Source organism: Podarcis cretensis (genome assembly GCF_951804945.1).
Source record: "Podarcis cretensis genome assembly, chromosome: 3".
Taxonomy (NCBI): Eukaryota; Metazoa; Chordata; class Lepidosauria; order Squamata; family Lacertidae; genus Podarcis; species Podarcis cretensis.
In genome coordinates this window covers 55,172,233-55,294,128 of record NC_137172.1, presented here as the reverse complement: position 1 = coordinate 55,294,128, position 121,896 = coordinate 55,172,233, and the positions used below count along the sequence as shown (strand labels likewise).

Here is a 121,896-nt window from a genome sequence, read left to right as displayed (position 1 = left end):
CACCCTCCATTACACACCCCACTACTGGCCTAACTAAGGTAACTGAGCAAAACAAATTCCATATAACCATGGATACAAGCTGGTGCTTATTGAAACGTGGCACCCAGGCAGAGTTCCATTCTGTGAGGAATTCCATTTGTCATCCCCCCACCCAGCCTTCCTTCAGATCTTCTCCGAGGGTGAAAGTTTGTAAAGGTAGACAGGTTCAAAGGTAGACAGCTGTCAGGGAGACTGATCCTTCCACTCCTTTGCTCCACTAGATAGGCTAGCTGTCTCCACAGAGATATATTAAGGAAACGACCACACAGTAATTTTTAGGAATGCCAGCTGATTCTAGAATGCTTATTAACTGCATGCCTTTTAACTGTTTAAGTGCTCCAATGTAAATAGCTCTGCACATTGCCAAAACATCAATACACCATAGATTTAAAGAGCACAATTTCCCCCAAAGAATCACGGGAACTGTAATTTAATCCCTCACAGAGCTCTTAACAAATTGCAATTCACAGACACATGCATGTCTCCTCTGATTTGAATGCAACAAAATTCACAGGTGCTGTCATCACTTATGATGTTCTACATACAAGTTTTCATAACTTTCTCCGCTATGTGGAAGTGCTTTCTATATAGGGAAAGTGCAGCATGTGTACAACTTTGAGGATTTTAATGTTTTTGTCAATTTGGCTGTGTCTTTTACTGCTGCCTGGCACAGGACGACACACAGGAGGTGTGGAGGACTGTTATTGTTAGGATTAGCTGAATTTAGCATTGCTAAACTTTGCAATGTTTAGTTTGAGGGGCACTTTTATCTGAGATATGCATTAACAGCTATGCATTGTGTCACTGGATAAAGAGTGATGACCTGCTTCCTGCAGATAACTGTACAGTCTGGTATCCAACTGGATAGGTGCACTGCAAAAAGGATTAAGAAGACCATTAACATTAAAATAATTTTTGGAATGCATCAAATTCAGGAGGGGAGCAGGGAATAAACAAATCTGCACCTTGAACTTCTTTTGTTTCATCCATCATTGTGTTGCCCAGAAATATGACAAGGGCATTCCAGGAAGGAAAGGGGGAGAGAAAGAATTCAGTGGGCTTCATCAGGTACATCTTAGGAGAGATTCTGAAGGAAATAAAGACCTGCCAGGCTAGGGAACCATCACTGTATGTTTTGTGCTTCTTTACTTGACTCTGAGGAACCAGTGGCCCTCAAGATGTTGCTGAACTCCAACTCCCATCAACCCCAGCCATCATGGTCTATGGTCAGGGATGATGGGAGTTGTAGTTCCAGAAACTTCTGGAGGTTCACAGGTCCCACCCCACAGGCCCACCACTTTAGGAGGTGTTGATATCATAAGACAGAGCTGGCACAAACAGTCTTCAGGCTTGCAGGATCCAATCGTGGTCTTTCAATGGAAGCCTGGAGGCAATCAGATAGAGTCAGTTGCAAAGTTGTGACTTGGAGGGCAGAGCCAATTGCCTACTGAGCCCCTAAGTCTTATGCTGGACTGACCAATACCTTACTGGGATGGATCCAGACTTAGTATGCTTTGAGTCAACCCACTGAAATCAAAGGGACTTAACAGTGCAGCTGTAACCATGCCTATGCAGAAATCAATCCTATTGAATTAATTGGACCTGACAGAGGAAGCTGCCTTATGTGAGTTAGACCTACTGGTCCATCTAGATCACTACTCTCTACACTGTATGGCAGCAGCCCTCCAGGGTTTTCATAGAATTACGAATTACGAGTTGGAAGGGATCTTGAGGGCCATCTAGTCCTACCTCCTGCAGTGCAGGATTCTTTTGCCCAATGTGGGCCTCAAACCCTTGACCCGACTGGAGATGCTGGGAATTGAACCTGGGGTGTTTTGCGTGCAAGGCAGATGCTCTACCACTGAGCTATGGAGTTAAGAGTGCAGCCTTAGTCACAACTCATGGTAACTACTTAAGGCCAATTAATTGGATCCATCTTGCTGTGCTACTCCAGACCACCTGTTTTTAATTAGCACCCATCCAGATTTACTTGCACAAAGCTGACACAGAGGTCTGACTATATCCAGTCTTTATTGAGCACTCGTTCTGATGTGTTGGTTGAGTACGGCTGCCATATGTCCAGATTTTCCTGTTAATGAGACTTCAAAGGCGCAGTTGACATCGGGGGGGGGGGTTTCCAAAAGGCGACGCTTTATCCTGGATCTTAGGCAAGTCAAAATCACTCCTTTTGGGGGGCATTTTTGTACAAAAACGCTCAACAATTTTGGGGTCTTCCTTAAAAAAAGTTCAACAACTTTCAACAACTTTCCCTTTTGATATACGGCAACCCTATTGGTGAGGAGGTTATACAGCAATAAGTGTCCACCCCACATTTACTTTGGGTGCTTGCTGGGTACATCTTCCTAGTCATCAGTAGTTCACCCCACACTTTTCAGTGCATTTCCCTATGACTTTCCAAACCACAATAAGTTTAAAAAGAAGTAGATTTGTTGTGCTAGGGAGACAGAGTTCTTTAATATGCTTTAATTGTGCAGGAATACATTTATGGTATGCACATGAATGACACACTGGAAACGACCTCGGTGATATAGCAGTAGCAGAGGTGAGATCGGGAAACCGTAGTTTCAAATCCCTGCTCCCTCCTGCTCACTTGCTAACCTTGTGTCAGCATTTGAGAGTGGGGGAAGGCATTATTATTATTATATTAATTGAATTTATATACTGCCCCTATACTCGGAGGTCTCGGGGCGGTTCAGCCCTCTTCCGATATACTTCTTTACCAAATGCAAGGCGTCTGTTTGTTCGCTTATTTATTTTTCCACGAGGAACACTCCAGCCTAGCCCCTCCTCCCTTGCGGCTTGAGTTGGTACAGCCCAGAATCCTACGACCACCTAGCGGTAATCTTGTTCAGGATGGCTCTTGGCCGCCGCTGCCGCCGTGCTGGCAATATCGCCGTCGGCCAGTAGGGGGAGACATGGGCGCGGGGAGAGCGAGCGCAAGGCAGAGACCCGCGGGAGGCAGCGCAGCCGCGGGAACGGCGAACTTTCGGGAGATGCAGCAATGAAGAGAAGCGGCGAGCGGCGACGGCGGCGGCACCGACGGAGCGTGCCTTGATCGCTGCCGCTGGGACCCGAGGGGAGCTGCACGGCGATCTGGGAGCGGGCTTGGCACTGCGGAGACCCCTCCCCGCGCACCACGGACCCATGGCTGCTACCGCCGCCGCCGCCGGCCCGGCTCCGCGGATCCTCCTGCTGTCGTCCTGGGCGCTGCTCCTGCTCCTGGCTGCTCTGCTCCACTCCGCGGCACCAGGTACGGCCCCCCATCCCACTTATTTCTTCCCAGTGAGGGGGTCTCCATCCTCGAAAAGGGGGCGATGAGGGTTCTCTCTGCGTTTTAATGCCAGGGACAGCCCTCCCCATATCCAGCATGATAAATGGAGAACTTTAACCCCCCTCTATATTTCTTTTATCTACTTTCCACCTTCGATTCCCCCCCTCCAGATATTGTGAAGTCCTCGGGGCAGGGATCCCCGTCTATATTTCTTCTGTCTACTTTCCATCTTCGGTCCCCCCCTCCTGAGATTGTGAAGTCCTCGGGGCAGGGATCCCCTGCATTTCTTTTATCTGCTTTCCATCTTCGATTATTTCCCCTCCTGATATTGTGAAGTCCTCGGGGCAGGGATCCCGGTCTAGCCTGGGCTCCCTGTAAAAGCACCTCGGTGGCGGAGGGGGAAAGGGTTCAGCCGTCGCGCTTGTCTGTGTATTCCGGGAAAGGGGATCTAGTCAGAGCCTCAGTTCTCCAGGAAAATCTTTCCATTTACAAAACGTGGGGAATGCTGTTGAAAGTCAACCACAGCTTCAGCGCAAAACGAAACGTCCCGCTGGCGAGGCATTTTTCACTCTTGAACCTCAGCCCCACCTGCGCCCCAGATCCCTCCTGCTCCTCTTTAGGGCTCGGGGTTCCCCGCAGCCGCTGATCGCCCAGTGACACAATTAACAAAAACGCTAACTGGAATCTGCTCCAGTTTAGCCTTTGCCAAGCTGGCGCCCTCCTGAAGCTTCGGACTACAACTCCCATCAGGGCTGGGGCAGCCCAGTCAGATGGCTGGCATATAAATAATAAAATTATTAATATTATTATTATGAAAGCGTTTCGGGGGTGGGTGGGTGCCAGGTTCGCAAAGGCTGCCGCAGAGCATCCCAGCCCTTCGTCTGGGAAGGGAACTGCCTTGTCCTGGAATGCAAAGATTACAATTCTTCGAGAGCAGTTCCCACTGAGCTCTGGGGAAGGAGCAGGCAGACGACCAGGCAGGCAACATGGAGCTGCTGCCAGTCAGTGTGGGACAGTATTGGGCTAGATGGTCTGACTCTGTACAAGGCAGCTTCCTTTGTAGAGGAGCAGCTGATGAGAAACGAAGAGCCGGATGCTTGCAGAGAAAGAAACTGGCGTGGCAAATGGCGTGGCAAATGGGGAAGTGCTGTGGCTCAGTGCTGTGGTGTGGCCTGCAGAAGGTCCCAGGTGGCAGGTCCAGGTAGGGCTGGAAGAGAGCCCTGCCTGAAATCCCAGAGAAGCGTTGCCCGCGCGTGTAGGTGATGCTGAGCTTGATGCACCAATGGTGTGACTCTGTGGAAACTTCTGCGTAAACTCACTTTCCCTGCGTTGGCTTCTGTTTGTGTTTGTAATGTGGTTCCTTCCCTCTGTTCCTTGGTACTTTCTCCTCTCCTGGGTCTGTGCATTCTGCTCCCCCACCTTCCTGCCTTACAGGAATGGGAGAAGTAAGCTGTATGTGTTGCTACAAGTTCCACATGCAGCCAAGTGCAGGAATTCTGAGCTCCAAACTTGCCCACGGGGCCAGTTCCTTGACGGCAGGCGTTGATCGTAATTGCAAAGACAAGGGGGCTGAACCTGAAACCGTGATTACTTGCTTGGAAGCAAGTTTCATCGAAGCACCGAGACATATTCTCAAGAAAATAAGTGCAGGCTCATTATGTCTATGTCAGGAAAGCGGGCGGGCGGGGGGGGGGACACCACCCCAGCTAATTTGCAGGCTTTTCCTCCCTTGCTTTTAATGAACAATTATTCAACGATGCTAACATAATGAGTTACGTGATCTGCACCATGGCTGATTTCCTAAGGCAGAAGTTTGTGTGATTGGCTAGTAGTTGCTTTCTTTTGACACAATGTCCTAAATCATAATGGACCGAATAAATGTGGCAAGGAAAAAAAACAACCCACAACCTTTCCCTGTGCATTTTTTCAACTCCTTGAGAACTGTTTCTTTTGGAAGTGAGCAACAGGACATTGGTTTCCAGGGAGGGGAGCGCTGGAGAGCCATAATATAATATGGAATGTCCTGTTTGGGGAGCCTATGGCTGAAACACCTGTAACCCTTTCAAAGATATTTTCTTCCTCCCTCCAGGCTCCTGCTGCCTTTCTGGAATCAGGGTTGTTTGCTGTGGCTTGCAAGCTTCTGTTGGGCTTCCCACTGGTGTATCCTCCCCTTTGCCCCTCCCATTCACCCTGTAGCCTATAAATCACTCCAGAGGTTGATGGAATGTTTTAACTGGAGAGCTCTAGCCTGAGAGTCTTGCGCTGAGGCTCAGATCCACCACATTAACACAGGATTTGCAGCGTATGGATGGGCAGATCAAAGATAAAATACTTTTGGATAAACCGGTGGGATTAGCAAGGTGGTGGAGGTGGGGGGGGGGGGAGTCTGATTAATCTGTTCTGTGTCAAATATTTGCTTGCTTCCCAGAACTTTCTGTTCATCCATCAGGCTTGGGAGGTGGACTCAGCTCTGAAGCAAGCAGCCCTTTGCTCTGGTTGGAAAGATGGGCAATTTAGCATTCCGTGCAAAACAACATGCATGAATCACTGACTTTTATATATTACTGCCTGTTGTATTGGGTGCCTTCCTGGGTAGTCTTGATTGTTCTCAAAGCTGATGTCATATGTTATAATGGATGATGGCTTAAGTGTTTAACAGTACAATTCTATGCATGTCTACTCAGAAGTACAACACATTGAGTTCAATGTGTATGGAGGGGTCTTTCCAAGTAAATGTCTATAGGTTTGCAACTTTAGCCTCCTTTACTGCAGACCAGGGATGGGGAACTTGTGGCCTTCCAAATGTTGTTGGACTACAACTTGCATTATCCATGAACATTGGCTTATTGGGGTCCAACAATATCTGGGGGCGTAGGTTCCTGATCCCTGCTGGAGACAAAACCAGAAATTAATACCCCTCCTCTTTTTTTGGTAAAGATGTTTTCTTACCTAGGGAATCTTAGTTGTTAATTCATCAAATGGGTTTTACTCAATTACCCTCTACTCCACCGTTGTTTAAGATCTAGCTGAAATGAAAATCCAGAATAGATAGGTTTAGGCAGCATTCATTCTCTCTACTGTATTCCATCATAGAATCATAGAATTGTATAACTGGAAGGGACCACAAAGGTCATCTAATCCAACCCTCTGCAGTGCAGCTCTAATCCACAACCCTGAGATTAAGAGTCAATTGCTCTACTGACCGAGCTATCCTGCAACAGACACTCTGCATTCAGTCACCACTGAGCACAACCAGTCCTCTTTAGGCTGCATAGTGATGGGCCAATATTCTCCTGTGGATTTCTACCTGCTGGGCAGCAGTTAGTAGCACAAGATTCCTGTCAGGGGAATAAAAAGGGTAACAAAGGAATAAATTGTGGCAGGAGTGGGGAGCCACATGAGCTTTACCTGGTATTGGCATCATTTAATACAGGCATAGGGAACCTGTGGCCCTCCTGATATTGCTGGATTGTAAGTCTCAGCATCCTTGACCACCTGCCAGGCTGGCTGGGGCTGATGGGAGTTGGTCCAGCAACATCTAGAGGGCCTGATCTTACACACACTTTGCCTACACTTGATCATCAAAGACATTCCAAGGCAGTTCTGCTTCTTGGCAATAAGCAACACACCAGGACACCACTGAGGAAAGCACCTCCTTGAGCTGTTAGATTGATTTGCACGTCAGGAAGCCCAGCTTTACACGCTTTCCCTCGATTCCTTTTCCTGTATCTGACAAAGTTCAAGAGACCTTCACTGTGCTGAAAGAACACTGCGTAGTTTGGCAACCCACAGCGCTTCCACTTCCTTTCTAAAAAATATTAGCATCCTTTTCAAAAATAAGAATGAAAAGCTGAAATTACTGTGGTGAGTGGTAGCACAGAAAACAATGTATGGGAAAATCCAGATGTACGGCACAAAAACGCTCAACAGACTTTCTGTCTGGATTTTCACTGTTTGAAATATGGCAGCCCTACTTGATGTTCCTTCAGGCCGTGCTGCTGTTAAGAAATGTTGGACCGGAATGGGATGGCATTCTTTTCATCATAGAATATTTCTGGTGTCTCTTTATGGGCCATGCAATTCCATGGGAATGACAGTTATGTTTCAGTCCTGCTAGCCAGGCATGCAAAAGTCCCATAGTTTTCACTTGTATATGTGTGCTCACATAGGTTTGATGCCACCAAATATATTTTACATCAGTAGTAGAAGTAAGTTCCCTACCTTCTGCCCCAAAACATGTAAGCAAAAGCTCTTACTTGTAAGTAAGAAAGGGATCTTTATTCAGGCAGGTAACAGTACAGGCTCAGCAGCAGACACAAGGCTCAGAAGTCCCAGTTCAGGCGTTCAAGAGCAGAGCAAGAAGTTCAGAACTGGATGGAAGCAATGAAGATGTCCCAACAACTTTCCATGCTCCACCATCCAAGCTTTTAAAGATGAGCCCTGGCAAGCTCACTCATGAGACTTGCTTGCTGTATGGAAATATCAGGATTGCAAACACATGCTCTCTCAGGGCAGGTGGGCTGGCTCCCATCTGCAAAGGTGGCCGCTGGTTCTGTGTCACATGACCACACCCTCCTGGTCAGGTTCCTGCCTCACCTCTTCCCTTGGCAGCTCAAAACTGCCCCTAGGTCTGGCAGGGAGGGGGCAGAGCCAGCATCCCTGCTCCCCTTTCCCAAGTGGCTGAATTTGGGGCAGAAAGGGGCTATCCATGCTCCCCTATTAAGACTCCTCCTCCCCTTCCTCCTTCTCCACCTGCTTAAGAGCATGTCAGTCCAAACCAGATCCCAACAGCACAGGGATTTGCACCTTGGGAGCTAGCCAGTCATCAATAGGGTTGCTATTTTTTTATTGAAAAAGTTCTGGCTCCCTGGGCGTGGGTGGACCCAGGACAGGTGGAGATTGGGCAGAAACTGATGGTTTGGGGACAGAACTTGTAGGACTTTAGTGAGTCATGAGCAAGTAAAGCAGAGGATGCTTGAAGAATTAATTTTCTATGAATTCCTAGAATTCTTGGTCTGTGGTGCTCATATGTGTGTGTGTGTGTGTGTGTCTTGCTATTATTTATTACTGCATTTATTGTAAAAAATATTTCATATCTCGCTCTTCTTCAACATCAAGGAAAACTAGAGTGACAACAAGATCAAATTATGCCAATAAACTTATGTCTAAATCATAGCTCTTACTTTTACAGTTATTGGATGTGAACACATGGAATATCCCCCCCCTTGGGTGCTTGTGTATTATCACTTGTTTTGTATTCCAGTATTTGTCCAGGTTTTGTCTGTGTCTCTTGGTGTAGACATGCGAGTGGTCTGTTGACTGAGAATGTGAGATCAAATCAAGCTTAGTGGTTTCAGAGTTTAGATGGTGTGATTAGAAAATGTGCTAGAAGAATGAAGTTTGAGTACATTGGTTGATGTGTGGGCACTGGTGTGACAGTGTGCTTCAGTGGAACTGTGTGGAGTGTTATATTTAGCTGCCATTAGATTAATTTGTGTTTATCATTGTATAGAGAGATGTGAATTTAATTGGATTGGTTTGTTGAGTAGACATTTGGAAAGAGTGAGTCTCTTTTTCTTTTTCTTAGTTATTGATCACATGATTTTAAAATGTACACTTTTTATTTTTCTAGTTGATTTTCCCTTGAAATATTTCACTCGGTTGTTCTGAGGATAATTTTCGCTGCTGTGTTCTAAAATATGGATTTTTGTTGTTATAAGGATAAAGTTGATCAAGCTTTAGAGGATGCCCTATTTCATTGTCAATACTGTTATTTTATGTGGATTTTCAAAAGTATCTTTTATATTTGGTTTTCATTTATGTTTTAAGTTAGACTGAAATTGCTTAGAAATTTCCCCGACTAAACTATAAGCAGTATATAAGTTGTCTGAATAAACTAATAAAAAAATAAAAATTGAAGTCATGCGAAGGCTACAAAAAGACAGCAACTTGATTTTTGTAACAATAACAAAAGAGCTTATTGTCTTTTAAAAAATTTACTGATTGCAATTCCAGTAACCCAAAGCTGACGACTTACTTGTTAGGATCACATACCGTATTTTTTGCTCTATAACACACACCAGACCATAACACGCACGTAGTTTTTAGAGGAGGAAAACAAGAAAAAAATATATTCTAAACGAAATAGTGGATATATGGTTTTTGTGGTTCATGCTGTGGCCACAGACATGTGATCTGACAGTGAGTTTGGAATAGCCCAAAGCAAAAATCCTGAGGATCCATGTGGATCCATGCTTTGTAACCACGGAGGAGGGAAGGAAGGGGAACCATGGATCCTCTGCTCACGACTGCAGCAGATCCCCCCCCCCCACCCGCAGGCATTCGCTCCATAACACGCACAGACATTTCCCCTTACTTTCTAGGAGGAAAAAAGTAAGTGTTATGGTGCAAAAAATACGGTAGTTGGCTCTCTACTGGCCTCTGGTGGCAGTGAGGAATACTACCAGTGCAGGAGGCCCCAGGTTTGCCTATGTTGTCGGAAAGCTGCCACTGGTGATTATCCTGTTAGCGGTAGCAACATGGAGCATTTAAAGGTGGGGCACCAGCAGTGTTGGGTCCAGAAACACTGAAGGGGCCAACTCATAGGATCCGCTCAGCTATGTCATTCTAGAGCTGGCATAATGAAAATTTATAAGAAATTGCACCCTCATCTTCTACCCAGGCTGGTGCCATGCTGCTCTTTTCTGACCCCACTTAGGATTGCACTGCCTGGTTCCATTCCTTTGCACACTTACTTGGAAGTGCCGGTGTGGCGTAATGGTTAGAGTGTTGGACTAGGACCTGGGAGACCAGGGTTCAAATCCCCACTCAGCCCTGAAGCTCACTGGGTGACCTTGGGCCAGTCACCATTTCTTAGCCTAACCTACCTCACAGGGTTGTTGTGAGGACGAAATGGGAAGGAGAACTATGTACTCTGCCTTGAGATTATTGGATGATAAAGGTGGTATAGAAATGTATTACATTAAACAATCAAATAAATAAGCTCCATTAAACTTAGTCAAACTTACTTCTGAGTAGATATGCATAGGATCGTGCTGCTAAGTTTGCTCAGCTGGAAGTTAGGTTGTGCCCTTTGCTCACATGCAAACAGCAGATTTTCAGAGCACTGCTTTGCTCATGCAGAGAGTGAGTAATTCTTATTATTACGTAACTTCAGTTAATTTATGTAACCCTCCTTCTGCCTAAAATGTTAAAATCTGTAGTTCCTCACACACGGCTTTCAAAGCATTTGAGTCGATTCTTACACTAGAACACTTCGCTTTGTAGGGAGGGTTATTGTTTGTTTGTTAAACACTCATGTTGTAATCGTATAATTACAAATTCCCAGATCTCTGCAGAAGTTTCCCTTCTGTGTTGCAGTGCTATAGCTATGGAATTCCTTGCTTGTCTCAGTTCAGGGTTCCTCAGAATGAGGGCCAGGAGCTGGAGGACTGAAGTGAGTGGAAGGATATCCCAGGGGGAAAAAATGTGCACATGTCTTATATATGTAAAGGTCTTGGGTTGGGGATAAAAGTTCCACTCCATAGTAACTTCATTCCCACTTTTTCCTCTCATGTCAGGGGTGAGGAACCTGTTTCAGACCAGGGGCTGCATTCCATTCTGAGCAAGCTCCCAGCAGGCCACAGGCCAGTGGTGGGCAGGGGCAGAGGCAAAAGTGGGCAGGGCAATGAACATTAACTGTGTCTTTGCCCAGGATGCTAGTTTCTACACAGACTGGCCCAACCCTCCCCATCTTCCACCCAAATAAGCAAGACTAGGCAAAAACAAAAACAAAACTCTCAGGGGAAGTGCGTGAAGTAAGGCCAATGAGGGACATGGCCTTGGGAGAGTGCGTGAGTCCTGCAGGCCCATTAGAGAGGATTGGATAGTCACATTTAGACCCCAGGTCTGACTTTCCGCACCCCAGTCTTACACCTTGCTCAAATGTAAAGTCCCCCCCCCCCAGCACTGGAAAATAATCTTGCCCCAATGCAAGGCTGGTTCATACTTGGCCTGTGTAAGGCTAATTACGTTGTGTAAAGTTAAGCGGATGCTGACCTTGCAAAAACATGACTATTATTTCACATGCGGTTTAAGTTATTTTGATTCCTGTAGGGTCGAGATGAATTCGCAAAAATACAGGGAGACAAATGTCAAAGACCCAGAAGAAATGAAGAATTTAGCATTGCACTCAGGCTGCCACTAGGTGTCTCATATCAAACCTCTGCACAACTGAACCCTCTGCTACTAAGCCCCGTCTCCTATTAGAAGCTGTGCTTGTTAGAAAAGGAAGCGCAGGAGTGCTTGCAAAGGGTAATTCTCCCATCTGCCGCAGCATTTCACAGTCATAAACGGGGGATGTTTAAAAAACAGCCTACTTGCGTGTTTATTAAGATTTGTACCCTGCCCTACAAACACAAGATCAGAGTTAAAAAACATAAAGTAACTGATGCATAAGAACAGCAAATGTATAAAAGCAGCATACATGTGAAATCAAAGTGATCCAATAAAATCGGTCAGCAAAAATAAAAAAGCCAAAGAAAAGCCGACACATTACCACTGAAAAGATCGTCTCCCTGGTAATAACCACCCACCGTACCGGAGATTGTGGGTCTCTCTTTAAGGGGAGTGGGCAAAGGGAAGCGGTTTCCCTCTCTCCCTATGAGCTGTTGCCAGGTTTAACTTTTTGAAAGGACTGGATTGCTGGCATCAGTCTGCAGTCCAGGAGACAATGGAGGCATGTGCCTTTGGGGGTGAGGTCAAGCTGTTGGACAGCTAAAGCTCCTGCTGTGGTTGTAGAGACTGATGCGAGAGAGATGTGTTTTGTTGCAGCTGGGGCAGGTGAGGGTGCCCAGTTGTGCTGCTACAGATGCATCACAATATTTATTCTCTGTGCTCCTCCCAGCGGTCATTCCTCCTTTGCTCACTGCTGTGGATACACGATATAAAAATGCTGACGTTCTAGCATTTAAATAATCTGAGATACAAAGCAAAATGTACAGGAGCAATCCCCCTCCCTCCCTGTGTATGTGTGAATCTAGTTTTCTTCTCCCATCTCCATTAGTGTGTCACACGGCCCCCTGTTGGTGGTGCTGAAGGGGATGATGGGAGGTGCTGAGGTGCTGAAGGGGATGATGGAGTTTCATCCAACAACACCTGAAGTGCTGAAGGGAGGGTTGTCTTAAGTATATGTGGCGCCTGGGTGCAAAGATCCGCCCGGCACCCCCCCCCCCAGGTTGCCCAGTCCCAGGCGTGCATGAGGGTGGAGCTGGCCGGCTGCCTCAGCGTCTCGCTGGCTTGGTCGCCCCTGAACTCGCAGCGCAGAGCCACCTGCAGCAGAAGAGCCCACTGCGACGCTCCGACCGACAGGAGGGCTCTTCCCCGGGCTCAACTCTTGGGCCCCATACTCTCGGGCACCCCTGAGAGCTCGGCGCCCGGGTGCCCCACACCCCTAGTGCCTAGGGGTAAGACGGCCCTGGCTGAAGGGCAACAATACCTGAAGGGCCACAAAGCCACTCCACCTTTTCTGTGTGCTGCTGGCGCCCATCATCCATGACCGGGCCTTGCAAGCTGCGGCTGACAGGAGCTGGAGTTCAACTTTATCTGGAGGGCCAAATCCCCGATTATAATTATACCATCCTAACCAGAATCTCTGTGGAGAGGATGCTTGAATTGATAATGCATAAATAAACGTATTGCTTGTGTACTGCATATGAAACTTAATAATAATGTACCACTGGACAAGTTACTGTAGTTATATGTTGTTCTTGAATTTACATGGAAAACTATAAAAATTATTCGGGGGGGGGGAGAGCATATACATTGCATTCCTTCCCTTCCAACATTTCTCAGGTGAAAATAGGGACATCCTTTTCCATCCCCTCCCAACATTTCTCCGATGAAAATAGGGACTCCCAAGGGGAAAGCAAGACAGTCGAGGATCAAATCAGAAACCTAGATGGCTTCTGTAATTCCAAGACTGTCCTTGGAAAATCGAGACACTTGGTGGGTCTCTAATTATGACCCATTCAGTAGAACTCTTAGGGCAGTGGATGCTAAAATAACAGCATTTTGTTTGTTTGCTTTTGTTTGCCTTTGACCTTCCAGGTCTCTTTTTAGGTTCTTCTCTTTGCTGTGAGGTTTATTTTGGGAGATGGGGTAGGGTGGGGCAACCTTCCAGGGGTCCTTGGTACCATGCCTGGTGCCAGTGACCAGAGGATGCTTCCCGAAAAATAGCAGATGTAAAAAACGCGATGGAAATGGAACGGCAGAAGCGGCAAGTATAAACATGAATGTGACCTGTATTCCAGCCTTTACCAACCTGGTGCTCTCCAGTTGTTTTAGAGTACAACTCCAGTGTATAGGGCTGGCTGGGCCCGATGGGAGTTTTACTCAAAAATATATTGATGACACCAGGTTGGCCGAGGCTGCTGTATTCTAACTCTAGTTTCTTCGCTGCAATGAAAATGTCTGAAAAACTGGCAGGCGAAAGTTGTGTTGTTTACATGGAATTCATTAGTCTCACAACATGTGTTTGGAAATAGGCACAGTGCAGAGATGAAATGAATGGCCACAATCCAAGTGAAATCAATGTGTTTTGCTGCCTATTAATTTCCACAGGAAAGTGTTGCACCTGCTTAAATATCTCTTATTGATTCTAAGTGGAGCATTACACTGCTTACCTCTGATTTGTGCCCATCATTCTAAAAGGGTGGGTTTGACACCAGAAATCTAAATAGCACATGATTAGGACTTTTTTTCTTTCTAGTCAAAGTGTGCCAATGTAATAATAATTATTGTACCCACGTGTGGGTGGGTTTAATTTTCATTTTGATGCAACTGTTTCGTCTTTATCTCCTCGTTTAATTTAATAGCTTGTGAAATAATGTTTTCTCATAAATCAAAAAGAAATAATAATAATAATAATAATAATAATAATAATAATAATAATAATTTTTTTAACATGGAATCTCCAGATTGGCAGCAAACCAAAACTCCCCTGACCTTGACAGCCAGCTCGCCTGGCCCCATCCATATCCTGGTAGGTGCAGTGCCCCAGCTGGTGGGAGGACTGTATTGCAGCTACTTCACCCACTTCGAGTGCCACTGCTGCTCTCCAGGTACTCACAAAAGGACTTTTTACTCATGATGGTCTTTGATATCCTTCCCACTTGCCACAGCATATAATACTGAATGCAAATTTATATTTGAGGGAGTCTTTCCATTCCTCTGCATGTAGGACTATCCTATTTTAACTTTGCAGGAACACTGCAAAATAGTTTAGACTGAACAATGATGACTTATTCGCCCAATAAGTTCTGTATTTTAAATAGGAATTTCAGCCCAGGTCTCCCTGAACCAAAGTCTTTTTACTTTAACCATATAATAAGCAGAATTCCACAAATACGCTTGGCACTGGCAACTGCCTCTTCTCAATCTGGTGACTGTCCCTTTCTTTCTCTTTGACTCATGTGACAGAAGAGATAGCAAGGGTTTCACAGGCAGGCTCTGTTCAGAAAGTTTCCCAAAATTGTAAAGGTGTGGAGAAAATAGGAAGCCAGATGAGTCATGGAGAAGGAGCGTTTGGGGGTGGGTGGGAACAATTATCTAATCTTTGCTAATCAGAGCTAGTTGGAATGGTGAACTAAATTGAGGGAGGGCATGTTTGTTTCTCTCTCTTTCTCTCTTCAAGACTTCCCAGTTAAAGTTCAGAGTGAGCAAATGCTCTGAATTCCAAGTGGTGCAACTACTAGTCTGAATTTTCAGGAGCTGAATCTTTGCTCCCCTCCCAGAGAGGGGGTAGTATACAATAATGCACAGAGGGACTGCATATTCCTCTATCTTTCTTTGACAGGCATTCTGGGCAGGACTGAATGAATGAATGATATAATTGGCATTTGTATCCATTCTTACCCATGACTCTTTTGATCGATCCGGTTTTGATTGTTGTTGTTTAGTCATTTAGTCATGTCCGACTCCTCGTGACCCCATGGACCAGAGCACGCCAGGCACTTCTGTCTTCCACTGCCTCCCACAGTTTAGTCAAACTCATGCTGGTAGCTTCAAGAACACTGTCCAACCATCTCGTCCTCTGTCGTCCCCTTCTCCTTATGCCCTCCATCTTTCCCAACATCAGGGTCTTTTCCAGGGAGTCTTCTCTTCTCATGAGGTGGCCAGAGTATTGGAGTCTCAGCTTCAGGATCTGTCCTTCCAGTGAGCACTCAGGGCTGATTTCCTAAAGAATGGGTAGATTTGATCTTCTTGCAGTCCATGGGACTCTCAAGAGTCTCCTCCAGCACCATAATTCAAAAGCATCAATTCTTTGGCGATCAGCCTTCTTTATGGTCCAGCTCTCACTTCCATACAACAAAATATACAGTGGTGCCTCGCAAGACGAAATTAATCCGTTCCGTGAGGCTCTTCGTATAGCGGTTTTTTCGTCTTGCGAAGCAAGCCCATTGACAGCTTAGCGGATTAGCGCTATTAGCGGTTTAGCGGCTTTTAGCGGATCAGCTGATAAGCGGCTTATCAGCAGATCAGCTGATAAGCGGCTTAGGGCTTAGGAAAAGGGGGGGAGGGAAAAAACCCCGCAGGAACTCGCAAGACATTTTCGTCTTGCGAAGCAAGCCCATAGGGAAATTCGTTTTGCGAAGCGCCTCCAAAACGGAAAACCCTTTCGTCTAGCGGGTTTTCCATCTTGCGAGGCGTTCGTCTTGCGGGGCACCACTGTATACTTATAATAAAAGGTTAAAGCAAGGAGAACCCCACTGTATTTAACTGTCCAAGCTATGCTCTACTATTTAGAGAGACAGCTTGCTTGAGATCAATTACCTTTGTGCATCCCAAACATTTGGAGAGTAGTAACACTGCTGGCCTCTTACTTTCTAGGGAAAAGCTGTCACTCAGTTAGGCGATCTCTGTCTCTGACAATTGTCTGACTTGATGATATTCTGCTCTGTGTCCAGAGCCCCCAAAGCACCATTAATATATTTGTGAAGTTCTATCATCTATCTATCTATCTATCTATCTATCTATCTATCTATCTATCAATCTATCATCTATCTACTTTTAAATAAATAAAGCAGCTTGCTTCTTTGCACCTGGAGAAAGCATGTGTGAGAAGGTATGCCTGATTAAAAAGACAAGTGACAAATTTAATTCAAACCAATGTGAGTCACGAACGGTATTGATAACATGGATATTAAGGGAAAGCACTTCAGTCTGTGTCTTACAGAAACAGAGAGGAGTTATTTTCCCTTTGCCTGTCTAAGGTGTCAGTTTTGACATTTTCCAGCATGATATTTGACAATTGCTTATAAAGGAGGAAGTTTTAAAAGTGAATGCTGTTTCCAACACTGTTACCTTTGGCAAAGTTTCACTGGTTGAAGCTCATGGATTTTTGATGATCTGCTGGACATATATTTGCTTTCTTCGCTGAATGCATGTTAAAGCTTGAATTTGTGTGCCCTGACTTTTTCTTCAGCCTCCAAGAGAATTTTGGCAGAACCCAGTGGAAAGTTAAACTTGCACTTTAGAGATGGAATGGAAAGACTTTACATAAACATATGAATCTTTCTTGGATTGAAAAAAAAATCTTGTTGTTGTTGCAACACTGGGAGGAAGAATCGTCTTGCAGTCAGGCCTAATCATTGTAACCCAAGACACATGAATGTTTGGGGGAGACCCAGTTTAATACCTGCTGCTTTTAGAAGTTCTCGAAAACTTCTGGTTCCTCAGACTGCACCATTTCAAGTCGCAATTGAAGGGTTGCAAGCTTGAAAGCTTCCTTCAGAAACCGAGTGCATTTTAGGGAGATGGACTATATTCAACTTAGGTTGGTTGTTGTGTGCTTGTTTTTGGAACTTTAAATCAGGGATGGGGAACCAGGGGTCCTCCAAATGTACAGCTCCCATAAGCCTTTGGCCATGTTAGCTGGGGTTGATGACAGTTGGAGTTCAGCAACATCTGAAGAGCCACAGGCTCCCCAGCCCAGCTTTAAGTAGTGGCTGCAGGTGTCAGAGCATCAGGACTGGAACCATGGTGATGGATAGGTGTTTAAACCATTTACTCCTACCCTGTGTTTGTGAGAGGGGAGTTATTGTTTCGTTTTATCCTGTATTTTTATCTTGTGAACTGCTCTGGGATCTTCAGATGAAGGGCGGTATAATAATAATAATAATAATAATAATAATAATAATACTGATTTAAATGTCCCTGAAGCTACCTTTTCCATCTAGAGAGATGCTCCCTTGCAGTCCACAATGGTATGTTTCTCCTGACACCAATAGCAGTTTTGGGAGAAGAGGGATTTTCATTGGGACAGCGCCATGGATAAAGAGTTTAGAAATCTCCCCCCTGCATCAGTTCTCCCCTCTACAGCTGCTATTTATAGCTTTAAAATAATGGTATAGTGCTAAACTGTGTTTTTAATGTTATATGTCATTTGACACTCCTTTCCCCAGGCTAGCTTTTACCCAGCCATGCTACAAATGTCAGCATTTGGAGGGTTTTCTTAATAAAAAAAACCTGTACAGCTAAACATCTCTGCAGTGTGAATTCCAGAACTCTGTACCATTTGATTTATCTTCATGTGCAGGGTATTTTAGCTTGGTTCACACATCATGCTAGGGCAAACCATTGTTTAGTGTGGATGGGTTCCTGGAGTGGAGATCACAGCTGCTTTGCTCCTCCCTGGTTGTTTTGCTGAGCTAAACCATGGTTTGGCTTAGTGCAGGCTTCCTCAACCTCGGCCCTCCAAATGTTTTTGGCCTACAACTCCCATGATCCCTAGCTAGAAGAACCAGTGGTCAGGGATGATGGGAATTGTAGTCTCAAAACATCTGGAGGGCCGAGGTTGGGGAAGCCTGGCTTAGTGTGTTGTTTGAACCTGGGCTCATGGTTTAGTTCAAACCAGACAAACCACGAGCCGTCAGCTATTAGTTACAGCTCGTGGTTAGTCTGGAGAGAGCTAAACCCAGAGCCCACTGAGCAAAAAGAGAATTTCCTCTCATGTAGAGGCAAGATGAGAGAATACCTGGTAAAAACCAGCATGCCTGTCTTTCTCTGGTATCATATTTTAAGAGTTAGGTCATGAATTATAATATATTTCAACAGAGAAGAATTGTAATAGCAGGAGGTGACATTTTCTTGGCATCAGAAGCGTATTTTCTGTCATGATACATCTTATCAGGTGCATCCGTACTTACCATTCTTCCCCACAGAAGGGTGCACTTTGAGCATAGATGCAGCAGCTGTCAGTAGGTGGTTTGGCATCATTTCACAGGGAGAAGCAGCATTCAGCCCAGCCCAGAGACTGAATGGATTCAGTTCCTTTTCCCCTTTCCATTATACCAGACAAAATCTATCCTGCACAACAGATAAAGCTGGACTACAGCTCCCAACATCCCTGACCATTGGCCAATTGGCTGGGGCTGGTGAGAGTGGGAATGAAACAATATCTGGAGTTCCCCACCTCTGCTGCACACCAAGAACACTGCCATTGGGGCAGCCATGTGGATAATTTTCATTTCACTTATCTTTAGACAAGGAGGAGAAATTTGATTTAATATTCATATAATGCCAAATCTATCCAAACCAAAACAATACGTGAAGAAGAAAACATAGCTGTCCCCCAACATTTGCACTTATCTGAATGTTGCAATGCAGTTCTCCAACCAAACAATGTTTGCAATAATGCATTTGTTTGGGGGAAATGTGCATAAAAATGACGGTATTAGAGAAAATAGCAAGCAAATACACATTCTATTGATGGGAATTGCTTGCAAAAATGTGTGTGTTAGTCAAAACTCAATATAAAAGTGCTTTTGTTAGGAGAAATTTTCACTAAGTTACTAATGAATATTTGTTGGGGTCCCCCTCCCCAAACAAAAATTCACAATTTGCTGCAATATGTAGAGATTTAAGATGAGGAAAATGAGAAACTGATAACTGAAGTGGACACACCCTTCTATCCCTACTTACAGGGGAATGAATTCTAACTCCCTGCCGCCAACATCAGGGCTCTGGAGAGCGATGGAGCCACCGTCACATCTGTATCCCAGCTCTCAAAGTGGCCGTGGTATAAGGTGGTGGCAGAGACTGGTAAAGCCTGATGCCAGCCAGCACCAGTTCAGCCCCACCCTTGCACCACTCTGCTGGCAGTGATTGCCAGGAGGCTGTCTGAGTTGGCAGAAGCAAGTGGAAGGAGCTCTTTGCTTAATACACACACCACACACAGCCCAGTGTAAGATAGTTTGGATTACAGCATTAAAACTCAACATAAAAATGTGAAAAATGAGTCAGCAAGGCACCATTACAACTTAGTCAGAAAACCCCTTTGCAATTGGTCTCAAATGTTTAGTCTTGGTCTCATCACTGCAGAGGGTCTCCTTACAAAATCAGTGAAGTAGAAAACCTCAGTAGAGTGTCTTAACCTTTGTAAGTAGCTGCAGTGCCGTAGTTGAGAGAGTCTCATGTTCTTAAGACGAGAGCTGAAATGTAATCCAGAAGCACAGATCAACGCTCTGTACTGTGACACACCGTTAGATGTTTATGTGCATCTGGGTATCTGTGTGACTGTGGTCCTACCATAAAAACCAGCAACATGCTTTCCAGCCCAATGAGGCCTTCATCATCTTAACAACAAAATAAGGCTACTTTTCAATTCTCCCCTGGCAATTTTCTTGCATTCATCGTTGCAATGAAAATGGGAACTTCTGCAAGCGACTTGGAGGAGATTCAGAGTCGTTTGGAAATAGGTTGGCCATTTGAGCATTGCTTAAAAAAGAGGAAATGTATCACCAAGCAATGTAAATGAGTGCACAGACTAGCATAAAATTAGCATATACTAATTTAAATGCATGTATGGAAATTCAGGAGTTATCACTTGAATTGAAATAGAAAGGCATCTCACCACATTAAATAGAAATGTGTCTCACCCGGGACTAGTCAGAACAGAAATGTGTCAGGCTTGCCCCAAGATGCTCTTGAAAGAAACATGCATTTAGGGATTAGGTCTCAGGACCATCCTGTGCCCATTTTGATGAAACATTTTCAGCAGATCATCCCTCCCAGTACAATAAGCTTCCTTGTGAAACATTAAAGGAGAAGGTTTCAAGGTGTGTCTTAGTCCATTTAAAAACCTCATGCAACTTGCTAATCAGGAATTGGCTGTGTTTTTAGCATGTTACTGCACTCTAATGAGAAAGGGGAGGCAGAATGCAAACACAATCTACTACAGTGGAAGAATATAAAACCAATTTAGCAAAGCTTTGGGACTGGGCATTTTAGGATGTTAAACAATACAAATGAATATATTCTGAATACTGAAAACACTAATGTAAAACCCTTGGCCTGATATATGATGAAATTGGTCAATAGATTAAATCAGTCATTAAGATGTTTGGCAAATGTGGGGCCAGCTCCAGGGTTAAGGACTGTCTTGGGGGAAGCTCTCCCCTTGATCACAATCCTTTTTTAAAAAAACATTTTCCCTAGCACCAGGTACGTTTCTGCTACATCTTGAATTTCTGCCTCCCTCAATGCCTTGGGAGTTGGGTCACTCTGGAGCACTGTGAAATCATATTTTTGTAGTAGCAGCTATCTCCCCCACCCAGCCCGCACCAAAATCCAGGGATAACTCTCCACTTTCTGGAGAGCATACCTATCTATAGCTACATCTATATGGTTCCTTATTAGAAGTCATAGATCAGCTATACATTGCTGCTGAGTTTCTGTTTTACTCAGTGCTAAATCAAACCATCTACTGAAGTCCCTTGAGAATTGAAACAGTGGCCTGATGCAAACCATATGCTTCAGAGTCTGGGGCCATGTATTTTGAACCGGTTACAGCATAAAACCACAGTGGAGTGAGCTGCCCAGTTGGCGGAGCTGAGAGTTCACCTGGTAAATCTAAATGTTGAAGGCTGTTTAAAGAATAAAATAAAAATCTTACCTATATATTTCTTATTATGATTGGACTTGAAGGAACAGTGCCTATGATTAAATCTTGCACGCCACATGGGAACCTGCACAGCTTTCAATTAAAACCATGTGTGTAATATTTATGGCATGGGTGACATGAACCAAGTTCCACTTATGGAGTGGAAACAAACAGCTTGATCTGCAAGTCATTTAAGGTTGAGTATTTGTATTATTATTGGCTGACACTCCAGCCCCAAGCACATTTAACTAAGTCTCATTGTTTTAACAGAAAGTCCAAGGAAATGGCTTAGTTGGAAGTCAATGGGATTAAGAACCAATTTACACAAACAGTGACTTTACAGAACTGAAGGAATGCGTTCAGACATAATCCCAAATTGTGGTTTGGCGTTATGTGGAGAGCCCCAAGGAGTCGTGGACTGACACACCCTTACACTTCCTCAACCCCTTAATTATGACAATTACCTTCTTTCAGTCTTTATTTTTTTAAGGAAATAATAGTGTGACCTGTGGAGGGTGCAAAAAGCCAAACTGGTTTGTGCCCTCCTGCAAGCCAAACTGCGGCCCAGGTACGTGAATCGAATTTGCAGACAAGCACAAACCATAGTTTGACTGTTCAGGCGTAATGATAAGCTGTGCTTTGCTGCAAACAATCCTGGAGGAATCCTGCATCTGAATGCATTCATAGAATTCAAAGTGACCAGTTGCATCTGATTGTCTGATTATTCGAAGCATTTGTCTTGGATGTAATGGGTCTGTGCCTTCTTTTCTCTCCCGGCAGAAGTCAGATGGAGAGGAGTGAGAAAAGATTGGGGAACTGGAGGAGTCCAACCGAGGAGAGTGGCCCAGCAAAGTGGGAGGCAGTGACCAGGGCATGTTGGAAGACTCATACCCTGGGAAGGGGCTCAGCAGATTGGCAGGTGGTGGACTCAGCTGGACCCAGGGGAGGGATTGAGTGGGTTGTCACAACAACCCATCACAGAATCATTGGATGGCCCTGGTGTGATATCCCAGCTGGTTGATATGGCTCCAGCCCTGCCCTCTGTGCTGGACATGGGGGGGGGGGGGTTACCGAGAGGCATGGTCAGAGTCCGGTTCTGTGTCGAGGGTCTGGAGACTGTCCACCAAGGGCGAAGCGGGGTCCAAAGCAGGAAGCCAGGCGTGGTCAGGAACTCTGGAAGAAGAGGTCTGGGTGCTGGCAGAAACAGGTTTCCAATGACGTTGCTCCCGCAACCTGGGACCGGGCTGACTGGCCTTTATCTTCTCTGAGGCCAGGGGCGGTCCCGGTCCACAGGTGACCCGCCTCTTCTGGCCTTAAGGTGAGTACTCCTCCTGAGAGAACCCAGTTCCCTCCGCCTCTCTGCCCTGAGCCTCTGCAGCTCAGGAGAGGCTGGAGGGTTACTGGACCCAGGGGGAGGCTCACCTTCCCCGACAGGGCTGGGAGAGGCGCACCTGTAGGCAATGGGTCCTCAATCACCTCCGGAGCCAGAGTGGATTCATCTGGTGTCTGCTCCTGAGGATCCGGAACAGGTGCAGGCGCTTCAGATTCAAGGCCCTGCCCCGGCTCAGCCGGCCCTGGAGGCAGGGACTCCTGTGCAGGCTGGGATTCCTCTGGTTCAACCTCTGAATCAGACTCCCAGGCCATCACACCCTCTGTCAGGGAACAGCCTTCCTTCTCGGGGTGTGTGTGTGTGTGTGTGTGTGCTAGGGATACATCTGGATGTGATCTTTCCCCATTGTCTCCACCTCCTAGGATGCACTCAGCCTACATGGGCAAGCACTCATTTGCTTGCCCAGTCCCAAGGCTTGGGATGCCAACCACATGGATGACTATGCCCACCCCTCTCTTCAAAAGGAGAGTCATTGGGACGCGTCAAGTGTTGGGAAAATGTCTTACTCCTAGCCATGCACCAGAGCCCTTCTGTGTTTTCTGATTGTATAGCCTGTCACTTGACTTATTTCTGGGCACTGTAGTAAATTTTAGAATAAAGTATCCAATCATAATGGAGTCCTGAGGATCAAGTCTGCAAGCCAGAGCCAGAACAGTGCTGTACCAGTGAGCTGTGGTCTGTCCCAAGGAAATGAAAAGTGATGTGCCTTCAATGTGATTGTCTTGATTGTGGCATTTTGTCACTTTCCATGTTTTATATTGCTCTTCATGTGAGACCTAGTTGTTGTTTCTTGAGGGCGGACCAACGAGACTTTAGTGAATTAGCTGAATAAGCAATACTTGCATTTGTAGAATAATGACTGGAAAAATTAGCAGTGTGGAAGTCTGCAGTGAATTGCAAAATGACATGCATCTTACACCAAAAGGTACAGTTAATAAGATTTCCAGTTTTGGCTATGTGTGTGGAAAGTGAGGTGGAAGAGTTCTTTAATCATACACTTTACCATTTCTCCTTCTTTGCCCTGTTTTTATTGTTTGTGCACTCCTGCTTTTGTAGTTTTCCTTGAGAGTGATGGTCAACCTTTGAAATTCTTCTGAGTGAAGTCAGAAGAAACTTGGCTTAGTGCAAGAGCAGCATCTTTACCTTTCCCATATTGGTATAAACTTCACAGTAGTTTGGCCTGCAGAATAACTCAGATAAATTCCCAATCTTCTCCTTGTGGCTGTGCCGGGGGGAGGGGAAGGTTAGGAGCAACTGCAAAACCTGCCAAGGCCCAAGACATTACACTGCCTGAGGTGGACAAGATGTCTGCCCCCATTTAATGTCCAGAAGCCAATCGGAATGGCAGCTGATTCTTACTTTAGCACTGATGATGCACTTCAGGAGTGCAGGGTAGACGCACACTTCTTTCTCCTCACCCCACAGCAGATCCTGCCTAGGCCCTTTCCTGTAACAAAAAAACATGGTTTATCAATACAGTCATACCTCATGTTATGTTTGCTTCATGTTACGTTCTTTCAGGTTACGTCCTGCGGTGACCCGGAAGTACCGGAAAGGGTTACTTCCGGGTTTTGCCACTTGCGCATGCACAGAAGCACTCAATTGTGCTTTGCGCATGTGCACAAGTTCCAAATTGCACTGCACACCTGCGGAGATACGGTACTTCAGGTTGTGCTCTTTTCATGTTGCAAATGGGCCTCTGGAACGGATCGCAATTGGAATCAGAGGTACCACTGTACATTCAAAAGTGTATGTCTGATTTGAAGTACTAAGAGAGGAAGCATCTGTAGTTTCCTCTGCTCTGCCTTTCTTGCAGCCACCAGGACTTCCGTCAAAAGAAGAGGAGGGCAGAGGGGTTGATGTGATCATCAGGCAGGAGACTCTGTAGCTGCATTTTCTATCAGTTCCTTGGAACACTTAAAAGGACAGCCAGTCACCATCGCTCCATCTCTGACTGCAGACCTAGTTTCCGTGGAAGTTGGTGGGGCTTCCAAATCAGCACTAACGTAACTTACTTCATTTCACATGGTTGCTGTGAGGATAACATGTCAAAAGGTCCTATGCGCATGGCAGCTCAGGTGCTAGCTGTGGAGGAGCAACTTCAAGGCCTCTGTTACCCTCCCCTGAAACCACGCTGGGCCAGATAGCCCTTCAAAGAGAACATGCTTTCAAAGAGAGGACAACATCTGAAAGCCCTTCAATTCTTGCCTCTCCATTACTACTAGTAGGGATGGGAGAGCAATTCAATTCAGTTTGCATCTATAGGCAAATATACCTAATTTGCACTTTATAAAACAATATGTGAACAATACTGTGAACCTTCACAATTCATACTTTTTTTTTGAGCTTTTCAGTGTAGTTCTCAAGCCAAGTAATGCGTACAAAATTGCATATACAGTTGTACCTCTACTTACGGACACGATCTGTTCTGGGGTGCCGTTTGCACCCTGAAAAGTCCATAAGTAGAGCACCGCTTCTGCATGTGCGCTTGACGCAATAGAGTGCTCCTGCGCATGCCAAACCATGAAAAGTGTCAGGGGAAACCCGGATGTATGGCAACATGATGGGAAAAGCAGTGGAAACAGCTCCAAAAGATTAAAATTACATTGGGGGGGGGGAGGAGTTTTCAGGACCCACCCGATCCTTGCAACTCTAATCTGTTGCAAGTCTGAAAAACTCAACAAATTGGGATTGCTCCCATTGAAATATTAAAATGATTGTTAAATTATTGAAATGTAGAACTTCCGGTCGGCGCCAGCGATTAATGGCAGACTTTTCCTGGAGCTCCGGGAGAAGCCTGCTCCGCGGGTTTGGGTCCTGCAGCTACAGCAAAGCGGGGACCCTTAAAAATTACAGGTGGAGGAGCCTGTAAACAAGGAGGCTCGGCGGGTACCATTGCGATCCCTCCGGACTGCGAAAGAGCCTTTTTAAAGGCTCCGGAACGGTGTTGGGGGGAGCGTGGTGCTGAGAGCCGCTACCCAGTCTGTGGAGCGAAGCCGCATCACCATTATCGGAGAGCGCTGATTTCTTCTGGCAAATTGGATTTGAAAGCATCTACTCATGAGTAGGAGTAAAGGCTTAAATTGGACTCTAAATTTAAAAGATTTACCACCACGGGAAAGGTACAAAAAGGAAGTCTGCCTTACCGCACTGTAGTTAGAAGAAAGCAAAGAGAGTACTAAGCTGAAACCTTTGAAGATTGCATTTGAATAACAAATCCACTGTTCAAGTAAGATTTAACCCCCTCGCTTAGCGGGCAGGAGCGGTGAGGGAGAACTGTTACTGAGCTAAATAACCTGCATGAAAGGAGAGAAATGAACTTTACCCACTGTCTTTTGTATCCTGGGAACGGACTGCTTTGTAAGAAGGGAAAAAGAATTCTGAACTGTCAAAAAAGTGAGCCTGAAAATAACTCTGAAAGATACAGTGTTGAGAACTTTTACTTAGACTGTTATTTAATTGTAACTATTTTTTAAAAAAGTGCTGGAACTGGGGTCTCTTTCTCCCTTGAAGAAGAGATGGGGGGGGGACTTTGAGACAATATATCTTTTGTAAAAATTGTGAATGCAAGTTGGGAATTCCCCCCCCCCCCAGAGGAGACTTTGTAACTTTGTGGGAAACAACTGAGCAACTAGAAGCTGAGCCACTGGAAATTTACTAGTAAAAACAAATCTAGGAGTGTGAGACTGACCTTGGCCTGGCTGATAGTGGCATGGCAGATGGCAAAGGAAAAATAGAGCTGGCTCAGGAGAAAAACCTCAGATCCGGCAAAACTTACAGTAAAAAGGTAAAGGTAAAGGTACCCCTGCCCGTACGGGCCAGTCTTGACAGACTCTGGGGTTGTGCACCCATCTCACTTAAGAGGCCAGGGGCCAGCGCTGTCCGGAGACACTTCCGGGTCACGTGGCCAGCGTGACATCGCTGCTCTGGCGAGCCAGAGCCGCACACGGAAACGCCGTTTACCTTCCCGCTGGTAAGCGGTCCCTATTTATCTACTTGCACCCGGAGGTGCTTTCGAACTGCTAGGTTGGCAGGCGCTGGGACCGAGCAGCGGGAGCGCACCCCGCCACAGGGATTCGAACCGCCGACCTTTCAATCGGCAAGTCCTAGGCGCTGAGGCTTTAACCCACAGCGCCACCTTTGTCCCTAAAACTTACAGTACTACACAGCAAAGAAGGGCCTCAGTGATAGGAGCAGCTGCGGCCTCACAAATAAAATCTAAAACTATGTCTGCAGAAGATGCTTTGACGAAAGCTCTTGGAAAAATAAATGAATCTCTGGAACTTTTAACGAAACAAGGGACTGATACAAGTAAACAAGTAGCTGAGATCTCAAAAAAACTTGACCTGAATACTTCCAGTTTAAAGGAATTGGGAACTCAAGTGACTGCTAATGCCCAAAATATTGGGAGGCTTTTAGAAGAATCAGCTACTACTCGAAAGATTGCTGAGGAGGCAAAGGAGATTGCAACTGAAACGCAGGGAAAAATACCACCGGTTGTAAAGAAGCTGGCGGACCATGATTTATCCTTTGCTATGATAGCCCTTCAAAGGAGGGATCGCAACTTAAGATTGAGATTCGTGCCAGAAAGTGAGCAGGACAACTTGGTGGACTTTCTTACAAAAGAATTTTCTGACTTTTGGCAAGAGGGCCTGCAGGGGGAGGAGGTCAAGATTGTGAGTGCATTTAGACTTGGAATAAGACAAAAAAAGAATAAGCCAAGAGACTGTTTGATTTCTTTGGGATCAAAGGAGGAGATAGAATTTTAAATTTGCACTATCAAAATACATTGCAAATTGAGGATTCTTTCGTGGAGATCTTCAAAGATATTCCTAAGCCCATTTTAGATGCAAGAGAGGATTACAAAGATCTGGTCGTGCTACTGAAAAAAAGCGGAATCTTCTTTAGGTGGGAATTCCCTCAAGGCCTATCTTTCAAATACAGAGGAAAGAAAGTCAGAATAAAGACACCGAGTGACAAAGATAAATTTTTGAGAGACCACGAAGAGGACCTGGTGAAGGAAGCGGAATCTGGAGAGGAGCCTATAACATCAGGAAAAGGACTACTGGATCTAGCAAACCTATCATTTGGATTACAGCCACCAACAGAGGAAGAGCAACGGTTGGGAGCAGTAGGAGGAGTAAGTAAATAACCCCATCATGGCTCTGCGACTATTGAGCTGGAACTGCAATGGCCTGAATATTCCTCGGAAGAGGAAGAACGTTTTTCATATTTTACAGAAACAACAATTGGACTTGATTTGCCTGCAAGAGACACATGTGACAAGAACACATAGAAAACTACTTATTAATAAGAAATTAGGACAAGAATTTATTTCATCTGACAGAGTGAAAAAAAGAGGAGTGGTTATATATGTAAAGGACAGATTGATGCCGAAACAAATATTTAAAGATGAACAAGGAAGATATTTGGCAATTGAAATTCAAGTTCAAGGTCAGAAATTTCTGATTTTAGGAATCTATGCACCGAATGAAGGCAAATCTGAATTCTTCAAAAAGTTGCATGAGACTTTGCTGGATTATATGGACTTCAACGTAATCTTGATGGGAGATATGAATGTAGTTGTTTCTACAAACATGGATAAAGCACAAAGACAAGTAATTTCTAAGGACGGAAGACTACCAAAAACCTTCTTTGAAATGACTGACAATATGGACTTGGTTGATATTTGGAGATTAAAAAATCCCCTTGAAAGAGAAGGAACCTTTTTTTCTGAAGCCAAAATGACCTGGACTAGAATTGACCAAATATGGGTTACTAGAGGACTGGCATCGAAGATAAAAAAAGTGGAAATCTGCCCAAAAACTTGCTCCGACCATAACGCCGTGAAGATGGAGATGAATCAAACAACAGTTGGCACTTTCAGATGGAGGATGAATGATACATTATTCAGAGACAAAGAATTTTGTAAAAAGGCCCAAAAAACATTAAGAGACTACTTTGAGATTAACATGAGGACCAACGTGGAAAAAAGAATAATCTGGGACGCAAGCAAAGCGGTTATGAGAGGTTTCTTGATACAACAAAATGCAATAAAAAAGAAAAGCCAAAATGAGAAAAAGGATAAGATCTTAGAAAAAATTAAAGAAGGAGAAAAGAAATTGAGATCAAAACCAAAGTCTCAGGAGATCTTGAAGGGGTTTAAATTACACCAAATTCAATATATGGAACTGATGAATCAAGAAATAGAATGGAAAATTAAACAAATGAGACAGAAAACGTTTGAATCTGCTGATAAATGTGGGAAACTTTTGGCTTGGCAATTAAAGAAGAGACAAAAACTAAATACAGTGACAAATTTAGAAGTGGATGGAAAGAACATTAATAATCCAACTGAAATTAGAAGCTGCTTCCAGAGATACTTTAAACAATTATACGCATAAGGGCCACAAAAAGACATTGACATAGAACAATTTCTGGAGAAAAATGGGATGAAGGAAATTTCAAGTGAAGACAAAGTGCTTCTGAATCAGAAAATAACTGAACAAGAAATAGAAGATGCCATCCAAAACATGAAACTGGGCAAATCTCCGGGGCCTGATGGACTGACTTCCAAATATTACAAGGCGTTAAAAGAATGGCTAATACAACCTTTGAAGGGAGTCTGTAATGAAATTCTTGAGGGGAAAGAAGCACCTGATACATGGAAAGAGGCTTTTATCACGCTTATACCGAAGACAGAGACTGAAAAGACTCAACTTAAGAACTACCGCCCAATTTCTCTATTAAATGTGGATTACAAAATTTTTGCTGACATTTTAGCTAAAAGACTGAAAAAAGTTTTAATGGGGGAGATCCATAGGGACCAATCGGGCTTTCTCCCGAGAAGACATTTATCAGATAATGTAAGGAATATAATAGACATTTTGGAAATGCTAGAAGTTAATATTAACACAAAAGCTGTTCTGATATTTGTGGACGCGGAGAAAGCCTTTGACAATATTTCTTGGACCTTTATGAAGAAGAATCTCCATGGGATGGGGGTAGGCCAAGGTTTTGAAAACGGTATAGGCGCAATTTATTCTGAACAAAAAGCAAAGTTAATAGTAAATAACGTAATTACTGAAGAGCTTAAGATAGAAAAAGGGGCACGTCAGGGGTGCCCAATTTCCCCACTACTTTTTATTTTGATCCTGGAGGTTTTGCTGAACATGATAAGGAAAGATCAGCTGGTTAAAGGGGTTCAGGTCGGAGCGAGACAATATAAATTGAGAGCATTTGCAGATGACTTGGTACTTACATTACAAGAGCCGGAATCTAGTACGAAAAGGGTTTTGGAAATAATTCAAGAGTTTGGTCAAGTGGCAGGATTTAAATTAAATAAATTTAAGACAAAGGTACTAGAGAAAAATCTAACAGTAAGAGAGAAGGAGAGGTTTCAGACTGAAACAGGTTTAACTGTGGTTAAAAGTGTAAAATATTTGGGGATTAACATGACAGCTAAAAATTTGAACTTATTTAAAGATAATTATGAGAAATGTTGGAACCAAGTGAAAAAAGATCTAGAAATCTGGTCAAACTTGAAGCTTTCCTTGTCTGGTCGAATAGCAGCTATTAAGATGAATGTATTGCCTAGAATGTTATTTTTGTTCCAAACATTGCAAATTGTTGATAAGATGGAGTGTTTCAAGAGATGGCAGTGAGATATCTCTAAATTTATCTGGCAGGGCAAAAAACCCAGAATAAAATTTAAGATTTTAACTGATGCAAAGGAAAGGGGGGGATTTGCCCTGCCAGACTTGAAACTTTACTATGAGTCAGCAGCTTTCTGCTGGTTGAAGGACTGGCTGCTTCTTAAGAACACAGACATTTTAGATTTGGAAGGTTTTAATAATTTCTTTGGGTGGCATGCATATCTGTGGTATGACAAGGTCAAGGTTCATAAAGGCTTTAAAAACCATATTGTCAGGAAAGCATTGTACAACATTTGGATTAGGTATAAGGACCTACTGGAGAATAAAACTCCAAGGTGGCTCTCATCAATGGAGGCAAAAGCTGTGAAAAAACTTAATATGGATTGTATATGGCCGAAATATTGGGAAATTCTAGAACAGGAGGGTAGTAATTTAAAACTGCAGAGTTTTGAGAAACTAAAGGATAAAGTGCGAGATTGGTTTCACTATTATCAAATTCTAGAGGTATATAAGATGGATAAGAAAATTGGCTTCCAGATGGAGAAATCCAAATTGGAAACAGAACTGTTAGAACCCAATACTAAGAATTTATCAAAAATGTATAACTTGCTGCTGAAATGGAATACACAGGATGAAATAGTCAAATCAGCTATGATTAAGTGGGCGCAAGATATTGGTCATAACATTATGTTTGCTGACTGGGAAAGGTTGTGGACCACCGGTATGAAATTCACGGCGTGTAACGCCTTGAAAGAAAATATTATGAAAATGATTTATAGGTGGTACATGACCCCAGTCAAGCTTGCAAAAATCTACCACTTGTCAGAGAATAAATGTTGGAAGTGTAAAGAAAGTGAAGGCTCATTCTTCCACCTCTGGTGGACGTGCCCAAGGATTAAGGCTTTCTGGGAAATGATATATAATGAAATGAAAAAGATGTTTAAGTACACTTTCCTGAAGAAACCAGAGGCCTTTCTCCTGGGTATGGTCAGCCATGTGGTGTTAAAGAAGGACAGAACTTTATTTTTGTATGCCACAACAGCAGCAAGGATCCTTATTGCAAAGTATTGGAAGACATCAGATCTACCCACTCTGGAAGAATGGCAGATGAAAATGACAGACTACATGGGACTCGCAGAAATGACGGGCAGAATCCGAGACCAGGAGAAAGAGACAGTGGAAGAAGATTGGAAGAAATTTAAGGACTATCTTAATAAATATTATAAGATTAATGAATGTTAGATTGACATGGATTTAAAATAACGTGGTTTTCAGAGACGACGAGTATGAAAAAGAATGGAAGTGGTAAAAAATATTTGGGAAATAAGGGTATGGATTTGCTGATGGGATAATGAAATTAGAATACAGAACGGTGAGGTATGAGGAAGTCGGTGAAACTAGGTTGAGAAAATAAGGTTTGAAAGTTATACTTGTTGTCTTTGTTTGTGTCTGTTTTTATTGTTGTTGTTGTTTTTTATGTCTTTATTGGAAAATTTAATAAATATCATTAAAAAAAATTATTGAAATGTATAAAATTGAAAATCATAAATAAAAAAAATAAAAATTGGGTTTGTTTCCAAAAACTTTGCAGGTGTTTTGAAATATGGCAACCCTATATTATGCAAGGGGAAATCACTTTGTAAAATGTATTAGGCAAAAATTGATACAAAAATGTGTGTTAGGCGAAATTTGCTCTAAAATGTAGCTGAATTTTCATGAGGACTTGTTTGTTTTTAAGTTAATAAACTGATATGGAAATGTAAAGAACTGCACTCATAAGTGGAAAATGAGGAAATGAGAGCATGACCAATCCCCAACTACTGGTATAAGGTTTTTTTGTTGTTTTTTTATCTCTTTAGTAACAGCCATGCTAAACACTGGAATGGGTATGAACTAGATTGTGGAGAAGTTAATTGACTTCCCATTCTGTTCTCTCCTAATTGTTCTTAACTAATGTTGGAATGACTGACCACATCTATTATTTGGATGAGAAAAAAAGGTCCGTACTACTGTGCTTAGCTTTAAGAAGCCCCTGCAAAGAGGCTTTTGCATTGGTTTCTAAATCTTTTAATTTTGCAAAAAATCTTTTTAAAAAAGTAATATGGAAAGCCAGGCAACCGGATCTCAAGCTTTATAATGAACAATTACATAGAAATCAGGCTTACCACTGGCCACAGATGTGCTGCCCAAAATTCTTGGCATCAGCACGGTGAATTCTGGCGTGTTTTCCCATTGTCTTATGGCAACCAATGGAAGAATTCCTCTTTCTGCGCAAAAAAAGTAATTGCTCTGCGACAGACAAAGAATTTACACAGAGGTTGGCTTAATCCTTTAAACTGATGGGCTATATTCCAAAAGAGGTCAACTTCCTTAATCATCAGTGGCAGATATAGATAAGTATTTTCTTTATGGGGGAGGGCAGTATCTACATAGCAAAACATTAGGACAGTGGGTTCCTGAAGATGGCGTATGGGAGGCAAAGTTTCAATTAATTTGTTCTAGAAAATCTATCTATCTATAAGTTAAAGGCATTTTGCTCATTTGCTTTGGCTGAATGCTTGCTTGTTTATTCCTGTTCAAGCATTTCGTGGCCTTATCATGCCACCGGTCTAGTTCAGGATTGTCTAGTCTGACTGGCAAAGACCTCCCCCCTAGTCTCAGGATAAGGTTTTTCTCAGCCATCCCACCAGAAGCCCCTCTAACTGGGAAGGACCAGGCTGATGATATCTGGACTTGGTTAGGCTGATGCAGAGGCTTCTAACTGCCTGCCTGTTAGAATGGCTGAGAGTAAGAAGTTCTATTTCCTGGTGAACTTGAAGGGAGTTCTAAATCCTCTGCACACACCTTCTCAGGTATTATTAAAGGTTAGGACAGGGGTTGGGGAACCTGAGGCCCAGACTCTTCCTCAGGTTACAACCCTTCCCATCCGCATTCTCCCCCTGCAGGCTACATCTATCAAGGGCCTTGTTTCATGTCCTCCTTGTGGGTTTTCCCCTGGCTGGAATCTGTCCCCGAACTCTGATGACAGCCCTTTCTTGCCTGAAAGGAGGATAGAAGTGTGTGTGTTTAAAAATGGGCCTATTGCACAAAGGTAAAATTTACACTTATTGCCCTGTTGCCCACTGCTGACATGTTGGCTCCCATAAGCTTGCGCAGGAGGGAATACAGCTTTTGGGCTGGAAAATCTTCTCCACCGCTTTGACTCAGATCTGCAGATTTCTTGTTCTGCATTCCCTGACAGTCCAGGCAGGGCCTCTGAAAGACCAGAGACCATCTTCACGACTGCAGGATGCTACACCCACTCTATGCATCCCAGCAGCGCCACCACAACCTATCCCTATTTGCACGCATAGTGAGAATTGTGAAACTATCCCTTGAAAAGATACCTGCATTATCAGTCTTGCCATTATGACTATTTTTTATTAACTATGCAGGGTGGCTTACAACAATTTGAAATTCAGTCTTGAAACAGATTACAGTTGCAAGAATCGGGTGGGTCCTGAAAACTCGCCTGGCTGCTTCCTTGTAAACACACGGTTGCTACATGAGGACAATATCGCCAGCTAAAATGGTTGTGGGAACAGGCTCAAAATGGCTCTATTAAGGACAATCTCCACAGAAATCAGCTGCCAAGATTAATTGTTCTCCAATGCAACTGTCGCCATGGAAAAATAATAGGAACAATAACGGCTGAATTGAAAGTTCTGCCATGAATATATTTTAAGCAGGCATTGAAAACTGTGTTGTTTTTTTGTGGGCATTTTTGGTTGCTGTTAATTCTCTGGTAGGTTTCTGCTCTTTTTATTGCTTTGCTGCTTGTTTATCTTACCTCACTTTGCTATTATTTATTTTAGGGATTTTTTTAAAAGCTGCCTTGAATTGGCATTTTGCTTAGAAAGGCAGATGTAATACGAATAAGTAATTTAAGTAAAAATGTGTGTGAAAGGGAGGGTGAGAGGAGTCAAAACACTTATTCAGAAAGCTAGATTTCATGCCTGTCCACTGCTGTTTGCAGTGCTGCTTGTCTGCTGCTTTGGAGCTGTGGTTTGTTTTTATAGCACCTTCTTCCTCATAATGTCATTATATAGGCAGGCAGTTTTGGCTATATGCCACCGTCACTAGGACAGGGAGGGCAATGCCTGTTCAGGAATCATTGCCCTAACTCTGGATTAGGGATGGGGGAGAATAATAGAACTGTAGCATTGGAAGGGACCCTGAGGGTCATCCAGTCCAACCCCCTGCAATGCAGAAATATCAGCTAAAGCATCCATGACAGATGGCCATCCAACAGAGGTTGCTTTAAAACCTTCAAGGAAGGAGAGACCACCACCATCTGAGGGACTGTGCTCCACTGTTGAGCAGCTCTTACCATCAGAAAGCATAGCTGATATCCTCTTTCTTGTAACCAGAAGTCTCATTTTTTATACTTCTTTTCTTTTATCCCTGCCCCTTAGTCTCTAGAAGGGCAATAGACTCCTCTAGCAGACTTCTTCCTGGATGAATAACAGACTCATATAAAAACCTTGCACTCTGTAAATTAATGCAAACTTTTATATACTGTGCTCTCCTTTTAAATGTCAGCGTTCTTCTCTTTCAAATGTACCATATTTTCATAGCCGGCACATTTCAAATTCTTGAAAACTTAAGACGGCAAGCCAGAATTAGGGCTCTGTGTAAAACAGATGTATGAAATACGTTGCCTCTTGAGAAGTATAGAAAACTGAGAAGAACATAATAAACCCCATGGGCCGCAAGCTAAGCATGCTGTAGCTAATTTTGTCCTTCTTCTCAATTTGGCTTTTAAAAGGCTTGATGGTGCCCTTGGTGGAGATATTCTCTCAAGTATATGTACCCTGGCAGGCATCAGGGCCAACCCAGGGTATTTTGCTGCCTGGGACAAAGGACAATATTGGAACCCCACCCTTCTCATACTTGCCAAGTGCCCTGGAAAAAACAGGACACCCCATTTTTTCTTGTGAGATCACGACGGCCATTTTGGATGCCATAACCTTGCATGCCCTTGCACTGCAGTCTTGCCCTGAAAAAGTGCTTTTTGGGGGACATGATACTGCATGGTGCCAAAACACATGGTTTTGGGTGCCGCATGAGATCTCTCCCTAAAAAAGTGTTTTCTTTTCCAGGGTCATGGGACTCACTCAGGAATGTGCCCTGGATTGTGCATGTCCAAGTTTGGGGTCTGAAAAAGTTGAATGGTAAAATTCTCAGGGTACCCCAGTAAAGCCTACTGTCATCTGTAATCAATAAGGTTGTGGCCAATTTAATCCCAAGATCTTGTCATGTCGTTTTTGTTGCTGCTACATTACTGCCCCCCTTTCTGGTTCTCAGGGGACACTGTGTGTAGGCCAGCAAATAGCAGATCTGATTGATTTGGCTTCAGATGCAACTGAATCAAATTTCTTCCCCAGCTCTACTTGAGACAGTATATATTTACCATGTACACTACACTCCAGTGTTTTACACGTTCATATAACAGCATGACATGTGCATGTAACAAATGTATGCTTGCCACCCTGTGCATGCCAGGGAGCTGCGATAGGTTGCACCTCCACATTACATGTACATGCAGTAGTGGCAAGTTTTCTGCTGTGCAGAACTATTGATCTTTAGATCTAGAAGGAACCTTGAAAGTCAATCTGGTGATGCAGAGACCTTCTGGGTGCTAGGCATGGGTTGCCCCTCTGTGAGCGTTTGCCCTTGTGGACCTGGCACTGAAAGGCAAGCTGCATGCGGAAGATTGTGCTGCTGCCCACAAAATAGATCCGTCTTTCTGGATCAGGGATGGGATACAGAATGTGTTGAAAGAACAAGATGGAATGCTGCTCTTGGCTTCGGAAAGGAGAGTCGCAGCTATCTTCTGGGCTGATATTGGACAGCTGGAATTCTGCAGCTCCTCTCGGTGTTGGCTCATCCCAAGTGCGTCCTTTCCTTCAAACAAAAAAAGAAAGGTTTAGCAGCAGTTAAAGGCTATGAAGAAAGTTTCAGAAAGTGAGACCAAAGCTTCACTTTTACCCCACCATTTTCAAACGTAGGGTAAAACAAAGAGCACATTTAAAGCTACTGGGAGAGATTTAGCACTAAGCAGGACGAGGATGATGTGTGATTATATATTTCTCATTATTATTATTATTATTATTATTATTATTATTATTTTGTAACAAGCATCCAGGGAGGTAGTGATGGAGTTAGATCAGGACTGCAGTGCTGAGGGGTGGATTTTTTTAACCCTTTTCACCATGCTTCCCCCCCCCCCATGCAAATCCGCCGCCCAAAGTTGCTATAATTTGCCTCAATAGGGAACACACTCATATCTTACAACTGTTGGAGGCATTTACATCATTAAAAACAGAACAGGAGAAGGCTTAACTCCACCCAGCAACATGGTCTCAATCCAGTTTCTCCTCCCTGCAGAGGCTTGCAAATAAATAAATAAATAAATAAATAGTTGAGAGATCCCATGGCACGGCTTTCATGATTTTTATAGGAGTTAACACTGAGCAGATAGAAAATTTCCATCTGATAGATAGATAGCATTTCCATCTGTATAGTCAGATGGAAAAGAAGACAGAGCTCCAGTGATTTTCGCTGATAATGTAGCTTCAGAGAGGAGATGTAAACACTGCGTTGCTGAGGGTAATCTCTCCCCCTTCATCTGGTATTTATTATTATTATTCTTTAAAACTCACAAGGCTTTAAATCACACCATTAATGTAATGTGTAGTTAGGCCCTGGCTTAAACAAACTTCAGGATCAATCTTAGTGTGAGGGGAGAGTTTTCTTGTTGCTTGGGAATATACTCTAATCTCTTTTATTATGTTTGAGATCTGTTCAAAAGCTTGGTGAATAGTTTGATCTGCTACCCAAGTACAAAAAGGGCTTAACTCAGGGATGGGGAACCTGTGGATCTCCAGATGTCGGGAGTCTCACCATCCCTGGCTTAATGCTGCAGGAACTTTTTCTAGATAAACACAGAGTTATCAGCGAAAGTCATTCTCCAATAAACCTCTTTTGACATATCTATGCTTCAGACTTAACCTGGGATTTGTAAATGCCATCTCTATGCTACAGCAGGTCATGTACATGTGACAGACAGGAGTGCTTAACGGAATTCCCAGAACCAAATGCAATTGCCAGAATTCTTTAGGGGAAGACACACAGGTTAACCTGGTATAGAAACCACACTGGTCTCTAGCTTCTTAGGCTTGTCTTTTTGTTATTTGTGTGGCATTTACTTGCTTCTGTGTAGGCCTGGACACTTCATAGTTGCATCACTATTTACTGTACTATTTATTTTGTATACATCACATTTTAATGTGTTTCCTTTCCACTCCGATCTTCCTTCCATTCTTCCATTCTTCGCAAGCATAATTCTGCTTTGCTGTCTTATCAGGACACATTTCTGCTTATGCAAACCATTTCTGCCATTGAAAACCTGGTGGTCTTTGCAACTCAGCAGCCACTTTGGAGTGGTTAGGTTGGCTTTCAGACTTGCTAGCTCCACAGTTTTTCTACACAGAATGCATTCTGGGTCCTGGATTCCACTGGTGGAAGTTCTTGGGTTGGCAGACCCTTGGAATATTATAAGGGAATAGCTGTGGTGTGACTGCTTGTTTGAGTGGTTTGTTTGTTTGCCTTTTTTAAAAGAAGAAAAATAATTCTTCTTCTCCAAAATATATGTTTGAACAGTTAGATGCATAGTGTACTCTATAAATAATAGATGAATCAAGTCTGTGCAAAGTTTAGAAAGGCAACAAGATTCAGCCATTCCCCCACCCCTTATTTTTAAGGGATTAGTTGTATATGACTGCATCTCGCGTTGTGTGTGTGGTCTAGTGAAATGCTTGCTCTATAGGACTGCTGTGAGTTAGCCTGCCTTCCCTATTTTGAGGTACTCACATCTGTGCATAAAAATCCTGTGCATATTTTCTAAAAAGTTAGTCTTGCTATATACAGTTACTCTTGGAAAAGGGTGCATAGGAATCATGCCACATGGCGTTAATTTGAATGCAGTGGTACCTCTGGTACCATTTCTGCGCATGCGCAAGTGGCAAAACCCAGAAGTAACCATTTCCAGTACTTCCGGGTCGCTGCGGGACATAACATGAAAGAACGTAACATGAAGCAAACATAACATGAGGCATGACTGTATAATTTCCCAGATAAGCCTTTTTGGCAATATTGTCATAGCTTACTATATAGCCTTTGAGGTTGCAAGCCAGTATAGTGTGGTATAGAGCATTAAATCATGGCTGGGGAGACCCAGGTTCAGAGTGGGAGGCAGCCCCACTTTCAGTCTATAGCCAACTCACAATTATGTGAAGATAAAGGGTGGGGGGACCACAATGTCTAGCAAGATGCCTACGGGAAGCTCACAACCAGGGCATGAGGCAATAGTCCTTGCTATTTCCTAATGACTGGTGTTCAGAGGTATGGTGTCCATGATCCTCAAGTTAGCATATAGTCACCAAGTCTTGTAGTCTGTGATAAACCTTTTCCTCCACTGATTTGTTTGTAAGAGCATAGGTCCTGGATAGATGGGGGGGACCACCTATCACTGACCACAACTGGTGAATACAGCAGGGGAGGCCAATGGAGAGGCAGCAGCTCTCTCAATGGCTCATTTGGGCAAACTGGTTCTCCTGGTAGGGTGGCCAGATGCCAAAAAGAAAAAGGAAAAAAAGCAGACAACATCACCAAAAAAGAGGGCACATATTTGCATAAAATTTACATATGCTGATGTATGTACCCATGCATATTTAGGAATAATTGCCCTAATTTAAATCAAAATAGAATACTCACTCTAGTGAAGAAGTCTATGAGCATTTGACCTGTGTACCTGCTCAATATGCTGTCCAAGCACTAGCTGTTGATGGGCTTCTTCTGCTCTCCCTTATTATGGGTCTATATTTTTCAGCTGAACTTGGACTGGACAGCCCTTCAAATAGAGTAGTGGTATCTGTAAAGTAGAACACAATCTATCTCTGGGAGAAGGCACTGCAGCAGGACTGAATCCCAAGTGCAGCCAATAGTCTTCTGCAGATTTAAGAATGTCTGCTAAGACCTACACAGATGGTGTTTGGGTTTTTTTTATATAAAAAAAGGAGAGCCTGCAGTGAAAATTTGAGCAGATAAGCAGTTCTTTGCCTAAAGCCACATTTGTTTTAAATGCAATGCTTTCCATATGACTTTCTGGCTGATTTGGTTCCTTTTGTATCCTTTGTCCCATGAAAACTCTTTATACTAATTCCAGTTGGAAAGCTGTGACGTTTATTGGTGGAGGCAAAACTGATCAACTGCAGACTCCCTTCCTGCCAAACCAAGCTAGCAAAAGTTCAGTGATATTATGTGGCCAGTAGGAATGTATTCAGTCTTCGTAAATAAGACTCATTTATTGCAGAATGAAGAGCCAGGAGAGATAGCAGTATGTGGATGTGCAAGGTCTGTAGCTCTTGAACGTGATGCATTTAAAGACCTTAGAATAAAACCTGCTACATAATAGAATATTGAACAGCCCTGCGTTGCTGGCAAAATTGCATTATTGTTCATAGGACTCGTGCCTACTGTTGCATTCTTTGTGAGTTGCATTACAAGCCGCAGTGCCTGTAATCTAGACTTAACTGGCTGGTAAACCTTGGCCTATAACTACTTCTATGGGTTGCTGGAGGAATACAAAATGAACATACTGTAGTAGTTAGCTGCACTCTTCAAAGACAATTTACAACTTTTAAAAGAAAATACAGGAAATAAAAAGGCTGACTGAAAGGTTTTTAATTGAAGAAAGGGCAGTGGTTGCTGAAAGAGCGATCTGTTTGCCAGGTACTTTATTCTATGTAATAGCTGCCTAGAACATCAGTTTGTAGTTTTAAAGGGGATATGGAGAGGGTAGAATGCTTTGGGTAAATATAGGTGAGGCCTGCAGCAAAATGTTGCAGTATGGAGTACTGCCTGATCAGCATTCCACTCGCTCCATTCTATTCCCCCTCCTCTCACAGTCAATGAGCATTCTATTGCTATGGAGCATGCTCAATCTTCATCAGGCTTTGTGTTTGCCCCCCCCTCCCGTCTAGCATTCCATGCATGGCTACTGAGCATGCATAGCCTTCATTGGGCTGTTTAAGGGATTTCTCCCCCCCCCTTAATTGGGGGGAGTTTGCTTCAGTCTATAATTCATTATGTTTTCCTATTATTCCATTTCTTTATGGATGTCTATTTGTGGCTTGAAAGTGAGATTTTCATCTTCTATCCATTCACAGCCTGTGTTGGAGATGCTTCTGCCACAATTTGTACTTCTGCCACAATTTGTGTGTCTTCAAAATGCTTGGGAATGTGTGTCAACATTTGTTCTCTTTTTTGTCTCCCCAACCCCTTTTTTCCTATCTGCACATCACACAACCTATTTGCTTGTTGGAAGTAATGGCTGGTGACTGTATGTTTAACAAATGATGCAAATTTAGCTGGTGTATCCTGAGAGTTGTTGTTGGATATATACCGTATTTTTCCGTCTATAAGACTAGGGTTGTTGTTTTTTTAACCCAAAAAATAGTTTTCAAATTGGGGCTCGTCTTATACACGGGTAGTGCTGAGGGGTGTTTTCTTAATTTGGAGTCCCCCCAAATAGGGGGCGTCTTATACATGAGGGTGTTTTAGACACAGAAAAATACTGTACTATGTAACTTGTGCCTTCCTAGAACTACCATGCTTGCAAACATCTTGCAACCATGATTTCAGGGTATCTGTTGTAATATGCCACAATGGGCATATTATTGTCCCTATTTTCCAGGGATAGTCTCAGATTTACAGAAACTGTCCTGGTTTCTGATTTGATCCTGGAATGTCCCACTTTTCCTTAGGATGACCCTATTTTTACTGGATAAATGTTGATGGGTTTGGAGGTTTTAAAATGTTTAAAGTTTTTATTATGTTTTTGTTTATGTTGGAAGCCACCCAGAGTGGCTGGGGCAACCCAGTCAGATGGGCTGGGCGGGGTATAAATAATAATAATAATAGGACGTCACTATTTTCATCGGATAAATGTTGGAGGGTATGGTTCATGTTTTGTTCACCTCTAAACAAATCAGTTTCAGTTCCTTGCCATAAACTGTCAGGGATGTCTCTAAGTGTCATTGGCTCCTGGCATTTCCTTTCTGATATTCCAAACACGTGGAACATCTGGACACCATATCTGAGTATTCATGCCTGGCCAATTTAGTATGTCATTTCCCTCCCCCTGCTTTTTTTGCACAATACAATGCCAAAGCATCCTGTCTGAATCTTCTTTAATATGCCTGGTGTCAGTGGTTTTTGGAATAACGATTCATTCTCCTTGGAGTACAAGTCCCCTTTCTGTTGTTAACCCTGCTTTGATGCTCCAGAAGTCCTTAATTTCCCATTGCTCTTGAGACTTGATTTTGGGCCAATCTCCTTTTATCATCCTAATAAACTTTTTCATAGTTTCATCTTTGTTTCTTATTTCTTCCATTTTCTCTTCAGTGGCTGGAATGCTTGTGAATATCATGTGTCAAAGAGCAAGTCGGCAGTAAATCACACGGTCAAAGTTGGAGTTAACGCTTTATTAGCAAAAACACAATCTTCACAGACTGGGTTGAGTGTCAGGCCTAATGAGCACAGCAGCTCATCTCTGGTAGGTCTGGCCACATTAATCAGTTGCCGAGACTGAAAGTCCTCACCTCCCCACACCACAGCCGTCAAAGTCCTTTCCTTTCCAGGGGCTTCCTAACAATCAAAGACTGCCCCTGCGTGTTCAACCTGCCACTGCTCTGCCCATTTCAGCTCTCTTCTGGTTCTGGGAGACAATGAAGGAAGAGAGCTTGTCACAGCAGGATGGGGAGACACCCATGGCTCTTCACCAGCCTGACTGATCTCTGCCTCTTGGCCTCCCTTCTCCCACTCACCTGTTTCAGCTTCTGCCTCTGATTCTGGACTTCTCCCAGCTCACTAAGCCCTGTTACCCCTTCCCAGTCTTCTCCCTCTTCTATCTCTGACCACTCGTTGTTGTAACACCTCTACTCCCCAGGCTCTGAGCCTTCTTCCCTTGGTGGTTCCCTGGCTGATTCCTCCCACCATTCCTCTGCATCCAACCTGTCCATGACATCAAGTGTACTTGCTGCTCCATAACATCTTCCTTTGTAGCAGAGGCAGTTAACCTATGGCCCTTCAGCAGTTGTTGGACTTCAGCATCTATCAGTCCCAGCTAACTGATGGGAGGTCTATCCTGACAACACCTGGGGGGCTATGAGTTTCCCACCCACTGCTGTATGGCATTCTTTCTAGGTAGAAATGTTTTGGTTGAAAAGTTTGCTTGATGTATTTCTGTCCTTGGTTTATAGCTAGTTTTTCAGACGATATTTCAGAAGCAGGGGAAAACATTATTTACAATCTGGCTCAAGTTGGCACCTCAACTTGAGGCTTCTTCAGTATGTTCTCCAGTGGCTTGTGGTCTGTCTTCACCATAACTGCTGTTCCACCATAGATGCATTGATGGATATTTGCACAATCTACCACAATTACAAACATTTCTTCTCATCCCTAAGCCTCCGCCACTTGTATAAAGTAAAGTTATCACTGCTAACCCTGGAGAAAATCTGACTAAACAGTTAAACATTCCCAATATAGTTTCCATCTCTGATATGGATGTTGAGGTTTCCAGTTGTTATATTGCTGCAGTTTTGCCTTAGATCTGGTTTTATTTCTTTTGGAGCCAGTATAAGGCCAAAAAAGTAATATTGCTGATCTTTATCGGCATTTTATTTTGATTTAGTTTCTGGGTTTTTCTTTCTGCATCTTTGCAGCTGTGTTGTCTGGTTATGTTCCTTCCACATAGAGCCATGCATTAGTGTATCAGCAGTAATGATTTTGACACCTGGTAATTCAGGGATGGAGAACCTATGGCCCTCCAGGTGGTGCTGGGCTCCAACTCCCACCAGCCCCAGCCAGCTTAGCCAGTCATCAGGCATGATGGGAGTTGGAGTCCAACAACACCTGGAGTGCAATAAGCTCCCCATCTGTACTGTAACCCTTCTATTAATTAATGGGTTTTCCTTTGAAAGATTCCTGGGTGGAGGGAATTCCTAAAGGCACCCTGCTGAAGTTCCATCAGCCTTCAGTGCATTGTCTTGTGTCAGTTGACTGGTTCTTAATTTAGCATCAGCTGCCAGTATCTTGTTTGTGCATTCAATATATTTAAGTACTTGGCTTGTGACAGCTTGTATGTAAGAAGCTTGCAGTGTGCTGTCAAATTTAAATCTCTTGGATTGAAGACGTTAACTCTGCAGCCACCAAAGAGTTTACCCAATCTGCCACTTCGTCTGCACTCGCCAGTGCTCCAGTTTGCACCATGTTCCATTTCAGTTTTTCTCTTTGAGAAGAAGATTAATGTTTCCAAGTGCATGAATAACTGGTTATGCATCTGGCTTCAACTCTGTTTGACACTGGTTTGGTACACAGCCTAGATCTGCAAATTCATCTGCAAGCATTCTTTCCGTTTTTGCTTTCTTGGGGCCAAACTATACCTTGTGCTTTATGCCTAGCATGAAGCTCCATCTCCATTTTTCTTGACTCAGTTACAGGCATAGATTCCAGTTGTTACTGGAGCCACAGTGCACAAGGAGAGTCTTTATCGCTTCCCTCCCTAGCCGTAAGCACCAATCGCCCCCTTGCAGTGCTACAAAGTTTTGTACAAAAGTTCTCATTGGCACCAAAGGGTACTGCCTTTTTTTTTTTACTGATGCTTTCAAGGCAGACAGATGCCAACAACAATAGCCATGATGGTGGGTTTCTTTTGGGGAGGTGGGGGAGATGTTATGACTAGAGAAGGAAGGGATAAGCCTTCCCCTCCTCATTTAGGCCAAAGACTCTTCATATTTGGTCTAAAGGAATGTGATTGTTTATCTTGTTCCATATCTTATGATAGGGCAGAGCTACATATTGTATATATCTCTGACAACAAAAAGTCTGTAGTGACTAGCAGATTAATTGCGGAGTAAGATTTTGCAAACTAGAATCCACATCTTCAGCCGGCATGCGATATACATGGGTAGAGAAAAAAATGGGGCCAAATGACTATGAAATGTAAAAATAATAATTGTCTGGGACCACTCTATGTACAGCTTAAAACAAGCACTGTGACCATTTGCAACAGCTTTATATAGAATTGTCACAGTCCTTTTGCATTTTGTAGCCATTCCTCCCTGATTTTTTTCTCTATACTTCCTTCCTCTAGAGTACCCTCATGGGTACCCTCCAGAAAATGTAGTTCTATGATTTATTTTTTTAAAAAAATCATGTAAAATACCCATGGTTGACTTCCAGTTGGGAAGGGAAGGGAAGAGGTAGAAAAGTGAGCGTTCAGTCCTTTCCTTCCCAACCACTCAAAATCTTACAGTTCTTTATAGACAGCCAGGCCTTATCAAAGCTAAGCATCCAAACTTTCAATAAGGGGTGGGTGTATGGTAGCTGCCCTTGCTGTATCCTCAGATTCTCAGGGAGTGGAGGGATGAGCTGCTGGCAGTGGCGGAGCTTCATGCTCCAGCACCAGGGGGCGGAAAGCAGGTGGGGGCAGGGCTAGCGTACGTCCCAGGACAGGGCATGCCGCCCACAGGGGTGTGGCACCCAGCATGTACAGGGGTGCAACCGCGATGGCACTCCACTAGGATCACACTGCCGGGGGTGGTGCGCTCCCCCCGCACCCCTCTTCCTCTGCCAGTGGCTGCTGGCACCTCCTAATCCCTTCAGTGGTTGTCAACCTGATGAACCCTAAGCCTGCAGCCTCCTTGGGAGTGGTGTTGAATTGGGAAGCCCCATCGGACCCTTAAAGTGATGAGTTGACTATTTATCCCCCTTGCACCACTGCTTCATTTCTCTAGCCTTATCTCTGATTCACCATTTATCAAACTTGTATGCTCAATGAAGGTAAAAAAAAAAAAAAAGGTGCCTCCTATGTTAAATAGTTAACACATGAAGAGCACTTAAGAGTAACTCTTGATTTGTGTGTTTGTGTGTTTTTACATTTTTTTGAAGAGAAGGAAGTGCCAAGCAGACCTTTAAGAGTGCGCGGCCGACCATCATCAGCTGACAGGGCGTTTGTTCGGTGGAGGCCACCCCATTCTTCAGGTTCAAGGAGCCTGCGTAGATATCCAGGTTACCTCTTGGGATATGGAGAGAGCAGCAGAAAGATGAGTTATAAGCCACTGCCAAAAGAAGAAAGAAGTCATGAGGTTAAAAGATTAGGTAAGTCAAGGCCAAAGTTTATTTCACACCAAATAAGGTTTGGCACTATTGTTTGGGATGATGAAGCATTGGGTTGGATCCAATTAACTGGGCACCCTAGCGGAAGCCAATGCAAGGGCACCCAATAGTGCAATAGGGCTCCCCGCCCCCGTGCCATCCCCCGTGCCACTCTAGAGGGTCAGGAGAATGCCCAGAACAGTGCACAGTGGGGTGTGGGTGTGTTCTGCTGGGCAAGTGGAAACATTTGTGCTGATTCCTTCTCCCTAGTAATTTGGTTCAGTGGGTTAATTCACTCATTAGAGCAGATTCCTGAAAGTGTCTAATACCCTTATATCTAGAATTTGACTGCATGTGTTATGATCTGCTATGTAAGCAGTTTAATTAAGCAAAAGGAAAATCTTGACCAGGACGAAAAAGGCAATGGCTTGTATCCAACTAAGTTCTCCTCAAAGTTGACCCATTGAAATTAATGAGCCCAAATTCATCATGCACATTACTTTCACTGGGTCCACTCTGAGTATGAGTACTATTATGTTGAATTACTCAAACTAAGTTGCAGTAACTTCATAGAAGAGGTAGCTTATAATTTTGGTAATGTTTCAGCTAAATTGAGCGTTAGCAAGCCAAGTGTTATTCCACTTCCAACAGTTTAGTGGAGATAAAACTTGGCAACACTATTAGAACTGGTAGGTTTCAATGGTTTAATTGACCCAAGCTTCAGTTAATTAGTCAGAGGGGTCCAATTTCAAATATTAGGGGTCAATTTTAAGCAAAAGAGCTCCAAATTAAGGGCAAACTTGTACTTTGTTTAAGCCTCATTTGGTTCTGATGTTACATACTCCACATCTTTAGAAGTTTTGTGTGCCACATTTTAAGAAAAACATCAACAAACTGCTCACTGAATCACAAGACAAAGAGAAGACAGAATCATAGAATTATAGAGTTGGAAGTGTTGGTTTCTGCTCTCTTCACTGTGCAGCGAAGTGCTTGTCACGAGGCAATGTTTACATTCCAGTCAGAGTTGCTGTTGGAGTTTCTCACGGGAAAGGAGACTGGATGTGACGTACACTGGTTTCCTGTTTTTCACAGTTCTCTCCGTGCTTTAGAGGAGAGAGGATGCTTTCTCTGCTCCGGCAGAGGCAAGATGTTTCTCTGTAATCTACCAGCTTTGAAGTGTAAATAAAGTAATATAGAGTATGTGGCACGTATTCCTCATCATTCCGCTGTGCTTGGGACACTGCAATTTCAAAATTCCTATGTGAGGATCATCTAGTCCAACCCCTGCAATGCAGGAATCTTTTGCCCAATGTGGGGTTCGAACCCATGACTCAGATTAAGTGTCTCATGTTCTTCCAACTGAGCTATCCCAACCAACAGAAGTTATCAAAATTTGTCTGATAGGTTTGCATTGCCCCTTGGTTAGTGTTTCCATATGAGGTAAAATGTAGAGGAATTTCAGGTAGAACAGCTGAGGAATTTCCTACAGGAAAGTGTACAGGTGTGGAAACCCCAAAAGTGATTCCTCTTTGAGAGAATTGCATGTGAGGTGTGGCATTATGATTCACAACACGCTGCATGACTGCTACTTCGTACTCAAACTGAGACTCAGAAGAGAAGCTGGTTTAATTTCTGTGTAAACAGCGCAGGAAATCCAGCTGTAACTTGTTAGCTCAAGATGGAACAATGGCAAATGAAGTCACCCTGAGCTGAGGTGGGAAGAGCCACTGGTGGGAAATCAAGGTTAGAGGCTCTTCTCCAGGTTCTAACCTCAAAATGGCTGTGCTGCATGTAGGAATATGTGGAGCAAGGTGAAGGAGGTTTCCTTGAAGGAAGGAAATGACAATCAGCTTAATCTTAAAAGGCAAAACTCATATTGGCTGCAGCATAGCCAATGCAGATGTAATGGAATAATCTTATCTTCGTGTGGTACAGTCTTAATCTATCTGATCTAATTTGTCCCCGGGGAAAAGAGATGAAATCCTAGTTACTTAGTGATGAATTGGGAACAGGTGGTGCAAGAGAGGAAGCAGAGACTTTGGTTTTAGCTGGTTGACTTGTATAGTGTTGGTGTGTGTTGAGTAGTTCATACTGGCTTCAGCCCATGGCCCTGGTCACAGGGAATTGTGCCACATCCGTGGGTGGCTATGGAAACTAAAGAAGGCTGGCATGGAACTACCATTCAATATTTTTAAAGAAGAAACCTGCTAGGATTCACACTTAATTGGATACTGTGCCCTCTACCAGTCTTGCAGCCTGTTCCCCGATGTGTGCAGGCTAGTTGGGTTCACTCAGGAGTCCAATAATATCTGGAGGGCCACAGGCTTCTCCATCCCTGCTTTACTGCATTTTAAGAATGATACTGACATTGCATGGCATAGACATTGCTCTGGAGCTGACTGAGGATTCCCAGGTAAGTTCCACCCTCTATTGTGTGTGCATGGCGGCCCCAACCCTACCTCATCAGCTCCCCTGGCAACACCTCCCCAGCTGGGATTGGTTTACTGTCTGAGGTTAGGCGGGAACCTCCAGGTATCCAGCTTGGGGAGGTGAAGCCTGTGTGACTTGCCGGGGATCATGTAGGGTTAGGGGGCTGACCGCAACCACACAAAAAGCGCCCCCCCTTTGAAGTGGGGAGCGGTCATTTCTAATTTAGGGTTTGAAAACAAAAACAAATTAATCACAGTATTCTATATTTTTGAGACTATGCCTGCTATAAATTACTGGTATTTAACTCCAGCCATTTGAGCTATTGATCGTGGTTTATTAACATGAGTAGCCAGCCTGTAAGTAGCCATAATAGTAAAGGAAGAAGGTCCTGACTGAGGCCTCCCATCTGAGGTTGAGTGGGCTAAGAGGCTAATCAGGATAATTATGTAAGCAGGACCATTAAGCCTGGCCCAATATAGAAGCATCATGTAGTTCTGGTGCAATAAGAGGCCAATGCTAATAATGACAATGTCTAGAATTCTCATTACTGACTCACTGTTGTGGTTGCATTTCAGAAGAGGATGAGCTGGAGGAGACAAAAGACATCGCTGTTCGTGTAATGTCTTCTCAGTCCGTGCTTGTTACCTGGACAGATCCCATCTATGAGAAACAGAAGAAGCCTGTCTCCTCTAGGTACTAGACATTCTTTTGTTTGCATCTAGATATGCCGGAGGTGTTCCAAGTCCAACCTGTGTGAAGCTACTGAATGATGGCATGGTCAGGGAATGACTTTAGGATAAAATAAAGCGAGTGGTTTCATACCTTCCTTTGCACATGAGTAATAAGGCTGACCTGTACTAGTGCCAATCCACAGCATGTCTGGCGCATCTTGGTGGGTATCTGACCTCAACAATCAGCAGTGTACTGCCTAGCAGACTGGTGTCCCTTTTTCATTGCAGATACGGTGTGTAAATGGTATTGTTGTAGATGGTCACGCCTTCATTTTCCCGAAGTGGTGTTTTTCTTCTATTAGGATTGTTTTTAATTCAGCACATGAAATAGATGAGGACAGGGAAGAGAGAGATTTATATAAAAGGCCTTACAGAATATGCCTTACCCAGTGCTGGCTCCATATGGGGGTTCCTTAGGTATATTTGCCACACTGAGGGCCCTTTTCTTCAGTGCCCATTTACTGAGGAGTGGCTTGCTTGGTAGGGCAGAGCCACAGCTCTAGGGACAAGGCAGCAGCAATGCCAGGACTAGGCAAGCACCTGTGGAGTCAGTCTATCACTCCCACTGGTGCACCCGCAACAGCTATGATCTTGCTACCCCCACTGGTACCACCACCACCTATATTTATATGAGTAGCTATGTAAAGTTAGGTCCCAGTCAGAAGGGCAATAGAGTTGTGATTTAGGGGGGGAGGGTGATAGGGAGGCAACTTTTGTTCTTGCTCAGGATGCCCTATTACCAAAGTTTGCCCCTGGTTCGTTGAGTCTGTTCTTGTCATGATTTACTCCACATCTGATCTTGCTACCACCAAACCCCTCCCAGTAAGCGGCAGTGATGCTGCTGCTGGGAGGCTATTGTTCTGGCTTTGCCGTACTGGGTGAACCACTCCTGCATTTCCATTGGAAGTGTTTTTTCAAACACCTCATGCTGGAGCATTGCGCAAAGACAGTGAAACTTAATTGGAGCTGCTTGTGCAAGCTCTTACAGAAGCACGAGAACCATTAGGGTTGCCATATTTTAAAAAGTGAAAATCTGGACACAAAAGTTGTTGAGCTTTCTTGGGCAAAATTTTGAGCTTTTTTTTTGGTCAAAGTTGCTGAGCTTTTTTGGCAAAATCACAAAAATGACATTTTTGAGGTATTTTTCAATAAGATCAACAAAAACAAAACAACAAAAACAACACTGCCGGCATGGGTGTTGTCATACGTCCAGATTTTCCCAGACATTTTGCTGTTTTCCGCCCGGACACTGCTTATGACTGCGGTATTCTGGGTATGTCTGGGAAATTCCAGACACTATGATTTAGTGTAGAAGATCATGTGACACATGATTAATTTTAATGACACTCCTGTGTTTGAGGAAATGTGATCATGGCATCATTGTGACTCAGAATTGCTATGTCCCCCCCAAACTGTTAACTTGTACTTCTGGTGAGTATAGTCCAATGGACTTGTGATGAGCTGAACAGTTATAGTTGTGCTTTATATCTTGTGACTGTGGTTAACAATGCATTCTTCCATGTTTTATTCTAAGGCAGTACACTGTCCGTTATCGAGAGAAAGGGGAATCAGCGAGGTGGGATTACAAACAAATACCCAACAGAAGGGTGTTGGTAGATAAACTGATTCCAGACACCATGTATGAATTTGCAGTTCGAATCTCACAGGGAGAAAGGGAAGGCAAGTGGAGTGCCTCAGTTTATCAGAGAACCCCAGAAGCTGGTATGTATATTTAAGAATGTGATTTATACAAGTTAATTGCTTGGGGTTGGATCTGCGACTACTTGGGGCTGCTTTACACAGAATTCTACACCATTCAACATCTCATTTCTTAGTGACTCAGCAATTGATTACCCAACTGAAAAGAATTGTGTTTGAGGGCCATATATGACGTTCCACCATAAGGGCACATGCTGCCCAGATGGATTTCATGGGAGGAATTCAATGTGTTCCATCAGCACAAGTCTTTCAGCTTGACTGATAGAACTATTTCTCCTCTTCTCCCACTGTCCACGGTTCTGGGAGTTCTCCTGACTCCCCCTGAGCCAATTTGGGGATGGGCATGAGGGAGCGCAGGGGAAGGGAAAGGGGAAAGCCCCATTATACACCTGGAAGTCATTGCACAGGGCTTCCACTGATGGGACTCGTCAGGTGAATCCTGCCACAATCATTTTGCTCCCCTCTCTTCTACTGTAATATCTAATATCACATAACTCGTGCTGTGATGTCACACCATTCTTTGTTTCTGTCCCCAACGCACTCTACATCATTGGCCCTTGGAAGTGGTCAGAAAATGTGGAAACTTCATAGCATGAGAAACTTTTGACAGGCATAATAGAGAATGAGGAGTAGGTAAATGTACTTCTACTATTTTGGGTGTACATTTTACTGTGATGTCTCATTTGGACCCTAAACTCACATGAGCATTTGTGTATGATGGTGTCAGTGCCATACACACAAGTAAGAAAAAGAGGCTGGTTTTGTTTGGGTTCTTTTAGTCCAGCCTTCCCATCTTTGTTTCCTCCAGTTGTTGTTGGACTCCAGCTCCCATCATCCCTACCATGGAACATCCTGGCTCAGGGATCATGGAGTCCAACAACACCTGGAGGGAACCAGGTTGAAGAAGGCTGCTTTAGTCCATTTCCAAAGTGTTTTGCAGAATCTGGATTTGCTTATTTGCTTATCCATTGCTTATTTTCACTATTCCTTTTCCCCTTTTCCTTTTTGGTCTGTTGTGTATGTCACAGCTCCCACTGGTGCTCCAGAAAACCTGAATGTTTGGCCAATCAAAGGCAAAACAGCAACTGTTGCTGCTACCTGGGATGCTCTTCCAGAGAGTGAAGGAAAAGTGAAAGGTAGGTGGCGACCACATAGAATTTACTGTACGTATAGCAGAACAACTGTAAATCACCTTGAAATTAATATGAAAGGCAATTAATACATTAACAAATATTAACAAACTAGCATGAGAGGTTCTAAGTTCCAGCTCAGGTAGAACCGCTGAGCAAAGATGAAGGAAACCACATATTCAATCCTGAAAATCCAGTGGCTATAATGTACTCAGCTTCTGTTTGTGGCTTGAAAATCCTGCTGCTCTGCTCTAGGTCCAGGGCTGGGGGTTCTGTGGCTCTCCATATCTTCTTGAACTCTGACTCCCATCAACCACAGCCAGAATTGCCAAGGGTCAATGTTGATTGGGTTATAGTACAACAACATCTAGAGGGCTGCTGCTTCTCTAGCCCTGTTCTAGGTAATATGCTCTTATTGCCTGGTGGTCTGCTGGCAGGCTGAAATGTCTTCGGTTGTTCGCAGTGCTGCAAACAGAGGACTTTCAGTTGTGGAACAGTTTGACCTTGACTCCTGAGTGCTCAGCTACACCACAGATCTAAAATGGCCTGGTAGATTTTCCTTCTCTCCCATGGATTTTAGTTTTGTGAGGGACCAATAAGAGAGAATTCCCGTAACTTTCGTTGAGCCACAATCCCTCAGATTTTCTTTGACTGCTTGAATCTCTTTGCTACTTTTGTTCAAGACATTTCTAGCCATCAGCATGATCTATGGGCAAGTTCCAAATTCTACACCATAACCCCACATAGAGGGGAAGGTTGTGCAGACAGACCAGCATGGAACCAAGGTGTGGGTCAAGAATGCTAAACTGGAAGGGACTGGATTATACAGGGTGGTGAAAGCAGCCACAAGAGAGGTCTATTTTTAATTTGCATAGATACTCTGACTCCTTCTGTTAACACTAGATGAATTTTGTTCATCTATCCAAATATTGCCTATTTTGGAAGAACACGTGCCCCGTGTAGCTATTGCTGGCAAGCCGTGATATTATGTGTCCTATAAACGGCTGGTAGAGTCTATATTTTTCAAAGATAGTATTATCCACTTGTCTTTATTTTGAATTTTCTGTTGTTTTGAGTTATCACCATAGGCACCACTTTTTATATATACAGAAGCAAATTCTGAATACAGCAGCTCATGCAAAGGAATTGCTCCACTTTTGGTACTGCAGAAAGGGGGCTGATGCTGTGGGATCAAGAATTCAGAGTTAAATTCTGCAGAGGAGGCATTTTTACACAGCAAATCAGTTGTGGAGTGGAGGGCTTCATGTGATCTTTCTTTGGGGTGAATGTAGAGTTGGGGGAGGGCAGTAATGTCTCTTACAAACTGATTGATTCAATTTGAATCTAAAGGGAAATCTGTCAAATATTCACTTTTTGAAATATGGGAACCAAAATACAGTATTCTTTTGAAATTCACACTTCTCTTAATTTTGCAGTTCTGTCCTCCAACAAACTAGCATTTACAAAAATGCATATATTTGGGAGGGTGTATAAAAATTAATACATAGGTGAAAACAAATTCTATTAGAAAAATGGTTTGCTTGCAAAAATGTGTACGTTACTCAAAACTACATACAGAAATGTGTTTATTATAAGAAATTCACATCAAAATGCTGATGAAATTTCACAAAGATTAAAAACACACACAAATTGTGGCAGAAAACTGGAGAATTTAAGATCGTAAAAATGAGAAACAGAGAGAACCAAAATGACATATCCTTCTGGTGTGAAGCCAAACTCCAAAGTGAAGCATTGTGATGAGTCCAGATGAGTCAAGTGGCAACAGAGAGGAAAAGTACTTTCCTAACCTACCTATTGCCTTTCTTCTCCAGTTAGCTGTATCTCTTCTCATTGATTCCTGATCTGAAGCCCTGCTGCTTCCCATGCTGTTGAGGAAGTGCCAATGCCTTGTGTCAGCTGTGCTCCAGTTTCTGAGAGGGGTGATGCTGGCATGAGGAGGAGCCAGCAGCTATGGTGTGGGCTGCTCTCATGTTGCCTGTAGTTTGTTGCCTTACCTTGGCAGTGCAGAAAGGAGCACATCTTCATTGCTATTGGCACTGGGTTGTATCCAGTGAAGTCATCTTGTCTGCACCTTGACTTCTGCTTGCAAAACAGAACTTCTCTTCCCTGTCCTCTCCCTCCCTACCTCCTGCAAATCTGCTCCAGAGGGTTGGTGGAACCCCTACAACAGATCTGGGAGAGAAGAGGAAAGAGAAGTTCTGTTTTGCAAGCAGAAGTACCGTACTTGTGTGAATGGGACGACTTCGTTGGATACAACTCATAATTTTAAAAGGTAATAGTAATATCTAAATGCAACTCTAAAAATGACATGGAGCTGTTCTTGGTTATCTTTACATTCAGGGCTGGTTGAGGTGTAAGGCTCTAAGATATCAAATGATTGACACTTCAAGCAATAGCTGGAAGAGTTGCACATCTGTTTGATCTGTTTGATCATGTGCACATGATGTTTGATGGCATATGATGTTGAACCAGGGAAAGGTGGGCATGGTTCACTGAAAATGGCATGGCAGGTCAATCTCAGAGGCCTGGCAAGCCTATCTAAGCCCATGGGCCATAGGTCCATCAGCATTAATATATAGCCATGGACTATGTGCCTTTTATCAACTCTTATTATTTTAATAAACAGCTGATTCACTGTGTTATTTGCAAAATCTTATGATGTCCAAGGTAGGGGTGGTAATATAAACGATAAATAGTGAGTGAGAGAGTTGGGTATTTAGTTAAATATATTTGGACATTTGCAACTAAAAAGGCTGATGGAATGCTTGGTCAACTTACTATGTATATGATGTCTTTGATGCCCCAGCTGTTGAACTTGACGTGCATTGCCAGTGTATTAATTTTAGTAATGCACGTTCTAATTCATCCTACCCATACAGTCTGTCCGCTGGAAACAGGATTGTTTTCAGTTTCCTCCTTCCAACCGTCTGCCAAATCATTTCAGAATACATTCTCTCATACGCCCCCGCTCTCAAGCCCTTCGGAGCAAAGTCCATTTCCTACCCGGGAGATACGACATCTGCCCTAGTGGAAGATCTGCAGCCTGGGGAGCGCTATATTTTCAAAATTCGTGCCGCAAACAGGAGGGGCCAAGGGCCTCAGTCTAAAGCCTTCAGTGTTGCCATGCCAGCAAGTAAGTATGATGTTGTCACAGTTCAACCAGCCAGTTTCCTCTTTGCTATTTTGCCCTATGTTCCATTAAAAGCCATTGGATCGCTCTGGAGTGGTGACTTTGGGGTGGGTGGGCCATGTAAACATTCTACAAGTTGGCTAAAGTATATTAGATTTCAGTGTAGAAATGGACATTCTCATCAGAATTCTACAGTTGCCTTTAGAGTGCAATCTGCGTTGATGGCTGGTTAGGATGCTGAATAGTCACCTCTACATTGGCCTCCATTAGCAGAGAGGGCTGTTGCCAAATTGTAAGGTGGGGTCGCTCCACCCATGGGGGCCTTAGCTTTCGCCAGCTAGGTAGGAAGCTACCACTACTGTTTCTTCTACTGTATCTAAAGCCCTGCAGATTCTGTGAGGGGACCAGCCTGGTACTGGCATAACAATTTTAAAGTATTCCCCATATATATATATATATATATATATATATATATATAATGTGCTTCCCAGTCCTGTTGAATGTTTGAAATGGCCATTTACCAAGACAAAGGTCCATCTCACTCATTATTGTGTATTGCCTGGCAGTGTCTCTCCAGGCACCGAGCCATAGTCCTTGCGCCCTGGCTGGCATGAGATTGCAGGGCTTGGGATGTGGTGGTTGATTGAGAACCTCACTGCTTCCTCGTTTGAATTGTTCTGTTTGTCTCTGAGATGGATAGATTTGATCTGCAGTGGCATTTGGTTTTTGGCATGCAGTGGCATTTAATTGTTGACATTTCACAACTGCTTCCTGCAAAAAGCAAAACAAATGAAAAAGCTTGTAAGTCTTAGGCCCTCACATTTCAAATTAAAATTTTGTCTTAAAATGCAACCTCATAACATTTCAAATTGTCCATTTTTGAGTATTTATGAATATTCATTACTGTGTTTATTCCATGACTATGTGAATGAGAACCGTAGATTTAGGACAAGGGCTTTGAATCACCATAATTTAAAACATGGTTTGGGATTGCTGCCAGAATGTTTCATTAGGCAAGCTATTTTCATTTTCTTTTAATAACAGTTGGTTACTTTTATAGATTTCTATGTTTAATCTCTTTCCCTCCCCCTGCCCCTCTCTTCTGTTGTAGCCAATATAGGTGAATCAAATATTGATCAACAAACGAATATCGAAGCGGATTTGGAACCGAAAGCATCTAAGAATTCTGCACCTTCTTCCTCTGTTCACACCTCTTCTGCCTCATCACCGTCCTCTTCCTCTAAGCAAACTTTGGGTCATTCATCCACTTTTCTTGGTGGCAGAGATTCAAAAAGTTCTGCTTCTGACTTAAAGAATAAACTTCTAGCTGGGAGCAGAGTCCCTACCAAGTCTCAGGTGTCTTCTAGAAAGGGAGCAGAGCTAGAAACTGATTCTCTCTCCAGAGAAGACACTGCTGACCACAATCCCTCCAAAGAAGCTGCAACAGTGCAGCCACAAAATCAGGATGTTAAGAGCAGTGTGAAGTCACACTCCCCAATTAAACCTTCGCACTCTGTCATTTCCTCAGGTAAAACACCTCATAGGTCACGCACACCTGTAAGAACAGGGCAGGCAAGCACTGATAAGCGTCATTCATCACCACCCTCCCTCTCACCACACCCTTCATTATCTTCCATTCCTAACTATCCCAAAACTGAAACAAAAAATCTAAGACAGAGCAGCTCTAAACTACCTTCTTCCCATGAAGTCATGCTGGATAATCTGCCGGTTGATAATGAAAGTAACGATCAAGTTGACAGTTCAGAGGAAAAGCCTAAACCTCCAGAAGTTAAGCATTCAGTTTCACATTCAAATCAGCAGCCATCTGGATCTCGGAAGGTGGTTCAGAATCATTCCACAAAACCATTCCTTCCTTCTGTATCATCTGCAGCCTCAAATTCTCAAAGTCATTCACACCATCCCTCTTATAAACTAGTTCCCCCTGATTCCAGTGATGCTTTTGACACTGATAAAAGCAAAGAAACCGAAAAAAGAGAGCAAAGACCAGGTTCTAGGCTCTCTTCTCCTCAGGGCAGTTCATCTGCATCTGTGCAAACGAGGCCTCTCCTGCACTCTAACCGCCATGTGCCACGAGATCCGAGAGTTTCTGCGGTTGCTGCTGCTGCTACTCATACTTTACCTCATTCACATAGCTCATCTGCTAAACGTAAGGCTGAGGGAAAAGAAGGTTCTGATGCTAATAATGGTGAAAATGATGAAGGAGAAGATGAAGAGAACAGAAGAAGGCCATCTTCTAGATTCAGTTCTAGGTCCTCTTCAAGTTTGTCTGCATCTGAACGCTTTAATTTGTTCAAATATAGATCAGCCCTTACTGCCAACAGATTTGCCAACAAAGGCAGTAATATGTATGGTACCAGGACTCCACCCCCAAAAGGCCCCTCTACTACACAGTCCTCAAAGGTTCAACCTCAGTCCAGTTTACGTTTGGCATCAGGCAGTAATCACAGGTCCAGTTCCAATAAAGACAAAGAACTGGAGGATGAAGATGAAAGTCCTCTGCCTTCAACTCTTCCTAATGCTTATTCACCATCCTTTTCTAAACAATCTTCTTCAGTGGACTATACCAAAAGGAGGAGTTCTCTGGCTGAATCTAAGAATCATCACAGAGTTATACAAGAAAACTATAGCAAAGAACGAGAAGCTACAGATATAGATTCTTCACTCAAAGTTCAACACTCTGATGCTGTGTCTTCGGTGTCTAGCCAATCCCCTTCATTAAGCAGAACAAACCATCATTCTGGTGTTTCTTCTCAGTTAACAAATGGCCATAGTTCAAGGTCCAGAGGCTCATCTCCATCTTCTGATTCTTTATTAAGGACATCTATGGAAAAGTCAGTTCCTTTACAGCCTCCTGCGTCTAAATATCAACCTGACCATCTTGAGAGCAAAGATACATCTAAGTCAAAGCAAGCCTCACCTTTGTCTAAAAAACCATTAATGGGAAGGTCTCATGCTTTATCCCGTAAAACTCTTCATCCAGAAACCATCTATTCCTCAAAAGCATCAACTGATCAGTCGCAACATTCAAGAAGCCACCTTACACTACCATCCCACCAGAGTAATGAAAAACTAGAAGACAGAGATGATGACAGTTTGGAGGGAAACTATTATAAAGAGGCAAGTGATAAAGAGGAACAGAAGGGTTCTTATTCAATACCTGCCAAAGAAGTCTCTCCATCTAGGAGAATATCTCAGGGAAGAACCAGCTCTCTTGCAAAGCATTCTGAGTCTCAGACCAGTAAATCTGGGCAAAGATCTTCAACTCAGCGAGAATCTTTAACCTCCTCCAGAGGTTTAGGTCTGTCACCAGGAAAACATACTGGGTCAAAGATTATTGCATCTAGTGAAGAGACATCTGATGCATATAAAGTGCCTGCATCTCCCCATCAATCCAAATCTGTTCAGCCAGCATCTACCTCTAACAGAGACCTAGACAAAGACCATCACTACAGCAGAGAAACTTCTTTATTTTCAAAATCATCCTCAACTTCTCTGAGACAAACTCATCCTTCAGTGCCCCGTTATCCATCTGGCTCCAGAGTCCCTACTAGGACAGGATCTCAAACAGACAAAAAATATGGACTCCTGCAGCCAGCCCCAACAAAAGTTGAACTTTCTCCCAAAATGTCATCCTCTAAAACACATCAGTTGATAAACAGTGATGATGATTATGAGGATTATGACCAGTCAGAAATGGAGGAAAATCCAACATCTCCAGCAGCAAAGTGGTCATCTTCTTCGGTTTCTAGGGGCAGTCAAAGCCTAAATAATAATGTTGCTGGTGATAAAAGTAAATCACCAAACCCTGCATTGCCCCCCAAAGCAAAATTTGCTGATGAGGAAGTGTACAAACAAGATGAGGAGGAGGAACAGGAACAGCCCACTTCTAAAACATCAAACACTGCATTGAGTAGATCTACTGCTTTAACTTCTAGGTCTTCCCAGTCTTCTAACAAACTGAATACATTGCCTAAAGTGAACTTGGCTTCACCACGTTCCTCTGGTTCTATTTCTGGATCTTCTCAGCTTCATCCCAGTCACTCTGCGTCTCCAACACATTCTTCATCCTCAGTGTCCTCCAATCAACGAACACAAAACTCAAGGGTATCCAGCCCTTCTCAACGACAGCAGCTTAGGCTTCCTAACAGGCAAGGTAATGCATTGGTGATGCTTGTATTAATGCTTGTTAACTGGATGTTCCTCCCATCCGAATCCTTTTATGGAGAAAATGTGTCATTATAAGATGCTCCCAAACATTGTGCTTTGAGATCTCATCAGTGGATATAGTTTTGTTCTGAAACTGTCTATCAGTTCACCTACTTTGCTAAGTGGCTGTTTAATTCCTTGCCTCATTTTGGCCCATCCCCAAATCTCACTGCTCCCAGCTGGCCATTTCTCCCATAACGTCTCACTAGTGTGTCCTAATTCACTATTTCTGCAGAAGATTATTCAATTCAAACCTAATATTAAGTAGACCTGATCACTAGTGGGTGAGTATTCAGAGACTTTCATAGTTTTATTCAGGGTATGTCCTGATAGGTCAACTGAATTTTATTCCTTAAATTGATTTATTATTAGTCACACAAATCCTGTATATCTAGCTAGTATGTAGAATTTTGATGAAAAACAGACAAAAAACATCCACAGGTGAAATCTACTATGACATAAGAATATCCCATGCCTAAATATAATGTGTAAAGAAGCCAATAGTAAAATCATAGTGGTCCCTAATGTCAGACCATAAAAATCACAAATCTGTACCAGTGTGTTGGACATATATCCAGTTTATTCCCACTGAATATAATTGGGCTCATATAGTTTAATCAGTGTATGTATGCTAACTGTTAGAATCACTGCAAGTTGCTTTTTAAACCTGCATCCCAATGGAATACCTGCATTATTTCATAAATGAATATATTGTACAAGTATGTATATAAAATACATTTATATGTTAACATATGTTTTATTAAACAGCTTTGGGGTTTTATAGTTTTATAGCATACCAGTTTTATTAAATAAATATATATTGTGTTATTATAAATATTTGGAACTATAATTTTACTGAATGGACAGAGTATAGACAAAGTAATGGATAATGCATGCTTTGTGTTGTATATATTTCAGGAAATGGTGGCAAGCCCAATCTAACCACAAAACCAGATCAAAATAATAAAGTAGTCCCTGGTACTAATGGAAAGCGAAATGGACAGAAAATAATAAATGGTCCACAAGGAATAAAGTGGGTAGGGTGACCTTATTTGAAAATACAAAATACTTTTAAGATTTAACGTTATATTATTTCATGTTGGAGAGCCTTTCAATCTACACATTGCTTTTAGATTGTAGATCTTGACCGAGGGCTGGTGCTGAATGTTGAAGGAAGGTACCTCCAAGATTCCCAGGGGAAACCTCTCAGAGTGAAATTAGGAGGAGATGGCCGGACTATTGTTGGTAAGCAGCAATATGAACCCGGGGCGGAATGTGGGTTATTCAGAGCATGGGTTCTTGAAACACAGGAGGGGAGACCTGTGGCTCTGCAGGTGTTACTGGACTTCAAACCCCCTCATTATCCATGACCATTGACTATGCTGGCCAGGCCAGTTCAACATTTGAAAGGCAGCATCTTCCCCATCCCTGTTCTATTGAGTTACTTGATACTTTTTCTATCTGATGAGCTGAAGAGAGCCCATTGGCATAGCAATCTATACAATACAAAGCTATGAAAAAGATGGGAAATTGTATGTGTGTTTGGTATTCTCTAGATACTAATGCAGCATGCCTATGAATATCATTTGCTGGGAATTGCAGGTGAGGAGAGTGCTGCTGCATTAAGGTCGTGCTTATGGGCTTCCCATGAGAATATGGTTTGCCCATGTGAGAACAATATGTTGGACTAAATGGACCTTTGGCCTGATTCAGCGTGTCTCTTCTTAAGTTACAGGGCGGCCCCTACATCTTGCTAGCTTTGTTGCAACAGAAGTATGTACCTATTCGTTCTAACAATCCCTCTGCCCCTGCCCCAGTAGTCCCTCAAAGGCCACAAAGCAAAACTTCATGGTATTAACTGTATCTGAGGTAAATTTTTGTCTTCTTTTGTTCTTTTAGATTCCAAAGGAGCTCCTGTAGTAAGCCCAGATGGTTTGCCGTTGTTTGGGCATGGGAGATTTAGCAAACCTGTAGCAAATGCACAAGATAAACCAATCATCAGCCTTGGAGGGAAGCCCCTGATAGGCCTTGAAATGGTTAAAAAAACAACCACTCCTTCCACCACCACCACAACAACAACCGTGAGGACAACTACTGCCACTACTACTACCACTCCTGAACCTACCACTCCTGAACCAACAACTACTGAGCCACCAACTGAGAAACCACAGCCTACCTGCCCGCCTGGGACTTACGCAGAGTATGATGAAGAGGGGAATATTGTGTTAGGATTTGACGGTCTGCCTGAATGCAATTCTGAAGGTACTGACTTTTATGCTAGTTTATGTGTATATATATGTGGTATTTCTATTTAAATAGTTCTAGTAGCAGTGCAGACAGGTAAGATTTGGGTGACAGGTACCTTATAGGAACACTGGCCATGGATGAAGCAACAAACCAAGATGTGCCCCTTTCCATTTCCTCCCGTTTTCTGTTGTGATGAATCATCATGCTGCTTGAGTTAGCAGAGATGGAAGAATATTGCATACCATCCTTTAAAACCAGGAGGAGAAGCACATCCTGGTCTTTAGTTGTGTAAAACTAAATCTCATCCCTAATGAGTATTGGGTGGGTATGCCAAAATAGCACACAAACCTGCCAGCTGCTTTGTTGTTAAGACATTAGGGCCGTGGTTCCCAACGTGGGGCACACGCTCCACAGGGGGGCAATTTGAGAATGAGTTTTTAACAGTGAATGGCCTTTGAGGCTTCCTCCACGTGAACAGGAGTTCACTTTTTGAATAATAAGACTTATACGTCATGGGCATCAGGATTTTAGAGGTGCATAGGTGGGGCATGGCCAAGAAAAAAGGTTGGGAACCACTGCATTAGGGCAAGGCCTTGACCTAAATGATGCGTTTATCATATAGAACAGGGAAGGGGAGCCTATGGTTGTAAGATGTTTTTTGGACTAAAGCTCCCATTATCCCTGACCAATGCTGGTTGAAGCTAATGGTTGTTGGAGTCCAACAGCATCTGGAGGGCCATGGATTCCCCAGGCCAGATATTGAGGTCAGCATCCTCTGCTTTATATTGTATCCCTGCCACTACCATCATGGAGCCCACCATTTACGATGTGGTAATCTACCATGGAGTGCATGTCACTACTTGCCAGATGTTAAGAAGTTGGGTGAATCCCATTTCTTGTTGAAGGGTGTGGGGAGAAGTGTGGTAAGATTTGGCAAGTCTGTACGGATGACTGATTTACCAAGTGGTCACTTGGTCATTTCTAGTGTTGCTAATCTAGTTTTGACTGTTTTTGTACTATGCACTGAAATTTTATTTTTGCAAGTCACTTTGAGACTTCAAGGGAAATGACCAATGAATCAAATCAATGATTGTAAAGATGCACTATGGTAGGTTAACCATTCCATAAATATCAAGGCAGTCAGGACATTGAATGTGTATTATCTTGTCACCATCCGTATTATATATCCATTCGAATTTCAATGCCTTCACCCTGGAACACCACATCATGAAATGGCTTCCTGCATTTAGCCAGATAATAAAATACTCTTAAGGAATTACTTATAAAAATGGCCACTAAATGGATTTAGTATCAAGGAACAAGAGTGGGATTAGCATGGAGCACAAAGAAGAGGCTAGAAGGAAAGAACCGAGCAGCTAACCATGAACCCGAAAGAGGAAGCAGAATCTCAGCAAGAAAAACAAGAAGGAAATGACTCCCCTCTCTCCAAATTTGTACTAGGTGAGTAATCTCTGTTTGAGGGTGTTTTAAAAATAAATAAATCTGAATGAAATTACTATGTTTCATTAGCACTATTGGCCGGGCTCTCTGGAGGAGAGATGAGGGAGCCAGCTGTGAACCACCTAGTCTGGTGAGAAGATCCAGCCCCCGCTGAGGCAGGCTGTTTTTGCCTCTTGATGTGCAGGAAATATATTTTTTAAATTTCTATCCCACCTTTCCTCCCAGATGAATCCAGGCACTTTGTTTTGTTCTTTTGCCTGTCAGGGGCTATCTGCACTATACATTTAAAGCAGTATCATACCACTTTAAACAGTAATGGCTCCCCCCTCAAAGAATCATGGGAACTGTAGTTTCTTAAGGATGCTGAGAGTTGCTAGGACATTCCCTATTCCACTCAGAGGGAACTAAATAACAGCCAACTGTCCGGCACCAAGGAATACCTTAGTATTTCAAATATAATGCTTCGCGTGAACCCTTGTACACATAATAAACCTTTATTATCACTACACCACCTGTGTGCAGTGAAATTAAATGAGTCCCCCCACCCCCATACACTCAGTCTTGTTCGCGCTCTGTGTGCTTGTTGGAAGTCAATTGCACAATTGCATACATTGTATCTGAACCAAACCAAGTTATAGTAAATACCTTTGTGATTTTCTCTGCACATTGCAATATTATTATAAAATTGAATTGTTGATTTTGTCTTATTTTAGTTTGTTGGAATTGGATTTTTTCAAATGTTACATATTCTGATATATATTGGTGTGTGTTGAGAGCTGCTTTTGGCATAGTTCACTGTGGAAATGTGGCATATAAATAAACTAAAACCGAAACTGAAATGAAATTTAAATCAGTAGCTGCCACCGCTGCCTTTGTAGCTGGAGTCAGTCAGAGCCCCATTTTCTCAGGCGAGGTGGGAATGAGCAAGACAGAAAACAGGGACCAGGTCATACAGGACTCGCAGCTAAATGTTATCCAAGTCTATGTCATTATTTTTTCTCTCTTGTTTGCATCCCTGATCTCAAGCCCCATGGGAGCTCTGAGGCATATATGGAGCTCCAACATCAGTGAGGGGCTTTCCACATATATTGCATTGTTAGAGTCTGCTCTGTGGAACACAATGTTTGTGCAAGTGATCAGAGCTGCTCCTCAAACCAAAATTAATGAATAAGCATGCACAGACTTCTTGCTTTGGATATGTACGTGCTTAGGGTGATATCTGCTTAAGTAATATTTGGGAATTTGATTTCTCTCTCTCTGTGTGTATTCTTTTCAGCTACCACTTCTCCAGCTGGCCTGGCCCTAGCATTGCTAACCACACAATATAATTTATGGAATAAAGCAAATCTACTGAGAGACTGATGCTCTGCAAAATAAACAGCTGCCCCTGTTCAGAAGTCCAAGATTTCAAGGGCTCTTCTTCCTGCAATTCAGATGGAAGTGTGGAAAAACAGAATGCTGCCTGAGCTATTTTTGCTTCTTACACACTGAAACACCTGAGCAGTGTAGCGACGCACCTGGAGTGTTAGGAACATTTCCATGAAGGATAAATGTACGAGCTCTGCTGAACTTAGGCTGGCTGGTTGACAAAAGCAATAATGGAGAAAGCATTGCAAAAAAGACCACTACCCAACAACCACATCCGAAGATGGATGCAGTCTTACATTACGTATATTGCTACCAAATGCAGTAAAAATTAGCCTGCTAAGAAAGTTCCAGAATGTTCTCTCAAGACGGAAAAACAAAGCAGCATACTCAATAGAATACACTGTCATTTCTCAGGAATCTGATATATTGACATGTTTCCAAACAGGCTAAGAAAATGTGGTGTGAAAAATGCTGCTGTGGGTTCTACTAACCCTTTGGTCCAATTTCCTGCTCAGGATTTATAAAGATGACTTTACCAGATATGATTCTGTTTTATAGTCAGAGAATACACGAGGAGCCCAAGCTTATGTGGCACTGAAACTCCAGACGGCTCAACTTCTTTGAGGAACTTTAGTCAACAAAGCCATTAAAAGCCACTTTTATAACTGCTGCTATCACATTACTGGAAAATATAGGCCTATAAACTTGAAGAACAGTAATAAGCATGAAAGTATTAAAGGACCAGTCTTTTCATATTTCCTGCATATCTGAGTTTCAGTAATTTACTGGCTGTGTTAATTTTTCTTTTTTCTTTTAAAGATGCTTGGTAAAGCTAGTGTTTTTCTCAATTAGCTTTCTTCAGTGCATTCAGAATTCACTGGATTGATGCCCAATAGACTTTCTGTAAGCTTGTTGTGGGGGGGAGGGTAAGTGAGTGGATGGATGTACCGTCAGGGGACAAGCTTCAAGTGAAAATGATGTGGTTAATATGCTCATAAGCAGAAATGCTGGCAACACTTTTGTAGAAGAATGAACCATTTTTCTGTTACTCCCTGCTCCCCAGGGTTTGCTTTGACATGGAAACAACAGTTACATTAATTAAACTGCTCTTGAAATATATAAAATGTAAGGGCAGAACCAGGAAATAAAATACTGGTTATGCTTCAAAAACAATGCTATTGCTCAGATATCGTTTACATCTGCTTGTTTGCTACTGAAAATTGAACTTGATCAGCCAGCAATTAACCATTTGCTTTACCATGAATCAGATTAATATTAACATTTTTTTAAGCAGTGGATTAGAGTCTGTTTTATGAAGAGTTGCCATAAATAGGTAATACAAGGCTTTTTAAAAAAGTGAAATATTTGGGAATCTGGTTGACATAAAAGAATATTAACTTGTTTAAGGATAACTATAAAATGTATTATGATAGCACTGGATATAAAAATATATGGCAAATATTACTAGGCTGTTAATAGTCAGAGGTTTAAATATAATTGTTTGCACAGTTGCAGAATATTATCTGTAATTAATGTTTTAAAGGAAGGCATACATTTAACAATAATCTATATGTTAAAGCCCCAGTGCCCAACATTCTGTCACTTTCTAACATGACCAAGGGACAGAATATACTAGAATAGAACTATGCAGATAGGAGCAAGCTTGCTCATGAGCATAGCTCCTTTACTAGCTCCCATACAAGTGATTATCTGTCATCCATTTGTATAGGAAAAATAAAGCTTTGCACTGGGTGCACTGTTGTTAGGAAATCTCTAGGGCAAAGGGGGACCTGCTTCATCATTCCGATGTCTTCTTTTTTCCATAGATACATTCTCAGGGCTTGATGCAGATGTGGCGGGAACTACAGAGTCATATGTGATATATGATGGAGGTAAAAGTCCTTTTCTGAAGTTCTTTGAATCCCTTTCCTTTCTGCACTGTGATCTGATAGCATAGAGCCAACACTCAGGTCTAAATACATCTGAACAAGAAAATGTAGCTTGCTGTTCTGTTTTTAGTACTCTCAGGCTCTCAGAGCAACAACCACCTATTATTTCTATTATTATTATTATTATTATTATTATTATTATTATTATTATTATTATACCACTGGCCTTAATCAGTAGATCTCACAACATAAAAATAAAAGATAAAAAACACAAAATATGTAATAAAAAAGAATAAAAACAAACCAATAATTCCCACTCCCACAACACATTTTAAAGTGTATTGGATGGATGTCAATCAGCCAAAGGCCTGGTTGAAGAGAGGAATGTTTTGCCCAGCGCCTAAAGGTGTATAATGAAGACACCAGCCAAACTTCCCTGGGGAAAGCATACAACAAATGGGGAGCCACTGCAGAGAAGGCCTGTTTTCATGTTGCCACTCTCCAAACCTCTCGTGGAGGAGGCACATGATGAAGGTCCTCAGAAGATGATCTCAGGGTCCAGGTAGGTTCATATGGAGAAAGGTACTGGGTACCTAGAGGTACTGGGGTCCTGAGCCATTTAAGGTTTTATAGGTCAAAACCAGCACTTTGAATTGGTCTCAGAAACTAATTGGCAGCCAGTGCAATTGGGCCAGGATTGGAGGAATATGTTCAAATTGTCTTGGCTCGGTGAGCACCATCAGAAGTGATGGTGGCAGGTCCACTTGTGTAATGAGGAGCTTTTATTTAAAAACAAAGAAACCTGAAATTGATTGATGGATTTCATGTTGAAACAAGGATCTGCTCTGATGTAGAAAGGACTGGGCTTATTCCAACAGCCAAAGGAATGCATGACTGAGGGTTACTGAAGTCTATCTCCATCCACTGCTTTACTCTTCTGTAACCTTGTGTACAATGCCGCTACCGAACTGACCCTCAGGAGGGGAAGGGGTTGCGGGCTCACGTCCCCACCCACACTCCTGCGGGGCTGACGCCAGCCTCGCGGGAAACAGGGAATTCCCTTAATTAGCATTCTCCGCAGCATCAGCCAATCGGCTGGCGTTGGGGGTGGGCCGATCTAAGGCCACTTAAGGTCGGGGCGACCCTGGCTCGCCCCTTTTCTCCGCTTCAGCAGCTGCAGTTTCCCACCCACCCGCCCTTTAGGTTTGCCCTTGACTTTGCTATGGGCTTCGGCTGGTCGCCGCAAGGGGCCTGGTAGGAGTTTTTCCATTTGGCTAATTGGCTGAAATTTTAAGCCACTTGGTTTTTTCGCCTACCTCGTAGCAAAACATCACAACTCCTTGGTTTTGGCGGTTAGGCATTGGCCGGGGTATTGTCATGCAAATGAGGTTGGGGGGGAGGATTGCCATCACCTCCCCCAAGGCTTGAAGGGTAGTTCGTTAAAGGACTCCGAGGGGCGTCGCCTCGTCCGAAACCTACGGAGGCTAGGGCCTAAAGCGCGCCCCCGAGCGGTAACCCCTTGGGGAGCGCCCAGGGATATGCATCTCGGGTGGCTCCCCCTGTTGGTGCTTAACCCTTCCCGGTTAGACCGGTTAGTCTCTTAGGGGCCAATGCCTAAAGCCAATACCCCTCTTACCTGTAATCAATAAAGTTGTGGCCATTTTCGCCCATTAACTTAAATTCTTGTGTCCGGTGTCTTTATTTATTCCACCTGTGGGGGGGGGGGGGGGGAATAGCCACGCAAGTGCTTTTCTTTCGACCCAGCTCACTTCATATATTAGAGCTTGGCCAAAGAGGAAAGGGAGGCAGGGAGACAGACTGCAAGAAAGTAAGTCTTAGGCTTAGGGGTAGCAGGTGGGTAGTTTAGTTAGCTAGCTAATTCATTGAATTTCTGAATTGCTAACCACAACAGACAGTCCTGAAGCAATTTACAAGAATTGCTGTCAACATTTGACCTACGTCTTCTTTCTGCATAAGGGGGAAAGATCCAGGTTATTTTTTTTTAAATATAAAACCTGATCTTATGATTTATCTGTTTCTCAGTTTAGTCTTATTTACCAAATCCTAGTTCTTTCAGAGTTTTTGTAGCAGGTATTCAGTTAAATATTGCCAAATAGAGGGCATGCATCACCCAAAGGAAGTGTGAAAAAGACACACATTTGCGTAAAGTGTGCATATACTAATATAAGGTAAAGGTAAAGGTATCCCTGCCCATACGGGCCAGTCTTGACAGACTCTGGGGTTGTGCGCCCATCTCACTTAAGAGGCCAGGGGCCAGCGCTGTCCGGAGACACTTCCGGGTCACGTGGCCAGCGTGACATCGCTGCTCTGGCGAGCCAGAGCCGCACACGGAAACGCCGTTTACCTTCCCGCTGGTAAGCGGTCCCTATTTATCTACTTGCACCCGGAGGTGCTTTCGAACTGCTAGGTTGGCAAGCGCTGGGACCGAGCAGCGGGAGCGCACCCCGCCGCAGGGATTCGAACCGCCGACCTTTCGATCGGTAAGTCCTAGGCGCTGAGGCTTTAGTACTGTAATATGAATAAAAGTACAGTACATCTCAGCACAAGACTATGGCCACGTGTACTTGCTCAGTGTGTTGTCCACATGCTAAATGTGGATGGGCAATTTCAAGGCTCCTTCTTTTCTCCCTTCGACTGGGCAGGCCTCATGCAGAGGATGTCTTCAAATAGAAGACTGCCCTCTGTAAAGTAGGGCACATGGTCACCCTGTTTCAGAATAGTATCCTTGGGCATGACCCAATTTTATTTATTTCATTGCAACATATGTACACTGCCTTCCTCCCCATGAACAACATTTGAAGTAACTAACAACAAGTGCTTAAGACAAGCCATTCAAACAAGCACAAAGGGAAAAGTGGATTAAGAGATGCAAAACAAAGCAGCAGGAAAGCAATGTTGCCAATAAAGCAAGTCACCACAAATTAAAACAGTCCCAGCTGCCCAACTGCCAAAGCTAAGCAGACACAACTTGGGCAGAACGAGAAAGGAAATCCCAAAAGCCCAGGTACACAGGACAGCCTTTGTTTGGCATCTAAGGAAAATAGAGAGAGGACCAGGGTAGGGAGAAAGCAGAAACTTGATTCAGTTCACATTTGCGGACCCAGTTGCAGTGCCATCCACCCCTCGCTGATAACTAGATAACTAGACTCAGGCAAACACTGCGCTGCAGAAGCAATGCACGGCTAACCTTTTATGTGTTGCTGGCTTGGCGTGGCGTGGCAGTGGGCAGTAGCTGGCTGGCCAGCAAGGAATTCCCTCACAACCTGGGTCCTAATTGGCCCATTTGAACCTGGCTTACTGTGCAGGAAGTTACGCCCCCATAACTGTGCTGGCAGTGGAGGGAAATCTCCACCAGCCAGTGACCATGTGCTGGGAAAGAGGTGGAGAGCGAGGGTCTGCAACAGACACCCGGCCGGAAAGCGGTGAGCGCCTGTTACAGGAGAACTTACCTGATTTGCACTTTCAGAAACAATATGCGAACTGAAACACAGTTGGCTCTTCTCCAAATTTTGCAGCGCAGTTCTCCAGCATAAAAGTCCACATATTAGTGTAGAAAAGATTAACATGCATTATATTAGGGGAAATGCTTTGCAAAAATGATCACATAATACAAACATGTATGTTGGGAAAAATTCACTGAGGAATTTTCATAAGGATGTTCCTTTGATGCCCCTCATCCTCTTTCTTATGTAGATTATGAGCTTTTTGAAACCACTTTGGCGCCCACAACCACCACAACCACTGCCGCGACCACCACCACCACAGAAGCATTGCCCGAGTTCAGTGTGGTGGGCTCGGATCCTCTGTTAGAATATGATGCTGCTGGAAAGAGGCGTTTCAGTGGTAAGCAATCAGTAAGATTCAAAGAATCACGTGTTATCATGTTACTACTGTATCCTGTATGTTGTCACTAAGCAAGGTGTTTTAGGAGGGAAGTGGCTATGAGTTATTTATTGCTTAGGATCTAGTAGCTAAATTATGGAAGCAGTCCCCCTTCTCAAAAGATAAGCAAACCCTCAGTTAAAGAACCTTTGAGGGGGGAAAGACACATTATGTTCACAAGCAGACTGACACATGGTAAAAGATTTTGATGACGATTAACCTTTCTTTATAAGGGTGTTGCTCTCACCCCTTGATCATTTGGTCAGTATGCCAAATTCTAACAGTACTTGGAAGAGAAATCAGCTGAAGAAATGCTGTCTTTAAGAAGAAGGAAACACATAATGCAGAAGATCTATTCTCGAATGGTCCAAATAGGGACACTTAAGTTAGAAATAGTGAGTGTGTGCATGTGTGCATGTTCCCACATTCTGATAGGGAAATATTTTCCTAAAATCAATATTCACGCCATATGCAAATGCAGAAACTATTGACTTATAGGAAAAGAGATGGTCTATGCAGAAAGAAAGGTATGAATGATTCTCAGTCCTACATTTGCACTTCACCAGGCAAGTCATTTCCCCTCTTTTGAAACTGATTCAGCTTCATCTGGACTTAAATAGGTTTTATTGCTACACTTCTGCTCCAAAGTCAACCTTCCTGGAAGGGAGAAGCTAGAAAGTAATGACCTGAGTTTCATAGGATTTTCTTAACAGAAAGCAAACCATACTCATAAGAGAGAGAGAGAGAGAGAGAGAGAGAGAGAGAGAGAGAGAGAACAAACATAGAGTCGGAGATATTAAGATATTAAGACACTCTGCGTCTTGGTTTAATTGCAAACATCTGATACCCTGTTGTTTGAAATAATGTGTATTTGTTTCATTAAAGTTTGCTACATAATGTGGAATGAAGCACTCCTTTGAATTTCTAGTTTAGGCCTATAAGGAAAAGCCTTTTTTAAGGTGGGGGAGGAGAGAGAAATATTAAGATTTTGCAACAGTGGTTAGGACAAATCTTATCTCTGGGTTAAAAGTCCCATTGTACAAAAAAGGAAAGGGGAGCAGCACCAAAAGTAGCTGAAGAAACAAAGAAGGAAGTAAACACTGGGGTGACAATAAAATTTCCCAACAGGGGTAACAGTTACAGATTCCTCAAAGTTCTCAATTGTGAGAAGGCATTGCTTTATTTTTATTTCATAAAATTTGTATACCACTTGATTGTAAAAACAAAAAGAAGCATTTTACACAAAGCTCAATGTCCTTTTTTTATGGGCAGGTGCTTGCAAAGTATGCACTTTGTCTCCTTTCCTCCTCACCCGCTTTGGAAATAGCCAATGGAGGCCTCTGTGTCCTTGAAGCCCCAACTGGGCATTCTGCTTTGGGCTATCAATCTGTTTCTATTGTAAATTTTGGCAATTCACAACTGAACTGAGCAGCAGCGAGGCTTGCTTCTGGTGTGCTGTTCACAGAAATGGAAATGTTCACAGAAATGTTATGGATAGGCTTTGAAGTGTTGCTCCTCCTCAAACTGACGACAGACATTCTGCAGCCCCTGATTCTTCCCGACAGTGGTGATTGATGAGGGCTCTGCAGGGACAATGATGTAAAATGTCCACCCCAGAGTCCTTAGATGTCACTTGGCAGAGTTAGTGACCTAATTAGTGTGTATATATATATGTATATATATATATATATATATATATATATATATATATATATATATATATAGTCATAAAATGGTTTTATACCAATCTAGACTTTGACTAGCTGTTCAGCTAATCTCTTTTGAGCAGTTGACTGGCCTCCCTCTCCTCTCCTGGACAGGGTTTCTCAGTCATTTGGGAACAGAGAGCCCTTGGAGTGTCTAAAGATAAATACATGACACATTCTGGAAAATAGCTCCCTGGAGGGCATGAAATCTAACAAGATAAACTAAGAACATTGCTCTTATATAAACATTTCAAGGCATTTAAGGGGAGAAAGAGGAAAAAATTACCCATCTAGCAAAATCTGTAAACTGTCGCTGAATAAACATTTCCAGTGACTACAGTAAAACATCTTTCAACTTGAAGATGACCTTTGAGGGAATAAATGTGCCTATTAATTCCTGAGCAAAGTTGGAGTGAGCATCATGTTGTTATAAAATAGAAATACAATTTATAGATTGTATACCAAATGTTCATTCACATGTGTGTGGTTTTTTTTTTTTGGGGGGGGAGACATTAATAGGCCTTGAGGGGGGCCAATATGGTTCTCCTCCATACCAGTTTGTATTCCTTTTCTCTCTTTCTTTCTTTTTAGTGTGGCTAATGTCTGTTTGCTATCACTGTTTCCCCTGACTACTGCATTTTCAGTGCCATTTTATGCCCTCCTTTCCTTGAAATGATCCCAACCAATCAGTAAGTGCAGCGGTGTTACTGAATGCAGACAAAGCTGAGGCAGAGCGAAGTCAGTGTACCATACAGAGGTCACTTGGCTGATCCAAATGACACAGGAACAGGTTGCTTATCCTCTAAGTTAGCAGGCCACTTTAGAAGGTGCAGAGTCTTACCCCCACTACTATTCCCCAAACAGGGATTATGGCATGATCACACTCATTTCATACAGCCTCTTGCTTCTAGGTTGGCAACTGTCGGGGGAGCAAATAGAGTCCCTAAAGCAGCCAGAATTATCCCAGGGGCCACCAGTTGCTGATCCTTCGTATAAAGCATCAGTGCAACATGCCACATTGCTGCTGAGCATCAGAAGCAAACCCTAATATGCACCAGTTCCTTGTTGCTCTCCATCTATTGCCATCAGAATGTGGCTTAGTCACAATGAATATTTGTCATGCTGGTGGTTTCCTCAGCACTAGGTTTATGTGCCTTCTCATACCGCTCTAGGAGCTTTCCAGATGGCATCACTCTGTATCCTTGAAAATTTTAGCAAATGGTAGGAAAATACACAAATTCTAAATCCAGGAAATGAATGTCTAATTTATAGTGTTTAAAAAACAAATGTATACTTTATCTGGTTTGCAGTTTCAATACACTGGAAAAAATTCTTTTGAACGTCGGGAATTCTTTTTTTAATAATCCATCTGTCTGTACAGACTTTTGGAGTGAATATTCTCTTTCTCTGTCTCTTCCAGCTCCTTATGTGACTTATCTAAACAAAGACCCAGCAGCTCCTTGCTCTTTGACAGAGGCACTAGAACACTTCCAAGTGGAGAGCCTGGCCGAGCTCATACCCAGTGACCTAAAAGGCATAGAGATGCGTCCTCGGAATGCCCCTCACAATATCACCATAGTAGCGGTGGAAGGCTGCCATTCCTTTGTGATTGTTGACTGGGCTAAGCCTACTCAGGGGGATCTGGTCACAGGTACAGTTATTCCATTTCCTGGCCATTAATATTGGACTGGGAACTGCTGGTTGTTTTGTCTTGCACTGCCTACCCAAGCAAAGTCATTTTGCCCAGTGTAAAAGGAAGTAGTGGTAGATGAGGCAACTCTGATCACCACTTCTGGTTTCTGATCAGGTGCAAGGTACAGGGAGCTCAGCACAGTGCGGGTTTGAAGAAGTATTTGGAGTCAAACATGTTTCTAGCTGTTAATACTACAGTTGAATGAAACAGCAACCAATGCTCTGTTTCAGTTTTGGATTTGTCTAGGGGCTGCAAAAAGAATTTGCAGACTACAAAACCTTTCCATAACACCAATGTTATATTATTTGGTGTTTTAAAACTTGCTAACATATTAATGACCGCATGCCAATGTCTCTGGAAATAGATTGATCTAGTTTAAGATTAGGTTAGTGGGTTGGTGATTTCCAGCTTTGTGAAAGCTCAAGAAAAGACTACCAGGTGCATTGGCTCAAAGCCAGCCGAAGAGAAAATAACATATCACAAATGCAATGTGGAATGTAAACAACTAATCCCAATGAAGTGAATAAAGAGCGTATTGTAAGCTGTGAAGGTTGCTGCTGGACATGGACAGGTGGAGCACCTACAAGGTAATTCTGATAACCTGTGTGAAGGTGTGTCTGTCTGGGAGTTGCCAGCAGGCTTAGCTTTCTGCTTCAGTGCAGAAGTAGAAGAAGTGTCAAAGAGTGTACTGTTGAAAGAAGTTGGGATGGGGTGTGAATTTTCCTATGCTGACATCACTCCTCTCCTACAAAGAGCTGAAAGAAAGAAAGAAAGAAACTGCCAGAAGTTAAAGGAGAGGCTAAAAAATGCCCTCTCCTTTCTTTTCACACCTTTTTCACCTCCCTGCCCCAATTCTGTAACTGAAAGTCCTTTTCAAATAAAATTTTGGCTGAGTGATATTTTTCAAATAGTTGAGAAAAGAAGGAAAGTCTTGATGGGCCTTTCTTGGCTCCAGAGGAACTGTCTCCTCTAACAGATTCTTTTTGTTCCTTGGGGATGGAGACAAAGAGCAGGTAGGGGAGTAAATAAGTGTACAAATGGATGATGGACATATTATCTCCTTTCCTTGGCAGGATACTTAGTTTACAGTGCATCTTACGACGACTTCATCAGGAACAAGTGGTCAACTAAGACTGCAGGAAGCACTAATTTGCCCATTGAAAACCTGAAGCCAAATACAAGGTACCGATAGGTTTTCGGAATGTAGTTTGAAATTGTTTGTGGCCTAATGATAAAATAGGTACATACCATACTTTTCCATGTATAAGACTATGTTTTTTTACTGTAAAATAATGTTAAAAATATGGGCTCATCTTGTACACGGAGACTATCTTCCCCCTGTTTTCTTAAATTGGAGTGCCCCAAAATAGGGGGTGTCTTATACATGGGGGGGGGGGTCTTATAGACGAAAAAATATGGTATGTTAGTGTTACGGTATGTTAGTGTTAGTATTTTATGAAAATAGAGTTCAGAAGTCACCAAACCATTGAAAAACCAGACCTGTTGACCTCAAATTTCACCTTGGCTTGTAATGGCTCAACACCAACTCTCTCATCTGCCAGTTCCTCTCCTCCCCTTTCCTTTAATGTACCAAATTGTTGGAGATATATGCATGTTGGGTGGAGGGGAAGCAGTCTATGCTAAAGCTGAAGGCTGCTCATAAACCATTCCAGCATTTCTTCCAATGCGAACTCTGGAAACATATTTTAAAATCCTTCTAATTCATTTAGTGGGGGGGATTCTATGATTTCCAGAGTTCCTGTTGAGTGTGGAGGGTCCATGCATGCTCAGAAACCTTCATTGCTGAGAGCAGAAAAGTTATGGAGGGCCTCACAACTGCTCTTTTTCCATACTTTCCCAGACTTACAAGTTGGGTAGGAGGAAGAAATAAAACTGGCAGATGAGAGGCCTACTAATGCTACAAAGCTGGAGAGGCTTTCACCTGCCTTGCTGTCAATTATGTGTGTGTGTGTGGCTTTTTCTACCTGCCATAACCAATTTCTCCATATGCATCTCCCTAGATGCTAAGATCATCAGAGGCAGTCCTTCTTTGGGTGTTGTTGTCATTTGAGGAGAAGGACCTTGCCTATTGTGATACCCATCTTACCTTTCCTTACAGTATGCCTTTCCTTGGGAGGTCCATTTTTTTGAATCCTTTAGGTGGTTAAAATGATTTTTAAAAACTTTTGAAGTATCTGGTGGCTGCTACTGAGTTTAATTGGTAACTCAACTACCCAAATCACTTTTTTTTTAATCAAGCTCTCAGTACAGCTGGGGCAGAATTATTGTGTTCAGTCTTGAAATTGTATTGGAATTGCCTCCTTTCGGCACTTCTGAATTATAGCAATAACACATCTGTACTGGGAGGAGATACAACCAAAGATCTTGGCAGAGCAACTCCCACTTCATTAAGCTGTTCAAACAAAAGCAGTGACACCCAATATAGGGAAATGGGGCTTTATATGATAGTCCACTGGGTTTATTAAAGTCTCCATTAAAGTGAGTGTATCATCGCTTCAGTCAGAGATTACTGATGTCAAGCTGTTCCTTACGAACCAAGTGGCTTTTAATAGAGAAGCATGGGTATAGGAATACATAGGGGTGGGATGATTATTTTTCTTTGGCACCACCAGCCAATATCACTTGTGTTTTCTCTGAACTCCACAGGCTAAAATAAATACATATCAGAAAAATAGCTCCTCAACCACTGGCAACATTTCTGTAACTGAGCAAACACGAACTGGAAGATGGAGCTCAACTAAAACCATGTGTTCATGAATATGTCCATATTGTGAGGGGACTCTGATTTGGGGAAAGCCAGTTACCAAGGCCGGTTGCAGCACTGAATAACAAGCATTTAGGATTGGGCATATGTATACCTCTCCAAAGTGGATTTCCAAGCTATTGTTTAGGTGAAAGTAAAGCTAAGAAAACTAGGATAGATATTTCAATGCATTCAAATGCTGATGATTTAGTGAAATATATGCTAAAAGGAATACAACAACAATAGGTAGATGCAAGGATTTCCATTGCTTTAATGTAAGATTTAAATGCTTATTATTGTCCTGCATTTGTAAATCCTAATCTGTTTGCAAGACCTTATCTCTGAGGAACTGAACAATTCTGCAAGTCTTGCAAAGCCATTTGCACAGGTGCCTGCACATCGCTTTTGGCTGAGCCATATATTTACCTGCTCCACACCTGGGAACATATATCACATCATGGGGAGATGTAGGGGGCATAGTTAGGCTCTTGGGCTGGAGGTCCCTCACCTCTGAAACATAGGTGTGATCCTATATTGTGAGCAAGACAACTACATCATTCAGTCTTCCTGTTGATGAGAGGGAAAGGATGAGCACTTACTTGGAATTTAACAGGGTAACTGTCATATTGGCAGCCGTTTCTGTAACAGCATCCAGGCTATGGAGCACCTTCCCCATATACATTTACTGGGCACGAAATTTAATATATTTTAGGCACCAAGTGAAAGCTGTTTTCTTTAGTTGAGCTTTGGGTGGGGCTTAACTGTGAATAGTTCTTTAATTATGCCATTTATTCTGGTGGTTTCTGTTTGAGGTGGGTTTTGATTATTTTCTGTTTCATATTTGTATTTGGTTTGAAATATTGGGAATGTTATGTCTGAATGGAATATCAATTGAACTCCTGTATTAAGCTCACCAGGGAGTGAACTTAATGGAAGTGAACTTCTGAGTAGACATATATAGGATTATGCTGTTAGATCTTTTGTACCTAAGCTACTTTGACTACCATTTGATAGCAAGGTGAGATAGAAGCAAAGAATCATAAAGTTGGAAGGGACCCAAGGGTCCTCTAGTCCAACCCCCTGGAATGCAGAAATCTTTTTTAAAAAAAGAAATCAAGGCTATATATCCAACTATATAAATCAGCATTATTACACAGTGGTACCTCGGGTTACATACGCTTCAGGTTACATACGCTTCAGGTTACACACTTTGCTAGCCCAGAAATATTACCTCAGGTTAAGAACTTTGCTTCAGGATGAGAACAGAAATCGTGCTCCAGTGGCACGGCGGCAGTGGGAGGCCCCATTAGCTAAAGTGGTGCTTCAGGTTAAGAACAGTTTCAGGTTAAGAAAGGACCTCCAGAACAAATTCAGGTACCACTGTAGTATGTTTAGTACCTGATTCAACTCTCACCAACTAAAATTAAGGGCTCCTTTTGTGTCCAGTTCCTAGTTTCTCTCTGGTGCTATGAAATCACTTTTTAAAATGTGTTTTTAGAGACAGTAATTAAGCTGAGTGATGTTTTTAAGATCTTGACTCTGGAGGGAGCCATGGTAGAACATTGCTGTTTGGAATAAATTCAAGCAGTTGCAGTTAAATTAAGCACTTGTTTTACACAGTTGTGTGGTGATGTATTTTCATAGGAGAATTAATTATATTACCACTTGCGTGTTCACATTCAAACACAACATTGCCTTGCCTTTCCAACATTCTGGTCTACGACAGAAAGCTTCGAAGGGAAGATTTGTGATGGTGTCTTCTCTGACTTTCCCGGAAAATAATTCATTTCCAGTTGTTGGAATTGGAAAGTGTATACAAATAGAATGCGATTTGCCAAATATGACAGTAAATCATTCAGCGTTTCATTGGCTGCTTAAATTAACCCGCAGCTCTAAGCCACAATATCTACATTGATTCTGGTGGTTTTTTGTCCAGCCTCTGTCTGCATCAGACGAGCCCTTGGGGCACAAGCAAATCAGGATGAATTCCCATTTTCCTATAAGGACCCCTGAGATAAAATAGTGCACATGTCTATCGTCACACATGAAAATGTGCAAAACCTTTGATTACAGGAGTGTATGAAATGTTGCATGTGTGAAATGGTTGTCAGGGTGGAACTGGATGCTATGAGACCTGCCACCACTCTGTGTGTCTCTCCCTTCCATCTGAATTACTTAAAACATTAGCAGAAGCAGGTGCCATGAGTCATCAGCACATTGTGCATTGCTTGTTCTCCCACCAACAGCCAATGAAGCAGAGTGGAGTAGCATGCGGGGCAATGATGTTACCTGCGTCGCGCATTGCATCAAACTTGATGGTAAAAGGGAAAGAGGTACAGCAGTAGCAGTCAGCTCTGTGTCTCTTGTGACATCTAGTTCCTCCTTCAAGCAAAGATTTTAAAGCAGCAATATAAATAAGTGCATGGCTGGGTGCCTAGAAAGCAGCATGGGATTGCTATTTGTTTGCCATTTCAAAAAAAGAAAGAAAGTCCATTGGCAGTTCAGACTCCTGTTTTGTTGTGGGCAAGTCATAGGACTTGGATGTTAAGAGCTCCTGGCAAGCCTGAAGACTTCTAGCGTACGAGCCACTTGGAGCTCTCTTCTAGGATTTAAGCAGACCCAAGTGTTTGCATAATCACACCACTTAATTTTGTGCTCTCATGCATGAAAATTAAGCAGCTGTGCGGCTGCCAAGCGGCTTTCTCATCAACTCAGTCTCTGGTCTCACAAAGCTCTGTGGCCCATCTTCACATCCATTTAGAACACCATGAGGAAGTATTTGTGGCCCATAGTGATTCCCATTGGGCATGGCTAAACTGCTCAGTCAAATAAACCTCACTCAGCTTTTTGTAAATAACATTTGGGGGCACTCTTTTCCTTGGTATTGTCCTCACTGACCAGCAGCAGCTCTCCAGGGTTTCAAATTTTCCTTATCCCCACCTGGAACTCCCAAGGATTGACTTTCCACATGCAAGGCAGACACTTTGCCTCTGAGTTATCATATCAGAATCAACTGAAATATACTCTGAGTCGAGAGTGGATTTCATGCTTTTTATTCAGCTCATAGTGGTGAGGAGGAATGAAAGTTTCCCCAAAATATCTGCTTTATATACATTATTTACACAATGGGCTGCACGTGATTGGCTAATTCTGGGATTCTCCTATAGGCCAATCAGGTTGTGGATTCACTTCCACCTGGAGCTGGATTGGGTGGCTCCTTTGGACCAATCATACTGCTGCATTGTTCTAGGACCAATCATACTGCTGCATTTTGGACCCTATTCAACTCAGTACATAACATCAACCATCTTGGCTCTGTCTTGTACCAGAGCCTGAGATTCTTGCAGTAAATATGTCATAATTTAGACCAGGAGCAGGCAACCTGTGGCCTTCCAGATGTGGCTGAACTCCCATCAACTTTAGCTGTTGGCCATGCTTTCTGGAGCTGATAGGAAGTGTGGCTCTGCAGCAACTGGTTGGCGACATCATCCCCGCCCCCGGCATAGACATTCATCATGGTGGACAATCATTCGGCAAAAGCTGCTGCTAGAGAGAGGTTGTCTGCGGTGGTGCTGGGTGGACAGGCAGTCGCACCTGCTCCTTCCACTCTGAGCAAAACGTATCCTCCTAGGTATCCTCCTAGGTAGCGTTTGAATTCAAAGTGCACAGAGCCATATCGCCATCCCTCATCACTTCCCCAGATTTGGGGAGCATGAAAGGTGGTGCTGGAGGCCTTGGGCAACTTTTCCTCTCTTGCCATATACTACTTCAAAGGGATATGGTGGAGATAACATGAGATAATCCCCTATATAACACTCTGAGTTCCTTGGGGGCAAGGCAGCCTAGGAATCTGATAGACAGAGAAATGAAATGTGGTGGGCTCCCATCCCAACATTAAGGGGATATAGCTGGTTGCTTTGAGTCCCAGCTTGCACTCCTTGAGCTGCGGAAAGCCCGTTCAGCCGCAGAAAAGAATGAGGGCCTATGTTTAAACCGCTGGTGAATGTTTCCACATTGCAATGGACTGTGTCAGGGAAACAAAGGGGAAGAAAAGAAAACATAGCTCTCCTCCGTTCCAAGCTTTTATGTGGTTTTCGTCTGCCACAGCTAGGATTACATGGAGAAGAAAGTTATGAGGGGGTTGTTTTTATTTTCCCTGCAGGCATCACACGGCCCTTAATTACATTCAGATCAGTTTGCAGACAAGTGGAAAAAATAATTAAACGTTGGTCATGAGAAAAGGAGTTAGAAAGACTTGTGGCATAAAGATCTATAACTCTGTTGATGTTCACTGTGTGCCAGATAGGGACAGGGGAATAATTCAGATGACACCATCTACTAAAAAACAAACAAACAAACAAACAAACAAACAAACCTTTAAGCAATCCCTTCTTCTTTGTGAGAACATAAGAAGAATCCTGCTCGATCAGTACAAAGGTGTCATCCTGTTCTCGCAGTGGCCACCCAGATGCCTATGGGAAGTTAGCAAGCAGGACATGGGTGCAAGAGCACTCTCCCACTCTTGATCCCTAGCGACAGATATTCAAAGCCATGCTGCTTCTGACACTGGAAATCCTATCTATCCTTGATTAGTAGCCAATGATAGCCTTGTCCTCTATGAATTTGTCTACCCTCTTTTCAAGCCTTGGTGGACCCAACTGAATACATCCCTCCATTGTGAGAAATACGGTACCTATTTCTTCCTACTCTTGGCTTCCTGTTCTTTAACTAGTCACCAGTCAATAAGAAGATTTCTCCTCTTCCCGTTAGTTTTGCTCATGAGGGAGTCTATCAAAAGCTTTTTAAAAGTCCAAGTAAACAGTGTCTACACACACACCCAAACCACATGCCTGATGACACTTTTTGAATTGCTGTTGCTGCTGCGCATGAAACTAGATTCTAGTACATTGGCTTTAACTTGGCTTCATCTGAAGTGGTTCTCACCACGTTAGAAATGCATAATGAAAAAAATGGAGTGGGTCCCAAAATACTGTACGTGTTAGAGCTAAAGCTGGGTTTCAGGTCTGAAAAGGTTGAAGGCTACTGATCTTTTGCAGGTAGGTCAGAGTTTGATGATGAAGAAGAAAACGAATAGCTTGTTTTTCATTATTTTACAATACCCATAGGCATATGTAATAAATTAATACAGTGGAACGTCGGTTTTAGAATGTAATCTGTTCCAAAAGACCGTACAACTTCCAAAATGTTCAAAAACCAAGGATCAATGGGCGGTTGGCAAAATCGATTGAAAAAATGAAGAAATGTGCCTCAAAAGCCATTTGACTTCCAAGGTGCGTTCGAAAACGGAAGCAATTACTTCCGGGTTTTTGGCATGTGGGTTCCAAATTGTTCGGCTTCTGAGACACTCAAAAACCGAGGTTCCACTGTACAGCAATATTTTTAAAAATCAAATAAACCAGAACTATGCACTGAGAGGAATCCAAAGTACTGGTTGGTCCTGGGTACCTGAAGATTTGCCTATCTTCTCCAGGCACCCTTGCTGAGTGGAGTATGGCAGGTGCTTTCTTAAGGAAGGGCATCTCTAGGAAGAATATTCCACACTTGGTGCTCCATCACCAAGAAGGATAGCATCCTTGTCACCACATGCCAGGACTATAACTCAGTGGCTATGAGGCTAATCAATAAAGGGCACAGGCATGTACAGAACACCTATGCCTTCCCAGTGAGGAAGCTCTGTGTTTAATACAACAGTATTCATTAGTTTTTGCATTATATGATTCCTAGTAATGGTGATGGATGATTAATAAATGTAGATTATATCTTGATTTTTTAAATTTTTATTTCATTTACATTCCTAAGAAGTGGGGTATGGGTCGATGACAACTTTATATGCTCGACAAGGGGTCATTGAATGCAGAAGCTTGTGAAACCCTGATGTAGACGAGGCTGAGCTTTTTGGGCCAATGACTTAACTCAGCATAAGTCAACTTTCTACGTTCCTAACTTCTAGAAGGGCAAAGACACTCAGAACAGGGTTATGAAGACCCTAAAGTATGGGCAGGTTCCTAAGAGGAAAGAGGAAATATACATCAATAGGAAAGGAGCATGTCTATAAGACACACACAGCAAGGATGATCCTAGTGTGAGACCACCAAACGTCGCCCTCCCAGGGTTTGCATAACCACTTCTAACCCCATGGATTTTCTGTCATATTTCCATTGGCACTAGAAGCAACACAATGGAATTTTTGGTTATTATAGCAAGTTAGTCCTTTTCTTTGGGGATATAAGAATAGGCAGGGGATTAGCTTTTCAGATAGTTGAGGGTGGCATGATAGGACCACTATAGCATACTTCTACACATTCATTTCATAAAGAATCATATATTTTGTATTTTTACTGGGTTGTTGTTGTTTTTTGCAGCACATGCCATAAGCATTGTCTCCTCTATCATACCACCTTCAGCTCTCTGAAAAATGCCTTGTCTTAGTAATAGCCTGGAGGCCTAGCACTCGGAATGGTAATTGTCTTAGGTTTTTCTAGGCAATGCAGCATTTAACCTAGTTAGAAGCTGAAAGGAATATTGCCAAGGGAAATAATCCAAGTTTTGGTGGCATTTTCCCTGCCTGAGCCAGTCAGTTAGGAAGGTCATGTGGTTTGAAGCCTTCAGGGGATGCTGTTCTTTTGGCAAGACTTGCATTTGGATAAGAAGCAAATGAAGTGGCCAAATCGATGCTGGTAATTAGAGAACGCCAGTGGTTTTTTCTTGTTGGGGTGGGAAGAGTGTGTGTGTCTGCAAGTGCAGAATCCAGCAAGACTTGTTTTAATAGCACCCAGTGACCTGGAGTTGCAAATTGAGTTCCTTGATGCATGTCAGGTGATAGATTTTCCGCAGCCTCCCCCTATTGGATCAGAGGGCCGGCCATTTATCATAGCACCCCCAATGCTCAATTCATATTAAAAAACGCAATATATATTAAACAGTTCTCCAAGCAATATGTGCTTTGAGTAATTAGGGTTGGTTTTTTTTTTAACTATTGACATTTTGGTTATGGTACAATAATAAAATGAGCAGATCATCTGGCCCATTGCCTTTGTACCATTCACAGGGTTTCATACGGCTAGTAGTATACGCAATGGAAACTCTTGTTTCCATTGTCATTTTCTTCGAGTGTTTCCTTGTGGGTGGGGAATTCTGCACACTGCTTAATCTTCTCTTGCCCTGTGTGAGGTGGAAGCTTTATCAGAGTGGTAGAAGGAACCAGTATCATATTCTGCCCCAGCTAAAGTGTTTCTGATTGCTTGCTGTTTGATTGGATGAATCAATCTGTGATTCTTGTCAGTTATGTGCACCCATTTACATTAGCACAACATGGGGTTCACCTGCCTTGTGTTAGTTCCAATTGTTAAAATTCATGTTCTGAGGAAATCCGGCTTCTCCAGTGTGGTTGTTGTGGTTGGCTTTAGCTTGTACCTTTTGTGTTTCTGGTTATCTGTGAATCATTCTTCTGCACTGAGCATGTGTTTACAGCTACAGTTGAAGTATTTCTCCACTTCAGGATAACAAGTTACATGCTGTAGTGTATTTTCTGATGTTTTCTTTTTAAGCTCCTTTGTAATTTTGACAGCAGATTCAGCTCCATTTAAATTGACTGTTGTACAGGGAAGTAGTCGTGTTGCAAAATTCCCAATCTTTGGGAAAGTGGCGGTTTATTAAATGGATAGCTTGTAGTCCACTATTCAGAATCTCAGCCTGGACTGAGAAGTGTTTCAGTTAAACACGTTGTAAATTTAAACAGGGAAAACAGGTAGAGAAAAATGGGACTTTATGTCGCCATCTGGTAGTGGGAAGTTCTACCGCATATAAAAAAGGCAAAGGTAAAGGACCCCTGACAGTTAAGTCCAGTCGCGAACGACTCTGGGGTTGCGGTGCTCATCTTGCTTTACTGGCTGAAGGAGCCAACGTTTGTCCGCAAACAGTTTTTCCGGGTCATGTGGCCAGCATGACTAAGCCGCTTCTGGCGAAACCAGAGCAGCGCACGTAAACTCTGTTTAGCTTCCCGCCAGAGCAGTACCTATTTATCTACTTGCACTTTGACGTGCTTTTGAACTGCTAGGTTGGCAGGAGCAGGGACCGAGCAATGGGAGCTCACCCCGTTGCGGGGATTCGAACCGCTGACCTTCCAATCACCAAGCCCTAGGCCCAGTGGTTTAGACCACAGTGCCACCCGTGTCACCACTCTATCACATATAAAACACATATAAATGGCTTTTTCTTTAGCAGTCTAGCTGAGTCCAAAGTCTGCCAAGTCTGTACACATGCCTTTGTCTCTCTCTGGTTACCTTTAGTATCTGATAGTCTACCCAGTTCCCCAGAACCTGGTATGAAGCAATTACTGCTACATTTTGGAAAGAAATGCATCCTGACCTTCCTTCAAGCCCAATGGCCCAGCTAGCTACAAATTCTGATCTGCACTATTGGATAGCTATAGGGTGCAGTAGGATAGTTTCCTCATCAGAATTGTGGACTTAGATCTAGATAAGCTACCTTTCTACAATGTAAATTGTGACATTTCCTTGTATGGTGAACCACAAGGGCCAATGCACTTTAGATACAATGTCACACAGCGACTATCTGTTTGACATTTCCCTAACTTCATTATCATAAATGGATTTAGTGCCATTTTCATGGATGGTTGTGTTCTCTCTGCCCTTCTCTTTCTCTTCTTTAGGTATTACTTTAGAGTCCAAGCAAAGAATCCCTATGGTTACGGACCTATAAGCTCCTCATTCTCCTACATCACAGAATCAGGTATGCTTTCACAGATGTGAACATTTTACCTCCATGCTATGGAATTATGTTCTTGCTTTTAAAAACTTCCACTGATTTCAGAAAATCCCAGACTTTCACTAATTATATTTGTAAAGAACAAGACCTGACATTCTTGCAGTGTTCCTCCCTGCTAATGTTTTCCCAACTCTGCCTGAAGCTACAGGGCAGGTTGCCATAGTTGAAAATCTAAAAATACTCCATGAAATGTATAGAATAATATTGTTTAAGCCCCTTGAATATAACCAAGTGAGTAGAAAGAGTGCAGGAATCATTGTGATTTTGGAAACGAATGAAGGAAGACTAGGTTTTGATGGAAGAAAGTGGTTAAGGAACAGGTTACTATAGGACCCAATATACAGTATAGGCCCCAATAGTAGAGCGTAGGTGAAGAGAGAATTGAAAAAAAGAGAATTAGCCCCAAAGAAGACAACTGGAGGTGGGATGTATTGTAGACAAGGTTGTATTTCAAGGTCACTAAATCTAGCAGCAAAGTCAAAGGAATTAAAGCAAGGGCAGCCATCATGGTGCCTTCCAGTTGTTTTGGACTGCACTCCCATAATTTCTGACCACTGGAAATTCTGGCTGGGACTGATGGGCACCATGTTGGCTACCCCCGAATTAAACCATGCATGTGTTTGGGATTTCTGCCAAAGAATCAAAGCTCAAGAGTCAACCTTTATGGTAAATATGGGTCAGTCAGTACATTTGATGGTTGCCATTATCCCACCTCTGTGCTAATCCCACAGACAGGAAGTGCTCACATTAGGTTGCTGGATGTATGAACCAGCTCTGCCTTTTGAAATAGAAAAGATGGAGACAGGGCGGATGGAGACAGGCTTGTTGGGCAGGCAATAAAGCAGAGAACAGGGACAAAGAATACCCAGGAGCAAGATAATTTGGTGGTATGGGGGATCAGAACAGAAAGGAATCTCCCAGGATCATTCAAAAGCATGTGGCTAATTCATAGATTATTCCTCCTGATTGCATGCTGACAAATGGTGTAGGCATGCATGGAAAAGTAAAGCATGGTTTTCAGCAGGTGATAGAAGCAGTAGCTTGTACAATCCAGAGGTTCAGCATGAACCTTGCAGAATCAAGATGACATGTCAGGGTTCCAATCATCCTCTGCCAAATGGGAGGAAGTAGGTCATGTAGCTTTTTCCATTTCTAGTAGAGGAAGCCAATTCTTAACTAACATTTCTGACTAGTTCCTTGTGCAGGCCAATTGTCTTCAGAGCTGCCTGGTGTGAACTTGGATATCATTGCCCTGAGAATTGGGAGGTTAAATTAAAAAAAAATAAAAAAGGATGTTGAGTGTGCCTTTGCTAAATTGGTGAGACACTTAAAATTAGTTTTTTAATTGTGAGCAGCTGAGCAGCTGGAGGTAATTGTCTGGAAGGAATATAGGAAACAATTTTCCATTTCAGTTTTTTACTCTTTTGGTTGAAGCTTGTTCCCGTTTCATAATGGCGATATTTCTTTGACAAGGCTTTTTAAAGAGGTTCTTTTCTTTTAAAGCATAGTTAAATATTTTATTCCTTTTATTTTTGCTGGGATGGTTGCTCAAAGGCCAGCCAGCACAGTTAAACATCAAAATACAATGTGTTGATCCCTTAACAAACTCAGGATAATCATTGGCCATTACTGCCACAGACTTGGGCCCTCCAATAAGTTGTTTTTTATTCCTGTTCACCCCCTAAACCTGATTCTAGAGTTCCTGCCATAGAATTTATAGGCACTTTTAGCTATCAAAATGGTGTTCTTGAAGTTAAAAACTTCAAAATCAAGTAAAACGTTTTATATAATGGATTTATAGGAGGGCTGTAACATTTAAACGATTAATAGTTCAGTCCTGTACTTGTCTACTTAGAAGAAGGTCCTATTGAGTTCAGTGGGACTTACCCCCAGGTAGGTGAATTGCTGCCTTAATCAGGTAGAATTAAAAAAAAATGCTAAAAGATGTTGCTGATTAACTAGGCAGTATATTTTTTAAAGCACATAATTTTTAATACAAGTAGGTATAAAAACTGAAGGTGGCAAGCACTACCTTAAAATAGACGTCCCTCCTTTTCTCTTACACTGGAGGGAATGTGTCCACTGCAACACATGTATGCAGCATCCAAAAGCAATGCTTCTTGCTTCAGAATCAGAATCACTGATTTTGCTCATGCAGGCTTAATAGAGCAATTACCGTATTTTTCTGCGTATAAGACAATATCCCCCCCCCCAATTTTTAAAGTTTAGAATTGGAGGTCGTCTTATACAGGGAATGTTGCAATTAAATATATAAATAAATACATGCCGCCATCCATATTCTTCCCCCCCCCCCAGCCTCCCCTCACTATTGTCCTCACGACAAACCCTGGTCTGGTACTCCCCCCCCCCAGCAGCCCCCCACTCCGGGCATTGTTCGTTCCACCTGGTTCCCTTAGCCACCCCCTGGCTACCCAGACCCCCCATTCCTCAAGCGCGCTCACTCAGGCAGCTCTGGCAGTCGCAGCTCCTCGATCAGCAGCGCTCGTGGAGTAAATACGGTACATACCGTAAATACAGAGATGAAAGTGCAACACAGTCTGGAGAGCTGGAGCTGCAGCTACAGTGGAGTTGCACTGAGCTGACAGGAGCAGCCGCCATTACACAGCTTGCCTCACTGTTTGATGTTTAAATATATGGTGCTAAATATACCAGTATTTTGAATATTTAATAAAATATCAAAGTTGTTCTGTTTGGTGTTTAAAATATTTATTTCTTAATTTTGGGCTAAAAAAAATAGGGGTTGTCTTATACATGGGGGCGTCTTATACACGGAAAAATACGGTAACTGATTAATGGACTAGAATTCTTACAATGAGCAGACTTGAGAGTTATGAAATTGGGCAACAGCCCGGTTAGTGTTTTGTTAGTAAGTAAGGAATGTGTTGCATTACTTTTAAAAGTGTGTCGCAGGAAGGGATGAAAGCATTCCGCTTAGTCCTAAGAATAATTTTGTCTTGCTGAAAAGCAGTAGCTAATCACACCACGTATGTGTGGGGGTGTCTGTGTGTTACAGGGCAGCATGATCTAGCCGTGCTATGCCACCTGCTGAATCTGGCAGGCTTGCCCCACCACTGCCATCTGCAGATTTGGAAAGGGCTTTATGCACATGCCAATCTATGCGCAAGAGCTCCTCCCTGCAAGGGGAGAAGGAACCCTGACTGTCTATCCAATCTAGTGCTCACAACACATGGCTAGCAACCAGGAGTGATGGCAAAAAGCAAGCCTAGCCCTCTTTGCACATTCTTTCACATTTTCATGAGAGTAGAGTATTCTGAATGGTTAATTTGGAGCACCACCTTTCCCTGTTCCATATTGTAATTGTGTTTCTCTTCATTGATCCCCATTCAGCTCTTTACAGCTTGCTATCGTTGCAGATGATGCAAGAGTTATTTGCCATCATCATCCCCTGTTGAAATGGTTGGCTTATTATTCAAATGGTTGGCTAGCTTGATATTTCATGGTTGCTAAGTCACTGCTCAACACAACATGGTTTTCTCTACCTTCCCCATGACATGCAATTGAAACATTGCCACATTTCAAAAAAACAAATCCATAGCAAACAAATATGCTAATTTCACTCACATAAATGAAAAAGATGGTTATAAAGGCAAACATAATGTAAATACTTTTTGTAAAAAATAAGGAATATTGCATACTCAACTATTTTTTTGTAGACTGACTTGCGTGGGAGTATTTTTGCTTTCAAAATAAACAGGAATAAGAAAATTAACTTTTGCAACCCACCATTTTTGATGTAGCATTTTGGTTTTTATTTTGGCTTCAGGGGATATAAATGTTCAGTGTAAGCCACTCATGCATTTTCTTGTTCCCTCTTTATAGATAATCCTCTACTTATTGTCAGACCACCGGGTAAGTCTCCTTCCTGTTTTCAGATATTATCTTGTCCTGAGTACTGCAAAACTTAAGGTTGTGACATTGTGCAGCTGACAGAGAAATTTAAAATTATTGACTTCCTTTGAAAGGGAGAGAGGGATATAAGTTTTACGAATAAACAAGAGTGTGGAAAACTGCCCTTTCATCTGATTCTGTTATCTGCTTCCTTTATGCTTTCTGAGGCAGTCAAGTTCTGGAGACAGGATACTGAGTTTTAAAGTTTTGGATAGTGCATTGCTGTATGTCCATTTTTAACCGCCTTAGATATCCATTTACATTTATTTATTTATTTATTTATTTAGAACAGCCTTGCATTTATGCACTGGCCTGGTAAGCACAAGTGACAAGGAATTGCATGTGGATGAGTGGAGAAGGGACAGAGTGCTCTACAGGAGTGGTTTGCATACTGGGGCAAGACCACAAGCCCAGTACTCAGATCTTTGCTGTTTACCTAGATCAGCCTTGGATGGGGTGGTGTGTCCTCTGAGCCCAGACATGGCTGCTTCCCCAGCCTGGTCTAGGTAAGCAGCAACAGGGAGTGCAGATCCATCGAACCACACATGCCACTACCAGTGTCCTGTCTCTCCTCTGCACCCAGCATATAAACCAGGGAGGTTGCAGGAGGTAGGAAACTTCCTCTTCTACACCTTGCAAAGATGTGCATTAGTAATAAGAGAAGTTCAGGGGGCTGCTGAAGATGATCTGGAGTTCTGTTCCCCTCCTCTGCCAGCTCCCGGCAGGCTACTAAAATATTTTGCAGGCTAGTAACTTTCATGGTGATGTATAGAAGTGAGAGCTGGACCATAAAGAAGGCTGATCGCCGAAGAATTGATGCTTTTGAATTATGGTGCTGGAGGAGAATTATGGTGCTTGATAACTCAGAAGTGCCAAATAACTCTCCCAAGCAGAACTGAACGTATAATGAAAAACACATGGCATGCTTCACAGCACCAACTATGGCGAAGGATAGCCAGTTTCACTGAGATTTGTTCATGGGGAGACACTATGCTGATGAATAGCAAGGGAATGTTGAGTGCTCTGATTCACATTCATTGTGTAGTTTTCTTTCCACGAACAGTTCATTGTTTTGTCCGCATTGAGAATATTCTGGCTGAAATGCTGGAAAGAATGGCACATGTGAAAAAACTTTTTGGGTACAAAAGAAGTCCCATTAAACTCAAGTCAGTTGTACTGAAGCCCATCTCAGCCAAACTCAATGAGACTACTACTGCGTGTTATTCACGAATTTATGTGTGTTTACAGGATTATGGTGTGCTTCTTTTGAAGTCAAAAGAATCGATTAAAGAAAAGACCAAATGTTGCTTTGTCTTTTCTCCTTTGAAAAATGTGGTTCCCATCCCATGGAACAGTTGCCAGCGGCATAAGGGAGACAGAGCACAGGGGAATGCCGTGAAAGCAAGGAAACAACAACTTTCACATTGTAACCTTCCCTTGTCCCGTTCGTGGGTAGAGTAGCAGTTATTATAGAGCAACATAGATTTTACTGTTTGATCTATTTACAGCTTGTAGCTGAGAATTCTTTTATGTGTTCAGTCTGTGCTGATATTTTTATAGTCTGATCCAACACTTAGGAAGTCCAAGTATTTAGTGCCTATCGCCCGATCAAGTGATTTACTGCAGACGTGGGGGCCCTGGGGCAGGCACAGGACTCTACCCCTCACGTGGACACTGCCCTATTTATTTCAGTCAATGGGGCAGTTCCTTACATAACCCTTTCATATTCACAAAACTACAATCTGCTGCCTATGTTTACACACCAGAGCTCATGGGACTTTGAATCAGGACAACTGATGTCAGCTTGAGTCTTTACAAATTCTCACAAGCCTATAGAGGTGGTGAACATTAACCCTTTTCAGGCATCCCCCCCCCCCTTGTATGATTACATGAGAAGGAGGCGGGGGCACTTGGTAGCTCCACTCCCTCTGTTCCTAGCTGCCAACTTTTCCCTTTTTAAAAGGGAAATTCCCTTATTCTGAATAGGATTCCTCGCAAGAAAAGGGAAAAGTTGACAGCTATGCCTCTGTTGCGTTCTTGTTGCCCAGTCTCTGCACCTCTTTCTGTAAGGGCAGCTTCTGCAGTGGAGAGAGCATGCTTTGCTTGTATGACGTTTCTTTGCATTATATTTATCCATTTATTTATTAGAATGATACACCGCCCTTTATCTGAATATCACAGGGTGGTTTACAACATAAAAATACAAAATGAGAACACAAAATACACAATGGAATGAAAATGAAAACAAACCAGTGGCCCCTCCTCCCAGAAATACATTTAAAAGGCCATCGGCCCCAGCATGTTCCCCACAAGGTCCCCTTATAGCACATAAGAGGCACATGAACTGGGCAGCAAAGACATAAGAGAAGGGAGGAGGTCACAGAGCAGGCGAGGGTCAATCCTTGAATAGGGCCTTTGAATGCATACTGAAGTAGTTTTCTGATACATGGTGCCCTGATTGTAGTTACTGCCTTACGAGCAGTGGCAGATGTTGTGGTGAGGTTGTGTCGCTCACTTGACCTCTGTTAGCATGCTAGGACAGGAAGGGATGTGGTGGCAAGGCTGGCTAGGTACCAATGTCACAGTGGAGCCAGTCAGGCACTCCTGCTGGTAAGCTTCCACCATGCCACTACTGCGCCCCTTCCAATCCCAGTGTGCTGCAGCAACTCAGTCAGGTGAGCAATGCATTCCCACCATGCCAGCCACCACAGCTCGTCGCCACTCAGATCACTTTGAGACCTTTTGCAGTGGTGTAGACTATAGACAGCCACGGGAAAGGAACCAGGGACCCACTCCCTCATTTGGAAGAATTATCATAATACAAGGGTCGTGTGAGTTTGCCTTTTTAAATCCAAGTGCTTCTGTATAACTAGATAGTGGATTGGGCTGTCAATAAGTGGCGGCATTTACTTATTGCCACCACATAGTTTGAAATGGCTAACAACAGTTGCTGTTCAGAATGACCGCTCCCCACTTAAAACGGGGGGCGCCCTTTGCGGGGACGCGTGCAGCCCTGGATCTGGAGTGGCCCCATCAGCACAGGCTTTGCCTTCCCTCAGGTGGGATACCTGGAGGTCCCCGCCTACCCCAGTGAGTTGTCCAATCCCACCTGGGGGAAGCGTTGCCAGGGAAACCAGGCCAGGTAGGGGGAGGGATTACCTGCCCACACAATAGAGGGTGGATCTTAAGGGTCGTGTGAGTTTGCCTTTTTAAATCCAAGTGCTTCTGTATAACTAGATAGTGGATTGGGCTGTCAATAAGTGGCGGCATTTACTTATTGCCACCACATAGTTTGAAATGGCTAACAACAGTTGCTGTTCAGAATGACCGCTCCCCACTTAAAACGGGGGGCGCCCTTTGCGGGGACGCGTGCAGCCCTGGATCTGGAGTGGCCCCATCAGCATAGGCTTTGCCTTCCCTCAGGTGGGATACCTGGAGGTCCCCGCCTACCCCAGTGAGTTGTCCAATCCCACCTGGGGGAAGCGTTGCCAGGGAAACCAGGCCAGGTAGGGGGAGGGATTACCTGCCCACACAATAGAGGGTGGATCTTAAGGGTCGTGTGAGTTTGCCTTTTTAAATCCAAGTGCTTCTGTATAACTAGATAGTGGATTGGGCTGTCAATAAGTGGCGGCATTTACTTATTGCCACCACATAGTTTGAAATGGCTAACAACAGTTGCTGTTCAGAAAAGACCTACTTGGCTTTCTTGCTTTTGTGCAATCTGTTTTGATTTAATGTTAGCTTTAGGGGAGGGGAAACAAAACAGAATTTCAGTTCAAGGGAAAAAACCCTCAAAAGTGCTTATGTTTCTAGTCTCATTTTAAAATATCAAGTTAACACCGAATAACAGTGCACACCGAAGTCAATAACCCTTTTATGATTTGTTGGCTTTAGCTCTCTTCATTTTCTTTTTCCTTTTAAAAGAAATACAGAACCACAAAAATAAAGTTGTGCTTAAATAATTGTTTTGACAAGAAATCATCTTTAAAATGCCCATTACTGCAACTATCCTAACAGGATCATTTTACAGCTGTCCTGGATTTCAAACACATTAAACTGTATTAAGATTATAATGTTAATATACTTTTTAAAGTTAAAAGCATTGGTGGTAATGTTGGACACACCATTCTGTTAAGTACCAAGGAAACAAAGCACATCTCAATTTCACTAACACAATGACATGATGCTATATTACAATATATTATTACTTCATTCTAAGATATTGACAACTGCCCTGAAGGCTCGGTGGAGAATATGATGTTTATGCCATTTGTGACTTGGGCTACAGTCCTAAACATATTTAATTGTAAGTCAGCTCCATTAGATAAAATCAAGAGACTTCCAAGAAAATGTATTTAGGAATGGATTCATATGTTGGTTATGAAGACTTTTTATGGCCTCTGAAAATAGAACATCAATTAAGATATGATGGTTAACATAAACAAGCTAAGAAACTAGATAACTGAACTTTTAAGTCTGTTACTTTAACTCTTTTCTTAGGTGGTGAACCAATCTGGATCCCATTCAGTTTTAAATATGACCCCACATATTCCGAATGCAGTGGCAAGCAATATGTGAAACGGACATGGTACAGAAAATTCGTAGGTGTTGTTCTTTGCAATTCATTGAGATACAAGATTTACCTCAGCGATGACCTAAGAGGTATGTATCTGGGTCAACAGAATTATGGCTGAGCCAAAATTCCATATTTAGTGCGAACATAGCTGCTGGTAAACCCCAATCCCCCTAACATAACAAGAATTTATCCTTTCTTAGAAATTGGTAGGGAAATGCTGCCCCACTTTTGCAGGGGAGGGTGATATTTAGGTTATTGGAGGAATTGAGTGTGGTAAAAAGAAGCTGTGCTTAAGACTTTCTCAAATGGGGTCTGGCATATAATCACATGAAGTGTGGCTGGCCATTCTTTCTCTGTGTGTGCTTACATTCGAGTAACTGTGGCCTTACTTAAAAGTGAAATTGTGTCTAGGCTTGTGGATGTTGTGACTTCTGCCCCCAGCCTGATTTAGAGCCTTCCATTTGCATCCCATGGAGCCTTAGCTGTAACCTAAAAGATATAAAGTACTGCCCAAGTTGGTTGATTGGGTGTTTCTACCCCAAAATCTCTGCCCTCAGGTTTACAATCCAAAAGACGTGACACAAGAGGAAAAGGGAGGAAGTGGTGGGGAAACAAGCTCAGGCAGCAGTTTGCAAAGTTTAGACATATGTAGCATGAGAGAAAATACTAAAAATGCATATTTTGAGAGGGAAATGTGATTAAAATGCACATTTGAATGTGCTTCTTGTGCAGTTTTAAAATATTTATAGCAGAAATAAAAAGACTTATGAGGGAACACATGCAAAAATGACTGGGGCCAGAAATTCATAGATTCATCCAATCCTAGTTGAATTGCTAAAGCTCAGTTCAATTTTCTAAGCCAACTTCAGTATTGCTCCCCCTGCTCTGAAGTGTGTGCTTCCCTCTTCTGATGAGAATATGCTGCTACTTCATAATAATGTGCATTCTTAATTGTTGGTGTCCGTCTGTCTTGGGAGACAATGGAGGAGTGGTCCTTTGGGGGTGAAGTCAAGCTGTTGGACAATTGCAGCGCCTGCTGTGGCTGTAGAGACTGGTATGGGAGAGACATGTTTTGTTGTAGCTGGGGCAGATGAAGACGCCCAGTTGTGTTGTTGCAGATACACCATGGCGTTTCTTTCTGTGCTACTCCCAGCAGACATTCCTTCTCTGGTCACTGCATTCTTAATTACACTTTTTAAATTACTCCTTCTTTAGTTCATTCTACCACTGTGCTGGTAGCTGCTTTAAGAGGCAAAGCTTTCCCACTGCATTAAGTGCAATTAGTTGATGTGCATTCTTAATTGTACATCAACTAATTGCACTTAATGCAATGAGAAGGGAGTCTTTGCCCCTGAAAGCAGCTACCAGCACAGTGGCAAAATGAACTCAAAAAAGGAGAAGACACGAGATCTTCAAGTGGGATTCTCAGCCAATAGCAGACATAAAAATCTGTTTTACTGACTTCAGGAATGTTGGCGAGGACCACTAGCTTCCTTTCATACTGTGCCAGTGGATTCTTTTACCATAACGCTCCTATTATTTCAGCTATATTCAAAAATAGCAAATAAGCCCACTTTTGAGACCTGCACCCTTCATTTCTAGATTAGCATTACTTCTGTCTGAGCCCTTCCTTGCCCTCTCATTAGACCGAAAATTCAACTGTAATCTGTTGCTTAGGCAAACTATTTAAACCAGAGACATTCTAAAACCCTTAAATGTCTGGATGGGGGTGCCTGGATGAGGATGTATGGACTTTTGGACTGACATTTTAAAGCACTTCCTCACCTTTAATTTTTGAGTGCAGATAGAATTTTTGTCTTTGCTAAATTTAAACAGAGCTGGCCCCTAACTTAAAAGTCTGATGCCTCTGCCAGCCTCAGCAGAGTCTGCTGATATTTCATCTTTACAACCCAGAGATACTCAGGTTTGAGTAACCTGGTTAAGTTTATGGCTCCAATCTAAAAGAGCTCAACAGGGAACAACCCCCATCCATTTTCAAATGTTTTCAGATGCCTCTTCTTGCGCATGACCCTCTGCCCTTGCTGAGTTGCAGCAGTTGCAAGCTCTAACCCCATGTGCAACTTTTTCAGATACATTTTACAGCATCGGAGATAGCTGGGGAAGAGGTGAAGATCATTGCCAGTTTGTGGATTCACACTTGGATGGAAGAACAGGGCCACAATCATATGTAGAAGCCCTGCCTCCAATTCAAGGTAAAAAAGAAAGCAAAATTGGTAGTATGGAGTACCAGAAATCTACACTACACAGCAGTGGTGGAATGGACTGTAGGCAGATTGCAGATTGCAGGTGCTCAGCATTTATGATTCTCAACAAACTCACATATTGCAGTTGCAAGCAAAGCAATCATCACACAAATGGATTGAATTGATTCTGCGCTATAAATTGTCTGCTCACCTTTGATGGGTTTTGAGGCACAGGTTGTGAGAATGGTGGTGTTTTTATAACCCTTTTGTTCTGAGGGCAGAAAATGCAGGAGCCACAGGATCGTGCTGTGCTTTGCAATCTAAGCAATTGCAGCTAATCCAGATGTGCCTGGTCGCTGGCTCTAAAAAGCAGAAATATGAGACACAAGGAAAGTATGGAACTGGCACAGTGATCAGATAGAGCACCACATGTGTGGAAAACAATGTTGGGAAGTCTGCTAATGCTTTAAGCAGCCACTTTTTCTCTACAAATAGCATTTTTGATGTTGCTTTTACCCTGATACCTTTGACTTCTGTTTTGATTGTGACTGCTGATATTCCCGCCTCCCTCATTTTCCTTACTCCTCTATGGGAAACTAAAGTCCTTTCCTAGGTAAGCATATTTTGGGGACCTTAATTATCCAAATTACCGAATTGTTCTGGGGCATCCTTACCCCTTGCCACAAAGAGATGCATCTGCTGTAGGGGAATCTCATTTTTCCAACACTCAAATTGCATGGACAAAAAGTTATTTTTTTCTCCTGCTAGCACACTCATAGCTACGCAGAATGCAGTCAGCATCATCACAAGTAACTGAACTCCTTCATGCCTGTCAAATTCAGTAAGCTACATGGCTGGATCTTCCCATGCCACTCTTGTTCTTGCTTTGTGAAGTATGAAGTACCAGTTTCTGTGCCACAACCCTGGGAGATGCAGGAAACCTGAAATATGGAGCAATATGTGCAGAACAAAGCTGGGTATTGGGTGTGAATGAATTGTAGGTCTAGAAACAGTACTGATTACCCAAGAGGAAGAGGACTCTTTCTGTTGGGCATCTAAGGTGCTTCTTGGAACAGTTACGTATCCTTTTCTATGCAACTGTTCCAAGAATGCCCAACAGAAAGTTGTGTGCCATGTGCAATAACACAATGGCAATCCAGTGAGGAAGGATATGGCATTTGAGGTGATTTCCCAGACAGCAGGATTAAACCACACTTTACCATAACATTCCTATGTCATGAAACTCTACTCAATATTGATCCAGAGCAGAACTCCAACGTATAGTTAGCAGAGAAAAAACTTAAGCACGTTGCAGGATTCCCAAAAACAGACTAGAGGCAATTATATTTCATCCAGCAGAGCTTTACTGCTACTGAAGGCAAATGAGCATAATGGTCACAAATCCAATACATTCAGGATTGGCACTGTCCATAAGAAATCCAGTTGCAGCAGACTTAACTTAAACTTACAATAACTTATAATAAGTCTAAACCTTAACACTATATACAGAACACCACACCAGAAGGAAAGAGAGCTATAAAGAGAAACTGAAACCCAGGATCCTTCTAGCCTCACTATTATAGTCAGCATGACCTTGACTGAGATAACAGAACCAGTTTAAGCCAGCTGTACTCAACTTCTCTGAAGGAATAACCCAAACACCATGAACCTTCTACTTGTTTCTTTCAGACAGTGAAGCTTCCAGAACCCTCTTGAATTCATTAGAATAGGGAAGATCTCTACACATCAGATCAATACTTTCTGCACTAAGAAATGCAAACTGACATCCTGTGATGATGATGATGATGATGATGATGCTAAGATACTAAATGCCATTATTTTGACTCCTACAGGTTATTATCGCCAGTATCGGCAAGAGCCTGTATCGTTTGGACGCATTGGATACATGACGCCTTACTACTATGTGGGTTGGTATGAGTGTGGTGTGCCTATTCCAGGGAAATGGTAACTGTGCCGAGGTCTTCCTGCAACGATTCAGCGCAGTCCAGCCAGCAGTGCCTTTTGAATGACTGTCATTGGAGGACTCTGAGCAGTTGGTTTGGCAAAGAGAGGATAAAAACGGAAACATGGAAAGGATGGAACTAGTCAAGAGTCGACGATAGACGCGGATGAAACTCCATGTTGTGTAGACTTTTGTAAACCTAAGTCTATGGTGCTGCTTGATTACTCTGCTTTAGAGCGCAGACAGGAGTCCTGCCTTCCTACTCCTTGCCTCTAAAAGGCATGGAGATGTATCTACAAAGGGTGCTACCTGTGCTCACTGGAACCTCATATATTTGGCTAGCCACGAAAAATTGGAATGGTGATGTATCTTGCAAGGAATGACTTAAGCATGCTTTGCTTGCATTACGGAATGCTAACCACTTTCCACTGCTATTAACGGGATTCTCTGCTGCCTTCCACTGGCAGAGTCTTATGCTTCAGAATGTTGCTATGCAGCCATGCCGTGTTACTTAAATGCCCATGAGAACCGATCAATGTTACTCAAGACTTCTCCTGTGGGTTTGCACATTGCTGCACGATATACCAGGTCACTATGTAAATTCAACTTATAAAAAGCAGCCAACAACCACCAGTACTGTATGCTTGCAGAAGTATTTCTTAGAACTGAGGTTTTCTTGTTGATTTAGATGACTATGTGTATGGGATGGTTTTATGTAAAAGGTGCTATTAATTAACAAGTCTTCTAAAAAAAAAAAATCTGTGAAAAATATACTATGCACAATACATTAACCATGTAAAGAACCAGGCTTCTCTTCTTGTGAGTATTGTTGAACTATAATGATGTTGATGTTTGTATAAAATAGAAGAATTCAGCACCGGGCTCCGAGCAAGTGATGTTTCAATGGGGGTAATTTATTTGGTACATTTATCAATGTGACTAATATCCCAATATGGATGCAGCCCAGTAATATAACAGTGTGTGAATCAAAGCCATGCCCAATGGTCTTTAGAGCTTAAGAGGCAGCGTCACAAATGAGTTAAGCTGAAATACAAACAAAAACTGGTCTTACTGGAACCAAATGTGATCTCAGGTGCAATTCCACATTTGCTCAGTTGTATCCAGTGGAAAGCTGCCATTGACAAATGCCTCAGAGTGGGGCAATGTTCATTAGGATTGCAGGGGGTGGGGAATGGTTCAGTTCACTCTCCCTGAACACTGTGGCCCCAATCATGCCCCAATCCATTTTTAGAAGTGCATATTAAATACAACACATCGTTTAACATAGGGCCTTTCCAGACTTGGGAGTGGCTATAGGCTTTATTGCCATTTGGAGCAGTATTCTTGCACTGTAACACAGCAAACGTGGGATTAAAAAACCCCAAAAACCAAACTGGAACATTTGTGGAATAAAAAGTTACAGGATTTCAGCAGGATTGTGCACTGGTTGGGAAAGAAGCAGGATGTCCACCCTGAAACTGTTGCAGGCACAGACAAGCGTTGAAAGCAGGATTGCAAATAACTGCCCCAATACCAACTTGAGCACAAATCTTTCACAATAAAAAGGATGCCTGGAGGGGTCTGTAATCACCAGTGTAGCCCTCAATGCAGATGATCACGCTGCATGTTTCCTTAAATCCAAGAACGTGGTTTTAGCTAGGTTGAAACGTTTTGTTCAGCACAGCTCCAGATGACTCCAACATATAATTGCTCTCCTAAAGCACGTAATAGTATTTGTTAATTGCATTTATTTTGGTTATATCTCTCTGGATAATGTCTATAGAGCATGAGGTCATGCAACCCATACATCAGAAATGCTTGGACATAAAACTAGTATTTAAATGTTTTATGTGGAACAGGAAAGTGGGTTGGTCATATTTTATTTGAGTACTCAAAAAGAAGGTGCACTGATTTACTGAAACAAAAGGAGATAAAGCATTCTCTAAGGAAATATATACCATCTCTGCAATGTTGTTATAGTGAAAGCAGCATATACCTCTGCCATCTATGGACTATGAAATGAAAAGACAGCCCACTCAGTGAGTGGAAAGTTAAATAAGGAACATGCCTTCATGTTATTTTTGTTCATCCCAGTATAACCTGCTCTATACAGTAAATCTATGCAGTAAAAACAAACAAACAAATGGACAACGTATGTTCCCAATACTTTCTTTTCCAAAATAATCTTTATAAGTGTTGACTTCCCACCACACCAAACAATACAAACATGCCCTTAAGCTTGTATATACCATCTTCTCCTCCTGGGCTGTGCCTATTGCATGCAATAGTGTTCCTCAACCTTGGGTCCCCAGATCTTTCACCATCTCCAGCAGGGGCAGGCTTTGATAATAAGGCACCTTGAGCAAGGACAACATTTGGCATCCCTCCCTAGATGATTCCTCTTGGTACCGTTGCTTTCCTAATGGAGCTTCTCAGTAGGTACCTGGGGGAGGAGTATCGGGAGCCTTTTGAAGGCGTTTATAGAGCATCCTGATTTGTTTGCAGGGAGATTAGGTGAGAAGAGGGGAAAGTGTTGTTGCGCTTAAGTCCTTCTGGCTGGCTTCCCACAGGCATCTACAGGATGCAGGACTAGATGGGCCATTGGCCAGATCCATGAGAGCTCCTCTTATGTTCTTACAGTTAATGAGCATTCATTCTGAATTGTTGGTGGGAAGGTTAGATGATGGGTCAAAACAAGCATCATCCCACACTTTCCCTCCCCTCTCTCTCTGTGTGTGTGTGTGTTCATGTTCTGCCTTTCCATATTGCAAGACCTCCCTATGAGCTATGTATGCACAACCTGAGGTTGCTGGTATTTGATTGAATCTCACTGGAAAATAGCAACAATCTGGAAGCACCCAAAGAGTTTTAGTAACTGAAGCCAATGCTATGGGCTCTTTCAGGTCTGGCATCTTTAAGCAACTGCCAAAGACCTACTGATACCCCAGGCCCCCTTTCCCAACAGTTTGATGAGCACTGGGTGGCTGTCATTGTGTTGTCCAAAATAACCCACAGAAACCTTACGATCCGTGTGGTAGGACTTACAAATATTCTGTCCCCCACCCTGCATTTCCACCTCTTCTGCTTCCCTTCTCTACTGTTTTAAAGAGTTGGACTCTTTCATTTTAGTTTCCTTGAAATGCGGCTTTATTCAAACTGTGTCTGAAATGTGAAACTAATTTCTCCAAATATTCGTAATAAACTAAAAGGCAAAGTTAATAGACCTCTCCCATAAACATTTTTCCACTTTGAATTGCTCTAATATGTAATCTGAGATTGTTTTACAAGCTCATGAAGGAATGTTTTTTGATTGTATGTTCTTATTTGTATCCAAGAATCTTTCAGAGTTGGATAGCCAAGCTCTTTGTGTGGGAGTGTTCATTATAATATATCGTCCCCTTTAGGCCAAATTTCATTAGCTGTTGCGCCAGGAAATACATGTTCAGGATCCGACATGATCACTGTGCTAGCATAATGTCCACCACCTGTGGCCTAGCTCAGATGTAAATAACTCAGAACAGCTTTCTGCCATTTATAGAATCATTACAATTATTTACACCCCACTTTTCAGAATACAACTTCTTCAAAGATGGATTGCAAGTAGCACTAAATTACATATTTTAAATATATTAAAAAGCCACCAGGATCTTTCCCACAGAGCACTTGATGGTACATTGTCCTGGCTAGGGCAGGGATGGAGTTCAAGTGGCAGAAACCTTGAGGTGGTCTTCTCCATCTCTTTTTATTTGAATCCTTGTAATAGCTTGATATGAATGTTTACCCCAACAAGATTGCAGCCGTGTAAGTGGTGGGGAGTGGGTCCATGCATGTTGACCTCACTTCCACTATTGCATCCTTTTCAGCCTGCCTACTCCCCAGTCCACATGTTGGCATGCGGAGGTCTGAAGAAGGAAGCCTATGTTAGTAGTGGGGCATGTAGTAGAGCACACTCAATTTCCTGACACCAGCATCACTGCTACTTACCTGGATGTGGGAGGGGCAGTAGGAGGTCCACCATCACAAATCTGGTGCTCCCACCAGTGCGCCCACATTGCTCCAACCTCACTGCTGTTCTGCCCCAGGTAAGCAGCAGGGATACAAGTGTTGGAAGGATGTCTCTGCCCCACCACTGGCTGGTAGGCTTCCTATATGATTTAGGACCTGGGGGGCATCCTACCCAGTTAGTGCCACCACCAAAAATGCCCTGCTGTTGGTAGGCTTCTACTGAACTTCAAACAGTGAGGACACCTGAAGCAAGACTTGTGAAATTGAATGGAAGGCAATCGTTGATGTACCCAGGTCCCAACCCATCTATGGCTTCATAGGGACGGACAAACACCTTTAACTGTACCTAGAAGTAAATAGGCAACCAGGGCAGGTTAGATAGCAGTGGAATAATATGCTCCAACTGTCTAGTCCTAGACAGCAACTTGGCATCAATATTTTGCACCAGTTAAATTTTTCATTTTCATTTTCATTTTGGTTCTGCCCTCAAAGAACATGTTACAATAATCAATACAGTTTGAACCATGCTGCATGTCGAGGTGCATGTACTTCATCAGCAGTATTGGATGTATTTCCTAAAGCTGAAAGACTAAACATGTTTCCAAAAAAACCCACAGGTCCAACTGAATAATGACAACAGGGGAAGCTACACTGCTTCACCGGTAGGAAAATAACATGATTGCAAACAATAGGAACAGCTGTTGGCATTTAAGAAATTCATCTGGAAACCTTGGAAAACTCATTTTAAGAGGTTTTTTATTTTTTAAAAACAAGCTGGGAATATTTTACTGGATGTACCTGACTCAGCTATCTCAAGAGGTTAGTCCATAAGTTTGATGTGGTAACTGTCAGCTGAATATAGTGGTTGAAGCTCATCAAATGAGCATCCAAAAGGTGATGTTCTTCTTCAAGTGTTTTGAGTTCCCTCCAAAACAGTTTTCCAGAGGCACCTCCCTATTCTTCTAGAATCCATGTCCCAGGGATGTGGTCCAGATTTTGAAGAAAAAGGGACATTTTTGAAGAGTGTTCTCATTATCCTGTGTCTGAATCAAAGCTTTATTTCCACCATTTATATCCAAATTTGTAGAGTGCCTCCAGCAGAAGCCTTGGCAGTTAGATCTTTTCAAAGTACACAATTATTTCTTTGAGTAGCTCCTAAATGATGTTTTCATCGGGGTCTTGCTCTTATAATAGAACATAGAAAGCTGCTTAATACTGAGTCAAACCAATAGTGGATCTAGCTCAGTATTGCCTAGAGAGCAGTGGTGGATAATCTGTTACTCTCCGCACATTGTTGAACTCCAGTTCTCATCAGTCCCAGGTATCATGGCCAACAGGGGTGATGGGAGTTGTAGTCCAACAACTTCCAGAAGGCCGCAGGTTGTCCACCCTGAACTAGGATCTCTCTGGGGTTTCAGACAGGAGTTTCTCCCAAGCCCACATAGAAATGCCAGGAATAAAATTCTTGACAGAAACAATGGCCTGTTCCTTCCAGTTCTCTTAGCCCTTAGCTTCTTTTATCTACCCATACGAACTAACAGTTTCAGTCAGCATTAACTGATAAGGCATTTTCTGGAAGACAATTTTCTCAGAAAAGCTGTTCAAGAATTTAATCTCCCCACATTTCTAAATATTCAGCATAATGTTTCCTCAATTTCACTGCCCATCAGCAAATCATTGAAGATTCCATGCACGCACAGTAGGAGTGTGTATAAGCCCCAAACTCATTTCCACATTGTGCCACATGTACAATCTACTTTCAGATTGTAACCATGAATTTAAGAGAATTTAGATGACAAATATAGAATTATCCCATTTATCATATTAAAATGTATGTATAATGCTTGGCTGTGGTATTTTTCTTTATGCAGAGTTTCACAAGGAAATTGATACATAGCATTGGTTGTGAAAGTCTCTGCATTTATTAAATGGAAGACTTGGGCCTACACGCAGTGTTTTTGGTTTTTGTTTTAGAAAAAAGTGTGCCTGTACTTACCATGAAATTGTTACAGAAAGTGTCACACTTTTAACATTTGAAGAAGAAAAAAGGTACTGGTACTGCATACCCCAGAAAAAAACACTGCCTACATGGCCATGTACATACAAGTAATGTCTACACACTTTATTCAGAAGACATAAATTCAGTTCCTTCTGTGGCTATACTGTGGTACCTCAGGTTACATACGCTTCACGTTACATACACTTCAGGTTACAGACTCCGCTAACCCAGAAATAGTGTTTCAGGTTAAGAACTTTGCTTCACGATGAGAACAGAAATCGTGCTCCGGCGGTGCAGCAGCAGCAGCAGGAGGCCCCATTAGCTAAAGTGGTGCTTCAGGTTAAGAACAGTTTCAGGTTAAGTACGGACCTCCGGAACGAATTAAGTACTTAACCCGAGGTACCACTGTACTTCCTTTCACAACACCTCCAGCTATATTTCCTGACCTGTGACCTGCTGCTCCCATAATGCACAACTGCTGTTTTCTTCCCCTCCTTGGGGAAGTTGTGGAAGGCATTCCACATATTCAAAAGAAAGCACACAGATTTATATCAAGCAAACTGCATTTGCATAAACATTGCAGTTTTTATTTTGGGAACAGAAGTAGTACACAGTAATCTGAACTTTCTTGGAGCAGAATTGGGACTTCTTTTTGGCAGGGCATGTGTAGCCCTAATAATGTCTTCTAAACAAATAGCACATGTTACAATGATGCAAGGATTTTCCCCGCAAATCTGCAATTCCAACCTCCTCTATTCGTTCATTCTAATCTGATGGCAAAGCTTATAAGGATGCATTTAGTGATCTAAATACAGGAATAACTGCAGACTGGCAGTTCCTTCAAAGGCATTATGCAGAAACCACTGGGTTTTTTCCAGTGCCCATGAAATGTATCCTGGCACATCAGTACTGCAGCATTAGATAGTCTTCTGTGAGATTCCTGCATTTCAGGGGGTTGGACTAGATGAACCTCTACAATTATGATTCTATGATTTTATAACTAAAGCTGTGCACCCTCACCAATCAAGGGCACACTCAAATGGAAGATTCTCACACTCCAACTTGGAAGTAATTTGAGAATGAAGCACTGGAGACGGGGGGGGGGGGGAATACAATATTGAGTATGATCCATTAGATCTCTCTTCAACATGAACTCTGTTACATGACCAGTACTGCTCCAACATAGCCTACGCAGACCTACCTGTTTACATTCTCCAGTCTCATATTGTAAGAAAAGGGAACAAGCCAAGCTATTATCAAACTGCTATCTTGCCCTGTGCAGACAACATTTTAAAAATATGGTTTGTGGGGTAGGGCTTTCTAAAAGGGAAATTTAGAACTGCCCTGTGGTACATGATTATAATTTGTGTGCAAAGCATGCTCCGACACTACACACCTGTACATTTTCCTTATGTGTGCATACATGCTTTCTTTAACGTCACACTCAATGACATTTAGAAGCATACATAGAGTGGGAGAATATCCACCTATTGTTCTTATTTGTGGTGGCCCTGGTTGTACAGATAAAATGTTCATTTTTGTGCACTCTTGAGTGTCTTCTTTTGGTTTTCCTGATTCAAGCCATTTGACAGTCTATAATTTGGAGAAGACAAATGCCCCAAAAGCAGATACAAACCAATGAATGGTGACAATAATAACCGGTGCTATTTTTCTAGAAACTGAGTTCCGGTGAGTTCCAGCTGAAAAAATAGCCCTGATAATAACTTAGTAATGAAATACATATCTCAAATAATACACAGTTCAAATACAATGCAGCGGTAGAATAAAAGTTGAATGATAAAAACTCCAGGATGTATCTTTTTCCATTACTTCTTCAGATACTACTGGATGACAGCCAGGCTTGACTTTCTCCAAGATAACACCAAGTTTATGGGGGGGGGGTGGGGAGATTATCAAAAATTAACAAAAGTGAAGAAAGCACCAGCCAAAAATTAACTGACGTTATTGACCTCAAGGCCTGTTTCCGAATACCATTTACAAGTTATGAAAAAAGCTGCTTCCATTTGGCATTGCAGTGGGAGGGGGGCTGTCACATTCCCAATTGTAACTGCTGAATGCCATTTCCCCACCTCTCTACCTCCACAATATGAAGTGTAAAGACTGAAAATCTAATGCCCTCCCTCAGATTTGACTTCATGACTACACCACATAGCCAGTGAGTGAGACAGGTTAAGCAGAAAGTTCCCGACTCAGGGTCACCCACTGAGATTCATGAGTGAGCAGAAATCTGAACTTGGGTCCCAGTGCTATTTTTCTAGAAAAAGAGGTGCCGGAACTCAACACGTACACCTCCCTCGTTCTCTTAGAATGGTGCCCACTTCAGAGCTGCCAGAACTCACCTGAGCGGTGTCGGAACTGAGTTCCTGTGAGTTCCCCCTGAACATACCGTAACAACCCTGTGTCTTCCCATTCAAAGTTCAAAACTCTAGCCGCTACACTGCACTTTTGCTGTAGATGCCTAAAAAACAGGATGAAAGTAAATGAAACAAGTTATTCATGCTGGAAAGCTCTCCCTCCTCCCCCTCCTCCCCCTCCCCATGAATGAAACTTTTATCAGAATTAATACTTCCTCGTTCTCTCCATAACCCATTTGTGTCAACTACCATCCCAATATTCATAGGAACACAGTTGCAACTGCTAATTCTTGTGGAAATCAAAGTAGTTACTATTGCTGGCTGCTTTTCACCTCAAGCAGGAATCACTGTTGAGCAAAAGTTAAATCTCTCTTGGCCTGACTCCCACTACGCTTAGGTCAAGCATTCAGTGTTTTTCATACTTAATGGAAATAGTAAATGGCTTAGTGCAACAGGTGTTATTAATATCTAACCAGGCAGCTGTCAACACCTTTGTTCTGAGCTAGCTGGATCACCTTAGATCTGCTTGTTAACACCTTGAGAGTACAAGGTCTTGAAGCATGACCGGAAAATGTTCATCAGGAAGTGGCCTCTCCACCTTTTCTACCCTTCATAATGCCAGCAGTGATCTAACCTTTGTTTGTTTGCCACCTCCATCCTTGCCTTTGAATAATGCCAGTCTTTGCCCTTTTCGTACTGTAAATGAGGAGAACAATACGAGGAAGCGCAATTCATTGGTATTCCCTCTTCCCTTTCTTTACTGCACTGTGTGAAGCTATCTACACTAACCATCTGCAGCTTGGTTCTGCAAGGTGGGCATCCTAACATGATCCAGATCTCATGGATTTACCGTATGGTGGCCTGTTTGGGTTGCATGGCTCTGCCATAGGGCAGGTGGCTGGAGCAGAAGATTCCCTTTGGCTCCTTCTGGTGCTGTGAATCAGCCTAAATGAGAAGCCTAGAATGAAGCCCCATCAGTGATGGTGACAAGAAGCATCTGGTGTCTATAAAAAAAAAACCTCCCTCAGAAATATATTCATTTAATTAGGGTTTAATCAAAATCATTTCTCTCTTGGGGGAAAAAAAATAGCAAGAGAGGAACATAGGGAACTATAGAAGGAAAATAAATGAATTAGGCCTGGTAATCACCCAGCATCTCCAAAATACACATTATGTCATCTTTGTATGGGTTTGATAGGCCATTAAGGTTTAATGGAGAAACCAACAGCAGTCACTGCCTGTCTTACACTTTGAATTTCCATCCAGAAAAATGCAAAATGCGGGCTTACTTATTAGCAATTAATGAATTGTAAGGTCTTATCTGCAGGCTTTCTTTGCACACCTGGTTGGCCACTGTGAGTCAAGGAGGCTGGCCTAGATGAGAGACACGGAAATGAATTAAAAGAAAATTGATACACACACACCAGTATGCACAGTGTATATTTTTGTATTGGCAGAGAAGAACAACAGGTATGAGCTACACAAAATAATAAACTAATATATTAAGACCCGTGGATATCGATGAAAGAGATTCCATCACTTGTTTCAACTCTCCCATTGAAATAAATGGCTCCCAAACAAGGGCGGAGGAAGGGGCGGAGGAAGGGGCGGTGTGGGCGGGATGCCCCGGGTGTTATCACTGAGGAGGGGCAACATTCGGCACACTGCCTGCCTGCGACTCCCAATCCTACCCCGAGCCGTCGGAGGAAGGGGCAGAGCTGCGCCGCCTTGCCGGTGGCTTTCCCCCCTTCCCCCTTCGTTTTGACAGCTCAGGGGAGAGTCACAGGCAGGCGGTGCACCGTTGCCCCCCGCTCCTAGGCTGCTTCCTGGGGGGGAGGCTCCCCCGAGCTGTCAAAAGGAAGAGAGAAGGGAGGAAGGCTGCTGGCAAAGCAGCACGGCTCCCACCTGGCGGGGGCCCAGGAAGCAGCCTGCCATGGGCAGCTTGCTCCACCCCCCATGGGAGGCTCGCTTTGTTCCCATGGGCGTTTCGCCCCCTGGGACCCTTGCCATAGGCAGCGCACCCCTGTGATGCTGCCCCGCCCCCTGGTACACTGGCCCCGCCCCCAGGGCCCCGCCCCCAGCTATACAGCATGCCATGGCAGCTAGCGCCACCTCTGCTCCCCAAAAGTGTTTCACTTTGACTGGATCATACCTTGCAGGTGACAGCTATAGCCCCGAGATGAACCTTATGCGAAATGCCTGAGAAAGTGCTTCCTTGCTGGGCAAATAAGCTGGGAATTTGGTAACCTTCATATTAACAGGAATAAGCTGAAATATTTGTTATGACTTGGTTTCATTAAAACTTGGGATACACAGTGAGAAGCAGCACAGTGGCAGAGAGCCAGCGTTAGCTGCTAGCAACCTGAACCAGTCATTGTATAGTTTTGATTTCCATCCTAGCTAAGCCATATCCTTCCTTTTCCCTCCCCACAAGGTCATGAAAGGGCATCAGCTATTTGCCTTACTGACTTCTTGTTTTCGGCAGATTTGCTTGTAACACAGTTACTTAAAGCATAAAGCTAAGTAAGTATATTATGAGCAAAGGACCAAAAAAACTAAACAAAACAAAAAAACAGTTATGTGTCTCAGACATGCAGTAATTCCTCTGTCTTGAAGCCCAGATGTCATAAGGTTTGTTTCCAGTCTTGAGACTTATGAACAATGAAAAAATGATGAAAAAAAGAAAAAATATGGATAATCTATAACATGTGCTTGGCAAATAACTACTTTGCTTTTTTCTTCTTAAAGCACTAATGAATTTCATTGGTAGGGCTTCCTCAAATATGCCGTGGAGCTTAAATTGTATTTTTTAAAACATCAAAATATATAATACAAAGTAGAAGAGGTTAAATATTTTGACTATCCCTCTAGCTGTCCAAACACTGGACAAAATGAAGTGGTATGGTTCCAAAAGGGATTTCCCCCATCTTCTTCTGCATGGTATCATTTATTTTATTCATATACATTAAAATGAATGACGCTCATTAAGTAGGGTGAAATCCAAGCATGTAAAAAGGGCAAATAAAGGAAATTGATGCTATGAGTAAGGCAATAAAACAATGGCAGCCCCATCTCATAGTCACTCCCCTCTCTAATTCCCCCACTATCCCTAAACTCTGGCCTTGGCTAACCAAAGTCTTTGCCTGTGAACAGACATTTCCAGTGATGGTCATGTTCATGGTGCCTGACATATGCAGGCTGTTCCACATTCTCTTTGGTGAGCAGCGAAACACTGAGCATGCGCAACAGGAAATGCCTGTGGGGGTGATCTGGCTGCGACATCTGTCACCCCATTGACCGCCAGGGTTGATTCAGCTGATCTAGCTGGCTAGGCGGATGTCCCCTCCCTCCCACACCACTCCATGTGCGTCCCTCCCAGAGTTGTGTGCTCGGCGGAAGAAGACAATTGTACCATCCCTGTGCATGACTTCCCACCAGCTTATTATTTACACTCTTCTTAAATTATTTCTTACCACTGCCTAAGTGGTAAGAAAGAAGCTAAACCCTGCCTACAGGCTTACGATAAACAGAAACAATTAAAAAAAAGGGAAGGAATAAACACAGGTAGGCTAAGAATAAGAAAAGCCAGAGGCTACCAAGCATCCTGTTCTCACAATGGTCAGCTACATGGCCACAAGCAGGACCCGAGTCCAATTGGTGTTCGGAAGAGTACTGCCACCAACAGTGGAGACAGAACATGGCCATCCTGGCTAGCAGCAGAGGCACCAACTCCAGGAGCCAAACCCTTTTGCCTCCCTCCATATTTGTTTGGGGAGGTGCAGCCCCTCCAGTGTTAAAAAGTCAGGTCAGAGGAGCCAGGAATCCAGTGGCAGTCTGGCTTCATTGGCCACTGGCTCCGACTCCTCATCCTCCACCACTGATCAGGGGCTGCTTCTTCCTTCCCCTCCTTCCCTTCTGCGGCAAGAGGAGGGGGAACTGCCGGCCATTGAATCTGCCCTGCCACAGCATCCCTAGCTCCTCTGATCTGAGGCAACGTCGGCATGTCACATGCGTGTTGTCCTGACATGACGCACACCGTCCTGATGCAACTTCCATCCCCCCCCCAAAAAAAATCTCCCTCGCAAATTGGCACCTCTGGATAGCCTTATCCTCTATGAATTTCTTTTAAAGACATCCAAGTTGGGAGCCATGATGACATCTTGTCAAAGACCATCTATGGACTGTATGATTGTCCTGAATCTTCCAACATTTACTTTCATTGGATGGGCCTCATTTCTGGTATTATGAGTTCTGCTATTATTATCCACCCTCTTGTACACTTCTATTATGTACCTTATTTCTAAAATAAAGGGCCCCAAATGTTGTAACCTTTCCTCCACCCCTTGATCAGTTTGATTACCCCCAAGCTGATAGTGTCCCATAGCACTCTGCCCAGATACAGATGTTTTTTCCATCTCATATAAACAAATGAAAACTGCTAGATTTTAGCAATGGACACAAATATGAAATCATGACTGGAGATTTGAATAACATATACTATTATCTCATCTGATTTGGAGGTGAGGTTTGTCACCTGGGAGGTGATGATGTATGTAGCCTTGCTTTCTGCATTAGCCGTTTCCCCATCCACCATTACGGTGTTATCATTCAGTTATGGAGTTCCTCTTGGATTTGAAATTGCTGCTGTTTCAAAGCAGAACTGAGTGACATTGCCAAGGCCATTGTCAACTTCACCACATATTTTGCCTGGAAACTTTAGGGAATTTATCGCAGAAGTAAGCCTTGTGTATATTAATTGGTGGGACACAATGATTGAAGTAGGACGAATCTGGGTAACAGTTAGACTTAACTTTTTTAAAAAATGGGGAAAATGGGGACCAGCCATTGCTTCATTATCCTAGAATTCTAGGTGTATATTGATACCTGAAGCACCTAACTGAGATTAATTCAAACTCTATTTTGAGACTGAATCGAAATGCAGGCTTCATGGCAAGAACATCTAGCCTATTTTTTGTTTTCCTAATTTCCTGTTTTCCATACACACACCTTATTTTGTGTAACAACTAGCCTGCTAAATAAGACTTCTGGAGAATCTGAAAGCTAGTTCAGTATTTTGTGATCGTTTGGTTATCCCCAATAATAGCATTGCCCAACTGCTGCTTTTAAAGTGCAATGAACATCAAAATCGCATATAAATACTATGAGAGAATATCAGTGGGTTGACATAACCAGGTTTAATGAAGAAAGGGGAGGTCTATTCCCACAGTGTTCTTTTTTATAGATGAAGCTCTGCCTTATGGAAATGAATGGTACAATAACACAAAGCTGCATCCAGGCATGGAAAAAAAGATAGGAAGGAAATTCCCAGTGCTCCAGGGCATTTAATATTGGCAGATCTGGATACCTGTATAAAAAGGCTAAGAGGGCAGCAAAGCTGCACAGAGACACCTGCATCAGACAGTCATGTGCATTCCAGATGTGGGCATTTTTCCATCTTCCATCTGTTGTCAGAGCTTTGAGCCTGGTCAGGTGGGGCATGATGGATCACAGGACAGGGTATTCATCTCAGCTAGACAAAGTACATAAGCCTATCTGTCTGCTGAGGAAGCTGTATATCCCTCCTGTTTAATACACTGATAATAATTCTGCAAAGGGAAATTTTCTACAGCATTACCGCTGCCCCCATGGGGCTTGGTATATTGCGTAGCCAAGATGGCTCATTCCATGAGTAGATGCAAAACGAAGGGTGGAGAAGAGGGGAAACAGGCTGAGAAGTACAGCAGGAAGGGCAAAATCTAGATTTCAGAAAGGACTCAACTGCACATTACATTAAAGATGCTGTGTGCAGCTTCATCTGCATTCCTCCTCCCCAATTATTGTTATGAAGGTTGTATGCTACTCCCAATCTCTGTTGTGTGGTAGCAAGATTCCAGGGGGTTCCAGGTTATGTTTCCATTGAGAATTCAGGCACGCCAGAGATATATGGCTTACATCTACAGTGGTACCTCAGGTTACAGACGCTTCAGGTTACAGTCGCTTCAGGTTACAGACTCCGCTAACCCAGAAATAGTACCTCGGGTTAAGAAATTTGCTTCAGGATAAGAACAGAAATTGCGCCACTGCAGTGCAGCGGTAGCGGGAGGCCCCATTAGCTAAAGTGGTACCTCAGGCTAAGAATGGTTTCAGGTTAAGAATGGACCTCCAGAACGAATTAAGTTCTTAACCAGAGGTACCACCTGGGTCTAGGTGGAGGAAGAGAGTTCACAGCATTACATCTCCAGAGAGGTTTGTTCCCCACAGCAGCGCAGCACTGAAGCCCAAGGCATCCTGCACACCATCTCTGTTCCTCTGTCCCAGCCTGTCAAGATGGTTCTGCCCTGCATGGCCTCTGCCTGGAGTTCTGGCACCTCCTTTCTCCTTCCCAAAAACCTTTGCTAAGTGGCCCCTCCGCTTCTCCAAACCTCTGTGTTTTTTCTGCTACATCATGCCCCCGTCACCTTGGCAGCCTCCCAAATCTCCCGTCTCTGCCCACTTCTTAGAGTGGGATGGGGTGGGGTCAGGATAGCTGTTTGCATTGCCAATGACCTCAGTGGTCCAGTACCTGGTTCCTCATTGTTTCCCAATGGCTCTGCACTTAGCTAGCTTGGCCAAGCTGGTTTGCATAAGCTAACCCAGAAATTTATTGTCTGGCACAGTTCTGAAGCTTTTATCATCCCTTCAAATCCCAAAATATTATCCAAATATTTATTTATTAATTTATTAATTTCTACCATTCACTAACAGACTCTGGTACTCCAGAACTATGACAGTGCAGCAATGCACTTAAGTCTTCTCTTTGCAACCCAGATCTCATGGGAAATCGCCTTTCATGCAGGAATTAACTTAGAAAACTCCCATCGGTGCCAATAACTTCACAAGTAGGGACTATTTTTGTCTGAATTGCAGCTGGGGAGGGGAGGCTTAAACTCATTTATGTGCTGTGTTGATGGTGAAAATATCCCTCTTGCATGTGATTTGAAAACTCTGCTGGGGTTCTCTCACTAAATGGCACTTGCCCCAGACTTGGATCTTGGCATCCAGGGAATTCTCCTTTCATACTTATTTGTTCCTTGAACCAACATGGCTTTGGTTGCAGAACTGTGTCACCAAATTAATAGAAGTGCTAATTTTGAAGGGTCACTGTGTTTCGGTTTGTATATTGTTTCAAGGAGGTCAAGCTAGTTACTACTAATAATAGGAATTTGGGATTCCTGCAGGAGGCAGTGGAAGACAGAAGTGCCTGGCGTGCTCTGGTCCATGGGGTCACGAAGAGTCGGACACGACTAGACGACTAAACAACAACAACAAAAACTTGGACTTCTTGTGGGAAGAAGAAATGAATGTTGATGAGACACTTTGACTTTAAGGAAATACGTTTTAACAGAAAGCGGAGAAGATGGCTACTAATATGGACTGAATGTCTTAAATAATCCTTTTCTAATGTAATTCCCCCCTCCTTTATCGCTAATGTTTCTTTTCCCTTTGTTCTTTTTTTCTCTTTTCTTCTTCTCTATTTCACTTTCTCTTTCCTTTCTTGTTTATTCGATTCTATCTGATCTAGATATTACCTTATTGTATTGTGAAAACTTTAATAAAAATATTAAAAAGAAGTGTGAATTAAGTAAGGTCACATTAAAATGGGAACTAAACCAGCTGTCTCCCCATCCCCATCAAGAAGAGAAGAAGAGGAGTTTGGATTTGATATCCCGCCTTTCACTTCCCTTCAGGAGTCTCAAAGTGGCTAACATTCTCCTTTCCCTTCCTCCCCCACAACAAACACTCTGTGAGGTGAGTGGGGCTGAGAGACTTCAGAGAAGTGTGACTGGCCCAAGGTCACCCAGCAGCTGCATGTGGAGGAGTGGAGATGCGAACCCGGTTCCCCAGATTATGAGACTACCACTCTTAACCACTACACCACACTGGCTCTCAAGTACAAGTGAGTGCAATGCTGGCCTGATCCAATGTCTTATAGACAAAGTTATCCAGAAATAATGCAAAGGAGGCCCTTTCTCTCCAAACACGAAGAACATGGATAGCAACAAGGAACTTGGCATTCTGTACAAAACTGTGCCCAGTCCAGTTAAGGCAACTGTCTTCATTTCTGGAATGTGCTTGTAATATGTCTGATAATTTTTGAACTGTTTTGCTTGCAACTGCCGTTAATAGCATGAGGTCATGTCTGTTCAGCCAACACCAGGGAAAACACTGGCTGTTAATTGACTTTGGAGTCCAGATCCTAATCTACAGTACTGGGACATTTTCTTTTTGTTATTGGTTCAACAGTACTTGAAACACTGTTCCAAGGGCTTTATTCATCATAACAACATTTATGCAGCTGACAAATCAAATAGCCCAAAATGACAGTTATGAGACACAATCCAATCAAACTCAAGCTTTTTTAAAATGGAGAATTAAATATGTGGCTAAATCTTTCTCACTAGAATGAATGAGACTTATATGTGTTTAATTTTAGGTGGACTGGGTGTCCATAGTCATCAAAACCAATATGAGTGACTGCTCATACAGAGCTAGAAGCTTGATGCTGAAATCCTATGCACTTTTAGGTGAAAACGCTTCTGAATTTAATGGCACTTACATCTGAGTAACCATGTGTAGGATAGGGTTCCATGTGTGCCAAAGGATTCATAAATACATAGGAAGCTGCCTCATACTAGGTCAGAATTTTACCCAATACTGTCTATTCTGGCCAGTACTGATCTCTAGGCAGATGTCTTCTATATCAGTCACTAGTTCATTTTTTTAAAAGCAACCACACTGCAGAGTCCAGAGATTGAACCTGGGTCCTTCTTCATGAAATATAGGAGCTATAGGTCCCTGCCAGTTTTGAATACAGTGGTACCTCAGGTTACATACGCTTCAGGTTACATACGCTTCAGGTTACATACGCTTCAGGTTACAGACTCTTCTAACCCAGAAATAGTGCTCCAGATTAAGAACTTTGCTTCAGGATGAGAACAGAAATTGTGCTCCAGCGGTGCGGTGGCAGCAGGAGGCCCCATTAGCTAAAATGGTGCTTCAGGTTAAGAACGGAGCTCCGGAACAAATTACTGGTAAGTACTTAACCTGAGGTACCACTGTACATGTCACTGCAATGTGGTAGGGAGCAATTACCATCTCAGTTTACAATTCTGCCATTCCATAAGATGGGGACATTATTATACCTTCCTAAACTGACTTTGTAATTTTTTTACTTTGCATGCCTAGATGAAGCCAATATTAAGCAAGGGACATTTCGGAGAGGCCCCAGTACTCTTTGCTCTTAGGATGCTATCCTGTATTTACAAACAAATGCCCCAAATGAGTATGAAAATCTCATAAATCCAGCATTAAAAAACAGTTTAACCTGTGTGCACCGGCTACCCTAATTAAAATGTACCACACTGGGCTAGACAAACTAACGGTCTGAGATGGGATAATGCAGGGCAACCTCCTATGAGATGGGACTTGTGAAGGCTTCATCTCATATTTTGTGCCACATCCAATGTGGGAAAGCCTCATTATCTCTTTCCTCTCCAAGCCACTCACTTCTTTGCACTCCTGACATGCACCAAAATTCATTGGATAGTGGAATCAAATCTATAGTGGCAATGTAATTAGAAAAATCATATGTGAATAAGGCCTGGTTTAAGCATGACTTAGGTTTTACACACACACACACACACACACACACACACACACACACACACACACACCTCTGCAGGGTTTCATGGCTCTGGCATAATGTTTAAACTATGTCACCACACTAGGGCCTAGTGTTAATACACTAGAGGTGGGATTCACGTAACCAGTCTCATCAAAAGAAGTCGTGTGCAAAGACTTCCATTTGAACAATGAGGTTTTCCTCCCCCTTGTGCTTCTCTCAAAATTGGCTGGGGGGGGGGAGAACCCCCAGAACAGTGTGCAGGCGGACAAAAAGGAGATCATTCTACCTGGCAAGCTGAAATGCTTGCGCTGATTGGAAGAACGTTGTCAGGGACTCAGCGGGAGAGGGGGTCGAATATCTCATCGCAAGGGAAGGTGCACCGGCCAGCGCCAACAGCTGGGTGCCGTACTATGCGGTGGAGGAGCACTACCTCAAAGACGAGTTCCACGCACTCTTCCCACACAGGCCCATGCCGGAGGATTATTTTGACGAATATCTTTTCACCCCCACACTCTCAGCCAGTACGTTTCAGGGTTCTCCTCGGCTGAGGAGACGGTTCCAGAGACTACCTCGCCGGAGGGGTCGGTCTCAGACTTGGGTGCGGAACGCTCTTATTGGTGGGACACTCAACCCGAGGAGGAGTGGCGCAGGAGACTGCTCAGAGGGCCCTGGCACGCAGACTCCCCAGAGGAAATGGGGGAACAAGGGGGCATGGACGGGTTGGGGGAGGACCCTGGGTTCGAGCACACCGGCAACGAGATGGAAGCGGAGGAGAGCGACGTCGATGTACCCGTCACGGACTGGCAGCATGCCAGGGGGGGAGAACTGTATCCGGCATGCACCCCCACAGCATTGGAGCACCCGGAACCCACGCCAGAAGAGGGGGAGGGGGGAGGGGGGGCTTCGAGGGGGGGATGGATGTCAGGGACTCAGCGGGAGCGCAGGGAGGAGAGGAGATGGAGAGCGAGGGGGAGCAATCCGAGGGCAGCATAGGAGAATATGACAGCAGCCCGATAGATTCCATGAGCCTCTCCAGCGAATCGGAAGATTCACAGAAGGGGGCGCCAATGGGCAGGGCAAGGGGCGACCCAAGGGGGACACCCCAGAAGCAAGGGGCCAGCGGGGACTCCCAGAGCAGCAGTTGGAAATCAGGACCAGCTTCCCCACCAGAGCGTACTGGGGGGGAGGAGTCCCAGGTGTCAGAGCCCACATATGCACCACCAGCGAGAGAAGATGAGTCAGGGTTGACCACGCCTCCATCGGAGAGCGAGTTAACGGTTAAGAGGAAAGTTGCAGGCTGGGCGCGCGCGCCAAGTTCAAAGGTACAGGCGAGCGGCACAGAAGGTAGCCCGGATAGGGAACCAGGTCCTAAAGCCCGCCGGAAGGAGGGGCAAGAATCGTCAGGGTCAGCGTCAGAGGAGTCCAGGAAGGATGAAACCCTAGCGGGCAGGAGGGCCCAGAGGAGAAAGGAACTTAGGAAGAGGTGGAGCAAGGCTAGAGTCTTAAACTGGTGTGGAAGGGGAGGAGACTCAGACGGGACTTCGCCGGTCTAAGGTCGAGACGTAGAGCTGCACACTGCGGTTTTAAAATGGAAACTGAACCTCAATAAAGACTTTTGTACATAACTACAGCCTAGCGTTGGTCCTCTGTGAGCTGGGACCTGGAGGCAGCTCTGACAAACGTGGTATTGAATTCCACCCTACGGTTCTGCAGCTAAGGATGGAGGGGGGAATGTGGTTTTGTTTGCATTTTAATGAGAAACTAGCTGATTCACATTTTTCTAACTAATACGCTCACAAGAAGACAGTTATCACCAGTCCATTAACCGAAACATGGCTATCATTCAAAATTCATTCAAAATTCGTACTTCTCTGAATGATGCCATTCTCTAACCAAAGAAAGCCATTCCACTTCTGAGTGGGATGGTGTTGCAGTCTCCACACACAGTGGCCTCCACACACAGTGGGGGCTGGCGAAGCCCCACATCATGGCTCCCAGCTGGCCAATCTGGACAGCTGGGGGCGTGGCTTACTCCCTTTTAAACTGTAGCACGGCAAGGGGATCTCCCTCTTGTTCTGGCTATGGGCCTCGGTCAGTCGCCATTGAGGGGCCTAGCAGGAATTTTTCCTCTTGGCAAATTGGCACTGGCCATTTGGTTTTCACCTGCCTTGTAGCAATCATCAGAACTTTGTAAGGTTTCGCGGTTAGGCATTGGTAAAACCTTGTTCGGGGGAGGGCAGGTGTGGCCATCAAAGAATACTAAAGGGTATTCTGTTAAAGAAATCCAAGGGGCGCGGTCACACCCTGAGGGAGATCCTAGTCTATGTGCATGAGCAGGGCTCCCCCTACTGGTGGTTAACACTTCTGAGACTTCCTGCAGGTGGGCAGGAGTCAGATATAGTTGGTTCTATTCCAATGCCTAAGCCAATACAGTGGTACCTCAGGTTAAGTACTTAATTTGTTCTGGAGGTCCGTTCTTAACCTGAAGCTGTTCTTAACCTGAAGCACCACTTTAGCTAATGGGGCCTCCTGCTGCTGCCGTGCCGCCGGAGCCCGATTTCTGTTCTTATCCTGAAGCAAAGTTCTTAACCTGAAGCACTGTTTCTAGGTTAGCAGAATGTGTAACCTGAAGCATATGTAACCTGAAGCGTATGTAACCCGAGGTACCACTGTACCACTCACATTCTGTAACCAATAAAGTTGTGGCTTAAATTTTGCCCATTAATCTAAAATATGGTGTCCACGTGTTGTTATTCAACATAAAGGGAAGGCCTCGGGGTCCTGACACGCAGTGTGTACAAAATGCATATAGTAGTGGAAAGTGTGCATAACAGATTTATTAGTTAAAATACCATTTAAAATGTATTGTGGACGGGGAAATTGCTTGCAAAAATGTCTAATAGACAAAACTGTATACAAAAATGTGTTAGGAGAAATTTGCACTAAAATGCTGTTGAATTTTTCATGAGAATTTTTTTCTTAAAACAAATTGCAAACTGCTGCAGAAATGTGAAGACCAGATTGGTGTGTAACACATGCATGTAGTAAGCAGATTAAGGCTCCAGTGCTACATATACTTACCCTATTTCTGAATAGACATGTGTAGGATTGTGGTGGTGTCCAAGGGGGCCTCTCGTTACGGTACAATGGCAACTTACTGTACTTGGTCGTCAAGTTGTTAAAAACAAGAGCAGAAACCACCTAATATATAATGTTCTGCAGGATGAAAACATTTACCCAGAACTGCTGACGAGAATAATTTCCATTCTAAGTCTAGCAAATGTGGTGAGAAAAAGGAAATTTATTTTGGACTTCCTCCATGTTAAACCAGAAGTGCCACTTTTTAATTCCTATTATTTTTGTCCGGGACCCCTTTGAATAGCAAGAGGATTGATTGCATTTTATGGTCACATGCGTAGGAAAATCACAACATATTGGCTCTGCTGAAATGGGTTTTGGGAGCCAGGTAGCTTCTCATTTTGAAATGAAACAGGAAATTAACAGTGGGAGGAAATATCATAAAATGCTATATTGGTTCAGCATTTACACTCCTCCTGAATGCCTATAGGCTAGAGGAGGCTGTGACAAAGCTTTATGAACACAATGTAGTTTTATCCAACATTTCCTTGGCTGATGAATAACAGAACGAGTAACTAACCATTTCATTTCCCCCAGATCTACCTGAGGAAGCATTGACAGTTAGATTGCTGTCTGCAGATCAAGTACTTTTGGGTGTCCGTAGTTCACCCTGCAGGCAATTTGACCAATGCCAAGGTGGAATGTAGAGTCTTGTGTGAAAGGAAAGGTTGCCTTTTTTTCCTGAGTTAATGGACTTTAAACCAGCATTCACTAGCTGCCCTAGGGTAGGCCAAATATCATACAAACCCTCACAAAAGAATGTATATCTAAACACCTGTTTTATTATATCCCAGCAGGGGTGAACCACAAGGGAAAATAGATTTCATAGGATTTGGAGATATAAATGTCTCTGCTTTTATGCAAGATGATAAAAAAATAATGGCTGAAAATCTGTTTGGGATATTTTTAGCTTTGTTTAGAAATGAAATAAATCCAACTGTATTGTAGGGACCTAAGGGTTTTTTTTACTTTTATATTGACTTTTAATGTGATAAATATTACTGTTAAGGCGTCCAACAATGGGTTACCAATAGAAGAGAATTTATTGTTATTTATTGCTATGATGAATAAAATAGACTATGTATGTATGTATGTATGTATTTCAATCAAAAGCATTTCTCAACCAAAGTTAAGCACTTTTAAGTTATTCTGGACAACATAATCCTAAGCATGCTTACTTGGAACTCAGTCTCACTGAATTCAAGGGGGCTTACTCCACAGAAGAAGCTATTATTGCTTAGTTGTTATTATAGGTTTTAAATTCCATTTCAATGGCAGAGACTTGAGAATCTACTTAACTTTCCAGTCATTGTGACTTAAAAGCCCCAAACTTTGGCTGTATCATTTCTACTCTGGTCTGAGTGGATCTTGGTTGAATGCAGAATATTCCTAAATGTAAACACTGTCTTGTACAATTAATTTACTTTGCAGGTATACCTCTTATATTCTTTATATCCTGGCTATTCCCCCCCCCCAACTTTAAAACCAAACAAAAAAATCAAAACTCTATAATGTCTGGAAATACTTGATTATTATTTTTTTGGCAGGGTTAAATCCACCCTTCTCCTTTTGCATTACTTTGTGCAAAAACAGAGGTTAAATAGAAGCTGCTCAGGAGAACTGTGAACAGTAGCTGACTGCAGAACTAGGAGAAATAAAATTTCAGTGGGAGTTCTGTTATCTGTTGAAACTGGGCAGTTAAAAATACGAATACAAAACTAGCAGCATCTGAAAGGAGCTGAAATAAACTTCAGTGCACTCTTGAAAAATGCCATTCTGCACTTCTGTGCACATCGCTTTCTTGAAAGTGCTTTGTAGCTTGAATGGGGGCCCAAGGAACACTGTGAGAATTGATGTTGCTGAGATCAAGCAGATCCCAGCCTTGCCAGGGAACTCCACGTAAGCTACTCTGAGCTTTCCGAACGAAGTGGAGGCATGTGTCATGAGTAAGTATTCTCAGTGTGGATAAAGTGAATATTCCATATGCACCAGTACACATTGCTCAGAGCAGCTTTCTGGCAATATTTTGTCACCACCCCCACCCCACCGCCTGACAGCGTGGCCAATGTGTGAAGTCATGTCATTGTTCACAGCTAAAAGGAATTTGGAATACCAGCCCAAATCCAGTCTATAAACACATTTATCTTCAAGCTGCCGCCTCTGACTTGATTAAAGTGGAAAATAAAATAGAACGACAAAGACAATATGTCTAAGGACAGTTTAATTAATGGGCCCGTGTCCAGTCTAATGGACATACCGCAGTGCAATCTTGATTCATTCCAAAGCACTTCCCTCTGGAAGTTTATTCACTCCATATATGTGGGATGTGGGATTAAATAGTGCACAGGACTGAGTGGAAAAATTTTGCATTCCTAATCTCTGCAACCAGAAATTCTCCTAGATCAATGCTGGAAAGAAAAATAACAGGAAATTGGTGGTATGTGTTGATTTTACATAGCTCCTAAGCAGGCTTGGCCAACAACTGTTGCGATCAAATCTTTATTTCTTGCTCTCTTTAAGTGGCAAAAACACACACAACATGGTGGTGTTGCTTGTGTCATGCCGTCCTTGCAATGAGTCCTTATAAAAACACACATGCATATGGCAGTATGTCCAAAATCCATTTTGGGGGCCTAATCCAGCCCGCCAGTCGGTTTAATCTGGCCCCTGTGGCAGTTAATTTCAACAATTTCAACCCTAAAAAAAGCTGAACAACTTCAATCCTAAAAAACCGTCAGCAACTTTGGTCAGCCCCTTGGTCGGCCCTCACGGCCCTTCAGTTCATCAAATCTGGCTCTCTTTGAAAAAAGTTTGGACACCACTGCAAGGGACTTCAGTTAAAACCTCCTTCTAGGTAAATGAGAATAGGTTTGCAAAAACCCTGAATACTTTTGAAAACTTTCCTGGGTTTATGGGGGTGGGTTTGTTTGTTTGGGTTTTTTTTGGGGGGGTTTTTTTTGCAGTAATTGCTATCTGCTTTGCCCTAGATTAAGCATAGACAGCTGCCAGCCTGGGGCTCAGTCTGACTCCCAAAAGACACGGCTGGCCTGAGACCAAATGGCACTGCAGGTGAAGAGCATCTCTGGTGCCCTTCCACTTACTCACCTTCCATTTGTCAACTTTTGAAAACCTTGTTTTTATTGCATTCATAGGTAGGGATGGGGAGGAAATGGGAAATGTTTTAATAAATAGCAAATGTAAATAAGTATTGATCAAAAGAACCGTTTGCTAGCCTTT

General features: G+C 43.0%; 1 protein-coding gene across 1 annotated transcript; it reads left to right on the top strand.

Annotated features, from left to right (window-relative positions):
- Positions 1-3,003: 3,003 nt before the first annotated feature.
- Positions 3,004-98,359, top strand: FNDC1 (fibronectin type III domain containing 1). The gene is made up of 19 exons (XM_079971145.1): positions 3,004-3,310; positions 45,372-45,581; positions 48,584-48,701; positions 50,274-50,461; positions 51,487-51,594; positions 54,554-54,742; positions 55,851-58,913; positions 59,885-60,003; positions 60,100-60,211; positions 60,866-61,228; positions 65,869-65,934; positions 69,646-69,795; positions 72,961-73,191; positions 74,307-74,415; positions 84,690-84,769; positions 88,667-88,696; positions 93,236-93,397; positions 95,402-95,524; positions 97,369-98,359. The coding sequence occupies exons 1-19, from the start codon at positions 3,205-3,207 to the stop codon at positions 97,482-97,484; spliced, it is 5,643 nt and encodes a 1,880-aa protein (XP_079827271.1). The 5' UTR covers positions 3,004-3,204; the 3' UTR covers positions 97,485-98,359.
- The last annotated feature ends 23,537 nt before the right edge of the window (positions 98,360-121,896 follow it).

Excerpts from the sequence above, each read along its gene's own strand:
- FNDC1 (XM_079971145.1), top strand. The coding sequence starts at position 3,205 with ATGGCTGCTACCGCCGCCGCCGCCGGCCCGGCTCCGCGGATCCTCCTG. Across the intron at positions 60,004-60,099 it reads GTCCACAAGGAATAAAGTGG|ATTGTAGATCTTGACCGAGG; the intron begins GTAGGGTGACCT and ends CATTGCTTTTAG. Across the intron at positions 61,229-65,868 it reads GCCTGAATGCAATTCTGAAG|ATACATTCTCAGGGCTTGAT; the intron begins GTACTGACTTTT and ends TTTTTTCCATAG.